Here is a 105,702-nt window from a genome sequence, read left to right on the forward strand (position 1 = left end):
ATAATTCAACAAACTATACAAAGTAAATTCTTATCATTCCTAGATCTCCTAATCCCTATCAAACACATTTCCTTATCAACTCTTAACACACTTCGCATGACTTGACTCTCCTTTGCCAAGATGCCAACATATTATTATTCTTCCCTAACTATTTGCGAAGTACTCTACGAGTCTTACATTTACTTTCTGTTACCCTCCTCTTGGCTTTCTTTTCTGCTGACTTGTTACTTTTCCTAGCCGTCTTCACTTCCAATTATGTTACACCTTTACCTCTAAAGTCATATTTCACATGGAAGCTCTTAAACACAACACTGCGTGCTACTTCGAATCACCATTATTAAAGATCTATCTCCACCAGAAACCTCTCGCACCTTCTCATCCAAGATCTATCAAAAGTTTGACGCACACAACAAACAATACAATAATTGCATTAGTTGCCTCTCTTTTAACATTGGTTTTACAATCAAACTAAATGACATCTCCTATGCACATCTAAAATTCCACTTCTAATATTTTCACTAGCGATTAAACTCAGGAAAGGATAGCTTCTTTTCTGCAACAATCCCCATCAATTTTTATTTTTGTTTACTGTTACACAAATTCCGCATGCCTTTTGCTTTCTCAAATATTCACTCTGCCAACTTATCATCGTATTCATGATTTTCATTAGCATATCCTTAAGAGACCAACCTTTCCTCTTGACTCTCGTGAACTACTCTACCATCACCCATACATTCGAATGTGAGACCTTTCTATATTTACCACCACATCCAAGTGACAGTATGGCATCCTTGTTCTATTCTCACCTACAACTGAGACCCAACTTAACTCATCAGTCCTAACCTAATAATTTGCAAGGAAAATAATTGTGCTAACAGACAAAACTCACCAAGTTCTATTCAACAAACTTTCACAAACAAAAGAGCCTGCAGCTAAAAAAAAAGAGTAAAAAAAATGAAAACACACATAAGCTGAACCTAGTAAGGAATGCATATGGCAGTGGCTAATGTTGCTGAACGTAACTAATCATTGTCAACCACACTGGCCAATCAACTACTCTAATATAAAGATAGACAAAGAACATTAAGCATAATCATCTGAATTGATGATAGATTCAATAGAATTGTTACCCGTGAAAAAAAATTAAAAATTCATTCCAAAAGCATACAATTTTGACCACAAAGAAAAAGATCGGTAGTGAATGACGGATTGGAAATAAACTTGTATCTACATATACAGAATTTTTTCTATGAAGAGTGGAGATTACCAATCAATTTTTCAAAGACAATTAGTATGTCTACAATCTACTCATAATAGATATATCACCAGCTTAACTATAGGTACTGTCTTATATTCCATCTTTGTGGTGCATAACAGAATATACTACTTCAAAAGTCATTCACAAACCATGACCATACTGGACAATCCAGCAACACACAGTTTTCCAGATGATCCTCCCAGATAGTTGTTTGACCTTGCTAAACAATAAAATAAATAATTCTTGATGAATTGCTGGATCAAAGCAAATCAATATATCAATAATGCAAAGCTGTGCCTGTGAAAATAAGTAAAACGAGAAAAATGCTACCATAGCCAGAAATCAATACAAAGCAACTGAAACAATTAATTACATGGAAAGAAATATCTCAAATTGACCACATCATACTTCATTAAGAGCAAGAATTTACGCTTTGAGAGCATGCATGGTTACCAAAATTGCAAGTAATAAATAAAATCCAACACAAACATATCAAGATAGAGAGAGCAATGTTCACAAAGTAAATTAAGGCTACCTTTCTCCAATCAGTATTATGCATATTCATAATTCAACTGAAAAGAAATTCTGCCTCCAATGTTTAAAACAGTAAAGCAACAGTACCAAATTTCAAGAGGCCTCTGTAGCAGGCTGGGTCACGCCAGCCTTCACCAGCAACTTACCAAGATCGTCTGGTGAGCACACCTGGTACTTAACCTCCCCGGATGGCAGCAAGAAGACCTCCGCAAGCTCAAGCTTCTCTGCAGTAAGGCTAGTACTATCCATCGTCTTGCTCAGCACCTTCAGCGCGAGCGCCACCGCCTCCTCCCTCGTGATATCCTCCTTGTAATCCTGTTTCAGCATAGACTGCGCTGCCTGGTTGTTCGCCCCGATCGCCCCCGCCTTCCACCCACCATAATTCCCACTCGGATCACTCATATAAAGCTGGAAACCAAAGTTCTTGTCCCAACCAGCAAACAAGAAGGAGACGCCAAAGGGGCGGAGGCCACCGAATTGGGTGTAGCCCTGTTTTGTGTCGCAAAGGGATTGGACAAGTTGTTCGACGGGCATAGGCTCTTGGTAGGCAAAGGTGTACCGCTGGGCCTGGACACGGGCTGTGTTGATGAGGATGTTGGCGTCGGACATGATGCCAGCGACGGCGCAGGCAACGTGGTCGTCAATCTTGTACATCTTTTCGGTCGATTTGGAGGTTTGGAGGAGCTTAGAGGTCACCTTTTTCTCACCGACAAGCACAACACCGTCGGTGGACAAGATGCCGATTGCCGATCCGGCATTACCGATGGCCTCCATCGCATACTCCACCTGGTAGAGACGGCCCTCCGGGGAGAAGATTGTCGTTCGGCTATCATACCGACGAGACATTTTCAAAGATCACTGCAGGATAATAGAAAGAAAGAAGATCAATTAATAGTTACTTAAAGGTGATATTGTTATGAAAATCTAACACGAGGGAGTAGATATAAATTAAATAAATATAACAGATCACAGAAAGTAAAAAAAACTTGGAGCAGAAGAAATCTTGATTTCAAAACTGCTACAACATAAACTAAACCAAAGCATAATTTCTTCGAGATAAACACTTAAGATCGACAAAAACACTACCGAAATTAACGTTATTTCAAATAAAATCTCAAAAATATAGAAAACCTTCAAAAAAAAAAAAGAAAAAAAAAGTCTTGGAGAAGAAGAATACATGGACTAGAAATTCATGAACTGATATAGCATAACTTTTTTCAACATTAACACTTAAGATCAACTAAAAGTCTAAGAGAATAACCAAAATTCATGTTATTTCAAATGAAAGGTCAAAAAGTAAGGAAAAGTTTAACAAAAGGGGGGGACAAAACAATTTACTAGAAAATCATGAACATTGTGAAACTTGGAACTCAAGAAATCAATAAAAATTGAATCAACCTAAAAAGAAGTAGGGAATCATCATCCATTAACATCAATTATCATAACCAATGACTCAAATTCGAATCTTAATTGAATCAGAACAAAAACCCTAAAATCAAAAGCCCATTTCCATCCAAACCACGAGAACAAGGGGATCAACGATCTCTAAAACGCTAAGAAAAATGAGAGCGAACTTTATGGAACTTGGAGCTCAAGAAATCAATAAAAATCAAATCAAACTGAACAGAAACAGGGAATCACCATCCGCCAACATCAATTATCATCACCAACACCTCAAATTTGAATCTAAGTTGAATCAGAACCAAAAACCCTAAAATCAAAAGCCCATTTCCATCTAAACCACGGGAACAAGGGGATCGACGATCTCTAAAACGATAAGCAACATGAGAGAGAGGTAAAGATAAGGGATCACAAAGAAGAAAAAGAGGAAAAAGAGAACCTGCGAAATCTGGGAATCGGGGAATTTGAGAAGAGGCGATGCGCGAGAACGAAGCGAGAGTGAAAGAGGAGAGTCCTCTTAATACTTCGAGGAACGGGGCCGGTTCGGTTTGGACCAGTTTGGAAATAAACCGGAATCGAACCGGGTTGAAATGGTTTTCAAAAATTGGATTAAAAATGTAGGAAAAAAATAAAGGTGAAAAATATACGAGAACCCCCTTAACTATAGAGGCGTCTGAGATATATCCGCAACTATTTTTTAAGTTGAGGTCCAAGGCCATCAATTTCTAATTTCTCGAAATTAAGAGATTTTAGTCAAAAGAAAAAATAGAAATTTTATTTAATTCATTGAAAATTTTATGAAATTTAATAACTTTATTCACTTTATAGCAGATAAAATGATATTATTAATGGTTAATAGTTAATAAAGTCATTAAACTTGAAAAATTATAAATTAATTGTATAAAATTTTAATAGTTGAAGGGGTCTTTATACATTTTTATCTAAAAAAAAAAGTAAACAGAATATAGAATTTATCATAACTATTACACATTTTGGTAAATTTTATATTAGAACAGCAACTAAATGTGGTAGAAAGATTGGGTGTTAAAATATAAATTAAGGAAAAATTGAACAGCCAAATCAAAATGATCTATAACTCAGATAAGCTTATTTATTTTTACCGAAAAAAAAGAATAAAACCATACAAAACTTACATAAACTATTCTAGTTCTGGTATATTTAACCCATCTTAATCTTTGGAGCATAGTTACCGTCCAAATTCCTATGGCCGAGTTAAAAATTTGTCCTATTATACTTTATATATATATAAATATTTCGAGTCTAGTCCTGACGTTTTCCTCAGATTCCAGCATACACTCATCAATATTAGATGATGTGAACTCGTCTTGTTAACTTTAGTCGATTTTGTAATGAACCGCACTCTTTAAACCCTGGTGTTTTCATTAGGATCAAGTAGTACACTCTCAAAGCATTAGGCGATGTGAGACTCGACTTGTTAATATTAGTCGACTTTTTGGGGAGCCGTGCTTCATTCACATCGATTGTGAGTCGGGAAGTCGCACTGTGACCACCATATCATCTCGACTCAGCTAAAACTCATCTCACACTTTTTTTTCTGGCTCTGATACCAACCGTGAAGCCCGGCTTTTCTGAGAGCTCACCTATTATAGAATTAGTTTAATTCTAACATACTCAACCCTCTTAACTTCTTAAGTATAGTTATCACTTAAATTATTATAATTAAATTAAAAAATTTAATCCTATTATGTTAGTATTGTCTAATAGTCTATAGTCCAGATAAGTTTCGTAATTTGTTGGTTTTACAAAAAAAAAACTTAAAATTAAATAAAAATAAAAATAATAAAAAAAATAAAATACTATTGCTGTTTTGGCTTAGACCATCTGCTTAAACCCCTCGTTCCATTCCACGGCTTCGAAAGTAGTATTACTGCTGCGAAAGGCCAAAAGCAGCGGATCGAAGGGAAAAAGCGCTTCTCCAAACACCCCCCGCCGCCGCCGCCGCTTCTTCTACCAGCAGTAGAACGCTCTAGATCTCTTCTCCCCGGAGCTTCAACGAGCTCTCTCATGGCGACGAACTACGAAGGGGGAGGAGGAGGAGGAGGAGGAGGAAGCGGCGGCGCGGCGCCTCCGAAGTCCATCCCCTCCGGCGACGACGCCGTGTGGGCCGACGCCGCCCCGCTCATCGAGGCCGCGTGCAATGGTAAACCCTAGCCATCTAGGGCTTCTTTTCTCGCTCCTCATTTTCGTTCTCCGTGATCCATTTGTGGGTGTTTGTTGGATAGGGGACCGGAAAAGTAATGCCTCAAGAGGAAAGTGTTTGCTGTGTTTGCTATGTTTAGGGTTAGGTTTTTGTCTTGGTAGGTGGGTGTAAAGAGATGCAGCGGTTCACTTTTCTAGGTAGGATTTCTTAAGAAAGATTGTGTTTTGGAGCATAAAGTAGAAAAAAGGTTGCATTAATGTCAGGTGAAGTGTTTATGATGGATAACTGTGTGGAATATGCGATTTTACTGCTCCGCGCCTCCTATTTTGGCTGGCTTTTAATAGCTTCTCTGCTCCGTGAAGCAGTAGCTAAGCATTTGTAATTCGGAGCTTTTCCTGTGGTGGGAAGCTGAAATGAGATTTCGGGCTTCAAAAGCAGAAACTCCAATTTGAAGTTTTTCTAAAATAGCTGCGGAAAAAGATTGCACTAATGTTGAATGATGTGTTATGACGGATAATTGTGTGGGATATGGAATATTACTGCTATCTGCCTGCTATTGAGGAATTAGAAATCATTTGATTTCGAGGCTGTTTGTTTACTGTTGCCATATTTCCAACATTTACAAATCAAGTGTCTGAAATCTTGAAGAGATGAAATTGTTCGCCGCAGGACTCTCTGAAGATTTATGTTTTAGAAGTGTTGAAATTTTATTTATTTTCATATTTGAGGGTTTAAAATAGCATATGTTGTTGTAATCTTTGTGACAAATTGAAACCACTCGTCTCCTTTGCAAGATTAGTGCTTCATATGTTGCCTGCTTTGGCGACAGCTTCATGCATGGTAAGAGACTTTGAAATATTATGTTCTTAATTTCTAGTGCGTTTTTTGTTATGATTGGCAAGTCTGAACCCACACTGAGTTAAAATCTGCCTATAAAAGTCCTAAACAAAAATAGGAACGAAGGATTGCTGCATACATGCTACAGACACAAAAAATCTGCCTATACCCCTCTGAATTGTGTATTTGCTTATGGACATCTCAATTTTCATGTATTTGCTTCTATGCCCATACATACAGTTGCTAGAAACTGTCATTTGCTGAACTACGGTTGAAATCGCAGGTCAGGATTTGAATTGACTTAAAGTAGCCTTAATGACATGTTGTTAACTATATTAAAGGGTGTTTTCTTTTTGTTTCTGTTGCTTTGACTCTCCTGGTATAACAGTCATTTTGATTATTTGGTGCTTTTCGTACTTTTGAAAAGCAGTTTTCCTATGGTCCACTTGCTCAATATCTTTTTCTCTAATTACTTCATGCTTATAGATCTTCAGGAGGGGGAACTTGTACACGGAGAGAACTTCAGTCTTTTTGCTGCTATGTCTGCGTTGGAGGTATTGATTACTGATCTGTTTCCATGTTGGTGTCTCTTTTCATCTTTAATTAGAGTATAGTTTCAATTCTTGCATCTTATTTTGTATATGCAAAAAACATAAATTGTATTAGTTATTATGCGAACAGAGAAGACGACCTTTTTTTTGTTGCTTTTCTCTGTCTTTGGTCAATTAGTTTTTGTCATAATTCTTATGTAGATAATGGATCCAAAGATGGACCCTGGAATTGAGAGTAGTGGATATTGCTCAGTTGATGAAGCAATCGAAAATGGTATTGCTCCAGTTCCTCTTAGTTTTGACCGAACTGTTGATGTTAAGCATACTCTTGATGTCATGGATCACCTTTTAGCATGTGAGGTATGTAGCAATATGTACTTAAATTTTTTATGTAGGATTACAAAACTTTCAGTATTTAACACTAGCAGTATTTACAGGCAACATGGCACAATGGTCATTCACTAGCACAGACTGTCTTTTCATGCATCTATATTCTGAGGATTGAAAGAACATCACCACATCCCTTATTACACTCATATTGCAGAGTCATGCGCGCCACTTGTAATGCTGTTGTTTCGGCTGTATCCGATGCTCGAACACATGAGGTATACTAGACCAGACAAATTGTCGCTTGTAGTTAAATTCTGAGTAGTCTTGTTTTAGAATGAATTGTATTTTGCCAAAGCATATTATTGATTGACCTGGAAAGAGCTTTTCTTTAAACTTATGTATTAATTTTAACCTATGTATTAATTCTTTAAGTGATGAGGAATTAGGGAATTTGGTTAACTTATTTGAATTCTGAAATTGTGTTCTTTCCATAATCCATACATCGGATGCTTTGTATATATAATCTGAGGAAATATGTAATTTTATGTACTGAATGAAACCTAAAATTGCTCACGGTTACTCCCTTCACTCTTGTTGCGTCTGTTCAGTAGCTCTCTGATTATGTTCGGTGGGAGCTGAAACATTTCTGGGCTGTGTATAAGCAGTAGTCTTTTTGGTGGTTTCTTTTTCAAAAGCTACCCTACATTTCTCTGTCTGTTTTGACTCTTTCAGCATTCTTAATAGACTAGAGGCCTTTTCTGTTTGGAGTTGACAAAAATGAAGAATAATGAAGGTCTAGCTCGTAGACTACAATAACGAAGAATTGTGAATTCTTCAAATCAACCTGCATCTTAATCGGTGAAATAGGCAACTGTTTCTCTTTACATGCTGTTTTTGTTTGGGCTATAATTCTAAGACGATCGCAGGATTTCTAGGCAATCCAACCGAACACTGGTTTGTTCAAGATAGCTTTAGAACACCGAATTTAACTTAAATTGTCTCTACTAGCTAATTGGACACAATGTAGGAGGTGAAGTAAGAATTAAGCAAAGGAATGAAGTGCAAAGAAACATGGATGATTTTGAAAACTGAATAGTAGAGCCAGACAGAGGGGGAGGGACGCTCGGACATCATTATTACACATTTTTAATGACATTACCTTGTGACACATATACTCGTTAGTAAAGTACAACTTATTTTAAGGGTTTAATATTGGAGAATCTTTTCTTCCTTTATTGCCTCAACAAAGGTGGAACCCACACTTTCCATCTTCTTGTGTCTTAAGAGAGATAATTACTCCATTCATTTTGTGCAATACAGAACATTTTCGTACATTTTGCACCGGATATTTCATGTTTTTATTACTTGTTAAGCTTTTGATTACTTTTGCCTTTGGACATTGCTTTTGATTCTGTTTCTTAACATGATGATTTTGACTTCTTATGCTTCCTTGCAGGAAGAGGATCTTTTCACAATGTCTTATGGCTTGCCATTGAAAGATGGAGGTGATGATAAGTGTTTGTCGATTTTGAATTCTGTTGAAGAAACAGTTTCGCGCCAATTGCGTGCATGTAAGGCTCAACCATCTAAAAAGAAGGTGTTAGAAGGTATTCAACAACCCTATCAGTATAACAAACCAACTAGCTCACTAGTTACTTGTTGGGCCGAAACCACTAGCCCAAAATGCTACAACCCAAGTTACCAATTATAGGCTACTATAACTTATCCTTTCTTTATCCAATTGAGACCCCATTTAGTTCGGGGATAAAGTGGGGATAATGCAAGTTATCCCCGCTATTCGGCCAAACAAAATAGTTTTTGCCCAAGGTATTTTATCCTTGGCAAACCTTGCTATTCTCGGTTATCCCGGGATAGCTTGCGATAAACTATTCTATTCTTTTGGTGGAATAGTGCTATTCTAAGGTTTAATTCCAAGCTTTATTAAGATTATAAATTAAAATAAAGTAAATTATGTAGATATAACGTATTACATATTATAATAAATTAATTTTATTATAAAAACTATTAATTCTACTATAGTAATATATATTATTGTACTTAAATAGAATAATAATTATCATAATAAATTATACTTAAATATTATAATAAATTATTTCTATTGAATTTATGTTTAAGTAGAATTTGAAAAAAAAATATTTTTATAATAAATTATTTCTGTCAAATCATATTTTATAATAAATTATTTTTGTAATAATATTTTATGAAATCAAATTTTATAACAAATTCAACCATCACTTTTTTCCACTATCCTCTACTATTTTATAAAATTTACAAACACAATTTTAGTTATTCCTAGGAATAGAAGGATTACAAACCAAATACAATTTTACTTTTATTCCTGATTATATCCCAGGGATAAAAGAATTTATCCCAATGTTTGTTATCCTCGAACCAAACGGGGCCTAAGGGACAATCAGCGTGTAACAAACTTCCCATCTTTAGGCCCTAATGCCCTTGTTAGGTCCACTAATGCAATCTAGGACTACCAAGCAAAGTGGATTCTAGAGGTGGCTCCAATAGGCTTGAGAGGTGGTTCCTCTTGTATCCATGGTGTAGCACTTTGTACAGTATAGTTCATAGTTCCCACACTTCTGGTGGCAACCTGCTGACCGCCATATGTAACGACCGACTATCTTGCTGGTATTAGTAACTTGTTGGGTGACTGGGTCTAAACCATAGGCTCAAAATGCTTAACCCAAGGTTACAAACACTGGAGTGGCACACCTTGTACACCTATGTGCAGTCCCTTCTCTTTACATTATAGGATTGTTGGGTGTGAAAATCAGCCTCTCATTTTACCATTACATAAATGAAAAAAGAAAATGTAAAAAAATTATAATTTTAAATGTACCGACTTTTCTGTATCATACGAAATTTGTTTCCAACGTGTTGCTAACTTGCTCATATATAAGTTTGAACTACCTTTGTGTATAGGGACGTAAAAACTTTCAAAATACTTCATAGATCTGATTGTTATTACAGCCCACTACTTATAATTGGATTGTCTTCACACGAGATTAGCATTCTATTTTTAGTATCATTAAGTGCACGGATAACTATTAAGAGGAAAAATGAAGGATAATGTTATGCGTCTTATGCCACCATGAGTCATTTTGCTCCATGGTGTATTCAACTAGCTGTAAATATTATAAACTGCTATTATTTGGTTCATTTTGATTAGATGTGTTGTATCCAACAACTTATATAATTGATGTGATACTTCCACTTCTATGATATTAGAACTGCAAGAATGGCCTGAAGATTAGGTTACTTGTAGTTGTACGATGATGCTTGTGTAATAGAGTAAGAGAAATTATACTGATTTAAGGACTATTATTTAATTTTGATTTGTTATAATTTACTTTATATTTTTATAGTTGTTGGCAATAAGCCATTAAATTTTGCACTTTCCATGATTGCAGAGTTTGAATCCCTACAAACAAATCCAGATTTGGAAGAGGGTTATTGTAGAGCTGTTCTATGCCGATTACGTTTTCGTAAGGTCTTAACCCATGTTCCTTTTTGCATTATTGTGTTGTTTTGATATTATATGGTATGACATGTTATATTTTTTAGGGGTTATTGCTTCCTGCAATGGTAATTCTTGGATTTGCGACTGCATGATTTCTGGTTCATCACTTGAGAGCATCCACTTCATGCAAAAATGCCTAGGGTTACTTAGGACTGTTTCCAAATACGATCTTCCTGGAGCCCTCTTTGTGGGATTGGGACCGTGACAAGGAAATTGCCTTGTTGGGAACTTGTCTTAGTTTTCGAAAGATAAATATGTTTTGTATGTTGAATAATCTGAGCTATATACTTTGAATATAAATAAATGTACCATGTCTTTGGGACAAAAAGAACGTATCAGTATTTCCACTACTTGGTTGATCGAAGTGTTGTTTCTTAGCAGCTCCATTTTCTACAACCTACACATTTTGTTTGTTGTGATTTTACTGGGCTTTTCAGAAATTTTTTTGTCAAAACTTGATTTGACACTCTGATAGGCCAACTGTACTAAAATTTAAATTATCTTAATTTTTGGTTTTGCTTTTGGCTTGTGGAATTAGGAGAAATTGCTTTTTAAGCTTTTCTTCTATGTGGTAAGAGTTTAGATGTAGAAGAAACATTTTGTTAGAATGAAAAGAGAAAAGCAAGTGAAGCAAACCAACCAAAAGAAAATTGCAAAATGAACTCCCAGAAGCTAGAGATGAATAAGTATGAAATATACTGTATAAACCGATACCATCTCTCTAGTCAGCAGTAGTAAAATTTTCAGTTTCATCTAATATGTCTTCTAAATAACATAAAATGATGTATTTAATTTGGTAATTGTGTCCAGAAAATCCATCCATTACCATTATTACTAATTAACCACCATTTTTTTTTTTTTTTTTCAGAAAGAGCTAATTTGCTTTATGTAATAATAGGGTAATTTGCATGTATGGAGCTGAGCAGTACATCCTCCTATTAGTCCGGTGATTCATACTTGTCACTATGCATTGTCATGGTTTGTTTTCTAGATTATATTCTGCCTTATGGCTTTTTCCACTAATTATCAATTGAATGATGAAAATATGCTGTCTCTATCTGATATTAGTTCAGTTGACTACTTATCTTTTATACTATTCAATATTGGTCTATTGCTGTTCTCTTCACCATTATATTTGTACTCACTGGTTTACATTATTATAATTATTTTAGTAGTAGCCTTACCATTTTCAAATGTTTTCAGCATTTCTATCATGCTCTAACCTGCATGAGGAAACCTCAAGGAAGAGGATTGGAGTTGGCTCGTAAACATATTGCTGCATGCTTATCTGAACTAGATAACATGTTCAAATCTCTGGACTTTCTTAGATCTCATTCGTTCTATCAAGAAAGCGCTGTAACTAGTACAACCGCCTCAGGTTGCAGGCCTATTGGTTTTGATGTTAGCTTAAATAGCAGACTGTTGAGCCCTACTCCGCCACGTGCAGTCAAAGTACTTAGCTGGATAGATGTAAGCACTGAAAATTGATTGTAAATGCCTTTTTCCGTACTTGTAAAAATTGATTTACTTTTCTATAAGATCAGTAAGAAAAGTATTGAAGTGAAGTTGCATGCAACATAGATAATTTCTTTAGATTATTTCTTTTATCATTCTTTTTCTGATTATCCATTTAATCTGGTTTTTCAGGCTGTTAGTTATTTTGAGAAGCTTCTGCATTATTTAGATACCATATGCTCTTTCTCTCTCGATCCAGCTCTTGAAAGCGTTCTTCACTTTATTGTTAAGTTTCAATTATCACAACCACCTCTAGTTGCACGAGCTCATCTGCAGGTATGCTAAAAAGTGTTTAGTTTAAGAGCACACCCATCAAATTCTAGTTTTCACTTTTAATCTCATAGCATTTGGGTATTCTGCTACACCTTATTTTAATAACTGAATTAGTATATGTATTGATATGTGTAGTCATTTAACAGCTCTTTTCTTAATATGTCCAATATCACTCGATATATATGCTGTCAAACAGATAAACCATGAAAGGCTGCTGGCTGGATGTGATTGGCTACTCTTTTACACTTGTGTTAATCTTGTAATTACGTTCGTTATGAAAGGCTGCTGACTTATGCAACTAATCTTGATTTATTTGAGTAATGATGTTGTCCTTGTGGTATTGTTATAAACCTTTTTCTTCATCAAGAATGCATAGTAGAATAACTTTCACATGTTAGCATGGATCTCTTTATAGACAACTGTGGAGGGAAATCACATAGGAGTACAGCATTTATGCTTTCTATTTCAGCAACTAGTGATTTTTACATCTCCGTTTTTTTTTCTCTCCTTTGCTGGACAATCATCTATCAATTGTTTTTGGGCTTTATGTAAATTGTATTAGAACGGATTCAATAGTTCACTTCATTTCACTTAACAATACGTTTCACCATAGATGCTTAATGTACTTGAAAATCAGATATTGAGTAATGTCATTTTCAGGATGAAGATATGATTATGAAATGCTGATATAATTGTATAGAATTTGACATTTATTTTGTGTGGATTCTGATGATTAACAATGCTGAGCTTATTTGTATTAGCAGTTCATAGTTCCAATAAGATGTATCATTTAGTGCAAGCTATATCATTGGGACAGCATCAATAAACTTAATACAGAGAACTTTATGATAGTCCTATCTGAAGTTTGAGACAGCAGCATATCACAATGTGTGCTCTATCTTTATTCTTAGTTCTATTTATATCTTTTAGCATCTTTGAAGCCTGCTCTGAATTGTTCTGCAAGCTCCTATGCTGCATTAGAGGCAGCTTGATCACATAAAAATGCGTGTTTTGATAGGAGTATTTACTTGCATAAAATACTTCGTACAAGCCTCTTTACTTATGTTCTTCTGATTAATAATATTTCAGGAACAATGATGAAGCTTGTATAATCTTATTGACAACAAGAATTGCATTTTCTTAAGCATGTCAATTATGACTTTTTTGCTTTCGGCCTAGTTTGGACATCAGAATAAGATATTCAGTGAGAATTTATTAAATATGAGAATTTTCTTTTGTAATTGGAAGCTAGGTGTTTAACTTTTGCTTATTAAAAGATCTTGGCATCCACGATTTGGTCGGATATCATATTTCACCTACGTGATGATTTATCTTATTCCTAAAAAGTAACTTGGATGGTGGAATGTGGTATTCATTCTAGACATTTGATCACGCTCCTCATCTACCAAATACTATAAGCTTTTTGAGTAAATGATATGCCGAATTAGATGCTCATGCATCCAAACAGAGCGCCTTCATATACTTGTGTTATCGTGTTAAATAGCTCTCGTAGAACCAATTTTTCATGCTAATGAATCGATACATGTTATATTATACTTTTAATAACCGAGTATGATGTAGCTTCTTCTTAATGTTACCCTCTTTTCTGAACATTAATGATTTATGAGCAGCTTCTCTTGGTTCACGATGGAAAACTCTACGGGCGAGATTCCTTTTCTGATGTAATAGCAAGGTCGTTAGCATTACCAGATGTCACCAAAGATAAGGAATTTCAGACAAATGAATTTGTACTGCAGCTAGGTCAGGTCAGGACTATTGCTTGTTCAGGTGTTATTCTTGTTCATAAATGATCTATCTCGAGAAAATTTGTTTATTTTCATTTTTTTTTAATATAATCGTTGTTCTTTCATGAACTTTGCAGTTGCTGATCAACTTAATTAAAATTCTTTGCGCAAACACTGCATGGCAGCGACGCAAGCTTGGGAAAATTTTGCAAGATTGGAGTGTTATATCCATACAGGTCTGTGCCAGTTGCTGCACTTTTGTCATTCTTCTTCTTCTTCTTTTTCGGCAGCTGGGGGCAGGAACCTTTTAATTGTGCCAACTTCTAACATTAGAAATAGTGGTACTTGTATATTAATCAGTACATGACAAGTACCTTGAATTGGTGAAAACCGTGAAATTAAGCACAGGCTTGAATTTTTTAATTCTGTCATGTATACCCCTGCCCTCAACTTCCATTACGATCCACTGACTCAATTGCAATTAAACATACTTGGAGTTTGTTTAAAGCAAACTGACCAGCAGTGCTAACTGATCGAGCACACATCTATCATACAACTTGAGGACCTCGGGTTCCACCCTGCAACTTACAAGCTAATACAGACAATCATCTAGTTGATAGCAAGGTCAACCAATCGATCGTTTTTCAATCATTTGACTTTTTGAGTACTCATTTAGCCTCGCGCCTTTTATCAGAAATTACCTACAATTTTCAGTGCAGCAAACAGCTGCCACATAGGTGACATAAGATATTTGAGGAGCTGACGTGATTGTGGCACTTATCTTGTGCTTGAATTCTATGTTTGGCTCCACTTAAGTTTACTTATTCGATGTATGTTTCTCTAGAATATGAATCACTTGAACCAAATTAACCTCAACTTGCTTCACAGTTGGAGCTGGCTTTGAAAAGAGAGTTCGGTGAATTGTTAAATTCTTCAGTTGATGAGGTACTTGTAATATTATTGGATGGAAGAATCAACTTCGATTGTTTCACCATTTATCAACAATATCTTAATGGATCGTACAGAGTGTATGCATGAAGGTGTCCAAGCATCTCCTCATGTGGGCTCAGGAGCAGACCTACTGGATTGCTTTGCGGTTTCTCACCTTGGGCTTTGAGCTACAGCTGTATTCCCCCAGTGAATACTGCATGGTTTACTGGTACATGTATGTTATCTTCATGAAGCAAGTGGAAACAATGCAGATACGGATAGTTACGGGCAGTGATAGTTGTAAGTTAATCTATTCATTGCAGGGCCTCTGTTCTTTTAGAGTAAAGTTGCCGCTGTTCTTTTAAAACTTGGTATCGCACTCAAACAAGTTTTAATATTTTTCAAACTAAGTCGTCAATGTTATTTGAGCCTTCTTCATAAAAAAGCACATAAGAACACTGGTACTTCACATACTACTACACATACTACAACTTGGAAAACCAGTTACTTTTGCATCTGAGCAGGTAGATAATACAATACTTGTTTTACTGATTAGCACGAAGAAAAGGGAAAAAGAAAAGAGATCATCATGCCAGGGATTCAGGAAGAGACGCCATGGCTTCGTCATATTGCTTGTTGCTCCAATGCTATATGTGCCTCTCCGAAGGACTAGCAATGGTGCGTTTCTCGTTCAAATTAAAAAGAAAAAAAGAAATCCAGTGAACTTAACCCCTTTAACCCTCCGAAAATGTCATAAAATCTAGGAGTTATCTCATATTTGTAGGTTTTAATTAGCTAAGGGGGTAAAGTGCAAATCTCAATATATTTATGGGGATTTTCTAAATTTTAGCCTCTGTAATTTTCTTTGTCTATGCTATATCATCAGCTAACACAATTCCATTTTTGCAGATGTTGGCTGCTTTGCGCAATGAAAGCAATGCATTCCAAATGCTGAACATTTTCAATAGCGAACAAGAGGTGCTGAATAATTACAAAATTAGTGCTACTTTATTCGCCAAATTTAACAATCTAAACCTGGCGACTCTCTTACTCAGCTTGTTATCCTCTTTCCAGCGGTTTATCCAGCATTTCGAGCTTCTCCAGAAAGCACAAGTTCCCGAGCACATCTCATACCACATTTTCAAAGAATCAACTGCCCATGCATGCATATCTGTTGAGTATTGCGATAAGTATAAGATTTGTACTATTCATTCCTCGCTATCAAATCAATAAGAAGATTAAACTTCAGGAAACCCCTTACAAATAACATTTTTCTCACAATGCCCCTTGAGATTCTAATATCTACATAATGCCTCCCAAACGATGAAATCTTGTAACTTGGAGTAATTTGTCGGTTTTGATGTTTCAAGGGAACAAAGTGAATATCGCAATATATCTAATGGGGTTTCTTGCAATTTCACCTTAAAAGAACTAACAAGTGCTCATCTTTGTTGCAGGATGTCGTGAAACACAACTATTTTAGAGAAGCCCAAAGGATTGCAGCATCCCTAAAGGGTAGTTTTTCGGCCGACCCAGAAAGGCTGGCAGAGCTCCGTCTGATAGAGCAGGTCGCAGAGCACAACCGAATAGCCCTAAATGTCATCAACCAGGTCGGAGCCGGCGATCCAACGCTTAGGGTTCCACTTGAGTTCACCCACCACAACCACTTTGTAGTTGCAGTCGTCAAGAGATCGTAATCCCTTCGACGGCGACCCGAAATTCGCGACACTCCGACAGATGCAGAAAGGATAAAGGTGAGCCATCACTGTTACAATAAACCTGTTTATCATTTTTCGGTTTGTCGAGTGATCCGATTCTGTAAGAATCTGTTGATAACTTCCACACCACTTCTCCATGCTTTATTGATGGTAATGATAATGTTTTCATTACAAAATCATTGATTTGTGAAATAAATAGTAGTGTTTAATGTTTTCCACCCTTTTAGGATTTGTCATTGTAACTTATATCAGAGAAATATCATGAGCTATGACTTGCAGCCAATTGATGCAATTGTATCAATGAAATAATGGGCCTATTAGGCCTCATTTGGTAATGCGGTTGCTAAAAACACTTATTTTATACTTTCGAAAGCTTAAAATTGCAGAAGCGCTTCTAATTTTTTCTCCTTTTATGCTATAAAATAATATTGCGGTTGCAAGTGTTGCTGGAGAAGCATGTTTGGAAACGTTTTGAAATTTTCGACCTTTCAAAATATAAAATTGATACTTTTAGCTGTCACATTACCAAACTAGTTTACATGCTTTTCCTGTAACTATTGCCAACTGCAATTTTATAGCATAAAAAGAGAAAGTTGGAGGCATTTCGAAATTTTTGGGCCTTCGAAAACCTAAAATAGGTGTCTTTACCCACCACTTTTTTTTTTTTTTTCAAATTATGCCTAATTGTAAAGAGTAAAGTGTGTTAGCTACATTCTTAAAATCATCATAATCTTAATCAGTAACTCAATTTGTTCTCCAAATTTGTCCCTTCTCCATTCTTTCATATTCTGAGTGAAATGACCAATTTGTCCTTTAATATATATTATAGGGAAAACTTTTAAATATTTTTGTAGTTTCACATTTTTTTTACTTACATATTATGTGGTTTAAAGTATATCAATTTAGTGTTCTCTGGTTTTATTTTTATTTTTTTATTATCTAGTTCACTAATTTTTTTTATTAAATCAGTAACAAAGTTAAAACTAAAAGGCAAGTGAATATTCGATAAAGTTAGGTGGGATATATAAAGTTTTTTATATATAATTTAATAAAATATTAACAGAGAAGCTGACGAAAAGATAACAATGAAATGACAGGTACTAGCTTGATATATTTTAGACCATATAGTACTAAAGTGACAGAGTGCGAAATCATAGGGTGGTATTTGAAGTTTATCCTGTATATTATAATTAAATTTTCTAGAGGTGATCCGACCAAATTGAGAGGAACATTAAAGTTTCCATGATTGAATGCGACATAATTATTATTCATTATTAAAGGCTATATTTGGTAACAAAATAATCAAATAAATAAAGCATTTTATTTTATATATTTTTACCAAATACAGTTAAATTTGACAGAAATAATTTATTCCGGTCAAAAACAGTTGTTCCAAATAATTCCAGATTATTCTGGAATGACTCCGTTATGAACTATTTTCCATATAATTTTAAATATTATGTGAAATAAGGAAATGTCAAACTAAACTAAAATTTTTTTCTATTCCTCCCTATCCTACAATATTGAATTATATTATAAAATAGGGCTTTGTTTGCATTTAGCCTCCTCTTAAATTTTTTTTATAAATAATCTCACAAAATTTATAATTATAAAAGTGGTCCTATTCTAGCCACACAAACGCCATGTAAACGTTACGTCAACGATCGTGAAGGGTTAAGTTGAATATGATGAGTGATTTACCGTGTTTAAACACGGTGAACCATTCACCGTATTTGGACGGACTGAATAGTAGCCAACTTTGCAGTGTAAAAGAACTCAAATAATCCCGCAGTGTATTTTAATTTAAACACGATAAACCATTCACCGTGTCTCTAAACATGGTGAATGATTCATCGTGTTTAATTTATGTCACCCAACCACTGACATGGCGATACGAGAATAGGACCAGTTTTGTAATTATAAATTTTCTATGGCTATTTGTGAAAAAAATTGTAAGGGAGCTAAATGCAAAAAAAAAAAAGCTCTATAAAATAAAATTATTTATCCCTTAAAGTCTTATCTCGCTATCAAATGCACCCAAAAAATTTAAACAACAAATTATGATTCAGAAAAAAGAAAAAAAAAAAGATAATTCTAAAATTTTATTCGCTCATCTTCGTCATGTATTGTGTGTCATTTCACTCTTATTTGTCCTCATTTTATTAGGTTTATAATTTCGATTGCGTAACGCCCCGGTAGTAATAAAAGCGGGTCAAAGTTTTGGATATATTTTTCCAATAAACTATGATTTTTTTAGGAATGGGATGTTAATGGATACGGATATCTAAGATTTCGTTAGAATCCGAATTCGAAATGGTCAGGTTTAATGGATAGTTGGATAGTAAAATGGATGTGGTTTCCATTATGGGTATAAAAATAAAAATACAACAAATTCAAATTAGTGGATGGTTTTTAATTTTTCTTTCCTATAAATCAAACATTAAAGAGCATAAATTTTTTCTTTCTTTCAGAAACTATTTTTCACGAAAAATTATTTTTCAAAATTTTATGTGAAACCAAGTAGCCCTACATCTAAATCTACCGTATCATATTTACACTAATATCAGCAATAACAAATCAATCACATCTACTTTTTTTTAAAAAATATATAATAAAATATTTTTTCATAGTCATGATATGACGGATTAATTCAAAATAATCTGTTTGATTAATTAAAAATATCACGTCACTAATATAACTGGTGCATTCTAGAATTTTTCCCTCCCTTGAGGTGGGATTTGAAGTGCCCATTCATGAATGCAATCAAAAGTTAAAAACACAACCATCCAATTTGCTTTAAAATTCGCGCCGAACAACTAGGGTTTTTTACGCGCCCACGTCGGTGCACCTAACATCCTCCCCCACCCCCCTTGCATGTGCTCGTCGCCACCGTCGCCATCGCTTTTAACAAATCGTTATATTGTGTTATATATGTATAATATTATTGGCTAAAATAGGTTAATTTTTTTGTTTCGTGATAATAAACTCAGCAGACTAATAAGTTGAGTTGGATGAGTCTAATAAATTGAGTGGGACTGCGATCTACAATAGACCTATATATATTCAAAAATAAACCTAATGTTCAGATAAACTAAGTCAGATCGAAATCTATAAATACTGTGGTTGGGCTTTTAAGTGTGACGAGTATGCCCTTTCTATCAGCGTGTGCTTTTGGGATAGTTGTTTAACGCTTACGCTACATGAATATATCATATTCCCTTCAATTATTTATTTATTTATTTTATTTATTTATTCTGAACTATGAACAAGAGGAGCCAATTAACTCAAGTTCACACATTCAGATGCAGATATTATTAAAGATAGTGTTGGTCCACCATGCCAGCAGATATTAGATCAAACTAAAGAAAAAAAAAGAAAAAGAAAAAGAAAGAATTTTGACATGCTAGCTAATTATAGTTGAACCACTATTGTCTAATTTTTGTTGGAATGATAAACAATGCTTGGACATGATTAAATGCTATGTTTGTTGAGATTATTTCTAAATTATTTTTTTAATAGATTGATTTTTCCAAAAATATTGCATCAGCAACTGTCATAAGTTTTCTTCGTCCTAAGAGGACTTGAGTTTGAGTCACACGTCCGTCATTTCATATCTGCTATTTATAGTCACTTTGATTAATTTCTATGTTTGTCATTTTATGTCCGCTGTATATTCCATTGTTGCTTTGTTTGTGCGTTTAGATAATTAATGACTGTTTTATATGCATCTTAAGTAAGAAATCGATCAACTTCACTTTTTTTGCTCTAAGAAGTCTTGAGTTTGATTCTTACATCAACCATTTTATGCCTACTATTCTATAATCATTTTATTTGTTCATTTAGATAACAACTGTTTTACATGCATTTTAAGTAAGAAATTAACTAAATTTGCCGTATTTGTTCCAAGAGGTCTTGCGCTCGATTTCTACATCTGTCATTTGATGTCTGCGATTCTATTGTCACGTTGTTCGTATGTGTAGAATTATGATGACTACTATTTTACACAACATCTTAAATAAGAGATCGATCGAATTTGGCTCCCTTTAATCTAAGACATCTTGTGGTTGATTGGTACGTCTGTCACTTTATGTCTGCGATTTCATTGTCACTTTCTTTGATCATCAATACAACAACTGTTTTACATACATCTGAAGTAAGGAATCGATTGATCAAATTTATTGTTAGTTGACATTTACCATTATTTCAACCAATCAAAACATGTCAAAGAAGGGGCCTATATGAAAAAAAAATACTTACTCTCCAGGATTAGGATAGTTAACCACTAAAGAGACTAGGATATTTAATTGCCTAATTGATTTAGCTTCTGAAACATATATTTAATATAAAAAGAATTCATTTGAAATTTTTATTGCTACAATAAGTCATAATAAACTTTCAAAAAGTCAAATTTGTAGCTTCTACTTATGCTATAATCAAAGCTATTTGATGGATTTTATTCAAAAAAATAGTGAGAGCATTTGTGAATTTCTTCAACTTGAATGACCCTCTAGCTAGGTCAAACAACAGGTCTAAAATGACTAAGAGTGTACGGATCGTTTGGTTGCATATAATTAAAAAATACGGTATAGTTAAAGATATATGTAATTGAAAAAAAAGTAATTATAAGTTTACGCATTTTGATTGGATATAGTAGAATATATCGTAATTATAAATAATTTATTCAACTGCATGCAGTTAAGAAGTGCATTTTTAAAATTTTATCACTTTATATATACAATTATGAGATTACATCCAATGTAGAACAAAAAAATATTTTCTATTCAACAAGTGATAAGAAAAGTAAGTTTATCCACTCTCTTCAACTACTGCAATTGAAACTGGAGTCAATTTAGGCATAATTCTAACTATTACGGTTGGATCTTTTTTCATGCAGTTCTTACTGCTGGAATTGAATTCAAATATATCCAACTAAATACTAGATTTGGATCTATATGTAGTTACAACCACATGTAACTATATAGTCACGTAGTGCAGTGTAATTTGTCACTGTTATTTATTGATAGTCGGCAATAATTTTGTACTCGAAGTATTTACAGAATGTTGTGCACTACATGCGCTATTTGAAAAACATGGCTAAACCAAATAGACCTTGAATTTAAAATTACTCTTTTCAACTATTGCAGTTAGAACTGCGGCTAATTTGGATATAGCTTCAATTGCCGTAGTTGGGCCTCTATATGCAATCCTCACTGCAACAGTTGACTTCAACTAAATTCGAATTTGGATATGTACATAGTTATAACTATGAGGCAATTAGAACTACATACAACCAAACAGTTTCTTAATGCGGTGCAGTTCAACCTTTTTAGAATTTTTTTTTTTGATAAATATCAACGGCAAGATTGCTACAAGTTACCTTGTTTTTTTGTTTAAAATTACTCTATTCAACTATTATAGTTGGGAGTTAAAACTATGACTAATTTGGGTGTAATTCCAAATTCCAATCGCCGCAGTTAGGTCTCTTCATGCAATCCCCACAATAATAGTTGATTTCGACTAAACTTTGATTTTGAATCTATAACTATAATGTAGTTAGAACTATATACAACCAAACAACTTCTTAATGCGGTTGTTAAATATAAAAATGTTTAAACACCATTATCTAACAGCTTAAGCTTTTAAAGTACAACGGTTGTTTCACATGATATCAGAGTAGAAGGTCCTGAGTTTAAGTCATGTCAGACCCCTAGTATAATTAATTTCCTCTCATTTATCAAGCCCACATCATGGGCCGACTAAAAAGTCTCGAGTCCAGACGTGAGGGGGAGTGGCTTCAGCTTTTAGAGTACAACGGTTGTTTCACAGTATAGCTTATCACTTTAATTTACTGATAGTTCACAATAATTTTGTACTCTTGTACCGTTTGGTTCAGATATAAGCAAGAACTAGCTATTACAGGGATAGGTACAAGTATGGAGATAAGAAAAATAGTGTTTGGATGAAAATTGAGTTGTTCCCGGGATAAGAACAATTTTAGGTAGTTTTATATAAAAAATGGAGGTGTTGGTTGGGATAACCGAGAACTACTATTCTCGAATAAAAAATTACGTTTGGGTATAAAAGGAGAATAAGGGCCTATTCCTATCTCTATCCCCTAACCAAACGCTCATAAAAAGTATTTACAGAATATTGTACACTACATGCGCTATTTGAAAAGCACAGCTGAACCAAATAGACCCTGAATATTTTTAGAATTTTTTTTAATAAATATTACACCAACACACACCTCCAAAGGTAATACAGCTGTCACCAGCCTATCCCTATCTCCGCCCCCATCCTCCCATCAATACTAGTAGCCTAAAACATAACTAACAAAGACCAAACAAACATGAGACTCACTAGAGATTCTTCCACCCTTCTAGAATAAATAAAAAAAAAATTTAAAAAATCCTAAATTATATTTTCAAACTACGAATTGCGTGACACTTTAGTCTTTAAATCTTAATTTATTATAGCTTTTAACTCGAATTTTTAAAATTTTATTATTAAGTTTTATAACCTAATTTAATTGACTAAATATAGAATCAATTATGATACTGTAATATCACAATCATATCAGCAATACATCTGTATATAGTTAATTGTAAGAGTTTTAAAGATTTGAGTAAAAAAATTATAGTACATCAAAATTTGGGAACCAAAATATTTAATCTTTATATATAGTTATAAAAAATAAAAAATTAACTAACAAAATAACAAAGGGGTGGGAAAAGTCTCTCTTGTTATGCCTTTTTCCCCCTTTGACTCTTGCCCTTCTTCCTCCCACCTTCCTATCACATTAATTAATTATAATTTAATCATTTATTGAATGCTTAACCCACTTATTAAGTACCCAAATTAATGCATAAATAAAAATAAATGTTAAAGTGTAGATCCAAGTGTTAATTCAACTATTAGTCCCTTAACTTTCCAAATTTCATTTTGGTCCTTGAAGCTTTAAATTCGAGATTCAAAATCCTAATTTTCAACAATATTTCATTTCTATTCTAATTCATTTTTATGTCTATGCACTACAAATTCATCGATTCTTCATTTATCTCATATTTTCAATTTAAATATAAAGATGCATAAAAACTATAGTAAAATTATTTGAAGAGTTCAGATTAGTTAACAACTAATTTAAACTCCGTTTGGGAGTATAAAATGGATGTATTATAGACATTAAAAAAATTAAAATGAAAAAAATTTTGCTTGTTCACGTAAAAAACAACACATTGTATAGATCGTAATAATTTGGTTATGATACAAAATCAGCGATTCTTAATTGGAGAAGCATATTTTTATATACTTTTTGATGTAAAATTTTTTTGGGTGTAAATTTTATATTCAATCCATCCAATGATTCAGATAAATTTTTGAAATGTTTATACTACAAAAATAAAAGCATGATCATACTAGTGTGAAAAAAATGGGATAATTGCCTATATACCCCTCATATGTTTGAAAATATTCGATTTACACATTTTTTTTCTTTTTAAAATACCTCTCATATGTTCCACCGTTATTGTAAAATACCACCGCAGTTATCTCCTGTTAAGTTAACTTGGATTAAACGTGAGTTAAATATCTACCACAGTTAAAAAAATTAAAATGCCAATTTTGTTCTTAACTTAAGGGCAAATAAGAAATGTTGGTGATGGTAGAGGAGTATATTTGAAAAGACCAAAAGTCAAAATACTTTTTGTGCCCCTGACTTTAAGGGCAAATAAGAAAAGTCGGTAATGATAGAAGGGTATATTTAAAAGGGCAAAATGGTATATTTGAAAGGACAAAATAGTAATTTCACAAGATAATAGAGTTCATTAACAAATTTTAACTCTAGGGGCATATTTGAAATAGGTTGGAACGAAAAAAAGGTATTTTCAATATTAGCCTTCTGAGAGGAGTAAATTAAAAAGTTGAAAACTTTTCAGGAGTATATAAGCAATTGCCCCCAAAAAAAATAGACTCTTAGATGAAAAGCATGTAAAATTATTACATTCACTTTTGTTTGTTCAATAATTAAATTTCATCAGTAAAACTTTAATATTCTCTTTTAATTATCACAGCCAAAATAAAATTTTAAATTTATTTTAAACTTATCAAAATATCCTTATAAACCCTAAATCCAATTAACAAATTTCTAGAGGTTTGAAAATATTTGAAGAAATTTTTGAAAATTACTAAGAACATTTTGATNTTTAATATTCTCTTTTAATTATCACAGCCAAAATAAAATTTTAAATTTATTTTAAACTTATCAAAATATCCTTATAAACCCTAAATCCAATTAACAAATTTCTAGAGGTTTGAAAATATTTGAAGAAATTTTTGAAAATTACTAAGAACATTTTGATCAATCAGGAATATATTAGATATTTTTAAAATGATTAATTGCATACAGCTCCCTAAAAACATAGCAAATTTTTCTATAATAAAGTTCAATTTTCTTATATTATTCTAGCAAAAGTTTTATAGTATTCATATTTGTCCCTTTGATTTATTACCGTTAAAGAACTGTTTATTTTTTAACAGCAGATAAATGAAATGTCAATTCTGCTATCATAACTATAACCCTCCAAAAGCCCCGGCTGCTATAATCATCCAAAAACTTTTCAATGGTCATTTTTCTTTTCACCTTCTTTCTCTTTAAAATCCAACCCAATCCATCATTATTACAACCTTTTCTCTCACTCATTTTCTCCTAAACCTTTTCTTTTGAGCAGAATCAGAAAAAATCATAGAGAAAATTGAATGAAAAAACAACATATGTTCGACATGGGCGAAGCAACACGCATCATGGATGGAAGGGTATCGAGAAATTCTAGTTACAGGTTCGAAACTAGCATGAAGGAGAGATAGGAAGAGGAAGAAGAGGAAGAAAAAGAAAAATTTCTATTGCTAGAGTCTTGATTGAGAGAAGAAGGTATAATATAAACCAAGTAAAAATATCAACTTACCTCATTGACTAATCAGAGTTAAGTATTTTACGTATGGTTAATTAAATTTTTCTAACGAATCCTAACAGTAGGGATATATTTGAAAACATTAGGACTTTTCTAGGAATAATATAAAAAAATTACATTCTATAGGGACATATTTATAATTCGCTATGTTTACATGGAGCTGTATGTAATTAATCTTTTTTAAAATTTGAAAGGTGTATTAAATAAAATAAAATTGACCCTAATAATAATAATAAGAGCTTTTTACAAATAGCTTCACGAAATTTATAATTACAAGAGTGGCACTATCCCCACCATGCAAGCGCCACATCAGCGGCTGGCTGGCATAAGTTAAACACGGCGAACCATTTACCGTGTTTAAGCTAAAATGTACTGCGATGCTGTTTGAGTTCTTTTGTATTACAAGGTTGGCTACTGTTCAGCCCATCCAAACATGGTGAATGGTTCACTGTGTTTAAACGCGATAAAACCATTTACCGTTTTCAACTTAGCCCTCCACAACCGTTGACGTGGTGTTTACATGGTACTTGCGTGGCGGGGATAGGACTAGTTTTGTAATTATAAATTTTATAAAGCTTATTTGTGAAAAAAAAAAGAAGAGGGGGCTAAATGTTAAAAAAAAAGAAGCCCAAAAAATAAGAATCCAAAGGAGGTTAGATGGAAAGGACACTGTCCACCGACGACGACGACCCCGGAATAAACAATCGAATAATTCCGGGTTTTATTCTCATTTTTTCTGCATCAATATTAGTGCTATTCCACCTCTCTCTCTCTCTCTCTCTCTCTCTCTANAACAAACCTAGTTAAACAACTTGAAACCTACTATAAATCTCCCTCTAAACATCCAAACCTTAGATTATACCCATTCTTAAATGATCCAAACTCTCTCTCTCTCTCTCTCTCTCTCTCTCTCTCTCTCTCTCTCTCTATACCCCATGGTTGGTTTGGTGAAAAGGACCATTATAAGAATACGAATTTAAAAAAGGAAAAAAAAAAGAAAAGAAAAACCCTTGTTGAGCGAGTCCACCACCATTTCCCTTCTCTTGTGGCCTCTCTCTCTCTCTCCCTCTCCCTCTCCTCTACCGATACTCTATATCTTCTCTTTTTGTGAATTTTGGTGAGTTTTTTTTGCTCATTTTTTGATGCTTTGTAGCTTAGTTTGGGCTCCTTTTGATCTGGGTATGGTGTAAGTTTGTTTTCTCCTCTTTTGCTCATTTTTTTGATGCTTTGTAGCTTAGTTTGGGCTCTTTTTGATCTGGGTATGGTGTAAATTTGCTTTCTCCTCTTTTGCTCATTTTTTTGATGCTTTGTAGCTTAGTTTGGGCATTTTTTTTGATCCGGGCATGTTCTGAATTTGCTTTCTCCTCTTGTTGTGATTTTTGGAGGGTTTTTTTTGCTCATTTTTTGATGCTTTGTAGCTTAGTTTGGGCTTTTTTTTATCCGGGTGTGTTGTGAATTTGCTAAATTTGGTCTTTTTGGGTGGGAAATTTGGTTGATGCATGAGTTCGTAGCTTGTTGGGAGGTCTCTCTCTCTCTCTCTCTCTCTCTCTCTCTCTCTCTCTCTCTTGTTGTGATTTTTGATGAGGTGTTTTTGCTCATCTTTTGATACTTTGTAGCTTAGTTTGGACTCTTTTTGTGCTGGGTATGTTGTAAATTAGTTTAATTTGTCCTTGTTGGGTGTGAAATAATTTGGTTGATGTGTGATTTTGTAGCTTGTAGGAAGGGGAGGGATTAGATCAGGTTTGCACTAGATTTTTTTCTTTTGGGTTGACTTTTTTTTTTTTATGTTGAAATTGCAATAATTTGGTTGGTGTATGATTTTGTAGTTTGTAGGAAGGGAGGCATTAGATCAGGTTCGGACTAGAAATTTATTCTTTATTTTTAGGGGTTGACTTTGTTTTTTATGTTGAAATTAATTATAGTGGAAATTTTCTTTTGATTCTTGATTATTGTTGATTTTGGGATCTTTTGAGAAACTTTTTTTTTTTTTTTTGGTTTTTGGTTTGCTTGATGAAGAAATGGAAAGTTTTGGTGCTTTGGATGTATCTTGATATGATTGTATGAGTACTTACTGGTAATATATATGTATTTTTTGTCTTGACTATGCTTTTTTTTTTTTATGGTGAAATTATTGTGATTTTTTTTTTTTTTTTTTTTTTTTTTTTTTTTTTTTGTGGGGTTTTGGTATTGATGAAGAAATGGGAAGTTTTGGTGCTTTGGATCTAGCATGATAGGATGGTGTGAGTAATTTGTTGCAGAGATCAAGCTGGGTTGTGTTCTTTCCTTTTGGGGATTGAGCAAATTTTAATTGATTTTGAATATATGTTGGTATGTTATGTGTCATCTAATTGTGAACTTGGTATGTGCTTGGTGCCCAAACTAGGGTTAGGGTAGGATCTTTTACTAGCAGGAGAGAGGAGGAGAATGTCAGGGGGTTCAGAGCAGAGCTTGAGGAAGTATCTTGGGGCCATTAAGGACACGACTACAGTTAGTTTGGCGAAAGTGAACAGCGATTACAAGGTCTGATAAACACTTATTGATTTGATGAGCTTACGAACGAACAAGTCTAGATTCAATGTTCGAAATTTCTTGTTTTTCATTTATGAAATGATTCGTTGTATCAGGAATTGGATATTGCGATTGTGAAGGCCACGAACCATGCTGAGCGCCCCGCCAAGGAGAAGTACATAAAAGGTCAGTGTGGCAGTTCCTTTGTTCGCGATTGTTAGCAAACTAAATGTTATTGCTAGTAATTACTATGAGAATTGTAAGATTTAGCGCAGATAAATAAGATTTTAGCTTTTCTTTTTTCTTTCTTTTTAATCTGTTTGGTTCTTCATTGGTATTCATATGGCGGAAAGGAGGGGTGTTAGCTATAAACCTGATTGGTACTTTGCCTAAAGATGCTCAAAGTTGAGTTTTGAATTTTTTTGGTTACTTCAAGTTTCTAATTACTTGCTCCCTCTGTATTGCAGCTTGAAACCTGGATTGCAAAAAACATAAACACGAATCCTCCCTTTTTTTTCCACCTTTGTTTGCATTCTACTAATGATCCTTCATAAATTTCTTCTACCTTTCATTGTCTGTTCGTTCTTTATTCTTCTCGAATGGAAGACGCCGCCATTAATACAATCCTATAGTTTTTCTTAGGTAAAATCTTATAGAACTTATCTGAACTATGGACTAACTATGAACTATTTTGAACAGGCTTCCCAACTTTTTTAAATTTTGATTTTACTGCCCAATCTTTTAATTTGTTTGATTTGAGTTGGTCAACGGTACTTTGACTGCAAAATTTGAATACATCGTTGATCTTCGCAGATTTAACTAGTATACTTCATGCAATCCTTGCAACTTATAAATTCATTAAAGTAAATAATTAGCTTAAATTTTGAATTCAAAGTACCGCTAACCGACTGAAATCAAACAAAGTGAAAGGTTGGGTAGTAAAAGCAAAATTTTAAGAAGTTGGGTAGCCAATTCAAATTGATCCATTGTTCAGGTAAGTTCTGTATGTTTTTATCTTTTCCTTATAACTGTAGTCAGTAGCATTATGTGCTTATACAAAATTTTCTATAATTTCTAGTAGAAAATTCTGGAATTTTCTTTACGTGCTTGATTTTACTTTTTCCTCCTAGGGGAATTTGTAGATAAGTAAAGTTTGCTTAATGCCAAATTATTGTGAATGTCATCTTTCCTCAGATCTAACTTCTTCTTGCTTCCGTTCTTGTTTGGTCAGATTCTTATGATCAGATAATAATCTTGGACTGTTCACTTTACCTGAGACATTATCATATTTTTTTGTTTGCAGCCATATTTCAAGCTATTTCAGCTGCAAGACCCAGGGCAGATGTGGCTTACTGCATTCATGCTCTTGCTAGACGCCTTGCAAAAACACATAATTGGGCGGTACGTCTCCGTGCATATTATTGTTGGTTAGCTCGCAAAATCTTGTTTAGAAAACAACGGGGCAACAAGAAACTACTAAGTTTTTTATTTTTTGTTGCACGACAAACCCTGGGAGTGATCGATCTGCCATGTCGAGCTTGAAAATGGAGCTAAGGCCAGATAGAATATAAATTGCTATTACATTCCATTCTAGTGCTTGATTCTATAACCTTTCCTGCTTGTAAAATTGTTAGTGGGTATGTTAAACATTCTCCTATCTGTATTCTTCTGAAAAAGATGTATCCTTTAATATGTAAATTTAGTTTTTTAGATTAATTAATTTATCTCCTAATAGCACTTTTGATCTTTAATTCCTTGTTTTCTACCAAATATAGCAGTGTAGCCATAGTTCACACATCGCAGTTCTTATCATTTGCTGATCCAGTGGTGATTTTACTTTCCAGGTTGCACTAAAAACGCTAATTGTCATTCATCGGGCTCTGAGGGAAGTCGATCCCACTTTCCGTGAAGAACTGATTAACTATGGAAAAAGTAGACATCATATGCTCAACTTGGCACATTTTAAGGATGATTCAAGTGCAAACGGTACTTGCTATATAAGTGAATTATGATTAATCAAAGGATGGAAGTGTTTATGTAACTTGTTGGTTCTTCTGTATACAGCATGGGATTATTCTGCATGGGTACGCTGCTACGCTTTATTTTTGGAGGAGAGGCTTGAATGTTTTCGCGTGCTTAAATATGATGTTGAATCGGATCCTCCGGTAAGTGAATCTTAAATACCTTTTCATCCTTTTTCGTTGTGGTCGTAACCGAGGAACTGTGTATAGATGAATTCCATTACATTTCACATTCTTCGTACTGTTGTTGAGATGGCGTACTGTTGTTGAGATCATTCTGTGCATCTTAATGACCTAGTTCTTTCATCTGAATATTTTCCTGAATCTACCGATTATCGCTCCTAAAATAATCGTGGAGCATAATAAGAAGCAATTAGTTGAATTTATTAACTAAATTGGATTCTTGATATCTGCAGAGAACTCGGGATCTTGACACCATCGACTTGCTTGAACAGCTGCCAGCTTTACAGCAGCTTCTGTTTCGCTTGCTTGGTTGTCAGGTAATCCAGATTCCGTTCTATTTGACAGAGACATGTTATACTTACCATGTCTGAATCATTCATTATTAACTTGCTTTTGTAGCCACAAGGGGCAGCATCATATAATATAATAATTCAACATGCACTCTCAATGGTAAGTCTCTTGATTTATGAAACTTTGCTAAATAGGTTTTCGAGTGATCCTCATATTTCTTGACGATTTTTATTCTACTTTGAAGGTTGCTCTGGAGAGTGTTAGGATCTATACTGCCATCAGTGATGGTACGATCAACTTGGTCGACAAGGTACTGCAGTCTTAAGAGCTCAATGTGCGAGTAATGTTTGCTACAATTGAAATTAATTGGCTAACTGGTCCTGTTGCAGTTTTTTGAGATGCAAAGGAATGATGCTGTTCGGGCACTTGATATATATAGAAGAGCAAATCAACAGGTACTTGTCGAGTTTTCCTTGCATTAAGGTGTTCCTATGGCTTTTAGTGTTTTGTCCCCTGAATAGTTTAGCTTTGAACCGTCTCAGCGTTCTTTCATTTTGTACACAGTATTAGCATGAGGAATCGATAGGAAGAACAATGTGCACGTTAAGTACAGATGATGGTAGTTATGGACTATCATCATTTTTATAGAGGAGACGGATGATCTAAAATCACTAATTCGTGGGTTCCTTAAATCCCAATGCAATTAAATTTTTTGTACCTTGTTTTTCGGTTTTCAGGCAGAGAGACTTTCCGAGTTCTACGAAGTATGCAAAGGAGTTCATATTGGACGTGGAGAAAAGTTCTTGAAAATTGAACAGGTTAGGTGGCTTCAAAGCTATGACTTCATTGCTATTCGATGCTATCACCGTCATCATTATTATAGTTACTATTGTTGTTATTGAATTGGGGCCGGTTATTTAAATAAATTGCAGCCCCCAGCATCATTTCTCACAACTATGGAAGAGTATGTAAGAGACGCTCCCCGATCTTCGACAGTCCGCAAAAATCAGGTTTGGATATTAGATCTTTCTTTGACATGAAGAAGCAAATTTTCTTTCTCACGTTAGAAAAAGATCTAAATATGTACAAATAACAAAAGCTCTCAACCAATTGAATTGTTTATCCTCTTTCAGGCTACAGATGACAAAAATGCTGCTCCCAAAGCTGTATTAGCAATTGAATACAAGAAAACGACCGAAGAGCAAGAAGCAGCTCCACCTCCTCCTCCACCACCGCCTCCTCCGGCTCCTGAGCCAGTTATAGAAGAAGCACCTGTAGCCAAGGAAGCAGATTTGCTGGTAACTTAAAATATTGAAATATTCGCATATGAATACCCCTACAAAATATATAACCATGCAGAATCACAGTTTCTGTACCTGCCCCTTAGAAATTTACTTTTTTCGATATAAGCTTACTTATCAAAACCAAATTCCCGGGAATCACTTCCCAACCTAGGATAGGCCTTTTCCATAAGAAACTGCAGCTTAAAGGGGTATGTAAGAAAAATGCGAATATACAGGGATATATATATTTGTCTTACATTTGCAGGTCAAATATATGGAAAAGTCCCAAATAAGTATGTCTTTTATGTGACAACTGTTTTTACAGCTAGTTTTGCTCATTTTTATCAGGATTTGAAAGATGGTGTCCCCGATACATCTGAACTAGACAACAAGAATGCCTTGGCACTTGCCATTGTTCCGCTCGGTAACTTACTTTTCAACATTTCTGGTGGTTCAATGATCTTATTTCGGAAAGAATCCCTTATTTGTCTTGCCAATTATTGCAGATGCTGCATCTTCTACTGCCCCTGCTGCTTTTAGCTCAGAAAATGGTACTACCGGCTGGGAATTGGCCCTCGTCACTGCCCCGAGCTCAAATGAAAGTGCAGTCGCGACAAGTAAATTGGTACGAATATGGTCTAGTCTCCGGAATCCTAGACAAATCTAAAATTCTTCTTTTGCAACATATTAGTCAGTTTATTAGGACGTCAGGATCGATTGTAGTTAGTTAATGGGACAATTCTAGTCCCTGAAATTTTCCATTTGAACAATTTTATCCCTGGAAGTTTATTTCTCAGAATAATTACCGCCTTTTGTTGGTAGCATCATCGTTAGCTTTTTCTGAAAATTGAAACTGGGAGGATGAATTGAAAGTGAAGTCGACCTTCAAAGGACGAAATTGTTAAAATGAAAATCTGCAGCCGAAAGTGAGATTGGGGTTTAAAAGGCATAAATGCAGGAACTTAGTTGTTAGAATTGACATTCTCTGCGCGAGATTGACATTGGTGTCAAAACATTAACTTCCAATTCTGTGGCAGGCCGGCGGGCTCGACAAGCTCACACTCGACAGCCTATACGACGACGCGCACAGACGAGTGAGCGAGAGCGCGAGCTACAACCCGTGGGAGATGCAGCCGATGGGCCGGTCTATGATGCAGCATGGTGGAATCCAAGACCCGTTCTACGCCTCTAACGCAGTAAGCGCCCCTCCTTCGGTTCAGATGGAAGCAATGGCGCAGCAACAGCAGGCCTTCATTCTGCAGCAGCAGATGATGATGATGGGCCAGGCCCATCAACAACCCTACCAGGCGCATGCGAACCCCTTCGGTAACCCCTACGCCAATGCCGGGCTTCACCCTTACGGCGCGGGGATGCCTCTTCATGCATCCAACACATACACTGGACTTATCTAGAGAGAGAGAGAGAGAGAGAGAGAGAGAGAGAGAGAGAGAGAGATCGGAGATCATTTTACCAAAAATTAGGAGATCATAAGATAGATACATGATAAGGTGTGGATTAGTGTTTGTATTGGGTTGCTATTGGTGGTGGATTGGATTCTTCAGCAGGATGTATGATATCAAATGCATGTGCAGCTTAAAGAGCATTTGATAGAAGTGAGAGCGGAAACTTCGGTATTTGATTATTTGTAGAAATTAGTAACAATAAAGTGACAGATTCTTTTTGTGAATCATTAATATTTGGCTTGTAATAATCTTGTATTCTTTTTTAGATGAACCTGCATCAAACTATACTGCATCTGGGTTGAGAAAAAGCTGTTAGTGATAAAACATTTTATTCAGTGCTTCATTTGGCAGCTAGATTTTGCTTCTTGTGCTTAACTTCCATCACCCAGTTTATGGAGATTGTGCCATTTGATACTCAATGTTGCGGCTATCGCGTCGGCCGATGAGATTATGAATTTAAGATTAGGGTTTTGATGGAATTGGATAAGTTCCGAAAAAACCCTAAATATGTTGAAATATCCACCAAAGTTCAGGATCTTGTTGTTGTTCGCTATATGTGGAAAAGAACACTGTTGATGATGCAAGTTTTGTCTCTAACTTAGAGGTTGTTTGGTTCCTCAGAAAATGGTGAAAAATATATACTTTTTTTGGAGACTTTTCATGAAATCTATGTTTTTTTGGAAAAATGTTTTCTTTTTTGTATTATAAAGTTACTTTCTAGAATAATTTCTGAAAAATGTTAGTTAATTTGAAAATATTCATTTGCTATTATTAAAGTGAATAATAAATGTGAGGACTATGTTACAAAATTGGCATTTGAAAGAACAATTTCTACTTTTTAGTTTGTCATTATTTGTAACAGTTCTCAGCACAACCCTGGAGGATGGATTGCTTTAATACTACTAGTGATAAAAATATAAGATTATAAAATAGTTTTATGACTATTTAAATAAAATTCTATTACATCAAATTGAAACAAAATTACAAAATATGTTACATCAAATAGACAGTATGTATATATAAATATATATAAAAGATTTATATTTAGTTTCATTCTATTGAGAATTGCATTTACAAAATTTTATTATTTTACATGCGGACCGGTGAGATTATTCTTTACATACTACAAAATTACTTTCTGTTTGAAAGTTTATTAAAAAGATAAATTTATCTCTGATTGCTGCAGTTGAACATTCTCGTACAATTTCAACTATAATAGTCAAATTCAAATATATTAAGCCAAACAACATATTTGGATCTACGTACAGATATAATTACAATCCAGTTGTAACTACGAATAACCAAATAACATCAAAATGTAGAAGTAAAACATTTTTATTTTATTTTATATTTTGTGCGAGACCTGCATTGCACTAGCACTTTAACTAATAACAGAATAAATGTAGTTATATTAGATTATTATTATTTATATTTTTTGAGAATAAAGGGCTCTGAATTCTAAAAATCTTTTACTATTTTAATTTACTATTAATCACTCCTTTATGTAATAGTATAATAAAAAAAATATATAAAGTAAAAAAATATACATTCTATTTTGATTTTATCATCCAACTTTTCAATATATTTGATTTGATTCAATCAGCAATAATTTGATTTAAAACTTAGAACACGTAGACTATCTTTAACTGTACAGTGAATATGATAATTCTTGAAACGACAAATTAGCTTAAATTTTGAAGTACAGCTGTAAGTTTGATTCAAGTTAAATAAAAAAATAAAAAATTAAATAATAAAATTAAAATATTAAAAAAATTAGATAATTGATTTAAAATAGTCGATAGTCAGTCGGGATAAATTTATTACGTTTTCATCTGAATAATATAAAATATAAAACAAATTTTAATTTTTATTATTGACATCATTTTTCTCAATAATAATAATAATATTATTATATTATTTATTTATTAATTTCTCCTCGTCACGGTAAGAGGGGGACAGAGAAGGGGTAGAAAGAAAGAACGAGAGAGAGCGAGCGATCACAAACCTCTCTCTCTCTCTCTCTCTCTCTCTCTCTCTGTATATGCCTCGTTTGCTCGCTCGCTCCCGTATATCATCGTATCCTGCGCCTCCCCCCCCCTCTCTCTCTCCTCTCTCCTCTCTCCTCCTCTGCGCCCTAACCCTAGCGAGCTCCTCCTCCGCGCTCTAATGGCGAACCCCTCTCCCCCGATCATCTACCCCTCCTCCTAGAGATCCCCTCCCCTTGTCCCAATCCCTTCCCCATCGCCCTCTCACTGCCCCAAGCATTCGCCACGATGAAGCCCTCTCCCGGCGCCGCCACCGCCGATTCTTCTTCTTCGTCGTCGTCGTCGTCGTCGTCGGCGGGGGCGGGGCCGTGCGCGGAGGCGGGGGCGCCGCGGAGGTCGACGGCGGGGCCGTCGGCGGGGGAGGAGGCGGGGGCGCCGCCGCCGGGGCAGGACACGGTCGCCGTGGAGCGGCGCGGCGAGCACGCGGCGCTGTGCAGGTGGACGGTGGCGGGGTTCCCGCGGCTGAAGGCGCGGCCGCTGTGGAGCCGGTACTTCGAGGTCGGGGGCTACGATTGCCGGCTCCTCATCTACCCCAAGGGCGACTCCCAGGCCCTGCCCGGGTACTTCTCCCTCTACCTCCAGATCGTCGACCCGAAGAGTGCGTCCTCCTCCTCCTCCAAGTGGGACTGCTTCGCCAGCTACCGCCTCTCCGTGTCGAACCCCCTCGACGACTCCAAATCCATCGTCCGCGACTCGTGGCACCGCTTCTCGTCGAAGAAGCGCTCCCACGGGTGGTGCGATTTCACCCCCTGCTCCGCCATTGTCGACCCCAAGGCCGGGTTCCTCCTCCCCCCCAACGACGCGCTCCTCGTCACCGCCGACATCCTCGTCCTCCACGAGTCCGTCTCCTTCACGCGCGACAACGAGCAGCAGCAGCCCCAGCCCGATGTGCTCAGCGGTAAGTTCACCTGGAAAGTCCACAACTTCAGCCTCTTCCGCGACATGATCAAGACGCAGAAGATCATGAGCCCCGTCTTCCCCGCCGGGGACTGCAACCTCCGGATTAGCGTCTATCAGTCGGCCGTCGCGGGGGCTGAGCATCTGTCGATGTGCCTCGAGAGCAAGGACACGGAGAAGGCCGCCGCCGCGACGGCCGCGGGGGGCGCCGCGGCGGCGGCCGCGCCCGAGCGCAGCTGCTGGTGCCTCTTCCGCATGTCGGTGCTCAGCCAACGGCCCGGGGGCTCCCACGTGCACAGGGATTCATACGGCCGGTTTGCGGCTGACAACAAGGGCGGGGACAACACCAGCCTTGGCTGGAATGACTACATGAAGATGGCCGACTTCATGTCGCCCGACTCCGGGTTTCTCGTCGGCGATACCGCCGTTTTCAGCACCTCCTTTCATGTGATCAAGGAGTCCAATAGCTTCACGAAGAATGCAGGTCTGGTTCTCGGTGGCGTGGGGAGGGGAATGGCGGGGGCGAGGAAGTCGGACGGCCATTTCGGGAAATTCACTTGGAGGATTGAGAACTTCACGAGGCTCAAGGACCTGCTGAAGAAGAAGAAGATCACGGGGCTCTGCATCAAGAGCCGCAGGTTCCAGATTGGGAACCGCGACTGCCGCCTCATTGTTTATCCAAGGGGTAAGAGCTTTACGAATATCTTCATATCAAATTTGCTCGGGGATTAAGAACCTATTCTTCATTGCTGTATAAGCTCCCTTTCGTCTTCAATTGGATGGTACCACTGTTTGGTGAAGTTGCACTTTTCTTGATGATTAATAATTTTAGATTCACTGCACTAATTAAAGAATTTTTTTCCATGAATCAAGATGTATAATGTGCATTGAAAAGGAATTTGTAATTTACTTTCACATGGAGTTTCTAGACACTGAGAAGTGAACTGATTTGATTAACTATATTGTGATTGTGAATGGCCACCAGGACAGTCTCAGCCGCCGTGTCACCTCTCGGTGTTCCTGGAGGTGACCGACTCACGTAACACGGTGAGTGATTGGAGCTGTTTCGTGAGTCATCGACTATCGGTTGTGAATCAGAAGATGGAGGAGAAATCTGTCACGAAAGAATCTCAAAATCGATATTCCAAGGCTGCAAAGGATTGGGGTTGGCGCGAGTTTGTAACCCTAACCAGCCTCTTCGATCAGGACGCCGGATTTCTTGTGCAGGACACAGTAGTGTTCTCTGCGGAGGTTCTCCTACTGAAGGAGACTTCGATAATGCAAGAGCTAAGCGACACAGAGTCTGAACCATGTAGTTCCAGTTCCAGTTCTCAAATTGACAATATTTGGAAAAGGTCGTCGTTTACTTGGAAGGTGGAGAACTTTTTATCCTTTAAGGAGATCATGGAGACTCGCAAAATATTTAGCAAATTTTTTCAAGCTGGTGGTTGTGAGCTGCGAATAGGTAATCTATGTTCTATTTGTTTTTATTTTTTATTTTTTAGAAATAAAATCTGTTATATTTTATATGCTGATTACATCCGAATAATACCATTCATGGGGAATGCAGGTGTATATGAGTCATTCGACACGATCTGTATATACTTGGAGAGTGATCAGTCATCTGGAAGTGATCCTGAAAAAAATTTTTGGGTTCGTTACAGAATGGCTGTGGTTAATCAAAAGAATCCTGCAAAAACTGTGTGGAAGGAGTCTTCTATCTGTACAAAAACATGGAACAATTCAGTCCTTCAGTTTATGAAGGTCTCTGATATGCTGGAGTCTGATGCAGGATTTCTTGTTCGTGACACAGTTATATTCATTTGTGAGATCATAGATTGCTGTCCCTGGTTTGAGTTTTCTGACCTAGAGGTAAGACTGAATGCAATATTGTATTGCATGTTTTGCGAGATCTTAATATTGCTTGTGACTTGTTCACTGACTTGTTCACGCTTGAAATTTGGCTTGTAGACTCTGCAACTCTTTTGATGTGCTCTTTTTACCTCGCATTATACATCTATTGGATGTTGGAACATTTTAGTTCTTGAGTGCACATTTTGCGGCTTCTATATGCAAGAGAGCCTGCAAATAAGAATTAATGTGATAAGAAACTTTTCCAGAATGCAGCAGCAAAGTTTTTGGTTAAAAGTAGAATGTTTGTTTCCTACTTCCTACTCATCTGGGCATGAATAATTCTAGAGTTCTTGTTTTCCTGGGAATATATTTCTCCATAGAGTAGAAGGTGTTACGAGGACCAAACTGTGAAATTTTTGTAGGTTATCTAGCTCAAATGGGCACTTCACTTAGAGAGTCTTGTTCCTTTTTTGAGTTGTGAGACAGAACGAATCTGTAATTATCTGTACTATCTTTTTGCCTTTTGCTCAAAGATTGCATATAATCAACACTCAAATGAATTATCATTTTTTGGAATGCTGTTGTTTATTTGATGCATATTTACTCTGTAGTGGCTTTTCATGATGAGATACAGAGTTAGATTGACTTTCTATTTACATACTAGGACAACTCATGTCATGTATCTCTGCAGTGATAAAAGATCTTCCTACGACAACAGCAGAAACAGTAGTCTCTTTTTCCCTTCTTTTCTGCTATTGCATCCACCGCCAGAGTCTGCAGGCGGAATATCTTTCTGGTTTGATGCTTGATTTTGTTGAAACGGCTTACTATATTAAATAGACATGACTTTATTGTGTAAGTTATTTGTCTACTTTTCAGGTACCAGCTTTTCTAGAAATGCAGCTTTTAACTACAAAAAGAAAAAAGAAAAGGCCCGTTTGTAGTTGGCATTTTTGCTAATTGTCTAGACATGCATCACATTTTAACTTTGAATGAGATGGTTAATTTGTTAGATTTGCTTTGTCAGACAGAATGCTTCTTGCCAGGCAATCATGAACCCCAGCAATATGTTCTGCTATTTGGCTAAATTTTCTCTATTATTTTCTTTAAGCTTGAAAATAACAGAATACACGCAATACACTAAATTTATTTAGTATATGTGGTCAAACCTTGTTATATTGTGATTTCATTAGATGTGTGGCTTTCTGTTCATGATTTATGCCAAACTAGATTGCTCGCTCTAGATTGCTCGCTACTGATTATTTGTTCTTACAGTTGTCTGATCTGACATCCTTTGATTTTAGCTCTACAAGCTTATCTATATTAACTCTTCTTTCAAGCAATTTTGCTTGAAAGTCTGTATCTATCTAGTTCTGCAAGCCCACTGTAGCACACACGCCTATATGATTAGTGTAGCTTTTAGTTCAAAGTTTCTTCTCTTTTTGCTGCTAGCCTTTTAAAGAAATTGTGAGTGAAGGTGGAAATGTTTAGTTGGACTTTTGATTTTGTTGTCAGGTTTTGGCTTCTGATGATGATCAGGACGCATTGTCAACAGATCCAGATGAACTTATTGAATCTGATGACAGCCAAGGTATTAGTGGAGATGATGAAGACTTGTTTCGAAACCTGCTTTCCAGAGCAGGTTTTCATCTTACCTATGGAGATAATCCTTCTCAGCCCCAGGTCACTTTAAGAGAAAAGCTTCTAATAGATGCTGGTGCAATTGCTAGATTTCTCACTAGTCTGCGTGTTTATCTCGACGACCCTGCTAAAATTAAGCGCCTCTTTCTACCCACCAAACTATCTGGGACTAGTGGTGGAAAGGAAGATGTAACAAGAGGCGAATCTAGTTCCCCAAGTCTAATGAATTTATTAATGGGTGTCAAAGTATTGCAACAAGCTATTGTTGATTTACTCATAGATATAATGGTCGAGTGTTGCCAAGCTTCTGAAGGAAGAAATGGGAATGATTCTTCTGAAGCTAGTGTAAAACCTTCACCTTCTCCGGATACTAATGGAGCTAGCACCCCACCCGAGCTTAATGGGGACAGCGAAGCTGCAGAATATAACGGGAGGTTATATGTGGATGATAGGTTGGTACCTGGATTAGATGAAATCACTCATTCTCATGCAATGCATAGCTCAGACCTGAATACAAATGAGCTATCAGACAACATCTACTTAGAACAGCATAGCTTTTTTCCAGGGACACCTGGTGCTGATCTCCAAGCCAATGATGGTTTTGATCAGGAACCCAAGGTAAGCTGAATGGGTTAACAATTAAGTATTGCGATTTCAGAATTTGTTGACATAAATAATCTGATTTTCTGTGAACCTTTTTTAGACAAAATGGCCAGAACAATCTGAGGAGCTTTTAGGGTTAATTGTTAATTCATTGAGGGCCCTGGATAGTGCCGTGCTGCATGGGTGCCCTGAACCAAGAAGACGGCCTCAGTCAGCCCAGAAGATTGCTTTAGTGTTGGATAGAGCTCCAAAGCATCTTCAAACAGATTTGATTTCTCTTGTGCCAAAGCTTGTTGACCATTCAGAGCATTCACTTGCTGCTTGTGCACTTTTAGATCATCTTCAGAAGCCGGATGCTGAGCCTTCCTGGCGGTTGCAGGTATTATAACTTAAATTTTGGATATTGCTTCACACTAAGTTGCCTAGTGCTCAGTAGATTTTGTTTTTCCTTTTCTTACAGTGCATTGTCTTTCTATTTGAATCTAGTTGATATGCATGTATAATTATATTTGCAGGTTTTTAGTGCTCTAAGTCAGTTGGAATTTGGAAGTGAAGTCTGTGAACGAATATTATTTCAAGCTGTGGAATTATTGTCTGATTCAAGTGATGACGCGTTAGTAGCAGCCATGAGTTTTATTTTTAAAGCTGCATCTCAATGCCAGCACCTTCCTCAAGCCGTAAGTTTGCATTGTTCAAATGTTGACACATTATTATTCCACTGTCAATTAGTTTGTTAAATCATTCGTCTCCTTTATTGTTAACTGCGCATTTTACCATTCCTGTAGGCCAGAGCTGTTCGTTCAAGGCTAAAAAGTTTGGGAGCTGATGTTCCACATTCTATGCTGGACTTTCTATCTAATACAGTGCATAATTGCGCTGATGTAGCTGAAGCTATTCTAAGAGATGTAGATTCTGATTGTGAACTGGACAGCAATTGCTTGAGCTCACCTTCTGGTTCTAATTGTGTGAACGGACTTTCAGCTGAAGTGATGGATGATATTGGGCAAGAGCTGGTTGTTCATAGGTGCCATAATTTTTCAGATGTTTATATCTTGACAGAGATGTTATCAATTCCAGGGCTGTTTGTGGAAGCTTCACAGGTGTTTGAGAGAGTATTACTCCGAGGAGCAGTTGGGCTGCAATCAATAGGCATGGTCTTGGAAAGACGCCATTCTCGAAGATTAGGTCTAAAACAAGTTCTCTTAGATGGACAATTTGAATCATTTCCTGCCCAAGAAGATGACTTTACATCGCTCCTTTCTCTTGGTGAGGTGCTATCCCTCTCCCCAGACAGCAGAGTCCAGGATTTTGTGCGGATGCTATATGCTATCATGTTCAAAATTTATGCTGAAGATCATTACCGGTTTAGAGTATTGAAGGGGCTTGTTGAACGTGCTACAAGTACTTCAGATAATTGCCGGGTAGTTGATATAGCTATGGATGTTTTGGTATTTCTTGTTAGAGAGGAAGATGGAATTGCCAGACCGGTTCTGGACATGATGCGTGGGGTTGCTGAAGTTGCCCAGGTCGACCGTGCAAATATGTGGCACCAAATCTGTGCTATTGAAGATGAGAATATTCGTCTGAGGGAGGAAAGGCAAGTAGAGCTTTCCAACTTTGCCCATGAAAAAGCTGTTCTTGCTCAAAAGCTAAGTGAATCAGAGGCAACTACAAGCTCTCTTAAGGTACTCATTCTCTTTCTTTTGAAATACTAATTCAGCTTACTATATATTTATATAAAGTTTAGTTGAATGCTTTCTGAATTGTAACTTCTCCTGATTGAAAGCTTGAGCTGAAAGCCGAAATGGACCGTTTTGCTCGGGAAAAGAAGGAACTATCTGAACAGATTCTTGAAGTTGAGAATCAGTTGGAATGGGTCAGATCTGAAAAGGATGAGCAAATGGCAAAGGTATCTGCAGATCGAAAAGTTCTTCAGGACCGCCTTCATGAAGCTGAGACACAACTTGCACAGTTGAAATCTCGGAAACGTGATGAATTAAAGGTAATGCAAATCTTTTGCCCACGTACATAAAGCTACATGGTATGTAAAATATGCATTTATGTTGCTGGGAGCTGAGCTTCCTATTGTACAATTGTTTGTTATGGAGGTCATACACTTGTTTTGGCATTCTTAGTGCCATTTGGTGTATGGCTATGTTATCTATTATGCTTAGATTTAGAGGGTCAGCACCTCTTACCGAAGTTCTAACTACATCAGACCTGTAGACATGCTTCTCCTACTATCCAAACATGGGGCTGTAAACCCCCTTCTACTGGTATATTATATTCATATTTCTTGACTATATCTGCTATTGCCAGTGCTTGGCTCGTTTCTTAGAGCGACAGTATACTATGCTATTCTATGCAGGCTGTATCCTATACGTAAGAGACTTGAGTATCATAAGATGATGTGGTATAACTTGAATGGATATTAACACCAGTCGTGAATTATAAACTATAGAAAGCTATGGGTTCTAAACTCAGTTTTCTCTTGATAGTAGTTTTAATTCTATATCCTGAATCATAATTTTGCCCTATTATGTTGTGGAATACTGGACCTCTATGTCTTTCCTATGGTATAATTTTGTATTATATGAATCATAGCCTTATTTCTATGGCCACATAAGACTAATTAAATAAAATTAAAGGACTTGGGACTTATATTTTCTCTACAAGCAAGTTAAAGCTGTTAAACCTGATTTTTTTGGTTGAGATATGAGAATTGAGGTACATTCGGTTTTGTTGTTGCCATGCTTTCTGTAAGCTTTAATTAAAACTGCTGGATTGCATATTGCTAATTCGATATGACTTGATTACACAAATTGATTGGAAACTTTAAATGCACTCTGCATGATTGTATCAAGTTGGAATATTAGGTTATATTATGAGCCCTACTTCATGTAAGATATTATAAAGCAATCACGTTGCTATATACAGGTGTTCGGTATTCTAATTTGTTCTTGTTCAGTAATTATTACTAATCTAGATGTTTTTTTTTCCTCGGCTATTCTTCAAGTTTCCTACTATGTCGCTCAAAAGCTGCTGTCCTTACCCTGTATTTCTATCTTGTTGCAATTTAACTTATGTGTTCCAATTGTGCTAGATAGATGGTTTCAATATTGGTGGTTCTTGTGGTTTATGCAGAAAGTAATGAAGGAGAAGAATGCCTTGGCTGAAAGGCTGAAGAATGCAGAAGCTGCGCGAAAAAAATTTGACGAGGAATTAAAACGGTATGCCACGGAAACAGTGACTAGGGAGGAGCTAAGGCAATCGCTTGAAGATGAAGTGCGAAGGCTGACACAAACAGTTGGGCAAACTGAAGGTGAGAAGCGAGAGAAGGAAGAACAAGTTGCTCGCTGCGAAGCATACATTGATGGAATGGAAGCAAAGCTGCAAGCATGCCAGGTTTTTCATCTGCCTCTTATAGTTTTTACCCGAGTAACTGTCGACTACACTTATCCTATTTTCAATGAAAAGTTTAGTTACTCTCATATATTTTTGGTGAATATGCAGTGTTTATTGATTTTGATTATGGTAAAAAATTTCAGATTTGACTTTTGTATGTGTATCTGCTAACTTGTTGAAAATCCTCAATTATTTTATGCAGTTCAATGGGATCGATTATGTATTGCCAAATATTCTGTTGAGATGGTATTTGAAATTCCACAAATCACATTCTTGTGTACTGGAAGAAGACTGTACTGTTTGTATTCCACTGCTGATACCTGATTGATTAATATCTGATGTCTTAAATAAAATGAGGGTAAATTAGAAGAAAATTGCTGCTTGTACTCCCATAGGGCGTAAATCTTACACTCCACTTCACCATGCAAGGATTTAAAAGCCCCTTTTGGGTTTTTAGTATTTGAAAAAAAGGAGGGGGGGTTTGGTGGGGGGTGTTGATAGTGAGTAAATATGGGCCTTTAAAAGGCTAGGGTATAAGATATACACCCTATATATTGGTGTGCAACTAGCATTGCTCAAATTAAAATGCTCACTCATCAGGTATTATATGAAAGTCTTGCAATCGCGAGAGACTATTCGTTGTGCATGTTTCTTCTAGGATACTATCATAAGAAAGTATTGTTTGAAATTTTGTTGTATCTTTGCAAAAAGGATATGCTGCTTGTGGCTTGTGATGGTTGGTAGCTGTTAACACTTTAACAGCTACCATCTTAGAAGAACAGAAATAATGCTTGTTGTCAGGTGCCAGATATACCTCACAATTAGGATTCTAACAATAGGATATATCTTTTATGCACCTTCTTTGCTTTACTGGCTAAATAACCTGTTTAGAATTGTTCTTTATTAGAGATTCCATGATATAGTAACTTGGTTACTGTTAACGGTCATCACCTCTAATAGAGCTTGGATTTGAATCAACTTCTGCTAAGCAAATAAAAAAGTACTATGTGATTCACTGTCAACAATAGTGTTTCCATGATGTGCATTTGCTTCTTTTCTTTTTTTCGCCTGTAGTATCTACCAAGTTAAAATCAACTGTAGAATCCATGCTAGATGGCTTCTATTGTTTGACAATTAGGAAATAGCATGCCGCTTTGAGTACTTAGTGTGTGATTTTCTGAAATAATTTAGAACTAATCGATTTGTGTTTTCTAGGAAGACGTTTAATTAAGGTGCAAGTTGGAGGTAGAATCAATTGGGTGTTGTGATGGGGTTTGTTTTAGGTAGCTTTGAAATGTTTATCATAGAACTTGTTGTGCTTTGTGGAGAGTAAATACTCTACTGACCCCGACAGCAGGCAGAACAAACATGTTTAGTAGTAGGAATATAGATGATAACTGCGAGAGGAATAGACATTATCGTCTTAGAGCTTGGTGAGAGAAAAACAGTCAGGTTCTTCGAGCCTTATAAGTAGAACTTTAGCATATGTTGCTAAATATAAAGTTGCTTCTTTTCTTTACATGAATTGGGTGGGAACTTTCAACTTGTGCATATTTAGTTGACCTGACAAAATTGGCTTTCATTTGTTACTGAGATTAATTACAAGTTTCAGTAAAGTTATCATACCTACTAAGAACAAAAGGAAGTTTGGAACCTTTTTTGGACATTGTAGAAACTTAATGTTGTTGATTTATGTTGTTACTGTATCATGGATTCTTTTTCTTTTGTTTTAGTCATTGGATTTTCTGTTTGGCCAAAGTCGCCTCTGTATATTGGATTGTCACCAACCCATTCTCGAAAGTTAGGACGTCTAGAGATTTTTCATTGCTTTTGTTTTGCCTCTTTTTTTTTATTATTTTGATTTTTGAAGTTGCCATACATATGATCTTCATTTTGGTTCATGAGAATGTTGGTATTTCTCCTGTTTCCAACTTTAAAACTTACCTCGCTAAAATTGAAGAAAAGAATTCGTCTGTGCGAATGTTTCCAAAATTTTTGCACTGATATTTTCTTATTAATTGGTTTCTTATCCATCCTATCTTTATGCTGGGAATCCCCTATCTCTGTGCTTTAACTAGAGCTACTTAAAATATCTAATGATTTTTGTGCAGCAATATATCCACACCCTCGAGGCCTCCCTCCAAGAGGAAATGTCCCGCCACGCCCCGCTTTATGGCGCAGGCCTCGAAGCCCTCTCAATGAAGGAGCTTGAAACCCTTAAGCGAATCCACGAAGACGGGCTTCGCCAAATACACTCCATTCAGCAAAGGAAAAGCAGCAGCAGCAGCAACTCCCTTGTCGGCGGCCACTCCCTCCCGCAAGTCCACAGCTTATACTCCCCACCCGCCCCTCCCATGGCCGTCGGCCTCCCCACGTCTATCCTCCCCAATGGTGTTGGAATCCACGGTAACGGGCATATGAATGGAGCGGTCGGCCCTTGGTTCAACCCGACCTGAGAACAGAAGCTAAATACGGTTTTCTATAATTCTTTGTAACCGAACCGTTATTCGCCTGGCCTTTAGATTCGCCAGATGCCAAGTAAAATCTCGATATGATAGCTTTGTTTCTTGCCCTGGTCTTTCCAAGTTCTCTTATCATTTGAAAGTTGGCGGAACTTTCGGATTGTCACCGGAAGTGAGAAAAGCGTCGTCGTATAAATAAGAGAGGAAGATATACACACTTTGAGAGAAGATAGGCTTTGTAATAATTAAAGCATGAAAAAAAATCGCAAGGGGCTTAGCAGTCGCAAAATCAAAAGCTTTGAAGAAGCGAACCGGTGTCGAGAAATGGACTGTGTTTTATTCCCCCCACTCTTTCATTGTGTAAATCTTAAATTCCTTTTCGCGAATGCATTATGTCATTTGGGTATTACTTCGACTTCGAAAAATAGAATATAAGATGCAGATTTCGTTTTGGGCACATTGTTTAAGCCGAGTTTTTGTGACTTTTCGAGACTATTGTTGTGGCTTTCATTCTAGATTGAAATAGAAGAAAAGAGAATGGTGTGCTGCGGAAATTCGCCAAAATGTAGTAGGAATTGCTTTTAATTCAAGCTAAATTAACCAAAATTGTTGGTGTATCATGAACCGAGATGATAATTGTATGAGTGAATTATAGTTGTTGGCTAAGGTCTTTTTCCTATTCCTTGTTTTGTGCATTGTGAGATGGTTTAAAAAATGCGGTTTGGGTACGAATTATTTTATTGAATTATTTATCTAACTAGATTCTGAAACGACCCTCTTTAACCTTGTTATTTTTTAGGGAAAACTCCAAATACCATCCTTATGGTTTCGCACATTTTCACTTTAGTACCCTGTGGTTTAAAGTGTATCAATTTAGTATCTTGTGGTTTAAAGTGTATCAAATTAGTATCTTGTAGTTTCGCACTTTCTCACTTTAATACCTTGTGATTTAAAGTACATCAATTTAGTACCCTGTGGTTTTATTTTTCTCTTTTCATCGGCTCTTCTGTTAATATTTCGTTAAATTATATACAAAAAACTTGAGATACCATACATAGGTTTATCGAATATTTACTTTAGTATCATTTATTTTTAACTTTGTCACTGATTTTTTTTTCCTCCGTTAATATTTCATTAAATTATATATAAAAAACTTGAGATACTCTTATCTTGGTTTATCGAATATTCACTTTAGTACTCTTTAATTTTAACTTTGTCACTGATTTAACAAAAAAATTAGTGAAATGGATAATAAAAAGAGAAAAATGAAACCACAGGGTACTAACTTGATACAGTTTAAACCACAGGGTACTAAAGTGAGAAAGTGCGAAACCACAGGACTAACTTGGTACACTTTAAACCACATGATACTAAAGTGAGAAAGTGTGAAACCACAAGGGGGTATTTGAAGTTTACCCTATTTTTTATTGGCAACTGTTGAAGTTGTACTAGTTTTAAGTTTAAATTTTTATTAAATTTAAGAAAAACTTCAATTTGCTTTTCTTTGGTTTACTGCATTTTCTTGTGGTTTGAGATAAAAAAAAAAAAAGAAAAAAAAGAGGAGTTGCATCTCCATCCAGATCTTATCTTAGGTTCTGTGCTGCCAGTTGAAACTTGAAATTGAGGTGCTTTCTGCTGATGTTGTCTTTGATTTCGACGTTGAATCTATCTCTGATTTCGATTTGGATGTTAAATCTATCCTTGATTTGGATGTTAATGCCCCTACTCGGAGGAACTACGATTCGAGCGACACTCAGCTGTACTCTTGAGCTGCTTGATAATAGAATTTTGCCGTCCTGTTTAGAACTGTTGGATATTGTTGAGTTTATGTATATGTAACGACCCGACCCACTAGCAACAATAACTCGTTGGGCCCAAACAACCGACCCAAAATATTTAAGCGTGTAGGTCTCATATAAACGGATCGGAATCAGTATTCCATCCGATGTGGGACTATTGGGGGCGTTGCAGTATATGCTCGAAGTTACTATTTACATCAAATGACTTGCTCACTGCAGTCGACTGGTTCTTCTAAGTACATATAATATTACTAGTGCTGCTATAGATCTTCCATAATATTGCTCTTACATCTTATTGATATATCGATAGATTCAGCAATAAGCTTTCGCATTACAGGTGTTAACATATCAACATGGAAAGATGCAATATTATAAAAAATCTTAACAAAAGAAAGATACAATATTATAAAAAAAATCTAAAACAATTCTTTTATTACTCAGCAACTAATTTGCTGGGAACATTGTAGAGTCCAATCACAAGGTTAAGGATTCCACACGTGTATCCAATGAGAATCCAATTCAAACTAATCAATGCTTGAGATAATAATGTATTTATTATGGAAAAAGTATAATAATGTGTACGTGCTTGTGATGCTTACATTTGTGCACGCTCACGTGGAATTTCGCACACATTTACGTGTGTGAGCGTGGTTGTGTTCATTTTTGTCCACGCTTATTACACATGAATCGGGCTCTAAATTTTATTTTATTTTATTTATTTTGAATAGTCCATCTAATTTTAAAGTTTTTAATTTTTTAGTTTATTTAATTTGAATCAGATAATAAAATTTTGAATTCAAAATTTGAATGCTCATTTATCTTTCTATATAATTCTCATAACTATAAATTTAATAAAATAAATATTTGTCTTAAATTTTGAAGTAAAAATATTGTTGATTGATTTAAATAAAATAAATTAAAAGATTGGATGGTAAAATTAAAGTTAATAAAAATTGGATAGCCACTAAAAATAGTTCAGAGCTCAAATAAATTCTATAGATACATTTTTTCGTAAAGGGGCAAAATGTAAACTTTGTAAGGACGGGCATGCAATTTTATCGTTTTGTAGGGATGTATATGCAATTAACCACATTAAATAATAATTAAATCGTCTTCAACCCCGTCCCTGGTGTCCGTGTCCTTGATCCCCAACAAAAGAAACGCTTTTTATTCATGGCGATTCCCCCTTTCCCCTTCCCTTCCCCGTTGCCCTAGAGAGAGAGAGAGAGAGAGAGAGAGAGAGAGAGAGANGCACATGGCGATCCTGTACGCGTTGGTGGCGCGGGGGACGGTGGTGTTGGCGGAGTTTAGCGCGGCGCAGGGCAACGCGGCGGCGATCGCGCGGCAGATCCTGGAGAAGCTCCCCTCCGGCGACGGCGCCGGCGATAGCCACGTGTCGTACTCGCAGGACCGCTACGTGTTCCACGTGAAGCGCACCGATGGGATCACCGTCCTCTGCATGGCCGACGACACCGCGGGGCGTAGGAAACCCTATTCACTCCCCCCCCCCTCCTCTCTCTCTCTCCTCCCCTGTTCGATTCGCTTTGGTTTGATGTGAATTGAGGTCGAATTGGTTGTGAATTGGTGGTTTTGCGATGTTGGTTTTGTTGGATTGGTGTTTTTTGAATGTGGTGCGAGAGAAAGTTGGTGCCTTGATTTGGGTTTAATTCTTTATCTGAACATAAATAATGAACGCTTTTGATGTGATTTGCTTTGAATTGGGTTTTTTGAATTGTTTGAGAATTGGTGGTTATGTGATGTGGGTTTTGATGTAGGAAAGTTGGTATCTTGATTGGGGTTTGTGGATTAGGGTTAGATGGTGGTGCTTTTGATGCGATTTGCGGCATAAAACTTGTTAAAGAGGAGTTCGAAAATTCGTTTGTGAATCAATGGTTTTGGTGTCTTGATGCAGGAATTGTGCTCTTTGGATGGGTAGTGGTAATTTTGATTTGATTTGATTTGATGTGAACCATATATTTTGGTAAAGAAGAGATTTTGAGGCTTTGTGGAGGATCAAAACTGGGTTTGATTTGTTTCTATTTGTTTCGATTTGGGCAGCTTGTTTCAAGAGCATACATTAGAACTCTATCCTAGGAAATTTAGATTACAATCAAATTCTATATTTGTTTCTGGCTTATGGGAAGAACTGTTTTTCGATCGTTGGTGCAAATCACAATTCCAAAAGCTCGAGCCGCCAATAATCACCTCAGCACCTGCACAATTTACAACATGTAGGAATAATCAAACAACTGACCTGCTCCGATACTACTTGTTGGATCGTTGGCGCTAATCATAATTTTAAAAGCTTAGTCTGTTAGAAATAGTCAATCAATTCACATACAGATACAACGCTCACGAGTTTTGATTGTGACTCGACCCAATCTGGCCTTCGCCACATAGGCTGGATGCTGGCCTATCTGCATGTCACAATTTTCATTCAGTTTGTGTTTTTCATTTTTGTATGACCATTTGCCCTGCAGTCCCACTCTGAAATCACTATGTAATTTTCGGGATTCATCATCTGTGGATTTGTAATTTCTTAGTTTCCTGTTAGTTAGTTTTTCGACTTATCATGACATGGCTCTAGCCTAATTTTATGTTAATCAAGTGCATAAATGAAAAGGTTACAAAGAAGCGTAGTAAATTGCAATATATAATGAAGTATTACCCTACTCTTTTTGTCTTAGCATCTGGAAGTTAGTATCTCTCAGAACATTGCAAACTAACTTCAGCAACTTACTTATATAGGGAGAATTCCCTTTGCATTTCTGGAGGACATTCACGGAAGATTCGTGAAGACATATGGTCGCGCTTGTCATACAGCTCTTGCATATGCGATGAATGATGAATTCTCAAGGGTTTTGAGTCAGCAGATGGACTATTATTCAAACGACCCCAATGCAGATAGAGTAAATCGCATTAGAGGCGAAATGAGTCAGGTAGATTCTTTGTCTTTTGCTTTTTCTTACTTTAGGGCACCTCATCAGTTCTTATACTTGTTATTAAGATTAGTGAATGTGGTATAATTGTTATATTCTGATGTATTTTATCTTGAAATATGAGCATTGCATGTTGACAAGCATTTGAAACCTAGGTTTTCTCCGTATTGGTGATCTTTTCCTCTGTAGGTGCGTAATGTCATGATTGAAAATATTGACAAAGTCCTGGAAAGAGGAGATAGATTGGAACTGCTAGTCGATAAGACTGCGCAGATGCAAGGGAAGACGATCCGCTTCAGAAAACAGGCTCGCCGCTTCAGGAACACGGTGTGGTGGAGAAATGTTAAGCTCACGTAAGTAACCAATGTCATGAATCAATTCCCTGCATTTAGATAATGAATCTCTTCTTTTGCCCTTAAATAACTCCTGTTATATTATGAAATATATTAGTTGCCACTGTCACCTTGCTATTCAGTGGAAAATCTTGAAATGTAGATAAAAACTTTTCGAGAACACAGTGAACTGTGGTTTAAACCTCATACAACAACAGTTGACCTATTCCAACATACCAGTGAGATTAACTAAACCAGTGTTCTCTTACATTAAAACGGTTTATTACCAGCATTTGAATAATGAGGATTATTTATTATGCATGGATCAACTTCAGGCTGGCCATTTATATATATATATATATATATATATATATATATATATATATATATATATATATAGCTAGGTTAGTATGCTATCGGTAGTAAGGACATATTGTTTCTCGGTGATGTGTATAAAAGAAATACTGTATTTCTGCGTTCCTGTAATGTTATTACTCCTGCACCATTATCATCACTCTTAATTTGACTTTGCAAGTGCAAAGTAATTTATTTATTGGCATGAAGTGTTAGTTATCTAACTTATGGAAGGTTTAATAATATATAATATCACAGGAATGCTTATATAAGCTTGTATGGGCTCCAATTGCATCTTCAGTTCTTTGCTTCATTGGTAATATGAGCTTAAATAATAGTTAAGGAGAATTTTCTGCAGTATTAAGGCCTAGGAAAGGAAATATGTATGCCTAAAATTGAAGAAAAGAAAGACTCTTATTCCAACTACTACACTTTCACCATTTGCAATCTTTAATTGCTCTGTTAAATTATATGAAACATTATATAAAACAACTATTGTTCTCCAAAATCTTAAGCTACCAGAGAAGAGTGTTTTTAATATTTATATTTAACACTCTCACGTTTGAATTTAAGACTCTTTGATAGGCCTAAGAATTATATGGAAGGAAATTAAATAAAGCTAGAAGATACTATGTTGAATTTATATGAAACAACCGTTCTCCAAAAGCTTAAGCTACTAGAAAATAGTTTTTTTAATATTTATGTTCAACAAGCACCTTACCTGGTTACTGTATAATACTTATCCACGCTTCGGATAAAATTTTTAGCCTATGATTGAAAGCGTGACAACACACAATCTGATCTTTACAAATATTTTCTTGCAGCATCGCGGTGATTATCCTCCTCTTGATAATCATTTATGTCATTCTTGTTTTCGTTTGCCACGGCATCACTCTTCCGTCCTGCATTAGGTAAGTTATGGTTTGTGCTCCGGTACGAGTTTGCGAAGCGATACTATTTCTTTTGTGGCTTTTGTGTCAGTGAAGAACATAATATTTTGTATTGTTTCATTGTTTCGGGTCGGAAAATGTTATCTGTATCTGCATTCTATTCCATCTTGTCGATTGGGTTTGTTACTAAATTGATTTAAGTTTTCCGTCGCACTTCAGTATGTGCATGACCAGCTAAACCATGCTATTTTTGATGCGTGTGATGAACAGAAAATAAAGAGAACTAGGAACCAACCCATGCTTGAGATCATCACAATTTTTTTTTTTTTTTTCTCAATATACTGCTGCACTGCCCTTGTACACAACTGTGTAATTCACTGGTTTTACATCCTATGAAAAGGCATCCCAATGACTTGCAAACACAGCAAAATTAGTTTATTATTAGGCTCTCAAACACAGATAAAGCTATTTATTTATGTTACAACTATAGTGTGGGAGGATGTGTTATGCATTATTTTAATAAGAATCGTTTCTTCAGAAAGATGACTCTTCCATGCCAAAACATGTTTTCTACTTTGATTTTTTTGGCTTTCATTTGTTCTCCAATTGCTATGTCTGCTTAAATTTACTACATACAAGAAAAAAATACTCAATTTAAGTCGATAATCCTATCGATAATATGAATTTGCCTTGAACAAGATCATCATGTAAAATTTACAAGTAAGATTTAGCAAGAGAAACATACAATGAGAAGAGCTTGTTCGAAGAAAGATCTAAGAACACTAAGACATTGCTTTGTTAAACTTTGTGGTGTATGTATACTAACCGTGGTCGCAACATCAAGCATAATATAGTCCAAGCCGGCTTTTTTCTTCATTTGTATTTGTATAATCCCTTCCACAAAATCATCGTGCGTAAGACGCACAGCGGAAGCAACAGTTCACAATCATGATCCCTAAGATAACACCTAGAATCACGTGTAATAACCATTGAAATTACAATTTCTTGCACTTTCGAGTCCATTAATGCAACTGATTGAAATTACAATAAGAGCACATTATAAAAGATAAACAACGAGAGCAAATGATCATTTCGAAGCTTCTAAGCAGCAAAAGTTGGTGGTAGATTATTCGATAAACTGTGATGAAAACTGTAAGCTTAAAACAAGTGGTAAATGAACAAAACAATAAGAAACCAAGCAATTAGAGTTCAGACAAGACAATAGCGCTAGTACACAGATTAGGAGTGGGGAAGGAAACAAGTTCAAACCTCGGTTGCATCACGGCGCAATGCAAGCATGCCAGCTTCCACGCAAACAGCTTTCAACTGAGCACCATTGCAACCATTGGTTAAGCACGCCATCTCTTCAAAGTTGACATCGGGGTGCACGTTCATTGTTCTTGAATGGATCTGGATAACGCCAGCCAAAAAAGTACAGATATACTTTTCGTAAAGAACAAATCACTTAGAGGAGATGAGGGCTACATGCAAGATTTGTATTCTTGCTTTCTCAGATGGATGAGGGAACTCAATCTTTCGGTCTAAACGACCAGATCGTAATAAAGCAGGATCAAGAATGTCTGCTTGATTCGTCGCAGCTATGACCTATTCATCATCCAAAATCATGTAAAATATGAGATGATGCGAGAAGAAAATATGTTAAAACTTAAAAGCTAAAAAGTACAGTACTTTGTTAATCAGGAAAGAAAAATGTGCTATTACCTTGAGAACTAGCAACAACACGAGCCCGTAAGTTTAGTACTTGGTATATAGGAGAGTCGTACCTAAATACTTTGTATCAATGAGTTCGATTGCTGTGTGATTTATAGAAGGCTGATCGCAGAAATTCTTATATTGTTTGTAGAAAAGAAAACATTCAATCATCTGAATAGTACATGTCTATCAGTTCGATCTACTGTAATAAGGCTCGATACAGATGATACAAACTACTATATAGACAAGTCTGCAGCCCACAGGGAATTTGGTAATTAATGTTAATAGGCATTGTAGAGTCACTCAAGTTATACTACCTTTCAGAAGATAAAACCACTCGAAACCACGTCATCAAAGGAAGAATGAAAATCCTTGCACTAGTGGTTATGTATTGGACTTGGCATTTCCAGCTTATGTGCATTAAAATATATACCGGTGCACACAATTTGCTTAGTGTAGCATTCCCTCAGGATTGGCATTGCTACTCCTAGATAAAATCCCAAAAGTTGACACTCGATGGAGACCAGAGAAAGATTCTGTTATCCTTCGTATACTCTGCCCTCTCCCACAGCTCTTCAGGTTTTTTTTTATTAGAAGTAATAATCAGGGCTTGCTGCTTTTAGAAAACTGCCTTTCTTAAGATAAATTCACAAGGAATAGGACACGGACATGGTGTTTCAGCCCTTCAACCTAGGCTCTTCCTTCTAGTATTAATAATCAAATTAAATACGTAAGACATTTTGAAATTGCGAGGAGAGACACTAACCTTTATCCTATCATCGCTGCCGAAACCATCAAGTTGTTTCAGCAATTCAAGACTTGTATGCTGCACTTGCCTTTCTCCACCTTTTTCACTGCAGTTGAAAGATTAAATGAACCCACAATAAGTGAGGAAGACTGAATGGTGCATTTCTTATCAATAAAAATAAGAATAAAAAAATAAAAAATGTGTAATAACGACACCCTGAGCACCTAGCTAACATTCAATATAAGCAAGCATCCTCTGTACAAGACATTGTTTTCTGAAAGGCTGATTACTCATTTAAAGGATGTTACTGTTATTAAGAATAGGTACGTTCACATTTCGGTATATTTAAATGTTATATCTATGGTAATTTAATCGAACAATATGCTCTAAAATGCGGAAGCTGGTGAGCTGGCAAATGTCTAAGCTAAAAAAGGTATAGAGAATCCCTGGTTTGACTACTCTGAAAAGCATCAGAAATACGTAATGACAGTCCAGTAAAATCTGTAGGAATTTGTAGCTGAGTGTTTTATACACATTAATAGCACAAGAGGGCATGCAAAATTTATGCATAACAAGTAAGCATCAACAATGTATATAGTGACACTAACATATCTAATAATTGTTTTATGTGACTGCAATGCATGCATTTCCAGTTTCTTGCAATTTAAAATGAAATGATTATATGATTTGAAAGATGGAAGAGGAATTGAAAAAAGTAAAACAAGTAGGGATGGGTCAATACGCTAAGGAGAAGAGTCTTAAAAAATCGATGCCTAATGGATGCTTAAATTACCTGAAGAATCAAGTATTATGTCCACAATAAACACCAGTATACATTTCCAACTCATGAATACCTTCATAACTTAATTCTGACCTTTTTTTTTTCCCTACTTAAGAAACAGAAAAGCAGAGTTCTGTATGCCAGAACTAGCTCATCATTAATCATAATTGAATCACTTCAAATTTTGATAAAACAACAGTGAGAAAAAGGATCACACATTTCAATTTTCAAGTGTGTATTATAGAAAAAGGACATTCAGCAGTGAAGCTACGGCATGCCTAGCACTTTGTTGGAACACAGAAGAACTATTCTTGTGTCAAAAAATGAAAAGGCTACATAATTTTACATTCTGGAAAACAACATACGTGGAACTCTCATGCACACGTACGTACCAAACTGTTTACTGCCAATGGCATCAAGCTCATCAATGAGAATTATACAGGGAGCCTTTTCTTTAGCAAGCAGAAAGGCATCACGAAGAAGTTGTGCTCCCTTGCCAAAATACGTCTGGATAAGGAATGAAACGTATGCATTATTGTATGATTGTTTAGGTTAAAAGAGAAAGACTAAAAATACCGACTTTTTTCCTCAAATTTACAAATACCAAAAGCTAGCTATTTTATCGTCAAAGTATTCAACTGGAGATAAAGGCATAATAAAGGTGTAGAATAAATACTTGCCATTTATATAATTGAAGTGTGTTACTGTGTGAGTCATAAGTCATGACAGATCATATTAACTATGAATGTTAGTTCACATAGTAGAATGGTTCGCTTAGCAGTTGATAACCATATTATTTATCAGTCAACAAATAGGGTAATATCTTGTTTGCACTATCCTGGGGGTGATTCCCACAGTATGTAATGCTTTAAAAGTATACTATAGTTTATCCTTTAATAAGAGCTAAGGAGAGAATCTTAATAAATAGATTATAAACAGATTATTACTTTCAACCAGAATACAGCAAGGATGCCACTTAGGCTAGTTTGGTAATCTTGTAGCTAAACGTACTATTCTTATACTATAGAAGGCCCAAAAAATTTAAAAGCGCTTTCAATCTTCTCTTTTTTTATATACTATAAAATTGCGGGTTGCAACCGCCCACAATTTTACAGCATTGGAGGACAAATTGTAAGCGCTTTTCAATTTTTTGGGCATTTCATAGTATAAAAATAGTGCTTTCAGCCACCAGCCTACTACGTTACCAAACTAGGCCTTACTATTTATACAAGAAGATTAGCAACAATTTCGTACATTAAGAAAAAAACTAAAGCAGGGAAAAGTTACAAAAAGGATATGCATTTCATTTGATCAAACCAAAAGAATGACAAAACTTATTTGGTTTTTGCTCAGGCAGTACCTTCTATCATTCACATTCAAAGACTTGCGCATCAAAATCTTCAATGAGATGTAATACATCTCAAAATTCATGCAATTAGAGCATGTCATCCATGGAAAGAGTTGGATTAAAGATATATAGCTTATATCTGACAATCTGGTTAACCAAGCTATTTCAAATTGAATTATTACCTACAATCAAGAAACATGATTTTATTAGTCAGAGCATTTGCACTGATATGCATTCCGTGCATACAATTGGTTTATAGATGAACTACAGTATATCTGAATATTCTAGTTCACCAAGGAATATCAAGTTAAAGCATTACTTAAGCTCATATACCCTAGAATCTAGCCTTCAAAAGTTACCCTGGATTGAAAGATTTAGATGGAGATGAAATGTGGTAACTTTAATGCAGCAGTTGTCATGATACACTGGGCACATGTCAGCCACAAAATGAAACACAATTCCGCAACCTGTCATGCATCATATAGGTCTTTTAAAACCCAACCTAGTTAAAATCAATCAAATGTGATTGCTTAACATCAAAATAACGTAATATAAATGAAAAATTCTAGCAACATAGATTATCGTCACTCTATTCAAGTGCATTTTTACACAAAGTACAAGATTTATAAGGTAAGATAAAGATGCATGAGCAGTGATTAATATGAACTCATATAGGTTACCTGATTAAGCTGTGGACCGGTTAGCTGTAGAAAATTTGCATCTGTTTGTGCAGCACATGCGTGAGCCATTAAGGTCTTTCCCATTCCAGGTGGTCCATACAAAAGCACTCCTTTAGGCAGACGAATTCCTAGCTTCTGAAATCTATCCTTATGGGTCAAGGCAATGCAATTGCCTCAGCAAGTTCTTGGATCTGTGTAAATAGTAAAAGGTAAATTAAAAAATAAACAAAAAAAGAGAAGTTTGAACTGAATAGGTTACAGAGGAGAACCTTAGGAGTCGGCAAAATGATAAATTACAGAAAGAATCTACAAGAATCTAAAATCCTGAATCACCTGTTGGTCAAGTCCACCAATGTCACTGTACTCTTCTGTTGGTTTCATCACCCTGCAACACCTTTACTCGTGAATCATATATTGAAGGAAGTGTGTCCAATATCAGCCAATTGTCTTTGTGCACTGCCACTAAATCTTCAACAAATCTGATTACAGGAACAAATATTTTCTGCAAGAAGAAAAAAAGAAACAAGTTAGATATGGCTAAAATAAATTCAGTCAAAATGAATCTCAGTGCAAGCTCAATTACATGTCCTATATTGATGTCTACATGTCTGAGTATGCCTATACACATTAAAAAATGCTTAAGAAATGGAAAGAGTAGAAAAAGAATAGACAGAAGGATAATCTCTTAGCTCAAAATTTGAGACTCATTTTTAGCTTGAAAGCAACAGTATAAAGAGAAAACTCATTGTTATCTTGATTGTCAGGAACATCAGGTAAATAATCGCATAGCCCTCTTTCTAACAATTGCCGGACAAAAACTACTTGATCGTAATTGATTCGTTCTAATATTAGATTCTCTTCTAACCAAACACAAACATACTTTAGAAAGCTACAACTTTGGTTACTTATTTACCATCTAAGTCTCGGAGTCAAGAGTAACTGACAAGGAACATCTGTGCTTTTAATGGCTATCTAGGACATATATAACTTTTGCCCATATCCGTCTTTCATTATGTTATACACCAACATCAAATGTATGTTGTACACGGGTATTATTAGAAATAAACTGTTTTATGACAAACTGCTTACTAGTCGTGTAGAAAATTTCAATATGACACATTTTTCCTTCCGTTGCAAGTCCTGATCAACATTTGCACCATCTTCCTGAGCCACATCTTCAGAATAAATCTAAAGGAAACGAGCAGTTATTACTGCAAAATTAGTTAATCCAACATAAACATAAACGAGGAAAGTTTGTCATAGCACAAGATGAATCAACTCTGAAGATGTCATAGCACAAATCATTTGATTTACAATTTTTAGATAAATCCACATCCCCATCCATTTCATCTCTGAATGTAGAATCATGTGAGGAATTTTCGAGAATAATAGTATTGTTGAATACACCTTGATGCAAGCATTAATAACTCAATTGGAAAACCAAGCATCATTCTGCTTAAAGAGGCTAATATATTCATCTTCACAGTTCCGCTTTGCAAAAATGGTTACATAATCTGGTCGACATCCACTTCAGCTCATTACACTCGAACTAGTTGTGATTAATAACATACGCTGTTGGTAAATGAACTAATTCATTAATCAATATGCCAACAGCTAAAAACTTTTTCTTTTCAAGATCAAGATTTTCTTCAAGATATACAAAATCTTGCCCGACTCAGCAATCTTTTCTCATTATTAATTAAACAATCAATATTCCAGAGTGAATAATAATCTTGTTTACTTTCCCTGCTACTATACTATGAACAAGTTAATGTACCAGATCAACATTCCAAGTACATAGAGCCAATTCGAGAACAGAGTAAAGTGAAACCTAGAGAAAAATATGATGAATCAAACAAATGGATCAAACAAAACGCAAAAAAAAGAAAAAAAAGAAAGGGATATTAAAAAAAACAAATAACAGATGAGAGTATAATCTATTGATAGATAATCTAATTCATTAATCAATATGTTAACAGTTAAAACTTTCCTTTCCAAGATCAAAATTTTCCTCCAAATTTTACAAAATCTTGGTTGACTTAGCAATCTTTCTCATTATTAATTAGCAAAGATTCAAGAACACCTATAATAATAAGCTTGTTTACTTTCCCTACTACTACATCACAAACACCCAAATAATCTGAGTCGAATGGTACAAGACGAATCAAACAAATGAAATAAATAGATAAAAAGAATTAAAAATAGATTCGATAAACGACCTCGACAACGGTGGCGACGACGTAATGGAGCTTTGTGCGGATCTTGATCCTCTTCTGATTCTTCTCCGTCTTCTCCTCGAGCATCCCCAGCTCCCAGCTAATCCTCTGCAGCTCATCCTACAACACAACATAAACATAAACATAAACACAAGGATCGCGGGATCGAGCAAAACAAACGGAGAAAAGCATCGCCATGGATGGATTGGGAGAGGAGAGGAGAGGAGAGAGAGGGAGGGAGACCGTTAGGACGCGGATGTCGTTGCCGAGGGTGCGAGTGGTTATTCGGAGCTGCTCGGTGGGCATGGACGCGAGCTCCTCGTCGTCGTTCTCGCGTCGTCGTCCTCCATGGACGAAGCTTTGTTGTGGACGAATTAGGGTTTTGGGTCGAGGAGAGCGTGTGGAGAGAGAGAGAGAGAGAGAGAGAGAGAGAGAGAGCGCGCGCGCACGCGCGCGAAGAAGAGAGACGAGAGTGAGAACGGAAGAAACTGAACGTGAATGAATAATAAGTAGGGAGACCCTTCAGCTAAAGACTATTTTGAAATAGGCCCCTCAAGTTTATATATTTATATCTTTTAATTAGCACCTCATAATTTCTAATTTTGTTTTGAAATAATTCAAGTTAGCTAAGTTAGTTTATGGCTCTATCAACTATTAGTCATTAATTATTTCAATTTTATTTGCTACAAGTGATTGAAATTATTAAATACAGTAACACCGTCGATGAACTTAATAAAACTCCTAACTTATTTAGTTAATTCTGCTCAATTTTAAAAATTCAAAAGTTTATAATGTCGATAAAATAGCCCCCTAAAACTCCCATTTTGCACTACTTTTCCACTTCAAGTTTACGAAACATGCCCTAATTGTTTAGAGTTGGTCCAGTGACCCTTCAAAACTAATTAATTAAGACCAACTCTATCACCATATTGAACAAAATATCAATTAATAAAAAAGAAAAAGAAAAAGAAAAAGAAAAATCTCTTTTACACCAAGAAAGAAAAAACCTATAACTGGACCGTATTACAGAATCGTACAGATCACGATCCAACGGTTGTAGTTTTTGGTGTACATAAGCAACTGTACAGGAAAAAAAAAACCTAGAAATATCTTAAGAATATAGCTAAGAAGAAAAAAAAAAAAAAAAAAAAAAAAAAAACTATCTTTTTCTCCTAAGCATTTCCATTATGTACTCTGGCTTTCTAGGCTCTTTCCTTTCTGATAGATTATTAGAAGCAGACATTGTATCCATCCTACAATCAGAACTAGAAACATCCTCAAATCTTTCTACATGTTTCATTCCCTTTATCGGGCCATTTTCGCTTTTAAATCTCTTTCTTTTGAAGCCCTTGTATAAGTTTACAAGCCCATGATCATTCTCGAACTCCGATGCAATTACACTTAATGGCCTCTTCTGCGGATTTGATACTGCAGGTGTTCGCGACGAACCACGTCGTTGTTTGCATGAGAAGGCATCATTAGCAGCAGAATCCTTCTGCAAGATAATTCTTCCACTTCTTGATAATTTCTCTAGTGTCGGTAGTAAGCAGGAAGGGTATCGTAAGCTTACTTTCCGATTGTAAGTTGTTCTCCAAAATTCAATAGTAACATCCGAAATTGGCAGATGCGGGTGGCCTAGAGTTGTTTGAAGGAGAGATGCTTGAGTTTCGAGGAAAGAAGAGTTGAAGAGAATTGGTGGTTGGCTTCTCGTCAAGCAATCCAAAATACGAGACCAGATGTTCAGAAGCTGATTAATAAGCCCTCCTTGCTGTATCTCGCAATATATTTTGGCACATGAAGAAAGCCATTGACACAATGGATCAGAAATCAACTGCACCAAAAAAAAAATAATACAAAATCATAATTTGCAAGGTATATTGACTAATGATGTGGAAAAACACGAGGCAACTGGCGTAAATATCATAAGATACCGTGAAGCACAAACCTCCAACAGCAAAAGGATGTCTTGCTTCAAGAAGAGAAGCCTGCTGAAGTTATCTAGAGCTTCAAAAACCCTGAAACTCACGGATGATAAGAGAAGCAAGGGAGAGTGTTATGAACCAGTATGAAACACAAACAAGTATGCGGAATGAAAAAATAGTAATCGCTGGAATCATGAAGTGATAATTAGCAAAATGGAAACGCATTTTGGTAAATATTCTGCATGGCTTATTACCTTATTGTGACATGGTGCTCATCTTGTGGTCTTGCTTTAAAAGCTACTAGTGACAACTCTAAAAACCTGTATATATTGCACAATGAAGCACTATTTAGGAGTTGGTATTGTTTAGTTTATTGATTTGATTCATCTCTGAAAAAAAAAAAAAACTGATATTTAAACTCAGATCCAAAAACAAGTATCTCGACAAGTACCTGCTAACAAGTCCCAAGCTATACTTGATAGGACTGCATTGCGGACTATATTTGTCACATTCTTTTGACTGTTGAGGTGCAGAACCAAAGACCTTTGTATTTGTGATCATCTGAATGGCTGCTTCACCAATAACAGAAAGAATAGCAATTTTTGGATATTTCTTCTGTAAACAGCACTCAATGTTGTGTACAAATAAGATCATATTCTTATTAAGCACACTGACAAAAAGTTCACATAGGCCCTCTGTGAAATCATTCGTTGAAGAAGTTACAGTTTCCGTACCATGAATAGAATAATCATGTAGCGATTTATACACCTCAATAACCAGTTCCATCTCTACCTCTTGTTGTGAGGAAAAGACACAAAATTCTGAACAATTTCCACTTCTTAAAGTAGCTGGTTTCTTCTCAAGAGAAAGAAACAGAAGAAGGGGAAAGCACAAGAACTGATGAACAGCGCTATAATCAACAGTAGGAGAATCAAGTGCTGAGACATGGCCAATTTGTTCTTTCAGTCCCTGACCAATTATATTCCACATCATTAAAATGTTTAGCATACAATCTATGGGCTTTTTGATGTGCATATACATAAAGCTGACGACCGTATGGAGATTGTCTAAAGTGTTCGCCAAGAAAAATGGAACATTCATTTGTTGTTTGGCATATAACATAGCATCTTCGGGTGGCAATTTTAAGATGGACTGAGCTACCAAAGAGAGAGAAAGTATAGTTGTATAAACCATTGGAGAAACCATATCCATGTAACCAAGAGCTTTTACTGGCGGAGTTGATATTCTTGAATGACTAATATTTTCAGGACATTTTAAGTCACAGATATACTTGATATCCAAATTGGCCCCATAAAGTGGGGAATTTAGTATTGAATGGTCTATCTCCTCTATAATAGCCTCCACAAATTGCAGATTAACATTTTTTTCTAAAACAAGACCTTCGCACACCTCTGTCACAAATTTGAGTATCTTAGTAATGCAGATTTGGATCCAATCATTGCAAGTGAATGACTTACTAAATTTGATTTTAACACCCTTCAAAACTGATTTGAAGATCTTTAAGGCAGCGTTCATGGCCACAACTCTGGTCTCAAAGTTCATACATTTCATTTCTTCCGGGCCGACAATTATACCAATCATCTTTAGAAGAAAGTCTAAATAATTGATATCCCAAGGCAACCATTTGATAGGGTGATCTTTCCATGAGGATTTATCATAGCACGATTGTTCTTCACCGAAGGCAATTTCCTTATCTTTTGACATAACAAATTCATGAAGTAGATTGATGCACGAGTTCCACACGCACATGTTCTGGTTATCCAGTACTGAGGAAAAGGTTACTTCAAGCATGGGTCCAAATATAGTCTGTAAAATTGACTGATGGTTCACCAAAGTATCGAGCTTGTGTAGCAGATAGCGCAATGTACTTAGGCAGGACGAACGAACAGCTACACCGCACTTGCTTGACATTATCCCTATTAGGGGGACCATAATCATTTTTATCTTTTTTAGAAGACCGTATAGGTGAGGATCACAATTCCTGGTAAATGCTGTAAATGAAGCAACTGTGGATACTTCTGAGGCTATCTTACTCTCAATAATTTTAATGTGAGGCGGAAGAAGTGCATCAATTAAATGTCGCCATGCTACCTGTGCATCTAAAGATACAGTCATCATACTGTCAAGCAAAAGCCAACTAATTTTCAGAAAGATAAGATAATGATCTAGGTCATGCTTAGCTCCACTATAGCTTCAGCAGAAGTACCATTGGCCAAAAGCTGTTCGAAAAGCTTTTTCACTAATATCTCCCCACGGGCTTCCTGCTGCAGCAGGAAGAGAACTTTTGGTAGGAGTTACTATTTTTAGGGCTCAAAAGCGCATTTGAGCTTCCTGCTAACAAAAGCTCCAGAACCCAAAGAGGACAAACATGCACTTAACCTTGCTATTGAAAAAGGAATGCAGACAGGCTTACCAGCGAAGCAACCTGGACTTGATCATCAGCATGAGTGAACGTCTTTTCAGGAATCTTAAGCAATTTGTTGAGGAGATGCCTATCACTGAGACCAGTGGAACCGAGTAATGATACATACCATCCCCATGCTTTAATCACCTGAACATTCTGCAGATTATCATGTAGCATGTCTGTCATACGTAGAAGCAGTTCTTTCTTAAGGTTCGACGCCACTACCTGTTGAAGCATTCAGGAGATCATCATAACAGCATCCAAGGCTTTTCCATCAATATAGAGTTGGCTAGAGCATAAGTAAAACATGTAGACCACAAACTCAGGTTATTATATTGAATACTATATATGCCTTGGAAGAATAGCAGCAGGAAAGGTTCAGCACTATTCTCATTTATATGAGAATGCCAACAAGAGTTAGGAATATTTCAGATGCAAGAACGGAGAATGTCATGTTACGGGAAGAAAAAGGGATAAAGAAAAAGGAATACAGGAAGAGAAACAAAAATGCATGTTTTGTTTTGTTTTGTTTTTTTTCTGGTTGTACATTAACTTTTTCCCTGTTTGGTGCGAGAAAAGAAGAAGAATAGCGATTGATAATCGGAAACTGTCCATAACCATTGTTTTCCATAATCATCAAAATAAACAGAAATTAGTGATATTAAGTCTTATAAACCTTGTAATACTCAGAAAACTGAATTTTATTTGAAACAGAGACTTATAAAAAAAATCACAATTTTCTAGCATCACGAATAAATTTTGGTACTAAAAAAAAAAAAGCCAAAACCAGCCTTGAATCATAGCACATATCTAGAATATTTATTTCTTACAAGAGCACTGAGAAAGCTTTTACTCATGCATGCTATAGCAAATAATATAAACAAGTAACTCCCCGGCATGAAATTTTTCTGAAGAAGAAAATAGATATGCCAAAACTTCATCGTCTAATATATATTTTTTGGATGGTTGCAAATAAATTCATCTTTCATAACTCAGTAAAAAAGTACAAAGCATTTACTTAAATATGTTTAAGTTGGCTATAACAGAATCAACAAGTGAAGTTTTTTCACAAAACAGTATACCACAAGCAGATGTTATAGTACCTCGGAAAGAAGTGGTGGAGGAGGTAATATGATGGATGACATCTTCAAAAGACATCTCTCTGCCGTACTCCTTTCTGTGTTATTATCACTCAGAAGTCTTCTATAAATTGGTGGAAGCCATACACTCAACAAGTCTCTCATTTTCTCAGGAATTTGACTTGCCAGTTTCATCACAGCCTTCAATGGAGTTTTAGAATCAGCTATAATTGTCAACGAGTTCTTAATCAGACTACACATCACCAAGTTGAGAGCCTAGAGTAATGTGCAAAATAAGAAAAAGTTTCAACTATGCTTGAGTCAAATATCATTTATTATAAAAAGTTAATCATACATACGTATCACCATGGTGTGGACTACTCGCATGCTGGACCATGAGAATGTCCAAGTTGTCAGAAACCAAAGTTGTAAACCCAAATTTGTATATACATGATTCTATACACGAAACCATCCCAGCCAAGGTGGATAAGTGACAAGACAATGAATCTAATGTAAAACCACATGATTACATTTCTGATCTTCTACAAATTTCTACTATAAACAATTAAAGCGTGTTCTTATATGTACAAGTTTGGGCAAGAAAGGGACCTGAGTTGCCTCAAATGTTGTTGACAATGAACCAAACGGATTGTCCAGGGCATGGACAATAGCCCGAATTAAGGAATGTGCTTCCAACTCAATAACCGAAGCTTGTAATTGCTGAATTGAGACACACCACACAGCCAGGTTGCAAACAGCCTACAAGCAAAAATTAAAAAAAAAAAAAGGTTTAGAAACAGAAGAAAGAAGCCTATATTACTACTAACCAAATACATTCCTATAACGCATCAAAAACCCACAATCACAAATCGAACCAACCTTCATCAGTGTAGTTGTAATTAGCTTACTAATGAGTCCAACACCGATCGAGCCATTTCTTCTACAAAACACACTCATTCCGCTATTATAAACAGGGAAGAAAAAAGAGAAAAAATAGATCAATTTTGAGGGCTATAAATCAAGAATCAGTTAATTACCTGAAATAGTTGCGACAAGTGCTGGGTGATATAACATGAAACCAAAGCACTTCAGAGCTTGCGCAGAACTAAATAAAAGCACAACAAAGTGAAATGTAACAAAATAAGAGAAGTAAAAGCATACAGATCTAATCTGAACTATAACACATTTTAAAATATGTACTTGAACTATAAAATTTTGATTTTTACAATCTAATCCTACGGAAATATTGAAATAGATACACAAAATTTAATGTTTTTCATTCTACTATCAAACCTTACTGTATTTGTACCATTTTCTCAATGTATTTATAACAATTTTTATGGTGCATTCCATCATGGAGCATAGCATTTCATCAGCTTACCAATATTCAGTCAATAATAAAGCGAAACAGTAAAATCAAAAGTTTAAAGTTGAGATAATGTAGTAAAATATATTATTAAACAAGGTCAAATTGTATTGAGACCCCTCAAGTTTTTTTTTTTTTTTTGAATTGAGTGATTTTAGCCAAATTAAATTGGGGATTTGACCAAAATGATTGATAATTCCATTAAACTTGATGCTTGAAACTACATTATAGCGAACAATACAGAATTAACAGGATTAACTAACTGCTAAATATCTAATTGAGCTGAACAAACAAAATAGTAAAATCAAAAGTTTTAATGTTGACACAACTATATCAAAATGCTATGACCGGATAGCAATGAAACTGGCGCAGTTTAAGAGCGTACGTCTCTTCGTCGGGGCGGTGAACGTCGGCGAGGAGGAGGGGGAGGAGGGGAGGGGGAGGTAGGAGTAGGAGAGGAGGAAGAGGAGGAGGAGGAGGGAGGCGAGGAGGAGGCGGAGGAGGCGGAGGAGCGCGGCGTAGGCGAGGGATCGATCGGAGAGGGCCTTGATCTCCTCGATCTCGACGAAGAGGGGATCCGCTTCCGCCATTGTTAGGGTTTTGGGAGGAGAGAGAGGGAGAGGGAGAGGGAGAGGTGGCGCCGTGGCGGGAAAAGGAAGTGTGCGGGAGAAGGAAAAGGGAAGGGTTACTTATATACGAGAGGTAACAATGTATAAAATTTACCTCAACTATGACCAATTTTGATTTAACAACTTAACCTTTTAAAAATTTAATTTATCATTTAATTTTTTTAACTTATTTAATTTGAGCCAGTTAATAAACTATTAACTCCAAAATTTATTTTATACAACTCACATAACTATAAATTCATTAAAATATACAATTAACTTAAATTTTATATTTAGTGAGCTATTAAATTCCTGAAATTTAATAAATTGAAAGATTAAGTACTAAAATTAAAACTTTTGAAAAATAGGATAATCGGATGAAAATGGCATATAGTTCACGCAAATTTTATACATGTTCACCTACACTATATATAAATTATAAATTGATAAATCATAAATCATAGTCACCCTCAAAATTTAGAATATTTAAATGATCCCATAAAGTTTTTTTAATTTTGAAAGGAGTCCGACTGTTATACTATCGGTAACACGGATGTCTTCGTGCTATTAAGTTCTTTTAATGATGCGGCTTACAAATTAACGATCGGCTTCGTTTGGAAACTAAATTTTATAATTTTTCGAGATCATTTACTTATAAAATGAGTAGTCTAAAAATAAATGGCTGAAAACAAAATTTTCATAAAATATGATAATAAAAGACTTGAATTTAAGATTGTAGGTAGTGATCTTACTCTAAATAGTAAAAAAAATTCTGTAAAAAATTTATCAGATTTGGGTTGTTTTATACTTTTTTTTTTTTTTTTTGAGAAATAGGTAGCACGCTACCTGCTTCGTTTATTTTATTTAGAAATAAACTTAGCTAGAAATGTGAATCAACTAGGATTCGAACTTGGGTATCGGGTACCAACCACCAAGCCCTTTGCCACTTGCTCTAGGGACGGTCGGTACTGTTAAATTTACAAACGTATCACATTGACTATTAAAATTATCAATTTTGAAACATTTTGATCATTAGCCAAATAATATCAAAAAATAATAAAATTTAGTTCCCACATACTTTCAATAGTATAAAACAAGTTTAAAGGGAACCAATCGTTGATTTGGAAGCAGCATCATTAAAAACAACTTAACAGTACGGAAGTCGCTGTGTTACCGATAGTATAGCCGTCTAACTCATTATATTACATCTCTATATTTTTCAAGCAGCTTTGTAGGATTTGAAAGCCTATAAGGTCAAATCACTAGAAGAAAAAGTTACCAATTGAATAAATCACTAAAATTTAGAAGTAGTGTGTACATTTTTTTCAGATAGGTGTACATCTTACATCTCACCATCTAAAGACAAAAAATTATTCGCTAATCACATGATGTGACAAGTGAAGAAAATTTCACCCTTGGATTGGATGAGTGTAAATCATACACCCATTTTTTTAAGGGTATCCTTAGCATTGCTCTTTTTTTCAGTATTTTGCGCCAAATTTTGGAGTGCGTTGGCGAGGTCACGGGAAGGAAGAGATAGGCTTAAACCAGCCCAAACCTGTCCGGGTAGTGTCCTGGGCAGTATAGATCCACTATTACAGGCTATATCAGCAATCTAATTTGTTGTGGAACTTGCTATTCGCGAATCAGCTCGTATTTAGCTCAAAATCGATGGATCATTTAATAAACAATCTAAACACAAACTGAATTTTTCAGTTCAAAATTTTAATGAGCTGAACATGAGCTAGTGGTAGCTCACTTGTATTTTGCTCGACATAGTTCAGACATATATATAGTAGGCTACTATGCTATTAGGAGTACGCAGACCTTGTGGTCCTAAACTTCAAACTGTTGATCAATTTTGATGAATAATTAAAATAAAAGAGAAGAGAAATTAAGAGAAATAAAAGAGTGATCATAACCGCACGTCTTTTAATTTAATGGTAGAAAACTTAATACCACCAAGTCATTGGTGCTATCAATGATATTCCAGCCTAATTATATATATATATATATATATATATATAGGATGGGGCTCCTATACTCTTATGACTATAGACCTCCTTATACTCATAGATTTTTAACCGTTGATTGATGGGATGTGTGGTTAGGATAATGGTGGTCCCCATTTAGAATGATAATGGTCCCCTGGGGTTGAGTGGATAGTTGGTTGAATAGCATGATCTAACAGGTGGAAATGGTTCAAAGGGGTAGATCTAATGGCGAAAGTATAGTAGCCGGACTCTATATATATATATATATATATATAGTTGAGCTAGAATATTCATTTTAGTACCCTTTAATTTTAATTTGTCACTGATTTAAGAAAAATATTAGAAAAATTGATAATAAAAAGAGAAAAATGAAACCACATGATATTAAATGGATACACTTTAAACCATAGAATACTAAAGCGAAAATGTGCGAAATTATGGGGTGATATTTGAAATTTTTCCTATTTATAATTATTACATCACAACAACATTATTGGGGTAAGATGTGGCATGAAAAAGAGGTCGCGGTGAAGCAAACGCATAAAAATTTGGACAAGTAAGAACACGTGTCCCAATAATTAGTATGCGGAGGAAACGTATAAAAACACGGTGCGGATAAAAAATTTTAGGTGAAATTTTAGATAAAAGTGTTTGGAGACCTCCACAACTCTAAATAATTTTGAAATAGACCCCTCAACTTTAAACTTTTTTTCTAAATAATTAAAAATATATTTCTATAACATATTATTTGTATTTCTACAAACTTTAAAAATATAAATATATTTCTTGACTAAAAAATTTATTTTGCCCTTATGCGAAGTAATCGATGCAGATAAATAGCTGCCGATCATGATATCTGCAAAATTATTATAATATTATAATATGATAAGTTTTCGCAAGTTTTCAAAATTTGTAGAGATATATAACATATTTGTGGCAATTTATATGCAATTATTTCTTTTTTTATTAATATTTTTTTAACTTTTAACTTTTTTATTTGATATTTTTACAATAAATTAAAGTTAAATTTTGCGGTTAAATTTTATAACTAAATTAGCTATTATAAGTTAATAAATCTAGTTTTATTCATTAGAAAATAATTTGAACTATTAAATTTGACAAAATTATTAATCAATCTGATATAATTTAGGGGCCTATTTCAAAATATCCTATAGTTAAGATGGTCTACATGCGTTTTTCCTTAATAAAAAATATTTGGGACCCGTGTAGTAGCGGAGGAGATCAACGTGCAAGAATCAACTTAAATTATTTATAGGTTTTATAATTTTATATTTGGGGTGAAAATGTATGGATACCCCTCAATTATACTACATTTTTAGGTAGATCCCTCAATTTTTTTATTTACTGGGACTCACTTAACCTTTAATTTTGTAAAACTTTAAGCTTAATTCACCCTGCTTTATAAATAAAGCAGGTAGCTTGCTACCTTTTTCTCAAAAAAAAAAAAAAAACGAAAATAGTAGAATCTCGATCTAAACGAAAAAAAATATTTGACATCCTAATATGTGATAGTCATATCATAATTAATAGTTAGGTTTAAGCATTTTAAGCTTGCGGTTTGATCTGTGCAGAGTTTATTAATTCTAACGGGTTGGAGCGTTACAGTAAATTTATATGCTCTGTAAGTTACACAGTAGTTTCTCCATAAATTCATATACTAAATCATCTTTTTAATATGAACACATACGCACCTGTGTAAAACCAAAGCATCCAACTATTGATATTTTAGATAGGGCTAGGACTTTTATATTCTTATGAGTATAAACCTATTTATACTTATAAATTTTTGACCGTTAAATAAAGTGATGTACAGTTAAGATGACAGTGATTTCCAATTAGAATGATAATGGTTCCTTAGAGCTGAGTAGATAATTGGTTGAATAATATAATCCAATAAGTGAAAATGATTAAATGAATAGATCTAACGGTCGAAAATTTATAAGTACAAAATGAACTATACTGATAAAAACAAATTAGCCGAACACCTTAGATAGAAATGAACACGATACAACTGTACTAGACTGTGGTGACACTTATTAACCCTTGTTTGGTTGGGGGTTAAGGGGTGGAATAAATCCTTAACCCCCATTTTATCTCCAAACACCCCAAAAAATGGGTGATGTTAGCTAACCCATCCCACCTCAAATAAATTATTCCGGATTAGCTAATCCCACCTAATCCAACCAAACTCCGACCAAACATTATTTTTTATTCAAAATAACCGACTATCTTTCTTATCACACCTACTCCAACCAATCATTATCCTTCTTTATCAATCATTATCTTCTTATCCCACCTACTCCAACCAAGCACTGTTTTTTATTATTCTAGACTAACTCCAACCCCCAACCAAACACAAAAAAATTTTAATCTCACTTTAACCTGAACTTAACTCTATCCCTAGAATAGCTACTTTTTTCTTAACCGCGAACCAAACGGAGGGTAAAGTATATCCTAACTAGCTTAACCTACCACCATATGATATAGGTCACTTGATCAGTGTTTTTTTTTTTTTTTTACTTTTTAATCCAATATATTTTTGGTGAGCATGCACGCATTTCAAGGCTAGTGAATGATATGTTTCTTTATTAATGTAGCCCACTCAATTAATTGTACTAAATGTTCAATGTACAGTCCCAAGTTCCAACCAAACAATAATAATAATAATATTAATAATAATAATAAAGATTAATTTTATACATATTTTGCTAAATACAGTAAATAACAAATATATCTCTACAAAATTCAACTTTTATATACTGTTTCGGTAAAAAATCATGATATTTTCAAATATGTTCTTATCGTTAGAATTCATTAAAAAAATTTAGTTAACAATAAATTAAATACTTAACTCTTATTAGTTTTTGATATTTTTACTTTTTTTTTATATTATGCTGTTATGGATTTTAAAAAAATATATTTATGATGGTAAAATTAAAAATATAAACAATTCTCTAACGGTAATAAATCATAAGAACATATTTGAAAACATCGAAACTTTTATAAAAATAACATATAATAGCTAAAATTTATAGTAATATATTTACCATTCACTTTATTTACTGAAACATGTGTAAAATTAATTCTAATAAGAAACCCATTGTTCCTCGTCTTAATTCGTCGCTTAGTTCGATGTCATTGTTTGATCTACGTGGATCCAACTCCCCCTACAAAAAGCCCACATGGGGCACTTCAACTTTTTTAGCTTTTTCCTACTTTTTCCTATAAAATAATAATAAACAATAATAATTTCACAATGTACCACAAATATTAGACTTATTTGGGTTAATTGCATCGATTGATTCCTAATCTTTATCTCTTTTAATTAAATAAGTCACGCAAATATAATATTGGATTTTTTTTAAGATTTTGAATAAATTTGATAATAAGTCTGATTCGACAACACTAGATACATTGGATATTCCAAAAGAGACAACAGATGTTGTTTGCCAGATTAAAGTGCATATGATAATAATGAGATTGGACTTAATAAAATATAGGAAAAACTTCGAAAATCTCCCTGTAGTTTCATATTTTTTTATTTTAATACCCTGTGATTTAAAGTGTATCAAATTAGTACCATGTGGTTTCGTACTTTCTCACTTTAGTATCCTGTGATTTAAAGTGTATCAAGTTAGTATTCTATGGCTTTATTTTTGTATCAAGTTAATATCCTATGGTTTTATTTTTGTATCGAGTTAGTATCCTGCGATTTTATTTTTCTCTTAATGAAAGATTAAACCACAGGGTACTAAAGTGAGAAAGTTTGAAACCACAGGATACTATAACTTGATACACTTTAAACCACAGGGTACTAAAGTGAGAAAGTGCGAAACCACAAGGTACTAACTTGATACACTTTAAATCACATGGCACTAAAGTAAGAAAGAGTGAAACTACAAGGGGGTATTTGAAGTTTTTTCTAAAATATATGTGAATATAGGAAAAAAGGTTAGATAAGAATCTAATTGCAAAAAATCGACCTATTAAATAATTAAAATTTTTATTATTATTTGAAAGTAATCTTAATTTATGGGTAAAAAAAAAAAAACTCTAATTCATTCTAAAAGAAGTATGTTTAAGTTTTAATATTTAATAATTTTTTAAAAAAGTTTAGTGTGGTAGAACGTGAGTTCGATACTCTCTAAAGAAAAAAATCGAGAGAATGTGAAGTGAAGGTTTAAAATAATTAAAATTATATTATATTTTTGACTTACAACAAAGTAAATATCAGAAATGATGGAACTTGAGTTTCACCCTTTCATTTACACCAAACCAAACAATTCCTTAGGGGCCTATTTATTTCACCGTAAATTATAGAAGGAAAAAATAATTTTTTATCGTAAATATTTATATTTGTTGTTTGATTTATTTATATTTGTTGTTTGATTCATCAGTCAAAACTCAAACTCTTAAAAATATTTTGGAAAAACTTCAAATACCCCCCTTATGGTTTCACTCTTTCTTACTTTAGTACCCCGTGGTTTAAAGTGTATCAAGTAGTACCATGTGGTTTTACACTTTTTTCACTTTAGTACTCCGTTGTTTAAAATGTATCAAGTTTGTACTATGTGGTTTCGCACTTTTTCACTTTAGTATCCTACGGTTTCGCACTTTCTCACTTTAGTATCCTATGATTTTTAAATCACAGGGTACTAACTTTATACAAAAATAAAATCACAGAGTACTAACTTGATACACTTTAAACCACAGGATACTAAAGTGGGAAAGTGCGAAATCATAAGGTACTAACTTGATACACTTTAAATTATAGAGTACTAAAATAAAAAGTACGAAACCACAGGGGGATTTTTGAAGTTTTTTCAAATATTTTTGTTTATTTAGATCCATTCCATATCAATTACCAAAAAAAAAAAAAAGAAAAAAAAAAATAGAGTGAAAGTATTATGTTTTGACCCTAAACTTTCTTTTTGCAATCTAGGTCAAACACCCCCATAGATATCCAAAATTCACCACTTCCAATATANGGAGGTGTGTATTGTTTTTTTGAGAGATAGATAGCACGTTATCTGCTTCGTTTATTTCATTTAGAAATAAATTTAACTAGAATGTGAATCAACTAGGATTCGAACTTGGGTCTCGGATACCAACCACCAAACCCTTTGTCACTTGCTCTAGGGATGGTCGGTGGAGGTATGTATTGTTAATCCAATCCTTTAACGGGTTAAAGGGTTGGAATAACGGGTTAAACAACTCTTTTAAAGGGTGGAATTAACAATCCTCATCCTCCTGAAATAGGGGTTGAAATAGCTTCCCACTCTTATTTAATTTTTAAATTTAAATTTTTAAAACTTAAAATTTATAATTTTAAATTTTAAATTCTAAATTTTAAATTAATATTTTAAGTTTTTTAAATTTAAAATTTGATACTTTAGATTTAATCTTAAATTTAAAATTTAAAATTTATTTGAGATTTTAAATTTTAAATTTAAATTTAAATTTTAAATTTTTAAAATTTAAAAGTTAAGTATTTAAATTTAAAAATTTAAATTCGAATACAACATAGGACAATATTATTATTTTTTATTTATAACTACCCACTATTCTTTTTTTTTTTATTTTCGAAAACAATTCAATTTTTATTCAAACAAAAAATTGATTTATTTCAGACTTATATTTGAACTTACATCTATTCCTGAAATAGATAATTCTTATTTATACCCGAACTAAACGAAGTCAGGGATGCAAATGGACCCGGGTTGGTGGAGCTCCTGTCCCAATTCGGCTGAATAGGACGGTAGGTGTGAACAAAAATAATAGAAAAATAATTCACTCTGAATTTGTCTCTATTCGTAAAAAAATTGTCAAAAATTTGTGTTCTTTTTTTGATCCGCCTGAAATAAAATGATAAATAAGAATAAATAATAAAATAAAAAATAATTCATTCCGAATACGTCCAGTCCCACAAAAAATGGATCCGGCCGTTTACATCCGTCCAGGGTCGTTCCGCCGCCGTCCGTGACCACGATTGCCTGGATCCGACGTGTAATTCCAACCCTCCCCCCAACCCCCACACTTGTGAAATTACCAAATTACCCCTTGATCTTCCCCCGCGACCCAATCCCCGTCGAATCCTTCCTGCAGAGGAGAAAACAACAATAAAGACGACAATAACAACAACAATCCCCAATCAAGTGAGAGAGAGAGAGAAAGTAGGAAGAGAAGAGAGAGAGAGAGAGAAAGAGAGGGATCATGAGGAGCTTCACTATAATAGCTCCTCGCCTCTCCTCTCTCCTCTCTATATATACCCCCTCCCCTCCGCATCCTCCTCAGCTCTCCTTTCTATCCTCCTCTCTCAGGTATATGACGGTTCTTCCTGCAGTTAGTTTGTTTTTCAATATATTTTTTAATAAAAAAAATTCAAATATCATCTGTTTAGTTTCGTATTCTTCTATTTTAATATCTTATAATTTAAAATATATCACTTTTAATTTATTTTTATTTTAAAAATAAAAAATATTAAAGTGAATATTCGATGATAAACTATAAATAGAGTATCTGAAGTTTTTTTTGTATATAATTTAACGAAAAGGTAACGGAGAGATCGACGAAAAGAAAAAAATAAAATACCATCGAGTACTAAAGTGAAAAATTGCGAAACTGTAGGGATTGATATTGGAAGTTTACCTTATTAATGAAACGAGCCTGTGTTGCAGCTTCCGCTCATCGTCGCGAGTTTTCCGGGGGCGATTCTGCAGCACTGGTTTTGCGCAAAAGGGTGTTTCGGGATCGGCATTTGCGCCGGTAGAAGAGGAGGAGGCGGAGGCGGAGGCGGCGGCGGAGGGAGATCGAGATCGAGATCGAGATCGAGATCGAGATCGAGGGGAGATGACGATCACGCCGTCGGTGAGGATCTCGGAGGGGAAGCTGGTCGTCCGCGGCCGTCCGATCCTGTCGGGCGTCGCCGAGAATGCGGTGGCCAGCTCGGCCGCCAGCCACGGCCCCGTCGACGGCGTCTTCCTCGGCGCCGACTTCGCCCGCCCCGATTCCCGCCACCTCCTCCCTCTCGGATCTCTCAGGTGTGTATTCAGAGCGTATCCGATGTAGGTTATTCGAATCCACGATCCACTCTATTAAACTTAGATCCAGTTTATCAATGTTGCGCTTCAAATTCTGTAAAATTTTGATAACTTTAATTATACTAATATAAAGTAAGATTAGTAGTTTTTATTTCAAATTTTAGTATCATATCATTAATTTTTATGAAATTTTATTTTCACTCTTAAATTTTAAGTGTTTTCGATCATTTATCTAATGATTTAAAAAAAAAAAAAAACAGGAAACTTATTTTTTATGAATGAGAAATGATTTTTTTCTTCCCATTACTGTAAGACTCGGAACCCAAAACTTTACTGGAAAGCTAGGTAGTACGATGATGCTATCAAATTATTTTTGATATTGAATTCGAATCGATCCACACTCTTGAATTTGATCTAGCTTATTTAAAGTAGTAAAAAAAATAAATTTTATAATTTTTTGATATTATTTAGCAGGTAATCGAAAGGGGGTAAAAAATCATCAATTTTAATTGATCGTGGTGATTCATTTGCAAGTTAACCAGTGTAAATAAGTTACGCAAAATTTTGATAAATTTTTTTTTTTACTATATAGAAAGATTAATGTTTTTTATTTAAAATTTTAGTACCGTATCATCATTTTTTATAAAATTTTATTTTCAGCATTTGATTTTGATTTTTTTTATTATTAAATAAATAAAATCAAAAAATTATAAAATTTATTTTTTAGATAATTTTAATATTATAAATTAAGTCTAACGAAGTCGATCATCGATTTGGAAGTCCCAGCATATTTCTAAAATACGGAAGCTACCATATTTCTAAAAGTGCATGAGCTAAACTCCTTAATAAAACTTTATAAAATATATTGGCTAAAATATGAAAAAAAATATCTCTAAATATTCGTTTTTCACTTTTCTTTCTGTCTATATTTTATCCGTCGAGGTTCTGTCTATTCTTTATAATTTATATTTGATTATATCGAAAATGCTACTAAAAATGATAGATATATATTATCAATATATATATATATTGGTACTTATTTCAATCCCTTTTTTTTTAAAAAAAATTGATTAATTTGTGCAGCAACGTTCGATTTTTGGCGTGTTTCCGGTTCAAACTATGGTGGATGGCCCAGAAAATGGGGGATCAAGCGAGTGAGATCCCCCACGAGACACAATTCCTATTGCTGGAATCCAAATTCGGCGCCGAAGAGCCCATCTACGCCGTATTCCTCCCACTCATTGCAGGGCCCTTCAGGGCCTGCTTGCAGGGCAACTCCCAGAACCAGCTGGAGCTCTGCCTTGAGAGCGGCGACGCCGGCACGGTCGCCGCCGCCTTCTCCCACGCCCTCTTTGTTGGCGCCGCCGCGTCGGACCCCTTCGCGGCCGTGTCGGGGGCTGTCGCCGCCGTCAAGTCGCACCTCAAAACGTTCCGCCTCCGCAGCGAGAAGAAGCTCCCCGGCATCGTCGACTACTTCGGCTGGTGCACCTGGGACGCATTCTATCAGGCGAGTTTACGAAATACTATCGAATGAAGCTATATTACTTTTGATAGTAGAGAAATAGTATTTGCTATTTAGTTTTTAGCCTTTAGGTGTCTAAAGTTTAAGGGTAGTTGTTGTAGCAGTATCGATCTAAGAATTAGAAAGTTGATAGTAAATACTATTCATTTACTGTTAACATCATTCCTGATGAACTCTTCACTAACATCTACAACACTAGGTTAACGTGCACTTTTGGTCCTCAAATTTAAAGTCGCATGACACTTTGATTCTCAAACTTTAGTTTATTGTAATTTTTTACTGGAACCTTCTAAATTATTGCAATTAAGTCTTGTTACCCGATTTCGCTGATGTGGTAGTAATGTGGCATCTTAGTGATTGTTGTGTTAACGATTATAACACTGTCACATCAGTAACATAATAGTGGTCAAAACTGAAGTAGATTACGGGACATTACAATAATTTACGAAGTTTGAGTTAAAAATTCCAGTAAATTAAAATTTGAGAACCAGAGTTTCACACGTCTCAAAGTTTGATAACCAAAAGTGCAATTTAGCCAAAATTTTAGTTGGATAAAAAGTAGGATGGTATGAATGAATTTTGTACCTTTCTATAGAACATATTTATACTTTGTTAGTCAAATTTTCTTATACAATTCTTATAAATTTGTAGTCTTCGCGAATTTAATCTTGTTAAGTAATGTTTAAAAGCTTAAACTGCCGGAGAATGATATTCTAATATATAGTTATTACTCTTTAGTAGTCTCGAGACGTGAACTTGAAATGGAAGTAAATTATGATCTCCCACCATGATACCATTCTAGAAAATACGAGACAACTGTTTTTCTCTAAAAGTTTTTATTTTGTCTGAACTCATGATCAGGATGTCAACCAAGAAGGTGTCGAGGCCGGCCTCCGCAGCCTCACGGCCGGCGGTGCGCCGCCCAAGTTCGTCATCATCGACGACGGGTGGCAATCCGTCGCCGCCGACCATGGTGAGAAAACTCATCCCCTCCCCCGTCTCACCGGAATCAAAGAAAACGCCAAGTTCCAGAACAAAGAAGATCCTTCCGCCGGCATCGAATCGATCGTCCGGACGGCGAAGGAGCTCTACGGCCTAAAGTACGTCTACGTGTGGCATGCGATCACCGGATACTGGGGCGGCGTCAGGCCGGGTGCCGAGGGGATGGAGGAGTATGGATCCGAAATGCAGTACCCAAAGATCTCCCCCGGTGTCGCCGAGAACGAGCCATCGATGGCGACCGACGTGTTGACGACGCAGGGGCTAGGGTTGGTGAACCCCAAGAGTGTGTTCCAGTTCTACAACGAGCTCCACGCCTATTTAGCGTCGGCGGGGATCGACGGTGTCAAGGTCGACGTGCAGTGCATTTTGGAGACGCTCGGAGGCGGCCTCGGGGGCCGGGTGCAGCTCACGCGGCACTATCACCACGCTCTCGACGCGTCGGTCACGAAGAACTTCCCTGACAACGGGATCATAGCTTGCATGAGCCATAACACCGACGCGCTCTACTGGTATTGCACATTTCAGTAAAGAAACTTTCTCTTCCGAACAAAATGCTTGCTTTGTTTGATTGTGATTGTGTTTCGTCTGCGGTAAAATTTCGCAGCGCGAAGCAGACGGCGGTGGTGCGAGCGTCGGACGACTTCTTCCCGCGAGACCCGGTATCTCACACTATTCACATAGCATCAGTGGCTTACAACAGTGTTTTCCTCGGTGAGTTCATGCTTCCTGATTGGGACATGTTCCACTCTCTCCACCCCGCCGCCGAATACCACGCGTCGGCGCGAGCGATAAGCGGCGGGCCTATCTATGTTAGGTAGTTTTCGGATCTTCTGTTCAAGTACAAAATCTTATCTTTGTGTATCTGACATGTGTTTGTTGAACTTCTGATGTTGCAGTGATGCCCCCGGAAAGCACAATTTCGAGCTTCTGAGAAAGCTAGTGCTGCCCGACGGTTCCATTCTTCGCGCGCAGTTGCCCGGCCGTCCGACTCGCGATTGCCTCTTCACCGATCCGGCTCGTGACGGCATTAGGTAAAGTTACAGCAATTCCTCCATTTGATGTCTATGATGTGCTGACATGTTGATCATGCAGCTTGCTGAAGATCTGGAACATGAACAAATTCGCCGGCGTCGTCGGGGTCTACAACTGCCAAGGTGCGGCGTGGAGCTCAACCGAGAAGAAGAACGTGTTCCACCACACGGGAGCGGAGGCTCTGACCGGCGTGGTCAGAGGAAACGACGTCCATCTAATCGCCGAAGCCGCTGCCGACCCCGATTGGAAGGGCGACTGCGCCGTCTACAGCCACCGCAGCGGCGACCTCGTCGTCCTTCCACCCGAGGCGGCATTGCCCGTCTCCTTAAAGGTCTTAGAGCACGACATATTCACAGTTTCCCCGATCAAGGTTTGTACAATTCTCCGATACCTTTTTCAGGAAATAGATTGTCAGAATTGAAACTCTGACGACGTCAACTGACGCACATCGAGGACTGAAAATTGTCGATTGGTAAAGCAGAACATTCACATTTATGCATTGCTGTCGAACATTTCGTGCAGGAACTGGCGCCAGGATTTCGATTCGCGCCGCTAGGGCTAATCGACATGTTCAATGCTGGCGGGGCAGTGGAAGGCCTCACATACCATATTCTGAATGGAATCAGATTGTTGGAGCTCGATTCGAGCTTCGTGGGCGCTGCAGTAAACGGCGATTCGACGCATTCATCAGAGATCAGCAGGATTGAATCGGTCGGTATTGTTTGCATTGAAGTGAGGGGCTGCGGGAGGTTCGGCGCGTACTCATCGGTTAGGCCGAGGAAATGCACGGTGGGCTCGGTCGAAGTCGAGTTCTCTTACGATTCAGCGTCAGGTTTACTGGTGCTGCAGTTAGATAGCATGCCAAAGGAAAGAGTTCACAAAGTAGTGGTTGAATTGTAGGTTTATAATTATTTTTGTTGTTGTTGTTGTTGTTGTTGTTGTTGTTGTTATTTGTTATTTGCAATTGTAGGCAGGTAGGTGTACATGTCATTGGATTGGCATGGGAAAGAAAGGGTTGGGTGATTTGTTCAGGGGTTAATTGTTGTTGTATGATAAGTTGTTACCTCCATTCTTATTGATTAATCAATTGAGATTGGATATTTATATATAGAGTCCGGCTCGGAATACTATCGATAACACCAAGCGTTTGGTGCTATTAAGTTTTTCGCTGCTAGATTTAACTTTTTGACTATTTTTACATGTTAGATTATGTTATTAAACCAATAAGTCACTCAACCCTGCAGGGTCCATATTAGTCTAACGGTATATTTTTTCATTTAAGGGCCGAACGCCTAATAGTATCAATAATTTGGTGCTATTGATAGTATTCCAGCCTAGGTCTTTATATATATTTATATATTCAGAAACTACTATGATCAAATTCAACACCAATCTGAGTGATGATCAAATTTAATCAAAAAGTAGTAATCAAATTTCAATTTATTTTTGTCTTTGTCAAATATGAAGTTTGCCAATGGGCTTTACATTACAAACCCATATACTCTCACAATAGCATGGAAAACCTTCTTATTTATTCTAAATTCATTTGTAATTTGTTAAAACTAATTCTAAATCATTTTTTACTAATTAATTTTTTTGGTAACATGGTATTAGCGCTGGTCCTGAGCTTTATTAGTTTCAAGAGGCTCTGAGTTTTATTTCCACATTTATCCCAAAATCTACTAGATAAATTTCTTGAATAAGAGGTGCTTCTGGGCTCAATTTTTTTTTTTTTTTTTGAGAGAGAATAGTGGCATACTATCCGTTTCGCTTATGTTTTTATAACGACCCGACCCGCTAGCAACAATAACTCGTTGGGCTTAAACCACCAGCCCAAAATGCTTAAGCCTAGTTATTACTATTAGCGTGTAGGTCTCATATAAACTGATCGAAATCAGTATCCCATCCAATGTGGGACTATTGGGGCGTTACAAACTCCCCTTGTTTAGACCCTGACGTCCTCGTCGGGTCCAAACCAGATCACAGACAGACAGACCAGGACCATTACCAGGCGATGTGAGATTCTAGAGGTGACTCCTATGGGTTCAAGAGGTGGCTCCCACCAAACCCGTTGGTGTAGCACTTTGTCCCGCATAGCACTTAGTTCTCACACTTCCGGCTGGTATTCGGCTCTGATACCAATTACAACGACCCAACCCGCTAGCAACAATAACTCGTAGGGCTTAAACCACCAGCCCAAAATGCTTAGGCCTAGTTATTATTACTAGCGTATAGGCCTCATGTAAGCTGATCGGAATCAGTAACCTATCCGATGTGGGACTATTGGGGGCGTTACAGTTTTGAAAAAGTAAAAATGTATAAAATTTATCTGAACTATGAACTATTTTGAATTGACTGGCTGACCTTACAAAATTTGCATTGCCTAACTTTTAATACGTTTGATTTGGGTGAGTTAACGGCATTTTGATTTTAAAATTTAAGCTAATTACCTACTTTAATAAATTTATTATTGCCGGAATTACATGAAATATACTAAATAAATATAAAGAGAAATAACGCATTAAAATTTTGAAGTTAAAATACCATTAGCTGACTAAATCGAACAATGAAAAGTTGGATAGTAAAATCAATATTTTGAAAGGTCGAATAGCCAAACCAAAATGATTTATAGTTAAATCAGACTGGTTAGACTAGTGCGCCTATGACTCAGTCCGTAAACTAGTTCAATTCAATCCTTTGAATCGGATAAGTCAAAAAATTACTTTGAATCGTTTGGACCGACGGTTCAACGATCGAACCATTAAATTGGTCCGATTTTAATCAGGCCGGCCAAATTTTTTTAATCAAGTAATATTAAAATTCAATAGTTTAAAATCAACTTAGCTAATTTCATTTTTTATTAGCATATATTAGACTTATGAAAGGTGGAATTTGAAAACTTATATCTACTTAATTTGGTATAAAAATCAGTATTTCATAATTAAGTATAACATAAGAATAATATATGCTAATAAAAAATGAAATTAGCTAAGTTGATTTTAAACTATTGAATTTTAATATTACTTGATTAAAAAAATTTGGCCGGCCTGATTANTATATTAGACTTATGAAAGGTGGAATTTGAAAACTTATATCTACTTAATTTGGTATAAAAATCAGTATTTCATAATTAAGTATAACATAAGAATAATAATATACGCATATTTTTAATATAATAAAATTAAAAATAATAATTAAATATTTATGATATTGTGCTGATGTTAATGGTTCAGTGAGTGGGTTGACTTATTACTGCTTGAACCAATTGTTAAATTATGCGAAACAATATGGGATTCGAATTCAATATCGCTTTTAATTTTATAAAACAATAGTTTTTTCAAAAAAACTTAAACAGTTAAATAACGGTGTTTTTAATAATGATATTCAACACCATAGGCCAGCATCCAATCCTGTGACGAAATGTCAGATTAGGTCGAGTCATGTTCGAAATAGCGTAAGTCTAGGTTGGGTCGAGTTATGTTCGAAGTAACGTGAGGCTGATTAGACCGAGTCACAATTGAGACCCATGAATGCTGTATTTGTACGCTTTAAGTGAACTGGTTGCATAATTCTAACGGTTTGAGTTTTTGGAATTAATAGTTAGCGCTAACGATCCGACAAGTAGTATCAGAATCAGAGATCACGAGTTCCATTTCTGCGTACTATACTGAGTTGTGCAGCCTCAACGATCCGATACAGTAATTTTTTATTCAGTAATATTTTTAGATCTCTATTTGATTTGTTTTTTTTTCTAAATTATTGAAAATATAATAATATTAAAGTGGCTACCATTTGTTTTTTGTGCATGGTGACTGCTAGGGTAGTGGGGCAGTTACAGTTAATTGTTCCCCGTGAAGCGGGCCACGGAGCACCGTCTGATCCGGGGCCTTGTCGAGTTTCTACGGCCTCTGATGGGGGCTTCGCGATGTTATTTATTTTTTTAACTCCCCCTCTTTCGAGCAACGAGGCGGTGGTGCTCGGCTCGTCCTACAGCGTCCTGCCACCGGTGTTGCGTGCGCACGAGCCGATCATGCTTTGGGATTCGTGCTCGATCGCCCGTGCTTTGAGATTCGTGCTGCATGCAGAAATAGAATGCGTTTAGCACATTTTTTTATTTTACCATGTGGTAATTTAAAATATTTTTATTTTGCACCCCTATGGGTTTTTTTTTAAAATTTTCCACTAAAACTAAAAATCTATTAGGGAGCAAAGTGAAAATTTAAAACAAATCACAGGAGGACAATGTGAAAATAGTGGCAAACCATAGGAGGGGCAAAATAAACATTTGAATTATAATAAAGTATTAGAATGGCAAAGTAAAAATTAGCTTAACCATAGGGACTAAAGTGAAACTTTTTAAATTACGAAATAACAAAGTGAAAAAAAAACTATACTGCAGGGGCAATTTAAAGTTTACCCTAAATATTTTGTTTCTTCTAAGTTATTGGTAAGCTACAGAATTATGGATGTGAATAGGTACTGATATTCAAAATTTTATTCGAATTCGAACTCAAATAGGCCGGATTTATTCGATGCTAAACAAGTATGGTTTTGGATATAAGTGGAAAAAACGAAAATCCAACAAATTTAGATTTGGGTATGAATTTTGTCAGTACAAATTGAATTAATTTTATATTATATAATATATATGAATATTTGATATTATATTCAAAGTTGTATTTTAAAAATTTTAGATTTTAACATAATTTATTTTAAAATAGAGTAAAGATAAATAATTATTTTAGATTTTAATTTTCGGGTGGGTTCGAGTTTCGGATTTTGGTCGGATTTTGTTTGGATATGATTTTTCAAAATACGTCGGGCTCGGATTCAGGTTTAGGTTTTGAAAAGTCTATCTGACCCATTGACATCTCTGCGTGGAATTGCCTCTTGTGAGGGAATCTCTTGCGCACAAGACTGTCGTAAGCCACGCTCACCTCGAGCTAGGGATGGCAATGAATTGATGAAGGCGGACCTGGACTAACATATTCAGCTTTCAAATTATTTTTTCATAATAAGATAAACTATTTCGTAAATAAAATATATTATCTTATCAAATCTTAAACATCAAAACCTTTTAAAAAATAAAAATCAGACTTTTACCTAACTACCAATTACGCAAAGAGAATCATTATGTCAAATAAATATTCTGACATCCAAACAAAACCTAATTCTGAAAAATACAATTTAGAGCATGAATTTGATATTCGTTATTCTAAATATTTGATTGACTCCTCATCTATGCAATACTATATACTTTATGAGTAAATCGAAGAGATATATCAAATAAGACGTTCACGTACGTATCCGATCGAGCAGAGCCATAGTAATAATCATTTTTTAATTATTTTGGGCTCTCTCTCTCTCTCTCTCTCTCTTTCTCTAATGTTAAGAAACAAGGATTTAAAGCAAGTGCAATTACATACATTTTAATTAAGCTCATTATATACCCTGAAACATTGTGGATTTATTAATTAATATATGTATTTATTTATATGGCGCATATTACCACAACCAACAAGCTCTAACCAAAGTCTCCTAATTATTTGTGCTTGTAGTGGACATTTGAAAAGTTTCTCAATAATCTATAAGCCTATAATAATGCACATCAGATTAAATTATTGCTAATGTTCCCAGGGACTAACAAAGTCCAAATGAATAAATCCAAGGTGTCTCTTTGTCAGCTTTTCAGGGTTGCCCTATTTGTAAAAATAATTTGCTTAGACCAGGTCCACCACATCACTGTAATACTCATCATACACAAAAGTTTACTGAATTCTGATCATTTAAAAAAAAAGCAATTGTACTTTGGATACATCTTATAAATATTTTCTCTTACGAACTCTATGTTCGTTGGTGTACTGATCTATACTGTATAAATTAATTTATATATATATATATAGAGAGAGAGAGAGAGAGAGAGTCCGGCTGTTATACTTTTATGAGTATTAGCTCTCTTATACCTTTTCGGTCCTTAGATTTATTTTATTGATCATTTTCATCCGTTACCGTTAGATCATACTATTCAACCAACTACCAATTCAACCCTAGAGAACTACTGTCATTTTAGGTGGGGACCACCGTCATCCTAACCACACATTCCATCAAGCAATGGTTAAAAATTTATGAGTACAAGGAAGCCTATACTCATAAGAGTATAGTAGCCCCAGCCTATATATATATATATATATATCTAGGATACTTTTACAAGTATCATCCCCATGTTGTTATATATATATATATTATACTGATATATATATATAGAGATGAGAGAGAGAGAGAGAGAGAGCATCTCACTCTGTTAATATATTAATAGCTTTATTTGGGATTTAATTTGCGCACATATAGGCTTAACTCTATAAACAGAAGATAAAGTTATGCACTCGAAGTATTTCTACTACTCATTACAACTAGATAATTAGACTCTTCAAATTAAATCGTCTAGATATAATCGCATTGATGAGAGAGATTTACAGAATTTGCAAAAGTTTTTTTTTCTTTCTTTTACATACTGAACTGTAGAAATCTACATCAATTTTTTAATTTGCTAGATAAGAAGGGCTTTCAATTGGTCCATGGCTGATGTGTGAACCTGTCTAGGCAAGTCATTTCACATGGATATATACAAAACTTGCACTTGTTAGAATTATATATATATAAAAAGAAGAAGCAAAGTTATTAATAAAGTTAACTTTGAGTTCGGTTCAGGTCTCTATTCTTCTTGGGATTGGATCCTTTACTAAGTATATTAATCTTCTCAAACACATTCTATTTGATCCCCTCTCCTTCCCCACCTCTATAAATACTCCCCAACTCTCTTTAGTTTCCCTCTCCTACATATAAACCTACACACAAAGAGCCACTTCTTTTTTATTTACTTGTGTGTTTCCTCCTCTTCACATCCTATATGTGTTATTTATATACATTACATATGTAATACTCACTTCTTTTCTCTCTCTTTCCTTTTTCTTTTTTTTTGGGAACTTCTCAGGATCAATAAGTGCTTATGGCCCTCTTAGTTTTCACAGCTTTTTGAACTGCATCACCCTTCATGTTCAGCAATATTGCGGTTCAATAAAGCTGTGGAAGTTATAGTGAGAGACCAAAATGATGGAGCTAGCATATATGTTTTGTGCATGCCACTCTTGTAAGAACCATACTTCACATCTTCTCTCTCTCTTTAGATCTCTCTCTAGATCTCTCTCTCTCTCTCCTCTCTCTCTCTCTCTCTCTCTCTCTCTCTAATATATATATTAAATATATATATATATATATATGTATGTGTATTTGTGTGATTATAGATGTAATAATGTTTCTTTTATGTGAAGAATATTCAAAAGTAAGGTATTACACATCCATCTCAGAATTTAGATATTTTTAAAACTTTTGATATTGAAAAACAACGATAAAATTAGTATGAAAATATTGATCTTCAGATAACATATAAGATTTACATATACTTTTGGAACATAACCGCAAGGTTGTTATTATTTACAGAGTTTCAGTTTCACTTTTTGCTTTGATTAAACTATGTGTACATTAAGGTGTATATATATATATATATATATATATATATATATATATATATATATATATATATATATATATGTATATACACATATATATGAGAAGTTAAAGTTTCACTGTACTATATATATCTTGTACTATTTTCATGATGGTGAAACTTCAAATCACAAGCACATTTTCTCTCTCTTAATTTCTTGCAGAAACCTAAAACTAATAATTATTATTATTCTCCCGGTCACATCGGATATATATCAATATCAATAAGATGTGAATTTTTCTGTGGTGAGAAGCCCTTTTTCTGGGTCACAGTCTCACAGAGTCACAGGTGCTTGTGAGAGCCATGAGAAAAAATTCTAGAATGCAACGGGTATATTAATGACTTGGCGTAATAAATTAATCAAATTAATTCTTTTAAGAATATATGTCCCATCATGATTGTAAAAAAGTATTTTTATTATACTTTTGTTTAAAAAGAATGAATGTGATTAGTTTGTTATTGATGACGTAGTGCAAGTGTGACAGTGTAGAATTCCTCAAGGCATGAGACATTGCCAAAAATAGTCGTGATACATATTTATGTACACGTACGTCAATGCTATATTTGTATGAATATTTTTATTATATTATATATAAAAATATATATATATATATATATATATATATATATATATATATATATATATATATATATATATGGTTTGTGTTGTGGTATTGGGTATTGATGTATCTTTTCATGACCTTTCTTATCTGTGCGTGTGGGTGTCTCCTAACAAAGACAATGCACTGACATGGATTCTTACTCTCAAACAGTGGACATTCTTGGCCTATCTCCATGTTCCTTCTCATGGGATCTTTAATAAAGCTGCTTCTAATCACATCACTACAACTACAATTATTTTATATTTATATATATATATATATAGAGAGAGAGAGAGAGAGAGAGAGTCCAGCCGGGATATTATCGATAGCATCAAGCATTTGGTACTATCAAGTTTTTCGCCGTTAAATTTAATCCTTTGACTATTTTTTACTTGTGAGATTATATAATTAAACCAATAACTCACTCAACCTTAGAGGGTCCACATCATTCTGACCGTATATTTTTTCATCCAAAAATCGAAACCTAAACCAATAACTCACTCAACCTTAGGGGGTCCATATCATTCTAACCGTATATTTTTTCATCCAAAAATCGAAACCTAATAACACCAACAGCTTGGTATTATTGATAGAATTTCAGCCTATTATATATATATATATATACACACACACACACACTCTCTTCTCTAAGGCTGCGTTTGGTTGGAGGGATATCTCAGAACAAGGCGGTATATCCCTCCAAACACAATGCATTTTGGAACAACCGGGTTGTTCCCGGCTTAACGGGTTGTTCCGGGAACAACCCGGTAAGCTTGTTCTCCCTAAAAGGGAGAACAGCCGGAACAAGAGATTTGGGCTTTTTTTTTTTTTTTGGCCTTTTAATTTTTTATACTTTATTTTAATTAATTTCAAATAAATTAAATGAATGCTCAATTTAATAAATAAATATATTAATATAAATATTATTTTTATGATAATATATTATACTTAAATTTTTTATATAATATAAATTATTAATTTGATATATATTTTATTTTATTAAGTTTATCATTTATATATTAATATTTAATTATTTATTTTATATTAATTATTATATACATAAAATTAATTTTTCATATATTATATATATATTTTACTTGTATTGAATTTATATTATAATTTTATGATAATATTTATACTTAAATTTTATTATATAATATAAATGAATTAAATTTGATATTATATTTTATTTTATTAAGTTTTATCATTTATATATTAATATTTAATTACTTTATTTATATTAAGTATTATATACATAAAATCATTTTATCATATATATATATATATATATATATATATATATATTGTATTGAAATTTATACTTAAATTTTTATGATAATATATTTATACTTAAATTTATTATAATATTAATTAATTAAATTGATATATTTTTTATTTTATTAAACTCTATCATTTATACTTTAATATTTAATTATATATTTTTTTATTGTATTAAAATTTATACTAATTATTAATTAAAAATATAGGGATAGCCACATTAAGATTACCATCATTCATTAATATATTATGAATAAATTATAGAAAATAAATTATTACATAAAATAAATTATTATATATAATAAAATAATATATTATTTTAAATTAGATCTTACATAAATATTATATTTATAAATTACTATATAAAATAATTTATAAATAATTTTATATAAAATATACTAATATAAATTAATTATTTTATTTTTTAAAAATATTATTTAGACGTTGTTCTAGACTTTTTATCTAAACGCTATTAAGGCTATCTTCTAGAATATCCTCGAATGCATCCAAACACAAATTTACAATTGTTCTATCTTACCGGAATATCCCCTGTTCTCGGGAACAACAAAAGTTGTTCTCCAAAATTTAGTTCTCCAACCAAACGCAGCCTAAGGATGAGGATATATATATATATAGTAGAGAAGACTCAGCGCACATTTGGTTTATATTCTGATAAAATAATTTTTTAAAAATTAATTTAATTTAAAAAATTAATAATGATTAAAACTATGAAATGTTTGGTTTAGTTTAGCCTGTAGATAGAAAATAATTTTTCTAAAATAATTTTGAAAAATTATTTGGCAAAATTTTTATTATTTGCTTATAAATTTTTTTTACTAAATTTAATTTTAAAATAATTTAAATTTTAAATTTTAATTAACATTTAAAAATCAATTTAAAAATCTTGAATTTTTAAATTTAAATTTGCACAAAAATTAAATTTTAATTTTAAAATCTAAAATATAAATTTAAAATTTGAATTTTTAAATATAAATTAAAATTTTTAATTTCAAATTTAAAAACTAAAATTATAATTTAAAATTAAAAATATAAAATTAAAATTTAATATTTGGACATTTGAAATTAAAAATTTTAATATTTCAAATTACAAATGCTAAATTTTTAAAATTGCCAATTTAATTTTATAAATTTAAAAAAATAAAATTTAAATTAGAGATTTAAATTTAGATTTAAAATTTAAAATTTGAAATTTTAATATCTATTTTTTTTCTATAATTTTATACCCATATTAAATATGTTGAATTTAAATATTAAATTAATGTCTAAATAGTGAATTCAAAAACTTTTTAAACATTGTTAAATTAAAATATTTACCAACATTAAAAAAATAAATAGTGATACAAAATTAATGTCTAAATTAGAAAAATTCTAAAATTTTGTTAACATATTAAATATGTTGAATTTAATTTCTTTTATTTATGTTCAATTTTTTTAAAAAAATTAGTGATACAAAATTAATGTCTAAACTAGATAAATTTAAAAATTTCTTAAATATATTAAATATGTTGAATATTTACCAACATTAAATTTTTTTAAATAGTAATAAAAAATTCCTCCTATTTAAATTTAATTTTTAAATATTAAATATTAAATATTAAATATTAAATATTTAAATTCAATTTATTTAGAAATAGTACTATTTCAAAATTTTCAAAAATTTAAATTAATGCCTAAATTAAAAGAATTCTAAAATGCCGAAAGTTAATTCCTAAATTTGAGATATCATTTAATTCTTTATTTAATACTTAAACTAATGCAAAATTAATGTCTAAATTTGCGATATCAATCATTTTTTTACAAAACCTTTGTGATGTTTAATTACAAAAATACTATCGATATGAAGTGACCTTATAACCTGCTACATTTAAAATGATATCTTTATTATTTATTAATCAACGGTTAAGATATTTTTATTTTTTATAAAATGAAGTACGGGTCATTCCTCTATTTATATAATGAATCTAGTCATCATGTATTGAAGGGAAATAATCAAATTCGAATAATATAATTTGCTCACGATAAATATATATAGTTTTTTTTAATTATTATCACCTTAAGGCATGTAATGTAATTAAACGCGACATAATACGTGAAAAGAGGTTACCGAGTCATAAGGCAGTGTTTAGTTTGCAAATCGTGCTTTACATGGAAAGTTTTTTTTTTTTTTTTTTTTTTTTTTTTTTTTTTTTTTTTTTTTTTTTGATGATGTTAACAGAGTTAATATTACTATTGTTAATAAAATTAAATTTAATAAATTTAATTATTATCTATTAACTAAAATTGATATGCATGTTATGTCTACTTTTCTCTGCACAGTAAATTGATCTCTGTGAATATCATGATCATCACCTTCGTACAAAAAAAAAAAAAAAAAAAAAAAAAAAAATCAAACAGTACACTGATAAATAATTAGGAAGTGATAAGCATGCAATACCCTCTCCATCAGTAGTGAATCCCAAGGACTTTTCTTGGATTTGTTGCCATGGTAATTACTACTTTTGGAAGAATCTTAAGACCTAATTAATTGATTGGAACTTGGAAGGCAATGGACAANCCCATAGAATTTTTGTCCGAAGGCAATGAGGTCCATCTGCTGCCTGTGACCGAGGTCTGATTGGGCCGAGTCACAAACTGAAACTCGTGAGCGTTGTGTATTTATATATTTTAAGTGTGATGGATGTATAATTTCCTCCGGCTCGAGTTTCTAAAAATATCGATTGGGATTTGATCCACAAATGGTATTAGAGTTAGTGGCGCAAGTTTGATTTTCCGACAGAATATGTACTGGAGGGTCGGGGGAGGAGGGGCGCCCACAATCGCTGTGTGTCCAGACACTTTAAGTGTGATGAATGTGTCTTTTTCTTCGCCTCGAGATTTTTGGAATTATTGATTAACTTTTTCGATTCATAAAAAGATTTTTTTTTACAATAACTATATAAAAGGGTAATTGCTTATATACGCCTGAAAAGTTTCCGACTTTTCGATTTATCTCTCTTAGAAGGCTAATAGTGAAAATACTTTTTTTACGCTCTAACCTATTTCAAATATACTCTTAGAGTTAAAATTTATTAATAAACTCTGTTATTTCTATGAAATTACTATTTTGCCCTTTCAAATATACCCTTCTACCATCACCGACTTTTCTTATTTGCCCTTAAGTTAGGGACACAAAAAGTATTTTGATTTTTGATTTTACTCAAATATATCCTTCCACCATCACTGACTTTTCTTATTTGCCCTTAAGTTAGGGACACAAAAAGTATTTTGTTTTTTGATCTTTTCAAATATAACCTTCTACCATAACCAACATTTCTTATTTGCCCTTAAGTTAAGGGCAAAATTGGTGTTTTAATTTTTTTTTACTGTAGTAGATATTTAACTCACGTTTAACTCAAATTAACTTAACGGGTGGTAACGACAGAAGTATTTTGAAATAACGGAGGAACATATGAGGGGTATATTGGAAAGAAAAAAATAAATAGGGATAAGTGAGATATTTTCAAAATTTTGAGGGATACATAAGCAATTATCCCCTATATAAAATATATCACTGATCGATTCCATTGTGCAATGCAAAATAGTAAAAGGTCTAATTAATTAGCGGTGATATGACAATTACATGTTGGAACATTACTTTTAGAAAGTTTTGTCCTCGCATGGAATTTAACTGTGACAGAGAAAATTTTCTCGCTCAATAGAGAGGTTGTGATTCCGCTTGTCTTTTCAATTGAAGCCTGCGAGCGTTGTATGCCCATACATTTTAAGTGCGATGGGTGCACATTTTCCTTAACTGGAGGTAGGTGTGTAATGCGGATCGTGCGGGGCCAACTCGGCCTACATTAAGTCGGACCGAAAATGGCCGGAGGCCAGCCCGGCACGGCCCAGTCCCAAAGTCGTCCCGTGCCATGCCGAGCTGTAGTTCTTGGACCCCCGGCCGAGCACCCCCCCTGGTCCGGACGTCACGGGCCGTGCCAGGCTGGGCCGAGCTTCGGGCCAACTCTTATTCATTTATTTAATTTTATTTAAAAATATATAAAATATTTAAATATATAGAGCTCATTTACTAGTGCGGCCAATCGCTCCTCTGCAAATCAGAAACTATTGTAGTTGGAACATAACAACATTGTATTCGTGCTATAGATGACACTCATATTCCTATAGCAATCTCTGCAAGCTGGCAGAAACCTGGGCCCCCTTGTGTCGCCTCTGCTTCTGCGGTCGGTTTCGGTCGGTTCAGGTCGGATCAATCAACCAATTGATTGGTGTCTTGCCTCTGCTTCTACAGTCGGGGCCAGTCGATTCGGGTCGGGTCAATTATGAATTGATTGGTGTCTCGCCTCTGCTTCTGCAGTCGATTTGGGTCTATTTGGGTCGGGTCAATTATGAATTGATTAGTACAAGCGAGGTCAATTAAAGGACTTGATGACGACGAAAGATCGGCCCAAAATCGGAATATTTTGGGCCTCAATTTTGAGACCAGCCCAGCCCAGCGCTGCGATATGTAGCTCAAATCAATCCAAGTTCAAATTGTGTAAACATTTAATTTTTGATAGCATTTTAATCACATAAGTTGTTGTAGAGTTTCGGCTCAGGTGCAATGCGCACTAATAACTAATTTTTCCTCTAATTATTCTCAATTTACGATCCAATTTGGGTGGTTTTAGAAGCACGTGAATAATACATGCTTTTAATTTTTTTAGCCTTTACATCAAATACTATTTCATCTATCCTCACTAAACCGTAAGCATCAAATAATTAGAAACTTAGTAGCAAGCACTATTCATGTACTTCTAAAAGCACTCCGACTGAATTCAATTGCATACATATTTTCTAAATTTGATATTTGCATGCGTGCACTTAGAACCCGTACTCTTTACAAATATAAATTACATATATATTTCTTGTGTTTAATGATATGGAACAACCGCTTTTTTTTCTTGAGAGTTTTTTTTTTTTTGAGAGATAGGTAGCACGCTACCCGCTTTGTTTATTTCATTTAGAAATAAACTTGACTAAAAATGTGAATCAACTAGGATTCGAACTTAGGACATCGAGTACCAACCACCAAACTCTCTGCCACTTATTCTAGGGACGGTTTTTTCTCGAGAGTTAAACATGTAAATTACACAACTTTAAGATTACACTTGTAAAAACAAACTTTACAGAAAATATATACTATTTTTGCACTCTAGCAGGGCCATCTCCCCCCCTCCCTCCCCCCCCCAAAAAAAAAGAAAAGAAGGAAAAGAGGCATATCTAAAAGCTGTCAGCTGTCACTCCTTGTGAATAAAGGGAAGATGGCAGGATATTCAACTGTGGCCAATCCAAACTCAGCCTTTCACCCATGTTGCTGATCTCCTCTCCTCTTTCTGTTATACTGTATCACTGACTCTCATTGAGGAAGCAAAAAGTAGATCTCTCTCTCTCTCTCTCTCTCTTCTCATGTATCAAAATGTGAAAAGTAAAGTTATCACACTGAATTAACCTTAATTTAGGATTATTTAGAAATGATTATGCAAACTCTATAATTTTAATTTTACTAGTTAATCATTAACTTATCTAGTTGTTGTTTGTTATTTGATGACTTTTGAAAAACCGTAGCATACACTGTGTTCGTCTAACATCTCCGCATTGCAATATTGTCGTGATCTGTCCTTCATTCTATCTATTCGTTCAATCTCAATTACCCTATAAGTCATAGTATTCCTTATGTATGAAGTAGGGGGGATTATATTAAAAAAAGGCAAGCAATTTATCAAGGGCAAATAGAGGGTGCGCACATGTATGTACATCAGTAATGAGTGCCTATAATAATGGTAAAATTATACTTTTGGTTATCAAACTACAAGACGCATGACACTTTAGTCCTATTTTTTTGACTAAATATTGATGAATTACTATTGTAGAGGTGATACAGCAATATCGTAATTGATGATGCAATAATAATCGAAATGCTACAACACTTCTATATTAGTAATTCACCAACATTTAGTTGAAAATATTGGTTGTACAATTTGATTGTAATAATTCAGAAATTTCGAGATAGAAATCACTATGAATTAAAGTTTGGAGATTAAAATGTAATTTACTCCTGTAATAATTACTCTAGCTAGACACAAATTTAAAGGAATTAAAAGGTAAGATTGCAAAAGTAAAATTTTAATTGACTGCATAGTTATTCCGAAATGAGCTAAAATTGATCAGATTAGTTCCATTTATTTTTACCCAAAAAAAGAAGATATGACTAAGAATTTAACAAAAGCAACTAATATGAACCAATTCTACAGATAATAACACTGATTACAAAAAGTGTTAATACATTGGTGTTTGATTCAATCCAACACCCAGTTCACCCAAAAAAAAAATCATAACTTGATATTAAATTGTGTAGTTAGAATCAAATTAAGAAAAAAAAAAGAAGAGAAACTGTAGATGTTGGATATGTTCTCAGGTCCCTCTATTAATTTACAATTCATGCTAAAATTATGTCATAATAATAGATTACTCCTTACAATATTGATGAAGCTTTGTAAAGAAGCATTAATTAGATTAATTTTTCTCAACAAATAAATATATTTTGTAAGAAAAAAAGATGAAGAAACAAAAAGCAAATTATGAATGGATATCAAAATAAACACCTTTGTGAGCTGTATCTGATGAATTTTCTACTTTTGAGGGCATAAAACCATAAAAGAATATATGATACAATCACAATCATTCAATGCACCAATAAGGGACAAAAAAAAAACACAAAGAGTGATCATATAGAATTTCCAAACACCTAATTAGAAAGAAAGTATGTAACTAATCAGTTATATAGCAACCAAATGTAAGAGATTGTAATTATGTGATCTACAGTTTTACGTAGTATCATTTAATATGTGTTAAAAGAAAATTCCAACATAATATAAAAAGGTGCATAATTATTAAGGAATACCAACACAATTATTATATAGTTATATGGCAATATATAGCAATTAATACTCACATAAAAGTGCAATATATGTATATATATTGCACCAAATTAGATGCAGAGAAACTCCTAAATTATACACATGAAGAGTAGTAAGTCTCCACATGCTATTTCTTCCCACAGCTTTCTTGACCCTCTTCTTCTTCTTCTCCTCCATTACCTTCTCTCTCTCTCTCTCTCTCTCTCTCTCTCTCTCTCTCTCTCTCTCTATCTCTCTCTCTATTTTGTGTGTGTGTGTGTGTGTGTGTGTGTGTGTGTGTGTGTGTGTGTGTTTGTGAACATCTCCTCCCACATAGAGCTAGGGGAAGGCAAAAGAGAAGTTCAAGAAAGCTGTGGAAAGGAATGGCATGGACTTTTGAATTGTGGAAGCAAGCTAAACTCTTAGGCCCTCTCCCTTTCTCATACATGCTCTCCTTATATAATGAACCAGGCCTTTTCATTGTAACTAGCACACTATTGGGTGCATATTAATTTGCTTAGTGAGATCCATTGTAACTAGCTAGTAAAGAGGAGGATAAAATTAAAAGAGCAGTAGTTCTCTCTCTCTCTCTCTCTCTCTCTCTCTCTCTCTCTCTCTCCCCAACTCTATGTTGGACCACCATGTTTGTATTATCTTCTGAGGCTTACTGTTATCACTCACTGTCCTCGCATGCTTTACAGGTAGGGAGGGATAGAGATGGGAGAATAATGCATGGGAGATGCCCACCAAAAGTTCATAGTGGGTTGTGGGGACAACATGCTCTTAAAGAGGTGTAGAGAGAAGCAAAGGATATGAGTTTGGGTGAATTGAGTTTGAGGGGGTGGGGAAGGTAAGAACAGGTGAGGAAATAGTTAGGTGAAATATTGTCTTCAAAAGGTTGTGTTATATATATTTGTGTCCATGAAGGAGTAATTGAGGAACCTCTCCTTTGCTCTCATGATGCCATATGTTATGGAGTAAGTTTGAGAAAGTATCTAATTTTGATAGGAACAAAGTTATGCTTCAATTTTGTCTTTTAAATAGTGAGAAATAATGGGTATCGTTGATTGTTTAGGGGGTAAAGCAGTCAATATGATTTGAACTTGTTCTGTTCCTTTCAAAATAATACTTGTGAATTTTCTCATCTAAAGTTTTCATAGTGGGTTGTGGGGGCAATGTACATGCTCTTAAAGAAGTAGAAAGAGGCAAAGGAGTTGGGTGAATTGAGTTTGAGGGGGTGGTAAGAACAAATGAGGAGATTGTTAGGTTAAATATTGTCTTCAAAAGATAGTGTTATTTTGTGTCCATGAAAGAGTTAGGAACCTCCTTAATTTCCTCTCTTGCCACATGTTGTCGAGAAGTTCGAGAACTGATATTTACAGATCTATTTTTTGGTAAAAATAGGGTTATTTTCTAATCTTGTCTTTTAAATAGTGATGAATAGCGGGCATTATTGATTTGTTTAAGTGGTAAAGCTGTCAATATCGTTTGAACTTATTCTGTCCCTTTCAAAATGATGGCTGTAAATTTCATCACCCAAAGTCCAAAGTGAGTTATAAGGGTAACATGCTTTTAAGAAGTAGAGAGGCAAAGGAGTTGGGCAATTTGAGTTGTAGGGGGAAGGTAAGAACAAAATAAGGATCTATTGTTAGGTGAAATGTTGTTTTCAAAAGACACTGTTATTTGTGTCCATGAAAGAGTAAGAAAACTCCTTTTCTCTCATCCCACATGTTATAGCTGAGGTTTGAGATCTCATACTTACAGGTCTAATTTTGATAGAAACAAAATTTTTTTTAATAGTGTAGTAACCCGTGCAATGCAACAAATAGATAATTGGAGAAAATATAGAAAACATCGACAAAAGAAAAAATTGATAAAAAAATCGATAATGAAGGGTAGGATTCATCTTGCCGTTGAATAAAAGTAACAGCCGAAGGAAGAGAAAGAGGAAGGACTTGAGCTGGTTCGGGGTGGAGCCCACACTCAACCATAAAGGAAACGTTGTCATGTGGCAACTTTAAGAGAAATAATATACAGGTATAGAGGTATAGAAGATTGTCTTTTAAATAGACTATCATCATTGATTGTTTAAAGGGTAGAACAGTCAATATAGTTTGAACTTTTTCTATCCCTTTCAAAATGATATATCTGAATATTGTCACCCACACTAAATTTTGTCAATAATAGATATTCCATATCAAAATTGTTCTTAACTAGTCAATCCTATTGGACCAATGTGGTAATTAGCTTCAACTGCAGAATATGTCAATTTTTTTTATTCTTATACTTCTATATGGAATGACATTGATCGGTTGTGTATTATTAGTCCTATATCTGACATGAAATACATGTTATAGAAAAGAATTTCTCTTGGCTATACGGTTCTGTTTAGCACTGTGTGTACGTTGGGTTGTATCTGACAATATAAGATAATGACATTGAGGTAGAGTGACGGTTTGGCGACGAGGGTGCCTTCGATTGCAAACTCTCAGATAGAATTCAATCATTTCATCTTGGAGAAATTATTCAATCACGAATACCTTTGACTCACTAAATCCTCTAAGCCTTTTGCTCTTATTTTAATGGTGACCTTTGTTTCACTAATGAGCCTGTATATTCTATGGCAACATCTCTCCATGACCTTATTTCGGTTGATCAAAGTTTTCATTTATTTTCATGAAGGGTTTCGAGAATTGCAATTTGCTATTTTTACTATTAGCAGATCACATTCATTGAATCATATTTGATTTAATCAGTCAATAGTGTACAAATTTAATGGCTCTAACTGTCAATATAAAAATCAGCTTCCTTACTAGCATCGCTCATATTAAAAGAGAATTTGATAACTTCTAAAAAGGGTTTAAATGATGATGATGATAATGGCCATGGTGATGATGATTATTTTGATTAGTACAATTTTTTTAAAAATGAAGCTGAATTAGATTCAAAACAACAAGGTTATTACTAGGACCTATTTTTTTCCTTAATGAAGCATATATATATATATATAAAACTCAAGAGTGGGCTGGTTTGCTTCTGGAAGCACGGAGCCCTCCGTGCTTTCAAGTTGTTTTCGATGTTCGGACTTTTGAATCGACGATCGGCTCCGTTAGAGTTGATCTAGAGTATTTGAAGTACCTAGAAAATAAATTTTGTGATTTTTCGATATCATTTGCCTAGTGATCGAAGGGGCTCAAAATCAATAATTTTAATGACCGTGGTGAGCCGTTTGCAAGTTTAACGGTGTAGAAATATTCAAATCATATGAAATTTTGATAGAAGATTCTTTATACCATATAAAACAAGATTAATAACTTTGATCTAAAATTTTAATGTCATATCATCATATTTTGTAAGATTTTTATTTTCAGCCGCTGATTTTTGTGAAACAACCGTTGTACTCTAAAAGCTTAAGCTGTTAGAGAACGATTTTTAAACATTTTTATATTTAACGCTCCCCCTCACGTCTGGGCTCGAGACTTTTTTTTAATCGGCCCATGACGTGAGTTTGAATTAAATGGGAGGAAATTAATATGCTAGGAGCCTAGCGTGGCTCGAACTCAGGACCTCCTGCTCTGATACCATGTGAAACAACCGTTGTACGTACTCTAAAAGGTTAAGCTGTTAGAGAACGATGTTTAAACATTTTTATATTAAACAATTTTGAGCCACTTCAATCACTAGGCAAATGATATCGAAAAATAGCAAAATTTATTTTCTAAATACTTCAAATACTCTAGATCAAATCTAACGGAGCCGATCGTCGATTCGAAAGTCCGAACATCGAAAACAACTTGGAAGCACGGAGCGCTCCGTGCTTCCAGAAGCATACCAGACGCACTCTCTAACTCAATATATTAAACCCTAATTTGATCCTCTTTTAACTAACTCAACCAAAAATCAGTTCCCTTTTGAGCTAGTAATTAACTTGATTAAACCCTAACTTGATCCTCTTGTAATGGCTCAATTAAAAATAATTTAAGTGGATTAATCCCAATTGTCAATTGCCTAGATAATATTTTCATTAGCAACATCTCAAGCTATATATTCACAGAAATTAGATATGGCAAATGATCTCCAATTTAGTTGGTTCAACCGATAATTCAGTATTTTTTTAGAATCTAAATTTTTCTTTTTTTTTAATCGAACCGAACCGACCAATGCTCACTTCACATAATAATCACATGCAACCATGTGATTACATATAGCCTTTCCTTCCTTGGAAATAAGGGGGGATGGATTACTCAATGTGTGATAGAGTGAACATGGTCCCCAAAAATTTTAAAAATAAAAAATAAAAAATAAAAAAATAAAAAATGGGGTACTACCCCTTACACCAATCCCAACCCCATATAATGAATACCCTTTTTCTTTGATATGTAAAATCATGCAGAAAAGGAGCAGCATAGCTTGTTTTTTCTCCTAAAGAACTTAAATCCATAGACATGGAGCAGTGGTCCTTATGATCTTAAAAGATGATATGGTTGGAGAGAGAGAGAGAGAGAGAGAGAGTTATTTAAATTAAGCATAATATTGTATTTAGTGTTACTTATTCATTGAGTTTTTATTTCTTTGTTAGATTAGATTGTTTTGGATTGACCGCGAACCAGAGTTAGATCGACACGAGTTACTATTTACGTATTTTTATTTGCCAACCATTGAACTGTGCAATGAAAAACTCTTTATCAGCATCTGATCGGTCTTTTCATTCTAAGCCATCGAGTCAAACCTAAAAGATATTTAGAGACCTTCTGTCGTGTATAGGACCGATTAGTAAATGCGTGTTTCGCGTATCGTACAACAGTTGCATGCACCAGCGACCTAACTCGCTAAATATGATCTAAAATATTTAATAATAATAAATATGAGCCATGAGACTATGTGCACATAGTAATTTGATGTTCCAATGTGATAATGACACTGACACAAAATAACTGCACCATGCATGTTCACAACCAATGTAGTACCACCACAATAATAAGTGTGACAACCGCACAATATGTAATCAATCACATTTGGCCCATTGTTTTCATTTGTTGCATCAATCCTAGTAAGAATCAAAATTCAACCACAAGAAGTTAAATCAAACCCTAACAGATTTTCAAAATATTAAATTGATCTTCTCGGCATTTACGTTTGTCAATAAAGAAGAAGCAGCAGCAGCAGCAGCAGAAGCAGCAGCAGAAGCAGTAGAGACGGTCCTTGTACCGAATCCAACCACGCAAAAGCCTTATAATGGTGGTAAGATGTAGTAAAAAAGAAAAAGAAAGAATCATGAAGAGAACGAGAGAACGAAAAGGACGGTGGGGCGCGCGACATGTGCTTGTGGAGCCGATCGGCTATGGCACGGCGCGTGCCAATGTTTGTAGATCCAATCTAAGGAGCTGTACATTTCGAACTTAGTTAAATTTTTCAAATTTTTCCTTGTCATTCTCTATATAGACATATCTAAGTTCTAAGTAAATTTATAGTGTTATCAAAATTATTTTCCTAATTGCATAAATACTCACTTAAAAAAAAAAATAATGGGCATGTGAAAATACTGAGCCTAGTTAGGGCCGGTTAACCGATCCAACAAATCCACGAGCAAACGAGATCCGGCCCGACCCGATAATCAACACATTTTCCCCCCCTTTTTTGAATGTGACAGTCAATATACTCATATGGACTCTACATTTTGAAATCTTAGACTTAAATATAAGTGAATTTACATATTTAAGTATAACACATAAAACGCAACAATTTGGGTTGAGTCATATTCGAGTTGAGCACAGGTTGGCTCAAATCGGGTCGCAAATACTTTTGGGTCTTAAATGTTGACCCGATCCATCTCAAAAGGCTGAAATAAAAAAAACCATATTTTCTCTTTTTTTTTCCCACTGGCCCAATTTAATTAGTTGCATACATGATTTTTAATTTTAAACTCTATTACTAGTTAACAAAGTACTAGAAAAGAAAAGTTAAAAAAAAAGAAGGTTAAATTTCAAAAAACATTTTTTTTTTTTTTTTGCATTTTTCTGAAATTTTGTCGCCTATTATTAGTTGCCAATGGAGCAAAAGAGAGGAAATTAAAAAATAACTAAAACAAATATCACAATATTTTTTTATCATCATCTATATCTATCTATACCTATATATTATTTCTCTTGGAGTTTGCCACGTGGCAATTCCTCCTTCACCCCCTCCTTTTCACTCTAAAATTTCTACTCTCCAATTATTGACGTCAGCCTCTTCGGCTTTCTATCTCATTAATTTCTTTCCTGTAACATCTGCCTCTTCGGCTTCTGTCTTATTAATTTCTTATCCGTAACATATGTCTCTTCGGCTTCTCGTCTTATTAATTCCTTCTCTGTAACGTCACTGCTTCAACTTCCCCCTCATTAGTTTCACGATCTTGCCTACTACGTCCGCTCCAATCTCAAGCCTTGCCGGCGTGCTGCCCTTGCTCTCACCGTCAACGTCGAGTTAGTCGAACTCTAACCCTAGCCTCGTACCTTTCTCCCTCGATCTCGACCATTTAAATTTGTAATGTATAGTTATATAAAGGGTGGGCATCCCTCTTCTCTAATGGTCTCAGAGGACGTAAAGTATCAGCTAAGATATGGGCTTGCCGAAAAGGGGTTGAAGGCACTGTGATACTTCACGAAATCATCGGTGTTAGTAAAGAATGCCCTAAATGAGGATACAAAGGGGGTCCGATTTCTATGTAATAAATTTTTTTCTCCTATAATTTTTTTTTTTATCTTTCGTTGTTTTTCATTGAATTATAATTTTATTTTAAAAATTTTAAAGTATTTTTTATATTATTAAATTTAATCAAATATGATTATATTCGCCGCATCGCGCGGGTTCCTACACTAGTTATACAAGATATAGAGTTAGTATTTAAATTCACATTTTTGAATTTATAATATTTTATTAAGATTATAAAATTATGAAAGAAAATTAAGCAATAATAATAAAAATATATAAATTGAGGATGATGTATTGATGTATCACTCATCATCAATTTGTCATCAATATAATCAAAATATAAATTTAAAAAATAAATATTATTTTATGTAGAAAACATGATACCCATTTTTAGCTGCCAAGGTGTGTGTATATAACTATATATATAAAGTTATGTTATTATACTATCGATAGTATCAAGCACTTCGTGCTATTGAGTCAATTACGAAGTTTCAAAAAAAGCAAAAATTATAAACAAATTTAATTTAAACAAACCAGATAACAAAAATAAATTTGTATGATCAAAAGTAATTTTATCTGCTTGCACTTTGGGTGAAACAATCATCTTTCTTGTCCTGTAAAATTGGGTGGATTGAACTGGCTCGATGGGTACGGATACTTGACATTTAGTTCGAATCTGAACCGAACTTGACAGGTTTAGCAGATACTAAATGGATATAGTTTTAGATAAAAATATAAAAAACAAAAAATTCGACAGATTAAAATTCAAGTATGGATTTATCTGTATCCAACCGAAACCCGATTTCGATCCAAACCCGAATTAATTTTACATTATATAATATATATAAATATATGATGTTATATTTAAATTTATATTTTAAAATTTTAAATCTAATATAATATATTTTGAAATATCATAAAATAATAATTATTATTTTAAGTTTGGATTTTCATATTCGAGCTCACATTTGAATTTTGAGTTTGGTAATTAAATTCATATTAGATTTTTAAAAATTCGCTCAAATCCGAGCCGTTGATATCCTAAAAAGTCAACCGAGTTTATACAACAAACCGATTTAAGCCCGAACCGAACCGCATTAAAACGTCGCCGGAACCCTAACCTCGCCGCCACCGACCCTCCTCAAAACCCTAGAGAGAGAGAGAGAGAGAGAGAGAGAGAGAGAGAGAACCCTAGGTAGCGTTCGCGGCTGTTTCTCTCTCTACGCCCTCTCTTTTTCTCTCCTCCAATCTCTCCTCTCTCCTCCGCCCCCTATTTCCGAGCTCAGCGAAGAGAGAGAGAGAGAGGCGGAGATGCCGCGGCCGGAGCTTCAGGCCCCGCCGGAGATCTTCTACAACGAGTCGGAGGCGCGCAAGTACACCACATCCTCTCGCATGATCGAGATCCAAGTGCGTTTTGGGTTAATACTTGTTTGTGTTCTCGATTGGATTCGTTTTGTTGGTGTTTTGGTTTGTTGATTTGGTTCATTTCTTGATGCATTATTTCCAGGCGAAGATCTCCGAGAGAGCGCTCGAGCTTCTCGCCCTCCCGAACGATGGAATTCCCCGGCTTCTGCTTGATATAGGTCGATTTTAAATTTTATACATGTGCCTGTTTATACTGATCTTTGATATGTAAATTTATTGAATTTATATGGCCCCTGATTGTGCTTCTGCTTTCGGCAGTTGCAATATTAGCATAGCATGAAACAAACGAAAAAGTTTGGAGCTTCCGGCTATCCGGGAAGCATGAAACAATTCTGAGCCTCAAAAGCAGAAGTTCTAATTTGGTGCTTTTGGATCTTTATAGTGTATAAAGAAGCAGTTTGGGCTTTATTCATATAGTCTTTCTAGTTATACTTCATTCGACAACACAATTGAATTTGCTTGTGTTTTCTAATGGCTGTCGTTTACGCTTGACTTTTGGTTGATGTATCAGAGTTTCATATTGTTGTACTGCTGCTCAACGTAAGGTCACTTTTAAATTATGTATGTCTAGTATTCTATTTATAATGACCTTTTATATGTATGTTTGTTGAATCTATATTTTAGAGCTTGTTTGGTCCCGATTTTGCTTCTATTCTTAGCAGACACAATCTTAGCATGGCGTTTAACAAACAAACAAGTTTTGAGCTTTTGCTTATGCTGGAAGCACGAAGGGATTTTAAGCCTTAAAAGCAAAAGTTCTAATTTGGTGCTTTTGGATGGTTCTGTTGTATAAAGAAGCATTTTTAGGCTTTCTTAATATAGTGTCTGCTCAGAAGACACTTCATTAAACAACACTATTGCCAACCGCAAGGCTAAACAGGCCCGTACATGAAATTCTTGAATTTGCTAGTACTTTGTAATGATTGT

At 34.8% G+C, this 105,702-nt stretch overlaps 8 protein-coding genes, 1 long non-coding RNA gene and 1 pseudogene across 10 annotated transcripts in view; 6 read left to right on the plus strand and 4 right to left on the minus strand.

Moving 5' to 3' along the window:
- Window positions 1,676–3,760, minus strand: LOC109712228 (proteasome subunit alpha type-4). The gene is made up of 2 exons (XM_020235679.1): window positions 3,633–3,760; window positions 1,676–2,650 (listed from the first exon to the last, which is right to left on the minus strand). The coding sequence occupies exon 2, from the start codon at window positions 2,636–2,638 to the stop codon at window positions 1,886–1,888; it is 753 nt and encodes a 250-aa protein (XP_020091268.1). The 5' UTR covers window positions 2,639–2,650; window positions 3,633–3,760; the 3' UTR covers window positions 1,676–1,885.
- LOC109711908 (N-alpha-acetyltransferase 35, NatC auxiliary subunit) lies at window positions 5,060–17,133 on the plus strand. 2 transcript variants are annotated; one of them, XM_020235270.1, is made up of 16 exons: window positions 5,060–5,375; window positions 6,699–6,766; window positions 6,965–7,123; window positions 7,201–7,368; window positions 8,550–8,700; window positions 10,537–10,616; window positions 11,850–12,116; window positions 12,294–12,437; window positions 14,066–14,200; window positions 14,317–14,415; window positions 15,068–15,124; window positions 15,205–15,409; window positions 15,666–15,787; window positions 16,019–16,087; window positions 16,184–16,282; window positions 16,567–17,133. In XM_020235270.1, exons 1-16 carry the CDS (start codon window positions 5,240–5,242, stop codon window positions 16,804–16,806), a joined length of 2,199 nt encoding a protein of 732 aa, XP_020090859.1. In that variant the 5' UTR covers window positions 5,060–5,239; the 3' UTR covers window positions 16,807–17,133. The 2 variants fall into 2 exon arrangements, with proteins under 2 accessions (XP_020090859.1, XP_020090861.1); XM_020235272.1 differs by having other exon boundaries at window positions 16,165–16,282; window positions 16,567–16,709.
- Window positions 26,719–33,895, plus strand: LOC109711760 (putative clathrin assembly protein At5g35200). Its single transcript, XM_020234971.1, has 16 exons — window positions 26,719–26,910; window positions 28,177–28,313; window positions 28,418–28,487; window positions 29,605–29,702; window positions 30,146–30,287; window positions 30,366–30,466; window positions 30,739–30,822; window positions 30,905–30,955; window positions 31,041–31,106; window positions 31,186–31,251; window positions 31,534–31,614; window positions 31,729–31,806; window positions 31,930–32,094; window positions 32,428–32,503; window positions 32,586–32,704; window positions 33,117–33,895. Exons 2-16 carry the CDS (start codon window positions 28,218–28,220, stop codon window positions 33,489–33,491), a joined length of 1,668 nt encoding a protein of 555 aa, XP_020090560.1. The 5' UTR covers window positions 26,719–26,910; window positions 28,177–28,217; the 3' UTR covers window positions 33,492–33,895.
- Window positions 35,499–47,055, plus strand: LOC109711149. The gene is made up of 10 exons (XM_020234063.1): window positions 35,499–37,169; window positions 37,470–37,949; window positions 38,055–38,356; window positions 39,854–40,597; window positions 40,683–40,961; window positions 41,098–41,259; window positions 41,368–42,267; window positions 42,369–42,584; window positions 43,727–43,987; window positions 46,099–47,055. The coding sequence occupies exons 1-10, from the start codon at window positions 35,816–35,818 to the stop codon at window positions 46,441–46,443; spliced, it is 5,043 nt and encodes a 1,680-aa protein (XP_020089652.1). The 5' UTR covers window positions 35,499–35,815; the 3' UTR covers window positions 46,444–47,055.
- On the plus strand, window positions 49,504–53,057 carry LOC109711499 (vesicle-associated membrane protein 711-like). The gene is made up of 4 exons (XM_020234577.1): window positions 49,504–49,729; window positions 50,997–51,187; window positions 51,377–51,540; window positions 52,698–53,057. Exons 1-4 carry the CDS (start codon window positions 49,504–49,506, stop codon window positions 52,786–52,788), a joined length of 672 nt encoding a protein of 223 aa, XP_020090166.1. The 3' UTR covers window positions 52,789–53,057.
- On the minus strand, window positions 53,742–60,790 carry LOC109711498 (annotated as a pseudogene).
- On the minus strand, window positions 61,409–67,467 carry LOC109711606. The gene is made up of 10 exons (XM_020234746.1): window positions 67,427–67,467; window positions 66,713–66,780; window positions 66,555–66,615; window positions 66,285–66,434; window positions 65,700–65,876; window positions 64,606–64,821; window positions 62,623–64,283; window positions 62,426–62,491; window positions 62,195–62,264; window positions 61,409–62,080 (listed from the first exon to the last, which is right to left on the minus strand). Exons 3-10 carry the CDS (start codon window positions 66,558–66,560, stop codon window positions 61,409–61,411), a joined length of 3,018 nt encoding a protein of 1,005 aa, XP_020090335.1. The 5' UTR covers window positions 66,561–66,615; window positions 66,713–66,780; window positions 67,427–67,467.
- LOC109711755 (probable galactinol--sucrose galactosyltransferase 6) lies at window positions 75,810–81,370 on the plus strand. Its single transcript, XM_020234962.1, has 8 exons — window positions 75,810–75,984; window positions 76,342–76,704; window positions 77,788–78,211; window positions 79,088–79,737; window positions 79,833–80,042; window positions 80,125–80,259; window positions 80,321–80,630; window positions 80,783–81,370. The coding sequence occupies exons 1-8, from the start codon at window positions 75,878–75,880 to the stop codon at window positions 81,158–81,160; spliced, it is 2,577 nt and encodes an 858-aa protein (XP_020090551.1). The 5' UTR covers window positions 75,810–75,877; the 3' UTR covers window positions 81,161–81,370.
- LOC109711169 lies at window positions 93,222–97,241 on the minus strand. Its single transcript, XR_002216526.1, has 2 exons — window positions 96,714–97,241; window positions 93,222–94,217 (listed from the first exon to the last, which is right to left on the minus strand). It is a non-coding gene; the product is annotated as an uncharacterized LOC109711169 (long non-coding RNA).
- Window positions 104,437–105,702, plus strand: part of LOC109712230 (probable 18S rRNA (guanine-N(7))-methyltransferase) — a 4,751-nt gene continuing 3,485 nt past the window's right edge. Inside the window, exons 1-2 of the mRNA XM_020235684.1 lie at window positions 104,437–104,757; window positions 104,858–104,933. Of these exons, the coding sequence (XP_020091273.1) occupies window positions 104,662–104,757; window positions 104,858–104,933 (172 nt within the window). The 5' untranslated portion in view covers window positions 104,437–104,661. The remainder of the gene's footprint in view (window positions 104,758–104,857; window positions 104,934–105,702) is intronic.

This window comes from Ananas comosus, linkage group 6 (genome assembly GCF_001540865.1).
Source record: "Ananas comosus cultivar F153 linkage group 6, ASM154086v1, whole genome shotgun sequence".
In the NCBI taxonomy this organism is placed as follows: Eukaryota; Viridiplantae; Streptophyta; class Magnoliopsida; order Poales; family Bromeliaceae; genus Ananas; species Ananas comosus.

Excerpts from the sequence above, each read along its gene's own strand:
- LOC109711606 (XM_020234746.1), bottom strand. Across the intron at positions 62,492-62,622 it reads AGCTTGGGACTTGTTAGCAG|GTTTTTAGAGTTGTCACTAG; the intron begins GTACTTGTCGAG and ends CAATATATACAG. Across the intron at positions 62,265-62,425 it reads GAGCACCATGTCACAATAAG|GGTTTTTGAAGCTCTAGATA; the intron begins GTAATAAGCCAT and ends CGTGAGTTTCAG.
- LOC109711149 (XM_020234063.1), top strand. The coding sequence starts at position 35,816 with ATGAAGCCCTCTCCCGGCGCCGCCACCGCCGATTCTTCTTCTTCGTCG. Across the intron at positions 40,598-40,682 it reads GTTTTGATCAGGAACCCAAG|ACAAAATGGCCAGAACAATC; the intron begins GTAAGCTGAATG and ends AACCTTTTTTAG. Across the intron at positions 40,962-41,097 it reads AGCCTTCCTGGCGGTTGCAG|GTTTTTAGTGCTCTAAGTCA; the intron begins GTATTATAACTT and ends TTATATTTGCAG.
- LOC109711755 (XM_020234962.1), top strand. The coding sequence starts at position 75,878 with ATGAGGAGCTTCACTATAATAGCTCCTCGCCTCTCCTCTCTCCTCTCT. Across the intron at positions 80,043-80,124 it reads GGCGGGCCTATCTATGTTAG|TGATGCCCCCGGAAAGCACA; the intron begins GTAGTTTTCGGA and ends CTGATGTTGCAG. Across the intron at positions 80,260-80,320 it reads CCGGCTCGTGACGGCATTAG|CTTGCTGAAGATCTGGAACA; the intron begins GTAAAGTTACAG and ends TTGATCATGCAG.
- LOC109711760 (XM_020234971.1), top strand. The coding sequence starts at position 28,218 with ATGTCAGGGGGTTCAGAGCAGAGCTTGAGGAAGTATCTTGGGGCCATT. Across the intron at positions 30,956-31,040 it reads TTCAACATGCACTCTCAATG|GTTGCTCTGGAGAGTGTTAG; the intron begins GTAAGTCTCTTG and ends TCTACTTTGAAG. Across the intron at positions 31,107-31,185 it reads CGATCAACTTGGTCGACAAG|TTTTTTGAGATGCAAAGGAA; the intron begins GTACTGCAGTCT and ends GTCCTGTTGCAG.
- LOC109711499 (XM_020234577.1), top strand. The coding sequence starts at position 49,504 with ATGGCGATCCTGTACGCGTTGGTGGCGCGGGGGACGGTGGTGTTGGCG. Across the intron at positions 49,730-50,996 it reads GGCCGACGACACCGCGGGGC|GGAGAATTCCCTTTGCATTT; the intron begins GTAGGAAACCCT and ends TTACTTATATAG. Across the intron at positions 51,541-52,697 it reads TGGAGAAATGTTAAGCTCAC|CATCGCGGTGATTATCCTCC; the intron begins GTAAGTAACCAA and ends ATTTTCTTGCAG.
- LOC109711908 (XM_020235270.1), top strand. The coding sequence starts at position 5,240 with ATGGCGACGAACTACGAAGGGGGAGGAGGAGGAGGAGGAGGAGGAAGC. Across the intron at positions 5,376-6,698 it reads CATCGAGGCCGCGTGCAATG|ATCTTCAGGAGGGGGAACTT; the intron begins GTAAACCCTAGC and ends TCATGCTTATAG. Across the intron at positions 15,125-15,204 it reads TAAATTCTTCAGTTGATGAG|AGTGTATGCATGAAGGTGTC; the intron begins GTACTTGTAATA and ends TGGATCGTACAG.
- LOC109712228 (XM_020235679.1), bottom strand. The coding sequence starts at position 2,638 with ATGTCTCGTCGGTATGATAGCCGAACGACAATCTTCTCCCCGGAGGGC.